Here is a 144,179-nt window from a genome sequence, read left to right as displayed (position 1 = left end):
CATGGTAAATTATAAAAAGAAATTCAACATTCCTTTTAAAAGGTAAAATTTACTAAAAGGAAACTAACAAAGAAACATACTATTTACAGAGGATTGCTACAAGTTTATTGGAAAATGGTAACTTGCTACAAAAGTTTATATTGAAGTTTCTATAAACATAAGTCCCTTATATAGTAGAGAGTGAAATACTTATTTCACAAGGAATATCTAAGTAGTGAATAATATCACCCATCCTTGTACATTGCTAAGAGTGACTCATCCAACCTAGTTTGATTTTGGTACTGATAAACTAGAAAGTTAACTCAGATCATTAACCATAGCACCAATTATATTACAAGAAACTATTGGACACCTAATCCGCTAGGGTTGCTTTGGACAAATGTGAAGTATGATGGAAGTCCAAGAGACCTATTGGAATATGAAACCAAGGGTGAAAACATATGTATTAATATTTACATCATGTGAATAGAATGATGTCACATGTTTATCTATCTTTTGTGTATTTACGTAAGCGTTTAACATGGTATTAGAGTAGGCATATTTGTGGCTTGAATGATTATCTGTGAGCCATAGTGTTTGGTTTTCTACAACCTCTAGTTTGGTCCTCATCAACCTATTATACCTGTAAGGAATTAGAGATTCCTTGATTATTTTTTATCATATGACAACACACATTTTTATTAGAGTCTAACCACTCAAAGCTTGTCAATGTTGCCCATTTATGCCTCACTTTTCCCTTTTCCTATCATCTTTTCCATTCTTATTGATCAGTTATGTCATTCACATTTACAATTATGAATATCCTTTTGGCTAAATTTGAGTTCAATCCTTTGCCCATTGTCCTGAAATACTAAGAACAATCATTCTTGACAAACTCACTCATTTAAAATGTAGAAATTTTCTACAAATCTAGATCCGATACCATGTATAAATTTCCTGTAGATTCACAAGATCATGTAATCTACTAAAACAACATACAAGAATCTACTTCTACTTTCAACCATTGGAAGCCAATAGATTGATGAAAACAATATGAGAAAGAATAAGATAAATCAATGGCACATAACACAATAAGTATCCAGAGAAAGACTCAGCTGAAAACTCCCTACTATCTGTATTGCATTAAATCATAAATCCAATATGATAATACAATGCTTTTTCTCACAAGAACAATCCCAACATTTAATATGATCAATCACCTTGGTCATAAGCAAGCTCAAGCCAATCTCTAGCCTCTTCTGTTGCTCTCCAAGCCCCTGATTCCTTGCACCCTTGGTCAAAGAATTTGGATGAACACAATATGATTTTCTCAACCTTGAGCTTAACCTACACACGTATTTCCTATCCTCCACCTAATGACTTCCTTTGACCAACACTTAGCCAAATTTCCAAGACGTCAAGCTTCTAATTCTTTGCACCCATCATCAAAGAATTTGGATGAATACAATATGCTCTGCTCAACCGTGAACTTAACCTACACAAGTATTTCCTATCCTCTGCCTGATGACTTCCTTTGGCCAATACTTAGCCAAATTTCAAAGCCTCCAAGCTTCTAATTCTTTGCTCAATTCCTAAGAAAATTTTAGCCAGTATTTAAATGGAAATTCCTGATCCATAATTGCGCAATCCAAAATTAGGTCCTTCTCTGATTGCATGAATCATATTTACAACTCAATAAATCATACAACTGATAATACAGTGTCCCTGCACTCTAGTCTTAACTGGGTCTTTCTCAGAATCAACGTGCGTGAGTTTCTGATGAGGGAATATTCAGTTAACTAGAGTGACACTTGTGGATGAACTAATGCACCGACCGACTGTTAACTCTCCATTAGTTCCACAAACAGTTAGAACTAATTTAATTGAACATAACTTAGTAAACTAAGTTATCCAATTACAACTCATAAATAAACTTATCCTGAACCCGTAAAACTTAGGGAGAACATATACATGAATTCTAAATGACTTCTAACTTGAAATTCATAAGTTAATTAAGTCAACTTAATTTAGTTAACTATTACACGTTGCTATGAGAAAATAATTACAATTTTAATTCAAGGACAAATTAAATTTCATTTTCTATATTCTATTTTTAACATTTCTTGCTATTATTTTCAACATGAAATTCAAGTGTTTTCTGTCATCACACTTTCCTTTGGTTGTTCATTATCTCTCTTATCTCTGATATCAAATACTCACATTATATGGCATCGACCTGTAGTGTTGCTATGCCATTTCATGCTTGACACCTATTTCTAAGCGAGTCTACAGTGACATTGGTCTTGTGCGACCTTATAGTTTCAATTATTTGGTGCCAAGGTATTCACGTTTGAGTGGGATTACCTTAAATATGAGTTAGGTGATTATGTGAACCCTTTCAAGTCACATTTTTTAGCTCACCCATCAATTAAATTCATTGACTTCACTATGAATGAGTTTGTTCATGTATATCCAAAGAAACTAGTTAATAATAAGTATTTAGTAGGATGAAAAAGTGTTAGTTGATGCAGAAACATTTCGTTTCATTGCCAATAAAGATTTTTCCTTTCCATAAGAATGTTGGGGTTAATGAGAATAAATTAGGCTCATAAGTTCAAACATTCTCATGCATCCTCATGAAACAACCTAACATAAAAATTGTACAACCCATTCTCTTTTCTATTGAGAACTTAATCTCGATTATGGTCTAGTTGCCTTACAAGGTCATGTGTCCCTGTTTTATTGCAAATGAAATTGAAACGATAAATGCTATGCAACTAGCTCACAAAATAGAAGAAAAGATAGATCAGAACTTAAAAAATATCCTCTTCAAGTGGAAGACCTCCTTTATGTTACACAAATGAACAATTCTTGGATGATATAAATGACAATACCTCTTTTGTATATATAGGAGTCTAAGGGGTCACAATATAATCAGAACCTACATAACAATAATAATGTAAGGGAACAACAATAACAATAGTGGGCTTCTATGGGGCATAAAAATAAAAATATGGGGGTTACATGGGCACAACAATAAAAATAAGCGGGCTGCAATAGTATTATAGGGACCTAAGATGTCCCTCTCCTTCAAAAAGGTGTTGTCCTCAATGCTTGAGTCATTTTGGATGCTTTTGTATAAAATTTTCATCCTCCCATGTGGAACCTTTAGCAGGTAAGTTCTTCCATTTAATGAGATGCTCTGAAATTGATTGATCCATAACTATCAGGATCTTGTTTCCGTGACCGCTTTAGGCTCAAATACAATTTTTCCTTCTTCGTGAAGTTCTCAAACCGCTGTTTGAACTGGAAGCTTGTCACTAACAACCTTATTAAGCATGAAACATGGAAAAGTTGGTGTATTTGGGAAGATGTAGGCAGCTCCAATTTGTATGCCATAGTACCAATTTTATGCAACACCTTGTAAGGACCATAGTACTTGGGTGATAATTTGTTCTCCTTCTTAGCTTGCTTGAGGGACATTTGTTTGTATGGTTTTAGCCATAAAAATACTCAGTCGCCTACCTCAAAACTTCTTTCACTACGATGCAAATACAATCCAAGATCATAATATAATGCTTGTGCTCACAAGAACAATCCCAACACTAAATATGTTCAATCTCCCTGCTCACAAGCTAGCTCAAGCTAATCTCTAGCCTCTTCTGCTGCTCTCCAAGCCCCTGATTCCTTACACCCTTGGTCAAAGAATTTGAATGAATATAATATTCTTTGCACAACCTTGACCTTAACCTACACAAGTATTTCCTATTCCCCGCGTGATGAATTCCTTTGGCCAATACTTCACCAAATTTCGAAGCCTCCACACTTCTCGTTCTTTGTACCCTTGGTCAACGAATTTGGATGAATGCAATGTTCTTTTCTCAACCTTCAGTTTAACCTAAACAAGTATTTCCTATCCTCCGCCTGATGACTTCCTTTGGCCAATATTTAGCCTAATTTCCAAGAATCCAAGATTCTAATTCTTTACTCAATTCTTGAGAGAATTAGCCCATATTTAAAGGGAAATTCCTCATCCATAACCGCACAATCTAAAATTAGGCCCTTCTTTGATTGCATGCATGATATTTACAACTCACTAAGTCATACAACTGATAGTACATTATCCCTGCACTATAGTCTCAACTGGGCCTTTCTCAGAATCAACATGCGTGAGTTTCTGATGAGGGAATCTTCAGTGAACTAGAGTGACACTTGTGGATACACTAGTGCACCAACTGACTGTTAACTATCCATTAGTTCCACAAACAGTTAGAACTAATTTAATTGAACATAACTTAGTAAATTGAGTTATCTAATTACAACTCATAAATAAACTTCCCTAAAACATAGGGAGAACATATACATGAATTCTAAATGAATTCTAACTCGAAATTCATAAGTTAACTAAGTAAAATTAATTTAGTTATCTATTACAAGTTGATATGAGAAAAGAATTACAATTTTAATTCACAATTTAATTCGAGGACAAACTAAATTGGAATTTCTGGATTCTATTTTTAAAATTTCTTGTTGTTATTTTCAACATGAAATTCAAGTGTTTATTGTCATGGCACTTTCCTTTGGTTGTTCATTGTCTCTCTTATCTCTGATATCAAATGCTCACATTATATGGCATCGAATTATATTGTTTGTATGCGAGTTCATGCTTGACTCCTATTTCTAAGCAAGTCTATAGTGACATTAGTCTTGTGCAGCCTTATAGCTTTAATTATTTATTGCCATGGTATTCTCGTTTTATGTGGGATTACCTTAAATCTCAGTTAGGTGATTATGAAAATGAGTTCAAGTCACATTTTTGAGCTCACCCATCATTTAAATTTTTTGACATCACTATGGATGAGTTTGTTCATGTATATCCAAAGAAACTAGTTAATAGTAAGTGTTTAGTAGGGCAGAAAAGTGTTTGTTGGTGCAGAAACATTTTATTTCATTCTTAATAAAGGATTTTCCTTTCTATAAGAATGTTGGGATTAATGAGAGGCAATTAGGCTCATAATTTCACACATTCTCATGCATCATAGTGGAATAGCCTAGCATAAAAAAGTAGGTTTTAACCCCGTACAAAAATTACCTTCATACAAATTCTAAAACACAGAAAAAAACAATGTGAGAGCATAACACATAAAACACATATACACAAAGATTTTCCCCCGGTTCCCAAAACTGGGACTGCTAGCTTGATTTTTCATTATGTTACTTTCAATGTTACAATACATATTTATACATGCCTAAGCATCCAATACTGTTATCGGGAAAACTAGTGTCCATTCAGAGCTGCTAGTCCCACTAAGACAGGTAGCTATCTTAGAAACAAACAAGCTAATGTTACTTGTGTTTTCCTTTATGAGAGATAGATGAGAGAGAAGCAGAGAGTACCAACCTCATTTTTTGCTAGTCTCCTAGCTCGTTTCCTCTCTCCCTTGATAGAGCTTTCACCACTCCCTTCTCACTTGTCTCGCATCAAAGAACACCTGTAGAGTTAAAGCAGCAAAGTACCATAAAAGCATAGAGATCTATAACCATAAATAATGTAGGATCAGATGTACATCAACCATATAAATGCATACATAAACAATATTTAGAGATATATAAGTATATGGAGGAAAACTCAAATAACTTTATTGATAGAAGTAGTGGAAGAGAGGTTTACAACGAAGCTGTTTGATCTAGCATCATCCTCCCAGCATGAAAGCCCTCTTCACCTGATACAAAGCAAGATCACCCAACAATGTCTTCAAAGAGAAACCAACAGCACTTCCTTGCAAATTAGAAAATTCCAGCCTCTGGATCTCTTGGATGAGGGATCCATATATAGATGTTTACAGGAGAGTGAGTCAGCTTCTAGGATTTTGATTAGTTTCATTTCACTGATAGTTCTTGGTTCCACTTGGAGATTTCAGATCTCTTACTCATCCCTGGGCGAGTTCAGAGAGGCAAGTGTCATATGAGAAGTTTCTAGAAGATTCTCTAGGTTTCCACCTAGCAAACTACTTCTGCCATTTGTATGCTCTCACTCATCGCACCCTACAGAAGGGCTTTCCAGTATGCATCACACCCCCCGTGTGTAATAGGTGAGATGCATCACACCCTATGGATGGAGCAGTTTGTATGGTCCTGTTTTGACCAGTTCTGAGTAGTTTTTCATGGAGAACTTCTAGGAGATGATGTAACCAGCTGAACTTGTTCCTTTAGGGTATGAAACAACACTTTTAGGGGTTTAGGAGCCCTTGGTTTACAGACATATGTGATTGGGGTTGTAGTGCCCAAATATGTCTATAACAAATACCATGGAACGAAAATCATTGCGTCCAAAACCATGGATCGAAAACCATCGCATCCAAAACCATGTGCGAAAAACACCCCTTAGAGTGGGGTTACCTGCACCCCTCAAACCCCGTATGACTCCCTCTGCTATGCAATCAGCACAATAAGGGGGGGTTCCGCCCCCCTTCTAACCCCCTAGTTAACTAGGTGGGCTAGTCGTGGAAAGAATATAACACAATCCAAATTTCTCCCACTTGTTGTTTTCTTTCCACAGGGGGGCACAAGATAGCTTAGTTAATTATCCAGCCCTCCAATGCCCATTGTTTCTCTACACCAAGAGAAATTCTCAGAGCTCACAGATTTTGTCAATGCATCTGCAATATTCTTCAAATTGGCCACCTTTACCAGCAACACCTTTTTGTATTCTATCATATCCCTCCCAAAGTGATACTGAACATCAATGTGCTTTGTCTTTGAATGATATGTAGGGTTCTTTTCCAAGAAAATTACACTTTGGCTGTCATAGTCTATCCTTATAGCTCCCTGTACTAACCCCATAGTTGAACACAATCTCTACAACCAAACTGCTTCCCTCCTTGTACGAGTGGCTGCCATGTATTCTGCCTATGTTGTTGATAGTGCCACTACAGATTGTTTCTTACTCATCCAACTGACTGCACCTCCAAATAGGTTAAACACATACCCACTTGTAGATCTTCTCTAATCGAGATCTCGAGCCTAGTCTGCATGAACAAAGCCACGAATATCCAGCACTCTGTCCAATCCTAGTCTTCCTTGGTAGCACAAACCATAATCACTAGTGCCACACAAATACCTGAAAACCAGCTTCACTGTTCTCTAGTGCTCCTTCCCTAGTTTTGACATAAACCTGCTCAATATTGCCACTGTGTGTGCAATGTCGGGTCTAGTATAGACCATCGCATACATCAGGCTATTGACCGCACTTGCATGTGGAACATGGGACATGTCGTCTTCCTCTTCTTGTGTCTTGGGATAGTATTCAACAGATAAATTTACACCTACAGGAATAGGAACCTTCATCGGTTTACTATCCTACATATTAAACCTCTGCAATATTGTCTCAACATACTTCCTCTGGTTTAACCAAAGCTTCCTCTTTGTTTGATCTCTTTTAATTTCCATGCCCAAAATATAGTTTACAATACCAAGATATTTCATATTGAATTTGGAGGACAAATGGGTCTTCAAATCCTGGATAATTTCTTTGTCATTTCCAACCAGCAACATATCATCCACATACAAGACCAAATAAATAACACGGTCACCAATTAATTTAAAATACACACAGTGATTTTCTTTTCTTCTCGTGAACCCAAGTCCCCATATAAATGTATCGAATTTCTGATACCACATCCTTGGTGATTGTTTTAACCCATACATAGACTTCTTTAACTTGCATACCAGTTCTTTCTTACCCTTTACCGCAAAGCCTTCAGGTTGCTTCATGTATATCTCCTCTTCCAGATCCCCATGAAGAAATGTTGTCTTCACATCCATCTGTTCTACCTCAAAATCAAAAGCAATAACAACAGATAAAAGTAATCTAATAGAAGTTACCTTGGCAAGAGGAGAAAAAATATCACCAAAATCAATTCCCGGCACCTGGGAATAACCTTTTTCTACCAACCGAGCTTTGTATTTCTCCACCTTTCCTTCTACACTTGTCTTCTTCTTGAACATCCATTTGCTACCAATGGGATTCCTTCTAGCTGACAAATCCACCAGATCCCAAGCCTCATTTTTTTGCAAAGATGCCATTTCATCAACCATGGCCTCTTTCCAGAGTTTTCCATCCTCTGAATCTACTGCATCCTTCACAGTTCTGGGATCATCATCAATAATAGATAAAGCAAAATTTGAATAGAAAGCAAATGGACTATACCTTTCTGGTTGCCTTCTTTGTCGAATTGATCTTCTCACGCCCGGAGTTTGTAGCTCTTGATCTTCTAATTCCTCCTTTGCTGTAGACTTTGATTCTTCCTCCTTTAGCTCAAACTCTATCTTCTCAGGTTCATTTGGTTGGACTTCATGTTTAATAACATCTTTTACCTCTCTGAACACCACATCTCGGCAGTACACAACCTTCCTTGTTACTAGGTTCCAAAGCTTATAACCCTTTAAACCATCCTGATACCCAATAAAGATGCACTTTACAGATTTACTATCCAACTTGGTTCGTTTCTCCTTTGGAACATGTACATATGCATCACATCCAAATACCCTCAGATGTGAAAGAGAGGGTTTCTTACCAATCCATAACTCTTGTGGAGTCTTGTTATAGACATATTTGGGCACTGCAACCCCAATCATATATGTCCATAAACCAAGCGATCCTAAACCCCTAAAAGTTTTGTTTCATACCCTAAAGGAACAAGGTCAGCTGATTACATGATCTCCCAGAAGTTCTCCATGAAAAACTACTCAGAACTAGTCAAAACAGGACCATACAGACTACTCCATGCATAGGGTGCAATGCATCTCTCCTATTACACATGTGGGGTGTGATGTGTTATCACTCAAGTTGTCCTTAAGCTCCAGAAAAGGATACGGCCGAGGTAACCACAGACCAACTTTGGACTGCAGGTTCTAGCCAACCTGCAATCAGAGAGGGCTCTCTCTTTATGATTTAGCTTTGTTGAAAAGGATTTTAGGCTAGGTATTGAGTTCAAAGGGTTTTGTTTCATTTTTGGTGGGAAAATTGATGTTTTCAGACAGAGAGGCAAGGCATAGTCTGGTAGTTTCAAACCATTGGGTGTGGACTGGAGGAGGGGAATTGATGGTGCGTTTCTTCGGTCACAAGATAGGTAAAATGGAGCAAGATAGCTGAGCATGAAACAATATTTCAGTTTTAAATGATGGGAAGAATGCTAAGTAATGAGAGGCAGTTAAGAATCTCTCAATCAGCTTAACAGATGGAGGTAACAGAGCTCTACCTAGGGGCAGTGAAGAATCCCTAGATAATTGGCCAACACAAGTGAATCGGGGTAAACATGAGCCAGGAGGAATTCATATTCATAACCAATTCAATCAGAGGAAAATATAAAAAAATAGCAGAAATTGAGCATAGAGTGTATTTAAACAAATTCTAAGCTATTCTTTCTTTCTGCTATCTAGATAGTGGTAAACAATAAACAGAGGTAAGATGCACTTATTGCTTCAGGCTGCAGCACAAGAATTCCATCTTCATATCTCCAAAAGCATTCATTTACAATAGTTAGTTTGCTCTCCAAGCTTTCAACAATCTTTGATTATAGAAAAAACTCAGGTATACAATGCGAGTCTCCAGTGAAAATTATCAATCAACCAACGCTTGTAACAATGTAGAGGGCGGTATATATACGGAAAAACTATCTACAGAGTTCCTTTATTACATCTTGACCTAATTAGGTCTGAAGGAAAGATGATTACTTAACCTAATTGTATCTAGAAATAAATGCAAAAAATATCTCGGGCTGCACTCAGGGCTGCCGTATCAAAACTGAGTAAATGATGTTATCCTTGTTGGCTTGCTGCAGTGTTTTCTGAAATAAATGTGTATGCGTTTCTGCATCTCTGCTGTCTGTCTGCATTTAAAGATTTAACTGTGATTTGAGGGCAAGGATGGGCTCATGCCTCTTGATTTGACTTTCTGGGGGGGGGTTCATCAATGTTCAGGTGCTTCGAGCCCCTAAAAAATCTTCGGCTGATACTCTTTGGCTTTTCAACTTCATCTGATACTCTTTGGCAATAAACCGATGTTGTTCTGACGTGTTGGTGGGTCTAATCACAAATTAATGGCCGTTGTTCGGCCTCTGTTTCCTTCAAAACTGTTTTCTGCTCCTCTTGGCAAGCTTCGCGAAGAAAAATGGTTCATTCGGTGCCTTTCGGGCTTCCTGTGGGTTGCAGAATGAAAAGATTCCCTGAAGATTCCCCATTCTGGCCCAAAAAATCTAGCGATGAGGCACAAATCGCTCATCAAAAACTGCCTCAGAAACTGATTCCGGGGCTCCGAAGTGCGATTTTTTTCCCTTCGCGCCAAAAAAGTGTTGATGACGTCAGCATGACGTCAGCGGATGTGACTTCGTACGACGGGTGACGTCAGCGATGACGTCAACATGATGACGTGGCGGGATGACGTCAGCGGGTGACGTCATCATGTACGGACGGTGACATGGCATGTATAGTGGTAGGGTACGGTGGCAGGAGGCCACGTCGCTGGTGACTCGGCGGTAAGGTGGCAGGAGGCCACGCAGGTGGACGACGTGTCGCGGTGACTGGGTCGGGGGGGTGACGCAGGCAAGTGATGTGGGGCTTACATCACAGGGGAGGGCGGTAAGCGGTTTTGGGCGCACCGCTATTAGTGCCTGGGAGATTTTGGGGGGAGGGGCTCCGCCACACCCCAGAGCCTGACGCGTGGTGGGAGTACGGTGGTAATACCGCCCATATCCCGAACGCTAAAGCTCGGGCATTTCGAGGATGGGAGGGCCCGTCAGCCGTAGATCTGCGGGGCAGATGATCCAACGGCTGGCGGGGATGGCAAGTCGACGGGGGTATACGGCGAGGAATATGCGCGGAATATTCCAATTTAAATAACGCGCGTAGGTGGGGTTTGAAACTTAGGTTTAGTGGGTTTAGGGGGTAAATACGGGTGCGGGTTAATGTATTTTATGCCCGAAACTTAGGATAATGGGGCAAAAAGTGGGTTTTTGAGGGTTTTTTAGGGCTAGGGAAGAGGTTATTAATCTGGCCAAGTGTCAGATTAATCCCTGTTTAGACACGGATGGGCTAAAAGCAGCCCCAGATGGACTATTTTTTCCCTGACTTAGAGAGAATATGGCTATATTGCCAGGGAGGGGATATTTACATAGGGGAATTTTATATACAAAGTTTTAGTAGGGGAGGGGGGAAAACTGATAGGGAATTATATACTAGAGTTAGTAGTTAATATGAAGGTGATCAGAAGGCGCTAAGGTCAAGGACCTTAGGCTAATTTTGGGGAAAAGAGTTTGAAAAGAAATAAAATCCTTGGGTGAAGTAGATCTTCACCAAGGCAACTGATATGGATGATGATGAAACTAAGAGGAATCAAGCATATCTTGACCTCTTTGGGAAGTTAGTAAGTGACTTGGGGGATTAGAAGAAGGGGGAGTTAGTTATGTCCACCTTTGAGCTTCCTTGCATGAAAACTACCTGCACTGTGATCTGTAAAGTTAAAGCACTTTGTAACACAAAATTGATCATAAATTATCATTCCGCAACCACACAGCTACCTACCCAGCCTACTCTCCTAACATTTTTTCTTCTTTTGAATTGGGTGCACTTAGACTTGCAAACCCAGATTTACAATTTTTCCTATCTAAATCTACACTTATTTCTGCCAGGGCCCCGATTAAATAGTTGGGTCCCTTTGATTCTCTACCTATCTACAGATTTGCCAAGATTAAACTGTTTGGATAGATATCATTCTCTATATTCTAAAACAGGAAATTGAAACCTAGGGAGACTAAGATTAAACTGTTTGGACCTCCCTTAACTGAAAACTCTTCAAAACTGGAACAACTCATCAAAAATGGAATACAACAGTGCATTTGGACTAAGCATACTTCATGGCACCTCGTGGAAATATGAAGCACTGCAGCCTGCAAAGTATGACATATTTGGCATGTAAAAATGTTAATCATGAAAAATGATACCCTGTTGCAACAGGAGGCTAACATGATGCATACAAGAAATCCCTTCTGTAGGGTGTGATGAGCGAGAGCAGACAAATGGCAGAAGCAGTTTGCTAGGTGGAAACCCAGAGAATCTTCTAGAAATTGCTCATATGACACTTTCCTCTCTAAATTCACCCATGGATGATCTGAAATCTCCAAGTGGAACCAATAACTATTAGTGAAATGACACTAATCAAAATCCTAGAAGCTTAGTCACTCTCCTGTAAACATCTATATATGGATCCCTCATCCAAGAGATCCAGAGGCTGGAATTTTGTAATTTGCAAGGAAGTGTTGTTGGTTTCTCTTTGAAGACATTGTTGGGTGATCTTGCTTTGTATGAGGTGAAGAGGGCATTCATGCTGGGAGGATGATGTTGGATTAGATAGCTTGGTTGTAATCCTCTCTTCTACTACTTCTATCAATAAAGCTATTTGAGTTTTCCTCCATATGCTTGTATATTTCTAAATTTTGTTTATGTATGCATTTATATGGTTGATGTACATCTAATCCTACATTATTTATGGTTATAGATCTCTCTGCTTCGATGGTATTTTGTTGCTTTGACTCTACAGGTGTTCTTTGAAGCAGGACAAGTGAGAAGGGAGTGGCGAAAGCTCTATCAAGGCAGAGAGGAAATGAGCAAGGAGACTAGCGAAAGATTGAGGTTGGTACTCTCTTCTTCTCTCTCATCTATCTCTCATAAAGGAAAACAAAAGTAACTTTAGTTTGTTTGTTTCTAATATAGCTACCCGTCTTAGTGGGACTAGTAGCTCTGAATAGACACTAGTTTTCCCGATAACAAAATGTCGACTCCACTGGGGAGTGAATAGTTTGTTTGTTTTATTACTGTTTTTTGCTTTATAAACCACAGACGGGGCCTGAAGTTAAGCTAGCTAGCCTTCGAACTACTTTTGCTATGCAACTGCAAAGTAGATCAACGCTACCTTAGTCAATCTCCAGGTTGGTTTATGAACTGAACATCTAGCTTGCAAACATCCTAAGTGCCCTGGTGGTAGCTCAAATAACCTCATTAGATCAGCCCCTATACTTTGTGTTTACTGACTATCATTAGCTAAGCTTAAACCCCTGAACTTAGCTGCAAACTGTGAGTGAAAACCAAGCACAGTCTCATCCCTAGACCATCGCACTGTCTCTTCTTGGAAACCTGGATGCATCGCACCTCCTGTGTGTTGTAGGTGAGATGCATCCCTATCTCCCTGTGTTACGGGTGTGATGATTGAATGAAATTGTTTCTGCTTCCAGATTTTGTTTTTTTCTTCATTGTCTTCAGCTTTATTGAGTAGTTTTTTTTGTCTGTGATGAACATATCTCTATTGAAACCATCGTCCTTTGCATTATTCAGCCTCCATCATAAGGAATTGTGAATGTTTTTTAATGTATTTTTCATCATTTATAGTTCTCCTTTGCAAATAGTAGCTTAATCGAACTGTCGTCTTTTGATTTGAAAGTGTCGCAAGTGTCGCTTTTAGTCAAGAAAAAGAGTATTACAAAGAATTCCTCTTTTAGATCGTCGATTACACTTTTGCCATTGTATTTGATTTGAATCATTAGTATTTCAAGTGTCAAAAGCAGTTTAAAATTCAAAATCACAAAGTGTCGTCTGGACCTTACTTTTTTTTTTGAAAAGAAAATTGTTAGTACTGTCGCTTTGAAAGAAGATTTTTCAGATCTATACTTTGTTTTCTTTTTTGTCATTCTCACATTAAGGAAACTAAAAAACAATACATGCATGTGCATTTGCATTAAGACTGCATGTGAAAGTTGGTTTAGGAAAAGTGCATCTAGTGTGTGCTCTTTGCTCTATGTTGAAATAATTTCATTTCTCTTTCCTTAGTAGCTAGGATTTTCATTGAAAAAAAAAAGTAAATGACTGTTTATCATCTTAGATTGCATATTTAGGAATTGTATATCTACATCACACGGTGAACCTTAAATGCAAACTTCTTAAGAAAGATCAACTGTAAAATAAACTTCAATGAACATAAAAACGCTTTAGAACCTAATGCACAAAATTTAGAAGTCTAGGCTAGAGACGTATTCCAACATCGTAAAGCCTGGTAACTATTGCTTTCATCATAGGTTGCGTGATTCCTCCTCTTTGAGACGAAAAATGCCAGTACGGACTTGTGCTCCCACGTACCGTCGAGTATATATTGGGAGACCACAATAGGCTACATCCTCTATCCTTAGGAAGATGTGTCTGCCGCCCTATCGATTGCAATGCATTGAACACAACATTCAGGAAGATTGATTGTCGTACCGTAAAAAGTATTCTGCAGTTTTGCGATTGGTTTGGTAATCCCTTAAAAGAAAAGGTCCATCTGAGAACTTGTCACTTCAGGCTCATTAAAAATTGAAGGACGCTAGAGTTAGCTTTAGCTTTTTCTCGACTCTTAAAAATTGAAAAAGCAAGTTGTGTCAAAGCGTCGTAAAATTCATTTAATTTGGAATAACATTTTCCCCTTTTTATTTTGAGTTGATCAAGTAATCTACAATCATGGAAGAGAGTCAATAAAAACCCCGTCGTTCACAGAGACTAATGAGTCAACCGTCTTTGACTCTGGAAACGAAACCATTCTGGGCTAAGCGATCTCGTTTAACTGGGTCAAAGTCCCCTGGTTTGTTTAAAACTTATGTTTTAACATCCTCAGATTCTCCAGTTACTCCAACTATTTCTGGTATCCCTGCCTCTACAGAAGAAGTTCCACAGTTACAAGAGGACACTAGAACTGGTGTTAGTGTAACAGTAAACACATCTATTCCTGAACCAACTCCATCTAGGACTGATTCGGAAGGTTTCACCCCAAAACATATGTTGCTGCAGAGTGTGTACCTTCTTCGGCACAAGAAATATTTTACGGACCTGATGGTTTGCCTCTTCTAGCTGGACTAATTGCGATTGAAGAGATCATGGAGGATCTTCCATCCAGTACCCCATTACACTTTGGAACTGGGATCCACCTATATCCTTCTAATTCAGAACATAGTCAACCTTCATTGCAATTTACTATAGAATCACTAGGCAGTCTTTTGGATAGACTCGATATGTCTAAACAACCATCGACATCTAGGACTGTTTCATTTGATACAGCAGTAGCAGAACTTCCTGCCTCTACTCCGACAATGTTTGCTGGTGTACCATCTGTCCCAAATAGCTCTCAACTGCTATATGTAGTCCACCCACGGATTGTTTCGACGGTATGGTCTATTCCCGTTTGTTCGTTCAGAATAATATCTTGAATTTCTTATGTTGAGTCTCAGCAAATTGATCCTCCTCAACAGTATCAATTTGGGTAGTCTAGTCTAAAAGGAACAATTTTTCCTTTGAACACTAGATTGCCACCAAATGGGGGGCAGTATCCCTTTTCATTGTTCACTCCAGGAAAACAACCATATGAGAGTTCACAACAAAATTCGAGTCAAGTCGGAATTGCATCCAATAGTTGGGTGCCAATACTGTCTCAACAACCAAGAGTTGTATTTTCAATGCAACAAAATCTACCTGTGTTGAATATTCCGACTACACCAGCTATTGTAACTATGTCACAAGTACAAGCGCTGCCTGTTGTATGTCAACCTCAAGTCTCTCAGGTCGTAATACAATAACCTCTTTTCTCAATGACTCAACCACAATTACCGATTAGTGGCTCCTTAACTGAATCGACTCAGGCTCAAATGGGTATTATCACCCCTCATCTTGGTCAAACATCTAGTATTGGACAACAACAAATTGCCTTACAACCATGGCTAGTGCAATATCAACAATCGCAATTCTAGCAAGCTTACCGAGGACCTGAGCAACAAAGCTTTGCAGGTAATGGGCAATCGTATATTCAAAATGGTCACCATCAATCATATCATAATGGTTATGCCCATTAACCTTATCAAAGTTATAAACATCAAATACATTATGCTAGTATGCAAAGACCCATTGCTCAGGCGATCCCATCTTATCCTGGGTATGCTTCACCAAACCTGAACCAACAATTTCCTTTTGTCACAACATTGGAATCACCAGATCTGAATCGGCTAACAAATGATCCAATTTCTTACGCCCCTTGGTGGCTGGTGATTCCTCATAAACTTATGTCAAATATTCCTAAATTCAATGGAAATCTGGGTGAATATCCATCGAATCATGTGATTACCTTTCATCTGTGGTGTTCGTCCAACACTCTTAATGATCATTCGATTAGACTTTGCCTCTTTCAGCAAATGTTCAATGGTCCCGCAGCAAAATGGTACGTCAAATTGCTTAGAGCTTCATTCGATAACTTCAGTGCCCTTGTCACAACCTTTTTAACCCATTTTCAGTTACCGATAAGGTACGAAACAAGAACGAAGTTTCTTACCAATTTTAAGCAAACAATAGCCACTCGCATATCTGATCATATTCATGAGTGGCGACGTCGTCGTTGAATGGTAAAAACATATGTTCTTGATCAACTCCTAGCTGAATGGTTTATTAAGTCATTATTACCTTATATTACAGAAGATGTGGCTAAAGGGGGGTTGTCACTGAAGAGCAAGTCATTGCTCGTGCACAATATCTAGACTTGATTTATACTCAGTCTGGCACGCTCTACGACAAAATCCTTGATGCTCCTAGACCAGACTTTTCCGTTCCTACTCCTCCTAAATCAAACAAAGACTCTCATGCCGGCGATCGTGTGATAGGTACAACCAGCACGAAAACTCCAAAGGATACATCTAAAAAAGCCCGCACGACTCCTGGTTAAATGAAAATGAAGAACATCTTGCCTCAGAGCTTAATGTCGTGTTGACAAACAAAGGCAAAGAACTGAAGCAACCAGGGGGCAAGAAGAAAGGGAAAAGAAAAAAGAAGAAACAGGATGATTTGTCTCCTGAAAAATCTTCTGCAAACCCTTATGGGCAAAGGAAACCTCTTGGGCCATGTCACATATGTGATGAGGACCATTGGACAAAAGATTGTTTGTATAAAGTTGAGATTAAGAAGTTCTTTAAGAGTTCAAAAACCTCAGTGGTATTGACTGATCCGTTTCCAAACCCAAAAACCAATCTGGTTGCAAGCAGCAATGCTTCCCCTTCCCAAGTGCTTATGTTGTCCATTTTGAAGCAAAAAAATGATGCTTTGATATCGACAAGATTACGAGAATCCATAGCTGTCGAACAACAAGGCTGCAGATCAACCTAGTAGTTCGACAACAACTTCAATCGAAGTTGTGCCACCCATCATTCCTGAGCTAACAATAAATCCACCAAATGGAGTAGTACACAAATCGACATTTAATCCTCGTGCCAGAGTAGCACAGAATTATAATATATTAGAGGATCTGGCCCAATCGCCATCCGCTATGTCGACACTTGAAGTACTGCAAAATTGCCCCTCCCAAAAGCAAGCTCTATTATTAGCAATAGGTGGGATTGACCCAGCAGATTCCAATCTGGTGGCCTTTAACCATAAAGGATTTGAACCTCAGTTACCAGCTCAACTCTCTTTCCTCATGCAAGTGAAAACCCTCAACAAAATTGTTCATCGAACAATTATTGAATAGGGGGCAACTACCTGCATTATGTCAATGAGTTTTTGGAAAACTTTAGGATCACCACCCTTGTCAAGATCATCAACGACATTAAAAGCATTCGATGGATGAACATACACCCCATCTGGGATTTTAAGTAACTTGTAAGTTGAACTGGGGGGCAAGACAGTAGAAATTGACATCGAAGTTATCAATCGAAACCTTGATTACAATAGCTTACTAGGAAGGCCCTAGATTTATGCCATCGCTGCTATTGTATCAATCTACTTTAGAAAGATTACATTTCCTTTCCAAGGAGGAAATACAATCCTTGATCAACAAACCTTTCTCCCCAACAGTTCACAAGTTACAGGAAGCATTCCAATGATCCATGGAAGCTCTCATTCACTTCAAAATGTCGGAGTAGGCCTATTAAAAGACCCTACCTTAATGGGTACTTTTTCCCTACCACCTCCTAGTGATCTGGCAGAAGCGGCAACTGTAGGAACCTGCAATATGATATCTCCCATTGAGAAGATTCCCAAACATTTTATTAGCATGGATCATCAATAGGTTTTGCCTCCAAGTCCAATAGAGATTTTGTAGCAATCAATTTTCTCAGCCTGGGCGGCAAACCCAAATCAATGCTCATCGAGTGTCTGGGTAGATAGGTCAAAGGAATATGTGAACTCTTTATATCCTTGGTCACATGTACATTCTACAGCCGAAGGAATTATTCAGTCGATGATGATAGGAGAGGCGCCATGGAAAGATTACCACCATCGTTCCCGTCTTCCAGATTACAACGAAGATTATTCCAACGACCTTGATCATCCTTTAGTTTTTGATTTTCTATCAAATACTGTAAATACGGTGGATTCCAAGCGAAATCTATCCAATATTGAAGAAACTATTTCCATAAATATCTCGATCAAACCTAATGTTGTAGAGAATATTCATGTCGGAAAATCTTGTTCTTCTTTAGAACTAGAAATATATTGTGCTCTCTTTCACGAATTCAAAGATGTCTTTGCATGGTCATACGAAGAAATGCCAAGCATTGACTCGAGTATAGTTGAACATCAAATCAAGATGTATCAAGATGTTAAATCGGTACAACAATGGCTTCGGTAGGTGCACCTGAAGAAAGTCGCTGCCATCAAGGCAGAAGTTGAAAAACGTTTACATGCTGGTTTCATTTACTCGATTCCTCTAACTGATTGGGTATCAAATATTGTTCATGTGATGAAAAAGCAAGGAACGATTAGAGTGTGTGTCAATTACAGGGATGTAAATCAAGCTTGTCCAAACGACAACTACCCTACACCCTTCATCGACCAGATTATTGATAAATGCGTCGGATGCGAAATATTTTCATTTATGGATGGATTTTCTAGGTATAATCAAATAAATATCCACCCATAGGACCAGTCGAAGACTGCATTTATATGTCCGTGGGGCACATTCTCATACCACAAATTACCTTTCGGTTTAAAGAACGCAGGGACAACCTTTCATAGGGCTATGAATTATGCCTTCCATGACATCAAAAACATCGTTCAACCATATCTCGATGATCTTCTAGTTCATTCGCGAAAGCAGACTGATCATCCGCGGCATTTGAGAGCTATATTTCTACGTTGCCGACACTACAAGATTCGACTCAATCCACACAAGTGTGTGTTTTGTGTCGGTTCTGGTTGTTTACTTGGCTTTGTAGTTTCTAAGGACGGAATTCGACTCGACCCATGTAAGTTTCAAGCAGTCATTGATATGCCTCCACCTTCAAATTTTCTTTAGATTTAGAAACTCCAAGGGAAAGCGAACTTTCTGAGGAGATTCATTTAAAATTATGCCGAACTTGCTAAAGGTTTTACACGTCTTTTGAAAAAAGAAGTACCCTTCAACTGGGATCAGGTTGCGTAAGCTTCCTTTGATGCTCTAGCAATGGAATCCTTAATAAAATCATCATTAATGTACGCTCCTGATTATCAAAAAGACTTTAACTTGTATCTAGCTGCAGTAGATACAATCATCGAAATGGTTTGAGCTCAAGAAGAAAATTGAATCAAACATCCTATCTATTATTTAAGATGAAACTTAAATGATACAAAAAGAAAATACTCCTATGTTGAAAAGCTGGCTCTCACAGCTGTTCAATAAGTACAGAGATTTTGACACTATATCCTCTTTTACAAAACTACCATTTTATCAGATTCCAACCCAATGACTTACATTCTGCCGTGTCAGTTACTTGGGGAAAATATTCAAAATGGATAGCTATTTTGCAAGAGTTTGATCTGGAATTCGTAAAGTCCAAATCAAAGAAATCTCTATTTTTCGTGGAGTTATTATGTGATTTCCAGTCGTCGTCCAACGATTCAACATCCAAAGCAAAAATCATGGATGAATCTTTGTTTCTGATATCGTCAAGCGATCCGTGGTATGGGGATATAATCATCTATCTCTAAATCCAAACATATAGGCCTAATACCTCTCGCTCTGAACAAAGACGTACTCGATACCAAGCAGAAGACTACATGATCGTCGGTGATATGCTTTACCATCGCGGTATCGATACAGTTCTGCGAAGGTGCCTCACCCATGAGGAGGCTAAAAAAGTCCTGACTGATTGTCATTCAAGCGCGTGTGGGAGGCATTAATCTGCTTATGCTACAACACAAAAGATTTTACAAGCAGGTTACTTCTGGCAAACAATGTTCAAAGATTGCATAACCGCAATCAGAGGTTGCCATGCTTATCAAATCTTCGACCGCAAAACTAGAATACCACCCGCACCATTGCAACTAGTAGTTGATATGGGGCCATTCGCCAAATGGGGCATAGATTTCATGACATGTAACCCCACCTCAGCCGAGGGGCATGCGTATATCATAGTCGCAGTTTACTATTTTACGAAATGGGCCGAGGTGATGCCTACATTAAACAATAGCAGTGAAACAACTGCTCTTTTCTTTTTCAATCATGTAGTCTCTAGGTTCGGTGTTCCACAGACTATAGTCACACATCATGGATCACATTTTCACAATCACATGATGGTCGAATTGCTTGCCAAACTAGGATTGTCCCACAATAATTCTACTCTGTATTATCCGCAAGCTAACGGACAAATTGAGGCCATCAACAAAGTCCTAAAGCGCATGCTGCAAAGGATGATTGGAGTCCACAAACAGAGTTGGCACCTAATCTTGTACTCGGCCTTGTGGGCATACAGAACCTCGATAAGAAATGCGACCGGGTTTACACCCATCCAGCTGGTGTATGGCCTGGAAGCCATCTTACCAATTCAATGTGAGATTTCATCTCTCAAGCTCGCAATCGACCTTCTCCCTGGAACATCAGAGGAAGAGGCTCGTTTCTTGGAACTAATACAATTTGATGAACCTGTCATGATGTCGCCTTGGCTAATGAAGCCCATAAGAAATGAGTTAAGGCGCAGTTTGACAAAAATGTCAAACCCCATGTCTTCTCAAAAGGTGACCTGCTCTTGCTTTACGATCACGAATCAGATAAATTGGGAGTGGGTAAGTTCCAATCTTTGTGGATGGGTCCCTACATTGTCAAACGAGTGTTATCAAAAGGAGCCTACGAGCTAGTAGATTACGATGGAATTCCACTGGCGCAACCTCGAAACAGGTTGTACCTTAAGCGTTACTATGCTTGACTAAGTTTAGTACCATCTTTATATGCTTTTGTTACATTTTTGTTTTCGTCAAGATTGATCATTTTGGTTAGGCAATCCATCCTTGCAGATGTCGAACCTATTGGAATCATTCGTAGGATATGCTGATGGAGCTAGGCATAGTACGCGGAACCTATCTTCTGTGGCCTGGGCCATTTTTGATCCAAGCGGTGAGTTAGTTAGTTTCAGAGGAGTATATATTGGTCGATCAACGAACAACATCGCTGAGTATAGCAAGTTGATAGAAATTCTCTCTGATGCCATCACACGTGGCATACGCCGACGATTTGTTAGGCTAAACTCACAACTTGGCATCCTACAGCTTACTGGCATATATTTTGTTCAGAATCCAGCTATCTATCTTATGTTCCTAAGGGTCAGGATTTTGGAGAGGCAGTTTGATTCTATTCAATATCAACACATTTCCAGAAACTTAAACACATTAACTAATTCATTAGCAAATTATGTGTTAGATAGATATTTCCAGAATTTATAAAAGAAAGCATTTCAATCAACATTTGCATCAGGATCATATAACTTAACCAAAATAAAGCTCTGAAAAAAAAAAAAAATATATAACTATTTATAGTTTATCAAAGATGTTTTGTTTCCAAGACAAAATCGGTCACATGACCCCAAAACTCAAAAATGCAGAAAAGCACCCTAGACTAATGGTGCTAGTGATAGAAAGTCACTGCATGTACGATCATACGTAAGAGCCTAGTCCATCGACTCAGAACACCAATGGTGTGGCGTTGTAATCTCAAAGGTAACTCATCGTTCCTCACATCCTGGATACCAATAATGAGACCCTTGATATGATCCTACAATACTGCAAGGGTCTCGGCTACGTCCAGATCGTGAAGGAAAACCCTCCCTACAACCTCTCCTGCTGGAACAACAGCTGCTACCCTCGGGCGCACTTGTGGTCGCACTGGTCCAATATCTGCATGAATATATGAGTTTGATTAATCTTGATAACATGTAAAAGACGTAAGAACATCCTAAAAACAATAAACAGAGAGATGGTCAGATCTTTTACCTATAGCACCCCATTGCTTGCCGACAAGTAGCACCAAATCTGGGTCACCCCAGAAATCCATCCCAGCGTATGGATACTCAGGAAATACCATCTCCTAATAGTCGAACCACTCAAAGAAGGCATCAGAGAATGAAATCTGTGACTGACCAGCATGTCTGGCCATAAGATCGACCCATCTCTACATCCGTGGTTCCGTTGGTACTGGCAGTCCGAGCGAAATGTACTGTGGATGCATCAATGGGATCTTCTCCAAGGTGAAGGCGGTGAGAACAGAACCATAACCAAAGTTCTTAGATCTTCCATTCTTCACCTTGGTGAGCCGTTCTTTTATAACTGGAAGTACTGCAACACACCAGTTGAATACCTTTGGTTCAAGGCATTCCAGAGCATACTGCATATAGGACCTGTTGGCCAAATGAAGAGCCGCAATACCAGCCAATCTAACAAAGGTGAATAATATAGTCCTCAAGGAACGGTCAGTAACATCTCGAATATTGATCTTTCCATCCTTGCTTGGTTGAGATCGATCTCTATAGAATCGGCGAATATAATCCCTCACAGATTCACCTCCAAGGGCGGATCTTGATAGTGAGGGAGGGGCACTACGCCTCGATAAACCAGTCAAGAAGTAGATATCCTCAACTATCAAAGGGATGGATTTACCTTGAATCTGGAACACTTGTTTGGTAGGATCCCATGCATCAAGAAAGTATTGCAAAAAATTTATTTGTTGCCTCATGCTGGATATGCGGAATAATTTGAGCAAACCACAGTTCCGCAAAGCAGTCACTATACCCGGATCATGTAAAACAACCATGTCCTCTTCTTCATGCTCGCGTTCATGCCATGTAATGATCATCTTGATGCAATGAATCTCTGAAAAACAAACAAGAGAAGAATTAGGGTCCTGATTCAGGCAAAACCAAGCAAAATTTCCATGAAAAAATAGTGCATAAAATTTCCCTTTTGCACGCATCGCACCCTAGCTATGTACTGGGTGAGATGCATCCTGACTGGCCAATGGCCAGTTTAGTATGCATTGCACCTTTCAATGTACATTGGGTGCGATGGGGAGAGAACGAATTGTTCAAGCCCCAGAGGCCTAGAAGAATAGGTAAGCATGCTCAAAATTAGAAAAGGAAAGAATGCAATTGAAGAGCTTAGGGTTAGCTCCTACCTGGTCCAGACGGCGCTGAAAATAGTCCACAGAATCTCCCAGAATCAGCTGGTGAAAATCAAAGGGGAAAACACCTCCAAAGCTCCAAAAAACCCAAATTTGAATGAAATGGTAAAAATGAGAGGTAAAAACTATTTTTATGTTACTATTCACGTATTTCGAGTAAAATATGGTTGTTTAACTCATTTTTCAAGCATGTATTCACATCTCTAATCAATTTGATGGAGTAATTGAACAGGCAGCATGACCGTCAAAAGAACATAGTGTTAATGGTGAAATCAACGTCTCTTACTATTATCACGAGTAGTTTTACGCAAAGTTCAAGTTCATTAAAAAATAAACCTCACCATGAGCAGTTTTACACGAAGTTCAAGCTCGTCAAAAAAATAAACCTAGCAATGAGCAAGTGTTTCCATAGAGTTTAAGCTCATTAAAAAGTGAACCCCACCTCAGGTAAATAACCATTTTTATCGCATGACTATCAGCTTTTGAACCTTGGTCGTGTTCTTAAGATCACCTCCACTCTCTTTTAGCCGATCATATGCCTCCATTTGATCATTTACCCTTTTGAGGAACAATTGCGATGAGTGATTCTATTAGCCACCTTCTTTACACTGCCGTGATTGAAAAGTTCCAAACCTTACTTTGAACCAGTTTCTATCCAAAAACATCACTTGTTCCTCAGAAAACGAGTCTCCTTTAAGCTCTTTTCATCTGACTCGTAAAATATGAAAAGATTGCCAAGAAATTTGACTCTCCAGTTCATTAAAGTGACCGGAAGTGCCATCCCTCCTCTAGATTTTAATCTTTTTGGACCTGAGGGATTATTAAACAAAAAGATCAAGCGCTTGTCTTGTTCAGCTTGTTAAAACTATCAAAAATTCATCCCTTTCGTATTATTTTACACTTTTTTGGGCTTAAGAGATTACATTATGAAAAAGGACCATTGGAGTTGCCTCTACGTTCCTTTTTAGACTCTCTAAAATTGAAAAGGACCGAGTTATCTTTGTCGTCAAACTCATTAAGACAATAGCGACAAACTTGTCCATGCAGACAAGAGCGAGTTTCATTGTCGCTAGGCTCGTTAAAACATAGCAACGGGTTTGCCCGAAGGGCAAATTATAGAACAAGCATATGTTATCCTCCTCAAGCTTTACAAAAATAAAGAGTTACTAGTCAGCAATGACTGGGGAAAGAGGGAAGAAAACTTGAATAGCTTCATTCATAGCAGGTCACTCTTGAACATGAAACTTTCACTCCATCACCATGATTGAGTCGGGTTGGGTTATTCCGTTCACTGGTCATATCACCATTGGTCCACTGTACCATCCATCTTGGGGTTAATGCTACCAATCCATTTCAGTGTCGTTAATATGTTCAAGAGAATTCGAGTAGAGAATTCACCAACCTAGCTAATGTCTCATCTGCTGCAATACCTTCACTCTCCATTTTTCGTTATATTATCAGATCGTTTTCACCTCCACCAAATCATTTGCTCCATTCTGTGTCGTAGATGTGGGATATTCATTAAGGCCCTCCTACGATGGGTCACTTCTTGTTGACATCAGCTCATTATCCAAGAAGTTGACTTAGGAACAACCTTTTCAGTACTTTGAAGCTTGCATGCCTCAATGGCAAGTTTCTCACTTCCGGCAAACAGGTTTACATCAATGGCCTTCGACCGAAAGATTTTATGTGGTGTTTGACATCAACTAATGTATTCACACCACATGAATTGTACTGCAGTACCTTGAGAGTCATCATCATTATTGGTGATTCCTCTCGCGCTTGTTAATAGCTTACATCATTGGCTGGTAATCAGGCGATGTCTTTCCATGTTCGACATCAGAACATCTTTTCACATGGATCGACTTGTACTTTGGGCGAAGATTGAATGAGTTTGAATACCCCAGATCTAGTTTCATCCATCCAGACAGACAATTGTCTATCTTATGTACATAAGTATGAATTTATAAAGCTGAGCATGGGAATGCCTACCTCAGCTAGATCATGAAAATATTATGAAGATAATGTATTGTATTGTATCTTATTACAGGTCACCTTCCAGTTCAAAAAACCTCGGATCCTCATTATAAAGCATTTCACCCGACATCAAAAGGATTTACAACCTCATGCTTTAGGGGACAAACTGTTATAGACATATTTCGGCACTGCAACCCCAATCATAAATGTACATAAACCAAGGGCTTCTAAACCCCTAAAAGTGTTGTTTCATACCCTAAAGGAACAAGTTCAGCGGATTACATCATCTCCCAGAAGTTCTCCATGAAAAACTACTTAGAACTGGTCAAAATAGGACCATACAGACTGCTCGATGCATGGGGTGCGATGCATCTCACCTATTACACACGAGGGGTGTGATTCATACTCGAAAGCCATTTTGTAGGGTGCGATGAGTGAGAGTAGACAAATGGAAGAATCAGTTTGCTAGGTGGAAACCCAGAGAATCTTCTAGAAACTGCTCATATGACAATTGCTTCTCTGAATTCGCCTAGGGATGAGTAAGAGATCTGAAATCTCCAAGTGGAACCAAGAACTATAAGTGAAATGACACTAATAAAAATCCCAAGAGCTAACTCACTCTCCTGTAAGCATCTGTATATGGATCCCTCATCCAAGAGATCCAGAGGCTAGAATTTTGTAATTTGCAAAATCAGATGTACATCAACCATATAAATGCATACATAAACAAGATTTAGAGATATACAAGCATATGGAGGAAAACTCAAATAGCTTTATTGATAAAAGTAGTAGAAGAGAGGATTACAACCAAGATGTCTGATCTAGTATCATCCTCCCAGCATGAAAGCCCTCTTCTCCTCATACAAAAGAAGATCACCCAATAATGTCTTCAGAGAGAAACCAACAACACATTATTTATGGTTATAGATCTCTATTCTTTGATGGTATTTTGCTGCTTTGACTCTACAAGTGTTCTTTGAAGTGGGACAAGTGAGAAGGGAGTGGAAAAAGCTCTATCAAGGGAGAGAAGAAACGAGCAAGGAGACTAGCAAAAGACTGAGGAAGGTACTCTCTGCTTCTCTCTCATCTATCTCTCATAAAGGAAAACACAAGTAACTTCAGTTTGTTTGTTTCTAAGATAGCTACCTTTCTTAGTGGGACTAGCAGCTCTGAATGGACACTAATTTTCCCGATAACAAGTCTTATCCTCTAACGTTGATGAAGGTGATATGTTGACCAGGTAACATGTTGTCTCCACCGCCTCTGCCGAGAATTCCTATCCTAACCCAGCACCACTGAGCATGCTTCTTGCCCTTTCCATCAACATCTTGTTCATTCTTTTTGCAACTCCATTTTCCTCAGGTATGTATGGAGTAGTCTTCTATTGTGCTATAGCACAGTTCTTACAGAATTCTTCAAATTCCTTACTGCAAAACTCTCCACTGTTATCTGTCCTCAACACCTTTATCTTCTTCTCTGTCTGGTTTTCCACCAGAGCCTTAAATTCTTTAAACATGTCAAAGAATTCAAATTTCTTCTTAAGGAAATATATCCATGTACTCCTTGAGAAGTCATCTATAAAGGATACATAGTACACAAACTTACCTAGTGATGGAACCTTCACAGGTCCAAACACATCAATGTGCACAAGCTCTAATATTTGTTTCGCCCTCTTACCACTTGAGGGGAAACTCACCCAATTCTTCTTCCCATATACATAATTTTCACAGAAATGAAAATCCAGAGAGCTATTACTCAGACCTTCTACCATACATTTACCATGAAGTATTCAAAGGTCCTTCTCTCCAATATGTCCAAGACTTTGATGCCACAACATGGTCTTCTCTCCAGAGACCACTAGATTTTCTGCCCCACTTTCAAGAACCACGAAACTGTTGTACCCATCAACAACAACGCTACCTTGCAGCTTGTACATAGTCCCAATTTGAATTCCCCACATTAATACCAGTGCCCCCCAAACCATTTTGAAGGTATCCTACTGAAGCATTGTTTTTACACTTGGATCATCCAGCTTGCTTACAAAAATCAGATTTCTGGCTAATGCAGGAATATGTAGAACACCCAGAAGTGTTCTAACCTTTGCACCTTGCAACTTCGACTTTACTTTTTCGCGACCAATGATTCTAGCCTTCCTATCATCCCCCAAGAAGACATCATCACCATCATATTTCTCATACTCGCAGAACCACTCTCTATGGGGAGTGAAGTGAAAGTATGCACTTCATTCAATCAACAATACCTCGTGATCTACATGTGTACTTGAAGAAGCCAAGTACACATCCCCACCTTCATCTGAGGTGGTTTTCGCCTCTATAGAAGGAGCATCATCAGATCCCTTTCCTTTATCAGGAGATTTAGATTTACAGTCCCTTTTGTAGTGCCCTTCCTTTCCGCATTTCTAGCACACCACCTTTACAGGTTTTCCTGAAGATTTAGATATCCCTCTATATTTAGACCTCCCACTCGAAGACTTATTTTTGTTTCTGTTCTGGGACCGTCCTCGTAAAAACAAGGCATCACCGTTCTGGCTCTCCATATTTTTCCATCTCATCTCCTCCATCGACAAGGATGAGACTATTTCATCAAACTGTAAGGCAGTTGCATTGTTACCTATTGCAATAACTAGACTATCCCACGAATTTGGTAGAGAACACAACAAACTGATGCACTTATCTTCATCTGAAATTTTAATATCAACATATGATAACTGACTTACCACAATGTTAAATGCATTCAGATGCTTTGTCACCGAGTCTCCATATTTCATCCTCAGGTTATACAACTTTTTTCGTAGGAGCAGTTTATTCACCAGAGACTTAGATTGGCATAAAGTCCCTAACTTGTCTCCTAAAGCCTTCGCTGTAGCTTCCCTTGATACATTCAACAATATTGAATCTGAGGCACATAATAGTATTGTGCTCTTTGCCTTCCGATCCAATTTCTCCCATTCTTCATTAGACACTCCCATTGGTTTAGTACCTAGATCTACCACAATCCACTGATCTTTATCCACCAATAGATCCTCAATCTTAAGTTTCCATAACTCAAAACTCTAACGATTAAATTTCTCAATCTCTATCTTTCCACTTCTCACCATCTTCTTTCACCACCAGAATCGATCCCACAGATCTCCCATTGAACAGGGTCTACCGCAGGCCCGAGCGAAACCCCTCAGCAATAAAGGCATCCCCTTGAAGCAAAAACAACTCTGATACGAAATGTAGGTTTTAAACCCGTACAAAAATTACCTGCATATGAATTCTAAAACATAGAAAATAAAGAATGCGAGAAAATAACACATAAAACACATATACACAGATATCTTCCCCTAGATCCCAAAACCAGGACTACCAGCTTGATTTTTCATTATGTTCCTTTCAATGTTACAATACATATTTAGACATGACAAAGCATCCAATACCATGGACCAAAAACCATCGCATCCAAAACCATGGACCGAAAACCATTGCGTCCAAAACCATGTGCAAAAAACATGCACAAAACCATAGGTAGGTCCACCCAAAGGAACTAGTTTATGCTAAGTCTTTAGTAGGGTGGCAACATGTTAGTTGGTGCACAAACATTTTCATTTCCAATAAAGGTTCTTCCTTGCCATAATAATGTTGGGATTAATAAAAGGCAATAAGGCTCATAAGTTCACACATTATCATGCATTCTGGTGGAATAGCCTAGCATAAAAATTGTACAAGCCATTCTCTTTTCTATTGACAACTCAATCTTGCTTCTGGTCTAGTTGCCTTAGAAGGTCACGCGTCCTTATTTTATTGCAAATGAAATTGAAAGGATAAATAATACCAAATTTGTCCCTTGACTCATACCAATGTAGAAGGTTCGGATAATTGGAGCATAGGCCACAAGCCCCATTTGTGTGTTCCCACACCATCTGATCCCATAGGGTGAAGTGAAATTCTAAGCCTGGTCCCCACCATTTGAGAATTCAATTTCAAAAGTTTTTCACCACTCTGTTGGATCATAATTGTAGAATATGAAGACCAAATTCGAACCTATAGAAAGGGTGCCCATATAAATTCATTGCAAAGATTAGTTTACCTTTTGTTGAAAGTTTAGTGGTATTTGTTGAAAATGCAACAATAAATCCTAATTTAATTTTGTCCTTGAATTAAATTGGGAATAAAATTGTAATTCCACATATCATGACAACTTGTATTATTTAACTAAGTTAATTGAACATATTTGGCTCAATTAAATTTAGTTGAGGGTCTATCTAAAGCCATGTAGAGTGTATCCTACATTGAGGAGCACTGGTTGAGTTTATTTTGAGTTGCAATTATTTAATTCAGTCTAACTGTGTTAAATTTAGTTAAACTACTTCCAACTATTGGACAAATCAGTGGGAGGTCTAATAGTGTGGTGGTCCCTGCACTCCAAGTGGGGTGATTCCTGAAGTCGAGTGTGTTGCTGCTTGAAGTGCAGTGTAGTATTGCCTGAAGTGAAATGTGATGTTACCTAAAGTGCAGTGTGGTGTTGCCTATAGTAATCAACTAGTAAACTGAAGATTCACAAATAATTAACTCATGCAAGTCAGACTAGAAAACAACCCGGTTGAGATTGGAGTTGAGGGATAGTGTACTATCAGTGGTATAATCTTCTGAATTGTAAAAATGGTGAATACAGACAAAGGAAGGCCTATGAGGATTTTTCAATTCACAATTGAGGGATTTCCAAATTAAATAGGGGTTAATTCCTTAAGGAGCCACGCAAGAAAATAAGGACTAAGGAAATCATAAAATTGGTTAAGTATTGGCCAAGGCTTTCCTAGGAAGCAGAAAGATAGATAGAGATATTGAAGAGGTTACTCGAGCTTGAGAAAATCATTGTAATCTTCTAATATTTTCTGACTAATGTAATTTATACAGATACTTTGGGTTTTTTGTTGTTTCTTTCCCCAGGAAATCATTGTTTTATGTGTTGATTGAATTCTTTCTCTTGTATGCTTCGTGATTTCACGATCATTTATTTGTTTTCACTGATGAGTAGCGTATATTCAAGTCTATTGTTTTAGCATATTACAATTAGAAATTTGAATCTACAAGGAATTTCAATATACTATTAGAGCTAAAATCACTATAGAAGAGGAGAATACAAGTTTTTCTTTTCTAGGTGAAATTGAATTTACACTATCATACTTGAAAGCCAGCAAGATGTTATTCTATGGATTGAGACTCAAATATTCCCTTGAGGGTAGCTCAAACTATATTTCTTGGAAGGATAGGATGGAGGTAGTGTTGGAAGACAACGAGATTAAGGAATTCATAGACAAATATATTCTAAGCCTCCACGAGCTAATTCTCAAGATCTAGCAGAGTGGAGAAAATGTGTGGCAAAGGTGAGAAGGATTATCCTAGAAAGAGTTTGAGATTATATTGTCCCATACCTCCATGATAAGGAGACTGTATATGCGATGTGGAAGGCCTCGATAGACTTGGTTCAAAACAACATTGATCACAAGAAGCTGGCACTAAAGGATAAGCTCAGAAAAATCAAGATGGAGAAGGGTGACACAATACCAAAGTACTTGACCAAGTTCACCCAATGTCGGGATGAGCTTGGAAGTATCGGTGTTATAGTTGTTGAAGACGATTTGGTGAGCCTAGCACTTCTAGGACTTCCCAAGAGCTGGAAAAACTACCAGAAGTGAGTTAATGTGAGGGAGAAACTATCAGAGTGGGAGCGTTTTTGTTCCAAATTGGTGCAAGAAGATATTTGAAAAAACACCAGAGGTAGATCCTCATCCAAGCGTGATTATGAGGAGAATTGTTCCTTAGATGGAAATGAAAATAAAGGGAAGGGGAATTCATCCCATTCCAAATCAGATTTCAGTCAAGGCAGAAAGAAGAAGGACATGTCAAATATTAAATGTTTTCACTATCACAAGCTTGGACACTATGCCACGAAGTGTCTGCACAAGAATGCCGATAAGAAGCCCTCAAGAGAAGTGGTAGGTGAAGCTCTTGATTCAAAATTCGAGATGGATTTCAACCTCATCGCTTACATGGTGACATCAGTGATGGGTGGTGTGTGGTATGTGGAAAGATAGGAATAAGAAATTCAACAAGGCAAAATGGAGGTGATGTAGATGATTCTGATTCACCTATTGATATGGATGTTTCTTATGATTGTGAATTGAATTTGTCTATAGATTCTGAACCAACTTGTTGAACACCTAATCCTCTAAGGGTTGGTGTGGAAGCTGAATAGTCTAAGGAAGTCCAAGAGACCTTGGAATATGAAACCAAATGTCATATGAATGTACTATAAATGTATATCATTGTCAATAATAGATATACTCTCATGCTTATCTATAATATTTTGTTGCTGCCATGTATGTGTCTAACATGGTATCAGAGCGGGCGAACTCCTACCCTGCTCCAATTTGAGCCACTTGTTTTGTGGCATATTTGTGCATGTCAGTTTTTCATTTCATTGTTGAAAATAATACTGAGAGGGGGGGGGGGGGGGGGGTGAATCAGTATTATCAAGTTCTTTTAATAAATCTTCCTTATTTATACTTTGAATTATTTTTTCATATCAGTACCATAAAATAATGAGCATGAACAAAGAAAACAGATAGTCACACCAAAGAACACCAGATGTAAGGTGGAAACCCAATGTGGGTGAAAACCACCTGCTGCAATATGTGTCTATCTTCTTTCAAATTAGAAACGCCTTTTACAATGGTTTTGTACTGGTGCAGTCCTTTACCAGTATGCAGGCTACAACCTGCAGAGAGCTACAACTCTCTCTCGTTTTCCAATCTCTTCTGGGAAGGGAGCTACAACCCCCTACTTCTTTACTTTTCATAAATTTTCAAACTGGATCCATAAAGATCAAGAGATCATTGAGTCCAAGTAAATCACCCAGTCAACTGCAGTAACCAGATCAACAATAATAGTAAACTAAACCCAGAACATCTTATCAACAGAGAAGAGTCAGCCAACAAAAGATCTTAAGACAGATACGCAGTTTTTCTTTCTCTGGCCTGCGAGCGTACGCACTTCACCTTCTACTCCCCTGCGTATACCCGCAGAGACCCTTCTGCTGCACCGCGTACCCACGCACTATTTCTCCAATCACTCTGCGTACTGTTACTGTGGGCACACACCCAGAGATACTATCGCGCCGCGTACTGCTACTGCAGCCACGCACCCACAGATGTTATCGCGCCGCGTACCCATGCACCTGCGGCTTCTGAAGGGCCGCGTACTTTTCTTGTGCCTACGCACCTGAACCTTTGTCGCGCTGCGTACCCACGCACTTCTCCTTTTTCTGCTCTGCGTAGACACGCACCTGCACTGTTAATCACTTGCGTACTTCTGGTTACGGCCGAATTGGCAGTCCACCAGTGTGCTACAGATCGTCAGATACTCAGATATGATCATGAGCTCGAGAGATCACCCTTCACAGATTCGCTTTCAACTTCACTTTTATATAGATCAAGCTTTTAAAACAATAACCCAATATTTCAGATCTTAAGATATTCAATTTGCAAAAGATACTTAGCCAAGTGATCTCCTTTGCTTTATATAGGCAAGCTCTTCCTAAAAACATGGATCAATACCATAGATAACCAATACAAGAGGCCCAAAAACATGGGGCTCAATAATAATAATATAAAACAATACCACGGGCCAAAACCATAGAATCAAAAACGGCGGGCTAAATACCACGAGCCAAACATAAGAAACCCCACATGAACGCGCTTCTCTGCCTTGAAGTAAGTGAACTGGGGGTACGCACCTTCTGAACGGGTGGCCTGCGTGTGTGGCCGCAGTCCCTTCACGGCGTACCTGCGGGTACGCACCTTTTGAACTATTCTCCTGCGTATCTCTTAATTTCCAACATTTTGAGATCCTGATTAGAGCATTGCCACTTGAGAGTGTTGCCATCAAGTACAACATCTGTATCATAGAGCCATACCAGAATCATAATGCCAACAATCTCCCCCTTTGGACTTGATGGCAACCTCAAGATCCTCAACGTCATTCTCCCCCTTTGACATCAAGGGCAAAGGGTTATGCTCCCCCTAAGAACATGCTCCTCCTGACTATAAACTAGATCTGCAAATAAGAACCATGAGCCACCAAAACACCATAAATGACCATGAAAGAGATAGAGACATATTGCAGCAATATTCAGACCAGCATCCATGATCTTCTTCTGTAGACCTCCATAATGCCAACAATGCATTATATGCTCCCCCTGAACCTGTGCCATTCGATCTTCAACCAATCCGCAACCCAACACATGTACGCATATGCCCCAGATGAGCCTTACATACAACCAACCATCAGAAGAGATTCAACAAGATGATGCATCAACAACCCCCAGCTTTTGCCTGAGGTATTCAAAGGTCTCCCTGGGCAATGGTTTGGTGAGTATATCAGCAACTTGTTCCTTAGAAGGAACATACTCCAACTTGACCTTTTGTTCAAGTACTTGTTCCCGGAGAAAATGATACTTGATTGGTATGTGCTTGGTCTTTGAATGCATGACTGGGTTCTTTGAAATGCTGATTGCACTTGTGTTATCACATAAGATGGAGATAGGTGGTGTACAAGTGATTTGAAAGTCCTGCAAGGTCTGCATCATCCAAAGGAGTTGAGTGCAACAAGATGTAGCAGCAACATATTCTGCTTCAGCTGTAGACAAGGCAATCAAACTCTGTTTCTTGCTGAACCAAGATACTAATCTGGAACCCATAAAGAATGCACCACCACTTGTGCTCTTCCTGTCATCCACGCTTCCTGCCCAATTTGCAACTGTATAAGCATGAAGTGTGAGATCTGTATCTCTAGGATACCATAAGCCATAATTTTGAGTCCCTTGAAGATATTTAAAGATTCTCTTCACTGCCTGAAGATGAGTTTCCTTCGGATTTGCTTGAAATGTTCCAACTATTCCCACTACATGCATGATGTCAGGTCGGGTACCTGTCAAATAAAGTAGACTTCCAATCATAGATCTGTAGGTTGGTTGATGCACTGCTGCTGATTCATCACTTGCACTGAGACTACATCCTGTGATCATGGGTGTACATATAGGTTTTGCATCTTCCATGCCATATTTCTTCAAAATCTGCTTGAGATACTTGGTTTGAGACAAAAAGATTCCTCCTTCCTTTTGTTGGAGTTGCAAACCAAGAAAATATGTCAGTTCTCCCAGCAAGGACATTTCGAATTCTTTCTGCATTACCAAGGCAAAGCTTTGACTCATAGCTTCTTCATTGCTGCCAAAGATAATGTCATCTACATACACAACAAGTATTAGCAATTTGTCATTTTCAACTTTTATATAAAGATTGTTGTCTGCTGATCCTTTTGAAAAACCTTGTTGATGAAGATATTTGTCCAAACGATAGTACCAAGCCCTTGGAGCTTGTTTGAGACCATAGAGAGCCTTTTTCAATCTGCATACAAGATTTGGATCATTTCCAAGAATGAAACCATCTGGCTGCTCAATGTATACTTCTTCTTCCAAGTCTCCATTCAGAAAGGTTGATTTCACGTCCATTTGAAATACTTTGAAGTTTTGAAAGCTTGAGAGAGCAAGGAACATTCGGATGGCCTCAACTCTTGCAACAGGAGCAAAGGTTTCTTCAAAATCTATTCCTTCTTGCTGCGCATACCCTTTACAAACAAGTCTGGCCTTGTTTCTAATTACTTCTCCATTTTCATTCAATTTATTTTTGAAGACCCATTTTGTCCCTATAACATTCTTATCCTTTCGTCTAGGAACCAGCTCCCAAGTGTTGTTCTTTTCGATCTGCTCAAGTTCTTCATCCATTGCTTTGACCCAACATTCATATTTGCATGCCTCTTTCACATTTTGTGGTTCAGTGGAAGAGAGTAATGCCAAATAGCTTGAAGCTTCTGCAATTGTTCTTCTTGTTTGTACACCTTCTTCTTTCTGTCCCAAAATATGAGATTCTGGATGATTCTTCTGAACATATCTGGATGGAGTCTTCTCTTCTATACTTATCTGCTCCTCTGGTTCTTCTTGAGATTCTTCTTCTTCATCATTCTGTCTTTGAGGATGGCCTTCATTTTCTTTGATATCTTCATGATTTACTTGCCTAGGAATGTATCCCTTCTCATCAACCACTACATCAATGCTGTCAATAATTCTTCCAAGTCTTTTATTGTAGCACTTGTATGCTTTGCTGTGTGGAGAATAACCAAGAAGAATGCTTTCATCTTCTCTAGGTTCAAGTTTGCCAAGTTGCTCATCAGTATTTTTAATATAGCATTTTCTCCCAAAGATTTTGAAGTGCTTTACCGAAGGAGTCTCACCATACCAGAGCTCATGAGGGGTTTGAGTGCTGTTCACCCGGACATTTGTTTTATTGAGAATAATAACCACAGCATGTGCTGCTTCACCCCAGAAAGTTGCGGGAGTTCTAGACTCATCAAGCATAGCACGAGCCATTTGTTGGACAGTTCTGTTCATTCTTTCCACCACTCCATTTTGCTGAGGGGTTCTAGCTGTAGAGAATTCTCTTCTTATCCCATGTTCTTCACAGAAATCGAAAAATTCATTTGAGGTAAACTCCCCACCTCTGTCGGATCTAAGGCACTTAATTTTGTATCCTGATTCATTTTCAACCAAGGCTTTAAAGGATTTGAATTTTTCGAATGCTTCATCTTTGTGCTTCATAAGTCCTAACCAGACAAACCTGGAGAAATCGTCAATGAATAATATCAAGTATTCTTCTCCTCGAGGTGTCCTTTTCCTGAATGGACCACATGTATCTGTATGTACTAGCTCAAGAGGCATGCTAGCTGATCCTTCCTTCTAAGGAAAGTTAGTTCTGGTTTGCTTTCCAAACTGACATGATTTGCATATGGTGTTGTCTGGAACTTTGATATCTGGAAGACCACGAACTGCCTGATATTTGCATGCTTTCCTTATTTGTGAAAAGCTTAGATGTCCCAACCTCTGGTGCCATAACCAGTGCTCATCATCCTTACTTAGATAGCATTGTTGTTGTCCTTCTTCAAATATGTATAGATTATTTGGAGTTCTTTTACCTTTGATCACTGTTTTACCTGTATCAAGATCACGAACAAGACATCCATTTGATCTGAATATCACCTTGGTTCTTTGATCACACATCTGGCTGACACTTAGAAGATTATGCTTCAATCCATCAACATACAAAACATTTCCAGCTTTAACTTTTTCTTTTAACTGAGCAGTGCCTTTTCCTTTTATAGTTGCAGGAGTATCATTCCCAAAAGAAACTTTCTTTCCTTTTTCTAGAGCAGAATATGATTCAAGTTTTTCTTTATCACCTGTCATATGCTTCGAACATCCACTGTCAATGTACCATAGATTTTCCTGTCCCTCTGCATATAATGCTATCCCACATCTTTCTGTTTGTGGTTCCTTTATTCTCCATGTTTTGGTGCTTTCCTTTGTCTGCTGAAACCTGCTTCTGCATTCAGAATCTTCATGACCAAAGTTATTGCAAATAGAACATTCAACTTCATTTTCAAGAACTGAAAAGTTGTTATAGGTCCTTTTTGTAATCCCGGTCATACTTCTTTGTTTTTGATCTTCTCTAGTCATGATCGTTTTATATGCAACACATTGAGCTGCTTTGTGACCAAAGTTATGGCAAGAAAAGCATTGTCCATTGAAGAAATTTATGCAATTATCAAATCTTCCGGCCAAACGATTGTAATTTCTATTGTCATTCATTCTTGAAACAAATTGAGAGGATTTTACCTGTGGCTGGTTGTAGCTTTTGTTCATCCTTAAGACGGATTGCCCCTGATTTGCCTGATAGTCTTTGTTTGTAATTGGTCCATGCTTTACCTGGTGATCTCCATTGTGCTTTTGCTCATTCCTTCTTGCTGCATCAAGATAACTCTTTGAGGTGGATGCTTGAGAAGTTTCTCCATTATAGCCCAGACCTGTCTTGTTTAGAGGAGAACGTTGTACATTGATGATCTCATCCAGAGTTTCAGATCCTTTGACAAACTTAAGATTAATAGCCTTTGTTTTCTCAATCTCTTTTCTAAGACCAACAATTTCACCTTCTAACCTTTCAAGATATTTTTCTTTTTCATCAATTTGAAGTTGTAGAGTATCAATGATCCTATTCTTTTCTTCTATACATGTCTTGAGTCTAGAAATTTCTTCACAAAAGCTATCCACATCTATAGCATCCATGTAATCATCATCTTCAAATGCCATTAAGAGTTTATAGTCATTACCTCGTTCATCTTCATCACTATTTGATACACCATCACTATCTTCATGAGTGTAGTAGCTTTTCTTATTTGTAATCTGTTTCTTGTTCCATCTAGCAGGTTCCTTTCCTTTATCCTTATGAGGACATTTCACAGCATAATGACCTACTCTTCCACAAGCAAAGCATTTAAAAGGTAACTTAACTCTGAACCTTCCAGTACCCCTTTGAAGATTTCTGACAAAATTTGATTCTTCTTCTTCTTCTTCTGGCACGTGACTTGCTTCATAATAGTCTCCTTTGCCTGAAGCCTTGAAAGCAGCTTCTCTTCTGTCTGATGGACCTCCCTTTCTCATTTCATAAGCAGTTAGAATTCCGTGTAGCTGAGACATAGTAAGAATTCGTAGATTTTCCTTTTCTTCTATTGCAGACACTTTAGATTCAAACTTGGGGGACAAAGATCTTAGAACTTTTTCAACCACAATAGCCTCTTTTATTTCTTCACCCAAATTTTTCATGCAATTAACAATCTCATCTACCTAAAGAAAATAGTTAGCCACACTTTCATCATTATACATTCTGAGATTCTCATATTGAATCCTGAGGGTTTGAAGTTTAGCATGCTTTACCTGTTCATCTCCTTCATAGCTCAAGACAATCTTGTCCCATATTTCCTTTGCGGATTTATATTTCATAACCTTTACGAATTCTGTTTGAGATAAGCATCCTAGCAGAGTATTGACTGCTTTAGCATTTGTTTCATATTTCTTCTTCTCGGCTGAATCTGTAGGAGTAGCTGAAGGAAAAGTGTAGCCTGTATCTATGATATCCCAAACTTCTGTACCAAGAGATTGAAGATAGGCAGTAACTCTTACCTTCCAATAATTGAAGTTTGTCCCATCAAAGATTGGTGGCCTGATTGATGCTCCCCTCTCATAGTTTCTCATGATGAATGATCTTCCTCCAAGTGATCAAGCTTCTCTGAAGGACCTGCTCTGATACCAATTGTTGAAAATAATACTGAGAGGGGGGGGGTGAATCAGTATTATCAAGTTCTTTTAATAAATCTTCCTTATTTATACTTTGAATTATTTTTGCATATCAGTACCATAAAATAATGAGCATGAACAAAGAAAACAGATAGTCACACCAAAGAACACCAGATGTAAGGTGGAAACCCAATGTGGGTGAAAACCACCTGCTGCAATATGTGTCTATCTTCTTTCAAATTAGAAACTCCTTTTACAATGGTTTTGTACAAGTATGCAGGCTGCAACCTGCAGAGAGCTACAACTCTCTCTCATTTTCCAGTCTCTTCTGGAAAGGGAGCTATAAAGCCCTACTTCTTTACTTTTCATAAATTTTCAAACTGGATCCATAAACATCAAGAGATCATTGAGTCCAAGTAAATCACCTAGTCAACTGCAGTAACCAGATCAACAATAATAGTAAACTAAACCCAGAACATCTTATCAACAGAGAAGAGTCAGCCAACAAAAGATCTTAAGACAGATACGCAGTTTTTCTTTCTCTGGCCTGTGAGCGTACGCACTTCACCTTCTGCTCCCCTGCGTATACCCGCAGAGACCCTTCTGCCGCACCGCGTACCCACGCACTATTTCTTCAATCACTTTGCGTACTGTTACTGTAGGCATGCACCCAAAGATACTATCGCGCCGCGTACTGCTACTGCAGCCACGTACCCACAGATGCTATCATGCCGCGTACCCACGCACCTGCGGCTTCTGAAGCGCCGCGTACTTTTCTTGTGCCTACGCACCTGAACCTCTGTCACGCTGTGTACCCATGCACTTCTCCTTTTTCTGCTCTGCGTACCCACGCACTTGCACTGTTAATCACCTGCGTACTTCTAGTTAGGGCCAAATTGGCAGTCCACCAGTGTGCTACAGATCGTCAGATACTCAGATCTGATCATGCGCTCGAGAGATCACCCTTCACAGATTCGCTTTCAACTTCACTTTTATATAGATCAAGCTTTTAAAACAATAACCCAATATTTCAGATCTTAAGATATTCAATTTGCAAAAGATACTTAGCCAAGTGATCTCCTTTGCTTTATATAGGCAAGTTCTTCCTAAAAACATGGATCAATACCATAGATAACCAATACAAGGGGCCCAAAACATGGGGCTCAATAATAATAATATAAAACAATACCACGGGCCAAAACCATAGAATCACGAATGGCGGGCTAAATACCACGAGCCAAACATAAGAAACCCCACGTGAACGCGCTTCTCTGCCTTGAAGTAAGTGAACTGGGGGTACACACCTTCTGAACAGGTGACCTGCGTGTGTGGCCGAAGTCCCTTCACGGCGTACCTGCGGGTACGCACCTTTTGAACTATTCTCCTGCGTACCTCTTAATTTCCAACATTTTGAGAGCCTGATTAGAGCATTGCCACTTGAGAGTGTTGCCATCAAGTACAACATCTGTATCATAGAGCCATACCAGAATCATAATGCCAACATTCATGAATATATTTTCAGCTAAATTCTAGTTGTCATCTCTCCCCAGTTCTATAGGATCTCTAAGAAACATTCCCTGCACAATTATACCATCTTGTAGAAACGCGTCTGTCTGTGGGAAATCATGAATACAGTCTTTTGGTCTGCACTGTGCCCAACTAGATAAATTCCTGTAACACATGAATCCTTAACATTCTAGCCAGGCCTGCACACTGTCATCTTTGTGAAAAATCTGTGTATGTTGACCATTAAGTTTCGATTGATGAGCAGGAGGACAGAGACGTGTTCAATGTCTTTTGTGCCGATAGCGCCTGGGGGATTGAGTGGGTTTGTCTGTAGAGTCTTATGAGAAACGAAATCACCACCACATGAAGCTCCATTTATTTTATCATTGTGGCACCAGTTCAAATTGGTTGTACTCATGGCATGGGTATGAGGAACTATGATAAGGACTTGAAGTCTTGAGATTAATTGACTCTTTCTTCTAGTGATAAATTACAACGAAAAACAAAAAACTACGATGAATCCATTGCCAGCTCATACGCTACCTGAACACTGGATTATGCACGCATTTGTTGAGCCCCATGCCTTATTCTCTGTGTGTCGATTCTTAGTCTCCATGACTCCTGTGTGTTGTTGAAGGTAGATTGGCTCAGAGGGAAGTGTTAGCTTCTAAATGACTGTCCTAGAGGGTGTTATCCACACACAGTGCTTGGCCTCCAGGTCTCCATACCACTATGATTAGCCTCGAACAGGCCTCTATGCCTCTGCGTTAATTCTGATGAAGAATGTGCATTAGCTTCCACTCTTCCTACGAACATTTCAACTTCTATAGGCCCTTCGGTTGTCCCTGGTTTGAGTCCTGTACAAAAACATGAAGAGCGATGAAGCAAACGTGTGGTGATACCTCTCATGCGAATATAATTTAGAGATTGACTAAACTTGGCAGAAGTGCTAGTCTTGGTAGAACGAGGAAACCCTGACAAATTTGTGAGGAACCTAGGAGAAGATTTGAATCTTTCGATCAATAAATCCATTAGATCATGCTAGTCTTGGCAGAATGACGAAACCCTGAGAAATTCATGATAAACCCAGGAGAAGATCTGAATCGTCCGATCGACAAATCTAATAGATCTAATGGTCATCGCATGTCGACAGGTGCAGACGTTAATCAGAATAGAAGAATGGTCTTCATAGGTGTAAGTAGTATCTAGAGTGGTCTCAAAGTGGTAAATGGTATTTTTCCAATTCATGCAATTAACCTGAGGGGCTGACACGTAGTATGGGAAAACCACTTTTCTCACGCGCTCTCGACTTGTTAGGCATCTTGCAAGATTTCACGTGAGATTATGCAATAGTTGTTGGATCAGGTGGGATTGATCGACAGTGGAGATTGGCCAAGCTAGCTGGCGAGTGGGTGACATGATAGCCATTTGATTAGATGGGTCATATCTAATGGTTATCACATTGGAAGATGTATGTGAGTTAATTTAAATTTTGGACGCGATAAGGTTATGAACTAGGGTTTTAATTCCTTTTGGTTCCGTGGAAAATTTGAAGGTTTGCCATATACCGGATAAATTAAATAGTTCTACTATTTTAGAAGAATAACTAAAATTAGAGGTTGATTATTGATACTCCAAAGGAAACTCGAGAACGAGTTCCACATGATATCAGTGTAATACTCCTGGGGACCGTCAGAATCATTGTCAAAACTAGAACCCGAAGGGCGATTGAGGTCGGAGAGCATCTTGATGCTGCTATAGGTTGGTCGCTCACCATAGGTTGGTCTATTAAACTTATTAGCACACAAATATCAGCAATCCAACTCATACGAAGCGGGTGCTGATATACTTTGTCCCAGAAAGGATCTCTGTTTTGTTGGAATCAGGAGACTTTGGGAAAGGCTTATCAATTTCTGAAGGTGAAAGGTGGAAAGCATTAGCTATGTTGTCTTCAACATTACCTCTAAAATTAGAACATAGGATATCTACTCAACTATGCATTAATTCTCTATTGAAGCATTGAAGTTTGTACACTCACCCGTTGGATAAAACGCTTCATTGTGAATGCATATTGTCAAGTTGATTGAAGGCTAGCGTTATATGTGCATTGGAGCTACAATATATTTGTGAGATGGGTTGCAAAGTAAATGTGTTTATATACAGTGTGAGTGTTTAGGAATGTAGGTGCATCTTTCTGCATTGTGTAGGTTCCATTCTTTGCGTTGTATAGTTTCAAACCGTGGTATGTGCGTTAAACACTAATTTTGGATTCATATTTATTCCTACTGAGTGATGGTGCGCTAGTGTTGTGGGTAAAATGTGCCTCTACTATGTATTGGACAAGATATATGATTGCACCAACATTGTTTATATAGTTGTCTCTATAAATAAATAGAACCATTGTTAGTGTATTCTCTACACTTTATATAAAATAAGTATTTTGTGGAGGAGAGAAGACATTTGTATTGGCTGTAATATTGGTACATTTGTTGTGAAATGGTTCTAATTGGTGAAGTATTAGAGTTCCTCAATACTATGATACATTGAATGACTGACAACACATTCAGAATCAACAAAGGCTCTCTCTTCAAAATTCAGACCTATCTACAACATGCACAAGAAAACATTTCCTTTTTACAGCTTGAATCTCAGCTATAGCAGGAAGAATTACAGCAATGGAGTCATCATTCTGAACCTGTTTCTGTTAAGAAGATTGAAACAGACTCCCATAAACCACAGGACAATAATGTTATAGTTGATTTAGATCCAGTGCCTAATAAAGCAGCAGAGTCACATGCAGATGCAAAATTTCAATTTTCACTTCCCAAGCCCACCATCAGACTTTGGGAAGAGCTTGTTAGCAAAAAGCATAGAACATGTCTTGGATATGATAAGGAGGTTTCCTTCCATATTATAGATTACTCAAAGCCCATTCAGTTTTAGAGTGTCGGATTCCTTCACGACAGTTCACCTCCAGTTGTTCTAGATTCTGCTCCTCTTCCACAGCAACAACAACAGATTGTGAAATGGAAACACTGTGATCGAGTTGGCCATGTGAAAGATCATTGTTTTGATCTTCACCCATGTAAGAATTGTCATAAAACCAATCATTCTTCAAACAAATGCTTCAGAAACAAACCTCCTACAAGAACAAAGATTCATCTTGGATGGATCGCTTCTTGGCAATGGGCTTCAACAGCCAAGAAGATATTTCGCTCATACAACAAGATTTTTTCTCGAATGTTGAGAAATCCTATAGTTGAGATCACTTCCTCTTCTCACCTTGTATCTGACAGGAGGGAAGTGATGGTCATCTGCAATCTTCAAAGCCACATCAACGAGCCTGAGCTACAACCTGCAATACGAGATTCTGAGTTGTAGCCTGAGACAAATATGCCCCTGAGCGTGCCTTCAGTTGGTGATGCCTCTTCAAAAAATTGGGGACACTTCCTCTAGCAGAAGACTTCAGCTTCTTGCTAGGTTTGGAAGAGTTCTAGGAATTGCATTAAGCATTCCAAATTTGTTCGTCATCCTTCAACCATCACGGTCGAGACCTCCCTTTTCAGATTGAGGTTCTCCCTTTTATGTGGGGTGAGACCTCCCTTTCATGGTTGAAGGTTTCCATATTCAAAACATCCGGAGCACTTCCTCTAGAAAAATACCTCAGCTTCATGGCAGACTTGGAAGAGTTCTGGGAACTGCACTAAGCATTCCAGTGTTGGTGGTCATCCTTAAACCACCTCCCTTATACCAACATTTGAGAGAGCACAATTAGCCTAGTGCTGCCATGCATTTTTCGCACATTTTGTATTACAACTCACTTCTTGGACTCATACATACCCCTTCAGATTGGGGGGGGGGGGGAATTTTGGACATCTAAACCTCTAAGGGTTGGTTTGGAAGCTGAATAGTCTAAGGAAGTTCGAGAGACCTTGGAATACGAAACCAAAGGTCATATGAATGTACTATAAATGTATATGATTGTCAATAATAGATATACTCTCATGCTTATCTTTAATATTCTGTTGCTGCCATGTATGTGTCTAACACAACTTCTTTCAAAGAAGTCGTTTCTCATGATGAATGGAAATAATAAATAAAAAAGGGGTATGATGCCTTGATAAAGAATGACACTTGGAAGCTGGTTAAACCTCCATTGGAAACAAAACCAATTATCTGCAAGGTCTACAAGAACAAGTATAAAGCCGATGGCTCACTTGACAAACACAAATCCAGGGTTGTGGAAAAGTGTTTTGCAGAGAAGGAAGGGGTCGATTATGAGGATACTTTTCCCCCACAACAAAATGGGGTAGCATCCAGACACTCTTTTGCTTGGTAGCTCAAAACGGTTGGAAAGTCCATCAAATGGATATAAAAATTGGTTTCTTCAATGAATATCTTAAAGAAAATGTCTTTTTGTGTCCCAGTCAGAAGGATTTATTGTGAAGGGACATGAACAGATAATATGAAAACTTGTGAAATCCGTGTATGGCCTCAGAAAAGCACCATGAGCCTGGTATGAAAAGTTAACTGAGCATCTTCTGAAACTCAACTTCAAATGTTATGATCTTCACGATGCAACTCATTTGTCAAGAATGTTGGAAAATAGTTGTATATCTTATGGTATATGTAGATGATATTTTGATGATAGGGAACACTGAGAGCTACATTGCATCCATAAAGAAGGAATTGAGGAAATTTTTTGAAATGAATGACTTGGGCTATGTTCACTATTATCTTGGTATTTAAGCAACTCAACATCTAAAGTATATATTCCTCTCTCAAAATAAGTACATTGGAGATCTGCCAAACAAGTTTGTCATGGCTGAGTGGATTCCTTTGACTACTCCATTGGAACAAAACTTAAAGCTCACATCCATTGAAGGAAAAGAATTTGAGGATGCAACAAGGTATATACATCTTGTAGGAAGTATCAACTACCTAACTACTACTAGACTAGATATTTCATTTGTTGTTGGAATCCTCTCCATGTTTATGCAAAATCCTTGTGAGGGACATCGGTCTAATACAAAAAGAGTTGTAAAGTACTTGAAGGGAACCCAAGACTTTGTACTAAAGTATACGTAGATGGGTAACATCATCTTGATTGGATACTCTGATTCAGGCTTTGATGGAGACAAAGAAACTAGGGTACCTACTTCAAGTTATGTTATGAGTCTGAGATCAGGTGTTGTATACTAGAGATCATGCAAACAATCCATTCCAACAAATTCCACAACATAGGTAGAATATGTTGTAGAAGTTGAGGCAACAAAAGAAATTGTGTGGCTCAGGAAAATTATGGAATATTTGTAGGTAAAACAAGTACATTCTACTCCACTCATCGTTGACAACACCTTTCCAATAAAGTTGGCCAAGAACCCAAATTTCCATGATCGAACGAAGCACATCAATACAAAAATATTGTTTGATTCGACATCATGTTGAGGCTAATACAATCCATCTACACCATCGCTCCACTAATGAATAGATTACAAACATCTTCACCAAAGCGCATGGAAGAGAAAAGTTCGAAAAATTTAGAACGATGCTTGGACTCACCGAAATCCCTTAATATTAAGGGGGGAACGTTGATACCTAATCATTGGGATTGGGTGATCATTTGTAAATATTGTAAATAGTAAATAATGGAAAATAATAAAATGAAGAGACATTGGGAGGTGAAGCCCAAGAGTCTCTCCCTATTTGTATATAACCATGAGCAGTCTTAATGAATAAACACAATTCGATTTGAGGAGTTACCTCATGGCCTAACAATTTCAATAATGTTTTTTGATGTATTTCACATTTTTCATGTAGTAGGGTCCATCAAAAGTATGCATCACGGGTACTCCTTTGATGAAAAATTAAATTATGTATCCAATGAGTGCTCTCGCTTACAATTTGAGTAAAATCACTAGGAGATAATCTGAAAATACGAGTTTAAACAATAGGGAAAACACCTTAACAGCCTTAACCGCAATGATGGTTGGAAAATTAGTGATAATTGGATTCTCACTCTAACTTCCGATTCGACCTTCTCCTAGTCGTTCCTTGCCCTCTTATTGCTAAATATGGCCTTTCAATGTCTTCTTTATAGGCTTTATATTTACCAACCCTAAAATTTGTATTAAAATAATATTTTAATAAAAAAGTAAAAATTATAATTAAAAATAAAAATAAAAATTTTATAATTATTTTCAAATTTATTTAATTTTGACTAAAACTTTAGTTCAATTTAATTTTAATCATTATATTTAATCTTAAATTTTATTTTTAAAAATTTAATTAATTATAATTAATAATGAAATAATAAATTTATAAGGACGTATACTTTGGAATAATCATTAACAAATATTAGTTAGTGATTATTATTATTATTAATATTTTTTTTTCAAGTTAAATTCTACCAAAAATTTAAAAATTACAAATTTTATTTAATTTTAAAACATTAAATTCATTTTTTTATTTCAAATATTAATTAATTATAGAAAGAAATAATAAGTTTAGTTCAAAATCATCAACAAATATTAGTTATTATTTATTATTGTATTTTAGTCATTCATTATAAAAATTATAAAAATTCAAACAACCTATTAAATACTATTATTAAACATTAGCTACCACATCTAATCACTAAACATCATGAATTATCAATAACAAAAATTTATTTATTAACAATTAATTTATGAATTAGCTTGCATAAAATTTTAAAGAATTTTTAGTAATCTTTAAAGAAAACAAGAGATTAAAATTAAAACTAAAACTAAATTAAAATCATTATCAAATTAAAAATTAAAACTAAAAAATGAATTAAATCATTATCAATTAATTCACACACCTTCCTTCAAAACTTGTCGTCTTCCATTCATTCACATCCTAGTGCTCACTTTATTTGTTGATGTTATTGATTTCTGACTTATTCACTCATGGATCTATCTTGATGATGAACCACAGAGGATGGTTCGAAATGTCGATTCCAAAAATATGAATGTGATGGCTCCAGAAGATAAAACCACACAAAATATAAATTGCAGAAGCACCAAATCAATAGTGTTTTTTTATCATTTTACCTTTTTACTCCAAAAATATTGAATCCTATTGTTTCTTATAAAGTTGATTTTTGTTATACATCTTTAGTTTTAGGACCATTTTTTACCTCAAAATTTCTCTAATGATGATGTTGTTGAAAAACAAGAACCTCTAATGGATGAGCCTGTGCTCGATGTTAATGGCTCGATGGATCCTCTTGATCCACCTTCTTGTGACCCCTCTAACTCAAATAAAAGACCACTATGGCTCTAGGATACTCTTCAAGATCCAAAAAAGCATTCTTCCCGTAGAGGAACATTTTAAGAAAGTAAGCAGCCTAAAAAATATCAAGGATACTTTGTTGCCATGAGTACTACCATTCAAACTAAACCATGAACTTTCGAATAAGCTGTAAAGGGGAAGATATGGAAAGATGCGATGATTGAGGAGAAATATTCAATGATGAAGAATGATGTATGGGAAGTGGTGCCTAGACCCAAGGGCAAGTCTGTGGTCACTTGAAAATGGATCTACAAAATGAAACATCGAGTTGATGGAAGGGCTAAAAAATATAAGGCAAGGTTCTTAGCTCGCGGTTTCTCTCAAAAGGAAGGAATTAACTATGATGAAATATTTGCACTATTTGCTCGCTACACCACTATCTGATCCATAATTGCATATGTTTCAATGAACTCACACTTAGCCATTTTCCCAAGCAACCTACCCTCATCTGACTTCCTAGAACTATGTGCTTTGTTTTTGCAACTATCAAGCTTCCTCCCTTACATGTCGAAACCCCGCAGTGCGGAGAGACACCAACCTCACTTGCTTGCTGGAACCTCACAGTGCGGGGAGACACCAACCTCCCTTGCCTGCTAAAACCTTGCATAGAGGTCCTAGCCAATAGTACTCTCCAGAAATGTGCAGAGTAGTCTAGCTGCACTACACTCAGAAATTGCACAGAGGTATCCTCATCGGACCCCTGTCCCACAACAGTGCTTTGAGCTTGAAAACTACATAGTGTTGTCCAAGTTGTCTTGTCAGTCTTGCATGAAGAAATTGCACAGATGGGCCTCCCAGGGCCTCATTCCATAAGTAGTCACTGTCCGCTGAAATTGCATAAATCTACCACTCAGTGACTACAAGAAAAGGTGACATGCTGAAATCGCTTCCAAGGAGTTGAGGAGAAGGACCAAGGAATCGAGTAATGGAAAAGATCATGACTGTATGCAAACTCCATCGGATGCATGATCATCTTGAGGGTAAGTATGGTAAGTACGTAACATCTTTCAAAATACACTTCTTAGTTGAGTTTGCAGGACTAGTTGTCATTGTCATATCACCTTGTCCTCAATAACATGCAAGTGTGCAAACATGAAAAGTTATCTTATGTGTCTCTTCTACATGTCTTGCTTCTTTTTCACTTGTTCGACTAACTATCATCTTTTGCATGTTGATTTCTATGTCATGCTTGCGACCTCATTTTGGTAATGTTGAAGGTTGTGTTTGAGTTGTGCTATGTAGAAATTTATTATACTCACATACGATTTTGTATGTGTTGTGACACGTGCGTCGTCGCGGTCATTCAACGATCTATCATAAGTGTTGCGCTTGTCACTCGCACTATCAGTCAGTCACACTAAGTATATGGTGTCTTGATGGTTTGAGTTTTCTTGTTTTTGAGTCATGTTGAGTGCCTGTTCGCAAGGTCATGTATTCACAAGTTCAATCGCTCACACACATTGTCATTTTGCTGAAATTCTGACAACTAGATCGCCCTCCAATAGCCAGACCTTCACTGAGCTGCTTTGCACAGTTTCAACCCTCAGTGAACATGTAATACTGCCTAGAATTACGCAGAGCTTGAGGCTATCTCCCAGGTATCCTGCACAACACAATCCTGAAATAGACTAGACCGACTGTCATCCAGAACAACACAGAAGTTCCTCAGAAAGTCATCTCAATCTGTGCTACCCGCAAGAAAATCAACCAACCCTCCCAGTAGTCAACTGGAAAGTATGACTTCGAAGTGACATCGGGACTCACTCCCCTCAAAAATTGTGCAAAAGTTGCAGAGCTTACCTTCTATGATGACTGAGAAAACTATGCAGATGGGTCGGACAGACACCAATTCTCCATCTATGTATCCCCTCCAAAATTGCGTAGTTTTTCCATTCAGTCACCCACTCAGCTGGTCCGCTGCTCACGCAGAAAACTGTGCAGATTTCTGAGCAAGCCCATCAGTAGCCCAGCATCCTGCTCGGCTTAGAAATTACAAAAAGGTGTTCAGTAGGTTAGCTTCCCAGTAATTTCACAGTGTTTGTCTCTAACAACCCCATAGCTAGTTGTTAGCTCCCTATAGGAATTGCGCAATTTTTGTTGCCAAGCCTCTTGAAGCCCACAACGAGCTCCCTCCAGGAATTGCATAGTTTTTGTTGCCATGGCCCTTTGCCACCCGAATTGCTTCCCTCCATAAATTGCGTAGATCTTCCCTCTAGCTGAGCCAGATCCTACGATAATCACTGTTGATCCGGATTGTCCATCTGAGTCTCCTAGAGATCTCTATGCAATTTTCACCAGTAATCCCCAGAGCTCGAATTCTAGCTTGAAACTTTCCCCACAAAGTTTCACAGCCTTGTCTTCTCTCCAAGTCAACTACATCCCAAAGCTAACAATCATGGATCATGGTAGACTATGAGGTTTATGGATTTGATTTCATCTCGTCATGAGTGATTGCAAATACAGGTACATGAATAGACATGACACGAAAAGGGATGGGATGAACAAGGAGAATACATGCAAAAGGATGTGTTCACGAATGGATGAACGAACGATGTATGCGAGGATATGTGTTCGTGAACGGATGACCATGCGAAGATGTGTTGATGGACGAATGAAGAGATGAAAATGGAAGGATGTGTTCGTGGTCAACATATGAGCAAACATGAGAGGAGATATTTTTCTAAAAGGATGGACATGTCAAACATGCCAAAGTACAAGTGAGGAGAAATACGCACATGCAACATTAAGCAAACAGAATGACAATCGAGGACTCTGCACACCTTGTCATGCTGAGGTGAAGCTATGATACACCAAGAGGACATCCATCACTTAGCAACACTACAACCCGACATGCACAGTAGCAGCGACATGAACATACCAACACTGTCTTGTCAAGTCGTGTCATGATTCATGTCCGCCACATCACTACTATGGGCCATACTGTTGTCAATCAATATAATCTAACATAGAAGTCCAAGAGACCCACTTGTAATATGAAAAGTCATGAAAGTCAAACAGTCATGAGTGAAGTCGAACAGTCAAAAGGGCCAGTTTCACCGTTCGCTATAAATATCCCCTCATTTGTATATGCAAAGGACGTTTTCACCTTGGCTCCTACCACATATCTTTGAGAGTGTGTAATATCTTCCTTGAGGAGTGAGTAGTGGCTTCAATGCCCCACCTACAGGGTTAGTGGTGTATGGTGTATCATTGTGTCTTGGAACTTTAGCTTAATTGAGAAGCTTGTTAACAAGACAACATGTTTTCACTCATGTGTTGTAACTATTCGTAAGATTAATCTTGAACACTTGTAATACATGTTTCTTTAACCTGTGTTTAACACTAGAATTCATTCAACTGCTCTAATACATATATTAATTAAAATGTGTTGTATAAGTTGTTAGCATAGTCCTACACATGTTGGTTACCTCTTGAGACATCAGATATAAACTTTCACATAAACTTGGTATAACGATCGTCACAATTGCGCGGATTGACCTGTTGAGTGTTATACATGTTATCTTTCCTTGTGTGTTGTGACTATCGCGTTCATGTTGATTGCTCCTTCAAATGTTGTGCATGTCCTATTGTGTTGTTTGTTTATAATAGAGTTGGGGCTTCCTCCCATCTGACTTGAGACTCACTCCCACCCTCTCTCTCTACTCTGAAATAACCTTGACACAAGTAACACTAGCACTCACCAGGTACACGCACCTCGATGTTCAAAGACAAAGCATACCACTCTCCTGTGCTGACAAGCAAGAGCTAAGGCATATCTTTAAGATAATGGAAACCGAGCCATCATACCAGATGGGACTCCTACACCAAATGGTGTGAGGTCTAGTTGGGACATCATACTGTGGAGATCCCCTGATGTTGGTGGATCTGGCACTGTCAACAGGTCCCTAATAACTTTTCCCTACTTATTAGCCAAATGAGAGGTACTTCCCAAGAGTCCCATATTTCAAGGGTAGGATGTATGTTGGGGAGTTCACAAGGGAAAATGAACCACTCACCCTATGCTGAAATAGTGTCCCTAAAAGGGAAGGTGAACCATTCAGCCTATGCTCAATCATGTTGGGGTATATACTCCATAGGGGGAGGTGAACCACTCACCCTATGTTCATGTAGCTCCAAGAAGTACCCGAGGCCCCTAAAGATCTCTTAGAGCTCAATATCCAATTCAAATGGGAACCTCATGAGAGGTCCTTTCAATAAATCCAAGTCTCTCTCTGAAGATTAAGAACTTGGTCTTTCACAAAGGCATTGTGAGGATGTTAGAAAACATGTTCACTAGTCCTAATGTGTTGGAGCCTTACTACTCCATGTTGTACCATATCCCGAATAAGGTGGTACCTAATATCAATATGCTTAGATCAATCATGGAACAAGAGATTCTCTGAAAGGAAAATCCCACTTTGGTTATCGTAATAAATAACTGTGGTATCCAACACATATTCAAATATCTCACTGAAGAGCTTTCTCAACCAAATAAATTTCAAATAGGCTATACTAGGAGTAATATATTCATGCTTTTTGGTGCTTAGAGAAACATATTTTTGTTTTTCATTCATCCATGAAATTGCAACACATCCCAAAGAAAAATAACATCCAGATGTGCTTTTTTGTATCCAGTACACTGTCATCCCAATCAACATCAAAATATCCATGTAGCCTCAAATTCCTGGTAGTATATCTTATTTTATAGTTGATAGTGGCACGAAGATATCATAGAATATTCTAAGTAGCAACTTAGTGTACATGATGAGGCTTAACCATAAATTGACTCAGATTATTTATAGTAAAGCATATGTCTGATAGGTTGTTCACCAGGAACATCAAGGTCCCATAAGTTTTCTATATTTAGAAGGATTTTCCAATTCAGGACCAATAGTACTTCAACATAGCTTCTTGAAATTTAGTTCCATCGAAGTAGAAACAAACTTGTATTCCACCATACCACATCTTTCTAAGAGCTTCACATTGTATTTTCCTTGAGAAAGGAAAATCTTTCCTAGATTTTTCTTGACCTCCAAGCGTAGGAAGTAATGCATTAGTCCTGGATCCTTCATCTTGAATTTGGAATTCAACTCCCTCCTGCATTGATAAATGAGAGGGTCTGCACCAGTCAAAAATAGATCATCGACATAGAATACCAAACTAAGTGGCATGTCCTTTTCAACCTTAAAGTATAATTTTGGATAAATATAGCCCCTTATAAATTCCAACTTGATAAGATAGCTATCAATCCTCTCATACCATGCCTTGGTGGCTTGCTTTAACCTATAGAAGTATTTCTTTAATCTGCATACATGTGTTCTTCTATCTTGTACTTTAAACCCCTAAGGTTGTTCCAAGTAGACTTCCTCCTTAAGTGAGTCATGAAAAAATGTAGTCTTGACATCGATTTGATTTAAGTTGCATCCTTGATAGGAAGCTAGAGAAATTATGTATCAGATTGTGGTGTCATGAGAAACTAGTTCAAATATTTCATAATATTTGGTTCATTCCTTCTAAGAGAAACCACAAGCCATGAACCTTGCCTTATATTTTTTATCCCTTCCATCAACTTGATGTTTTGTTTTATATATCCATTTTGAAGTGACCACAGACTTGTCCTTGGGTCTAGGCACCACTTCCCATACACCATTCTTCATGATTGACTCATTCTCCTCAATCGTCACATCTTTCCATATCTTTTCCTTTACAGCTTCTTCGAAATTTCATGGTTTAGTTAGAATGGTAATACTCATGGTAACCAAGTATCCTTGATATTGTTTAGGCTTCTTACTTTATCAAAATGTTCCTCTACAAGAAGAATGATTTTTTGTATCTTGAATAGTATCCACAAGACATACTGATCTTTTATTTTAGTTAAATGGATCACAAGGAGGTGGATCAAGAGGATCCAGTGGGCTATTAACATCAAGCACAGGTTCATCCAAAAGAGGTTCTTCTTGTTTTTCAACAACATCATCATTAGAGAAATTTTGAGGTAGAAAATGGGCCTCAAACAAAAAATGTACAACAAAAATAAACTTTATAAGAACCAATAGGATTCAATATTTTTGGAGTAAAAAGGTTAAATTATTCAAGGTATGTCCATTGGGTAGACATTTCAGAGGGTGAACTATAACAAACTCCATAATAGATGTGTGAAGATTCAACACAGATTGTGAGGATTCAGATTGTCATCTGGTCCTCCTTCTAACACAAAAATGTTGACGGTGTTGGACCCACCAACATCAGGGGATCTCCCAGGTATGAAGTCGCAACTCGACCTCACACTGTTTGGTGTAGGAGTCTCATTTGTTACGATGGCCCGGTTTCCTTTATCTTAAAGATATGCCTTAGCTCTTTCTTATCAGCACAGGAAAGTGGTATTTTTTGTCTTTGAACAGTGAGGTTCACATGCCTCGTGAGCACTAGTGTTACTTGTGTCAAGGTTCTTTCAATGCAGAGAGAAATGGTGGGGGTGAGTCTCAAGTCAAATGGGAGGAAGCCACAACTTTGTTAGAAACACACAACACAACAAGACGTGCATAGCTTCCAGAGGAGTAATCCACACGAATGTGGTAGTCACAACACATAAGGTAAGATAACACGTACAACACTTAGTATGTCAATCTTCACAAGTGTGACGGTCGTTATAGGAAGTTTACATGAAAGGTTTTGTCTGATGTCTGGGGAGGTAATCAACACAGGTAGGACAACATTAACAACTTATACAACACATTTTCATTAATATATGTATTAGAACTCTTATAAACAGTTACAACACGTGTGAAAACGTGTTGTCCTGTTAACAGGCTTCTGAATTAAGCAAAAGTTTCAAGACATGTTGATAAACCATACATCACTAACCCTATAGGTGGGGCGTTGGAGCCACTACTCACTCCTCAAAGAAAAGATTACAAACTCTCAAGGCTATGTGGGAAGAGATAAGGTGAAAAAGTCCTTTGCATGTACAAATTAGGGGGTATTTATAGCCAAGGGTGAAACTGGCCCTTGTGAATGTTCAACTTCCCTCATGACTGTTTGACTTTCATGACTTTTCTCTTGGACTTCCACGTTACAAGTGGGTCTCTTAGACTTCCACATTAGATTACATTGATTGACAATAGTATGGCCCACAATAGTGATGTGTCTGACATGAGTCATGACACAACTCGACATGACAGTGCTAGTATGTTCATGTTGCTGCTGGTGTGCATGTCGAGGTGCAATTTTGTTGAGTGATGGATGTGCTCTTGGTGTATCACAAATTCACCTCCACATGACAAGGTTTGCAGAGTCCTCGATGGTCATTGGGTTCACTTGATGTTGCATGTGCACATTGCTCCTCACTTGTACATTGGCATGTTTGACATGTTCGTCCTTTCGCGAATCCTCGCATGTTCACTCGTATGTCTATCTGCGAACACATCATTGCATGTCCGTCCGTTCGGCTATCTGTGAACACATCTTCACATGGCCATCCATTCATGAACACATCTCCTCACATGCATCATTCGTTCATCCATTCGTGAACACATCATTTTGCATGTACTCTCCTTGTTCATCCCATCCATCGTAGCATCATGTATGTTCATGTACCTGTATCTGTAATCACTCATGACGAGATGACATCAAATCCATAAACTTCATAGTCTACAATGACGAATGATTTTTCGCTTTCAGATGCAGGTGACCAACAAAGAGGACAAGGTTGCGAAACTGCACGGGGCAACTTTCAAGATGGGATGCGAGCTCCATGCACTACTGGTAAAAATTGCACAAAGGTCATTGGGAGACTGAGATGGACAATCTGGGTCGGTTGGAAGGAAGATTTGCACAATTTCTAGAGGGAAGCAGATTGGGAAGTAGAGGGTTTTGGCAGTAAAAACTATGCAATTCCTAGGGGGAGTTAGATGTGAACTTCAGGAGACTTGGCAGCAAAAACTACAAAATTCCTGGAGGGAGCTGACAGCGGGCTGCTGGGTCGCTAGAGAAAAAAACTTCGCAATTGCTAGTAGACTGACCTGCTAAAAAGCTCTACGCAATTTTTGAGCTGAGCGGGATGCTGAGCTGCTGACAGGATTTCTCGAAAGTCTGCGCAGTTTTCTGGGTGAGCAGTCCACCGACTAATTGGGTGACTGGCTAGAAAAACTACGCAATTCTAGAGGTGAGATAGGGACAGACACTTCGCATCTATCTAGCATGTCTATGCAGTTTTCTCAATCAGTGAAGTGGGAAAGGTTTGCAGCTTCTGCACAATATTTGAGGGGAGTGACTCCTGGGGTCACTACCCGGTTAAACTCTCTGGTTAACCAGCAGGAGGGTTGGTTGATTTTCTTGTCAGTAGTGCAGATTGAGATGGATTTCTCAGGAACTTCTACGTTGTTCTGGATGGCAGTCGGTCTGATCGATTTTAGGATTGCATAGTGCAGGCTGCTTGGGAGATAGCCTCAAGCTCTGCACAATTTTGGGTGACCGTACATGTTCAATAAAGGATGAAACTCCACAATGTAGCTCAAAGAAGGCCTGTTTGTTGGAGGGTGATCCGGTTGTCATAATTTTAGCAAAATGACTATGTGTGAGCAACTGAACTTGTGCATACATGACCTTGCAAACACACACTCAACTGTACTTAATGAAAAGAAACCTCAAACCATCAAGACAACATATACTAAGTGTCACTGACTGACGGTGAGTGCAATAGATGTTTACTTATCGAACACAACTCAAACAAAACCTTCAACATCACCAGAACGAGGTCGCAAGAATGACATAGCAATCAACATGTGGAAGATGATAGTTGGTTGAACAAGTGAAAAAGAAGCAAGACATGCAAAAGAAACACATAAGATGATTTTTGCGCACATGCATGTTACTAAGGACAGGGTGATATGAGAATGACAAGCAGTCCTGCAAAATCAACTAGGAAGTGTACTTTGAAAGATGTTCTGTACTTACCATACTTACCCTCAACATGATCATGCATCCAACGGAGTTTGCATGCAGTCCTGATCTTTTCCATTACTCGATTCCTTGGTCCTTCTCCTAAAATCCTTGGAAACGATTTCAGCATGTCACCTTTTCCTGTAGTCACTGAGGTAGATCTTCGCAATTTCAGAGGATATTGAGTGTTACTGGAATGAGGGGCTGGGAGGCCCGTCTATGCAATTTCTGCATGCAAGAACGAAAAGACAACTTGGAAAACACTACATAGTTTTGAGGCTCAAAACACTGCTATGGGACAGGGGTCCCGAGAGGACACCTCTTCGCAATTTCTGAGTGTAGTGCAGCTGGACTGCTCTGCAAATTTCTGGAGAGCAATGTTAGCTGGGGCCTCTATGGGCTACGAGGTTTCAGCAGGCAAGGGAGGTTGGTGTCTCTGCGCACTGCGGGGTTTCAGTAGGCAAAGGAGGAAGCTTGATGGTTGCAGAAACAAAGCACATAGTTCCGGGAAGCTGGATGAGGCTAGGTTGGTTGGGAAAATGGCTAAGTGTGAGATCATTGAAACATATGAAAACATTGATAGGACTCAACTGTGATCACACATTGACACTTAGTGACACAACATAGACCATCCAGAATACAAAAGACATACTTTGCTTCATGCAACAACCTTCGTGACATGAGTGTGTGAGGTGAGTGTGAAACATGTCTATGTGATGACAACCAGTCATACGCACACAATTTCCTTGAAGCAAGACAACATCCCCTTTACATGACAAACGACAACCCACATTCCCAAATATGACACATGTTGCATGAAGATGAGAATGCAGACAACTCTTGAGGTCAAGGAGGGGAGATTGAAATGATTAGCTTACCAATCAAGAAACCAAGGATAATTGATCACATGATCTGAGGTAGTCTCTGAAATTTGCATGCGTGCCAAAATTTGGGAGGGTGGCTGTAGCTGCTACAACATGACCATAGCACTACAGATGGACGCATCGTATACTGTCATACTCTCTATGTCTAAGATGCATGATATGCAAAACTTGATTGCTCAAGATCAATTCTGATTGGGGTGTTGCCCCTGATTATGTGGATTGAATTTCATCATTGGGAAGAGAGTGTTAATATCTTGTCACTCACTCTGTATTTATCCTTCTTATTGATCATTATATAAATCTTCAGCAGAGATGAGACGAGATGCAAGGATAGTACATGATGTTTGGGATCGCAAGATAGTGTTTGGATATTGGCAGGTGGAGTTCTCCCTAGTTGAGAGGGAGTGTTAAAGTTGGCAACTAATGATAAATTCCCTCATTTGGAAACTCCTCTTTTGAAGACACTCTTCACCTTTGAAGCACACTTGATGGCATCATTCTTTGTTTGAAATTTTGGAATTTTTCCCCTACAAATCCCTCTTTTTCATGTCGGCTTAGATCTGCCACTATTCATGTCATCCCTCTTGATGAAAAGACATGTCCCTTCACCCACACCAACCACTTTAAATATAACCTCATGTTCACCTCATTTTGCACATTCACAACACATCATTCTTTATATATTTTTGAGTCTGCATTAGTATGCCTAGTCATGTGATGCATTTGCATCTCATAGCTTAACAAGCCCCAATATTCCATCGATATCAAGGGATCATGGATGTGGCATTCAAAATGAGGGACATGTCATCGTTTAAGCTTTTTGTTCAAGTAAAAAACTCCAAAAAACATATAACTCCAACCATGGTTGATATCAATAAACCCATATAATGGAAACGACGTAGCACTAATTATTAAAAGTTATCCCTGGATCATAAACATAAAAGCCAACACAAAGGAAATAAAGCACCAAAAGGTACAAAGCACTTCAATGATAGGCCTTAAAGGTACCAGCAATCACAGGAAGTCTCGTATGCATATTATTATTCTAACACATATAATATTAAGGTATCAACACACTAATGTTATTAAATAATATTAATTAGCTTGACTTTTCTTTTGTTGCTAAATCATTGTGTGTCCTGATTAGTCTGCCGAATATCATGGAGTCATGTCGCGTTGTTATGAAATGCTAGTTCTAGTTATATTGTGATCAGTTGGAGTTACGCTTCAGTCACTACATCTTAGCAAAAGGGAGGTGATTATCCCTTCCCTCTTCAAGCGTCGTCCCTCTGTCCACTTATTGCGATGCTTTAAACAGTTAAAGAAAATGATATTGGCTGCTGCTTTAAGCACCTAAAAAAATGATATTGGCAATGTCATTGTACACGAGACATTCATCACACTCTATCAATGAAATTCAAGCTGAGAAATGTCGAACACAAATTTTATTCCACTAATTACTATTCTAATGACACCTAGCAATTTTTTAAATCTTAAATTAAATTGATAATTAATTAATTAATCTGATCAATGACCTTAATTCTCCATATGAAATGCACTAGATATTAATTATTAAATAAATAACAATAATTATGATAGGCCATAAAAACTAAAGCCTTCGCTAATGAAAACACCTTCCTCCACACTTCGGTACAATTAAATTTTTAATCAATTTCACGTATTCCGGTTGTTGTTTTAACCTATTGCAATTTTTTCATTTTCATTGGGTAGGTTTTCACTATTGTTATCCTTTCAAATATTTATCATCCATATAATCTCCCTTTCCAAAAAGTTAACATGGCCTTTGGGTGTTTCCTTTTTAGTAAATTCCAAAGAATTTAAAATTTGAAGGTCCCACACGTGAAACACAAGATGTGTTAAATTAAGAAAGAGAAATTGAGCAAATTAATTTGCGCCGAGAGCTACCCTGAGACGACTTTTGTTCACAAACCCAAAATTCATCACTCTTTCAATGAAATTCAAGCTCAACGAAATAGTTGAGATATGTTGAACAAAGATATAAGCCCATTACTATTCTAATTACACATATGCACTCATGTACACGCAATTTCTTAAATCTTAAATTGACAAGCAACCTCTTAAATTTTAAATTGACAATTAATTTTAATTAATCTGATTAATAGCGTTATTTCTTCGTGTGGAATGTGGGATGTAGAGGAGATCTGTAATTGTGTGGAGAGTTTTTATTTTGTAAAGCGATTTCATTGTGCGAGAAATCTTGTGCAGAGAGATTTTATTATGCTATTTTTTTTTCTTTAGACCAAAAAACACTTAAAATAAACATAAATGGTGAGATAAACGATTGTCCATATTTATTTATAACATGTCTATAAATAATATTGGTTACGAAATCATAACCATTTATTTAATTAAAAATCCCTAGATCCTTAAATCTCTAATTCTTAAGGAGCTACATTTGCAATTTTTATGACATCGATCTGCCCATCTGTTATTTGTTAGGGTTCTAATGGATGTGGCTATCTATCTGCCCATCTGTTATTTGTTATGGTTCCAATGGATGTGGCTATCTTTGGAATCCAATGTTTGCATTTTTTTATCATTCAGATGGTCATCACATTTTAATTAACACATAGCCCATCTTTGTTCATTTGTACGATATTGTGTTTCACATTAACCAATGATTTGGCGGTATTCTGTAAAAACCATCACAATTATTGCTCTATTAATTTACAGGAAAATCTTCACATCATAAAGAGTTTACACAAAAATCATTGACACACAAAGGTAAAGAAAGTTCAGACGGCTACGATCCACTAGTTTATGTGTATGTTCCTCATTCAAACTGAGCACAAAACACTAAATCATAATCATGCAAACCAAGTTTGAAGCTTAAGGAAATAAAGAATAATTATTATACATAAAAGAATGTATCATATGCAGAAATTATACCATAACAAATGCCCAACGAATATGGGCTTTTTCCACTCTTTGGTGCACAGAAAAAAGAATATCGCACTCAAAAATTAACCAGCAGCAGCCCTAGCTCGAAATGACATGAATGAATCCCATCACCATACATATGTAACTAATCCACCATGCTTCATTTCCTCCTTGAACAATATTGAATGGTTGTTTCACATCGTTATAACAATGAGGATGGAGATGATAACGAATGGAGGTAGGCTTAAAGAAGGAATGCAGCTCCTCCAACCAAGGCGGTCCCAAAGATTGCCATCTTCCCTAAACTGGTGGTAGAGACAGCCCCGCTGCTAGGGTTCGGTGGGGAAGCGGTGTCCGGGCCTTGAGCCGCAGGGCCAGAAGCTAGAGGTTGAACTGTGGAAGAGGAGGCTGAGCTTGGTTGGGTGGCCACTTTGGAAGGAGAAAAAACGGGAGAAGAAGCAGTTGGGGAAGTTGCAGGAGGAGGTGAAGCCGATGATGACGCTGCTGGAAATTGAACCTACGCATTGGGAGTTGTTGCAATGGGCGATGGTGCTGGTCCCCGTGTGGAAGAGGCTGAGCTCACCAATCGCAACACGAAAACGAAGCAGAGAAGTGTATTGAATCCAGCCATGTAGAAATTTCTGAAAGGATACTAGCGCAAATTTGTGTCACGCTATTGGAAGTAGTTATGTTGCGGTACTTTCAACTGCAGTGTATTCTTGTTTGGATCCTTCCCCGCACCGCTTTTAACCGAACGATGGTATTCCTTCAAGGGCAGCGAGTAACACCGATGGACACGTGTCTAAGCAGTCTTTGCCAAAACCACCATTCCCCGTCGCATAAAGTTTAGCAAAAAGTCTGCGTCCGATTATTTTGGGGTAGATCTACGCCATGCTAAATTAATTAATGCCTTCATTCTAGAAGTTAATTAATGCGAGTAATGCGCAATAAGGAGCGCAAATTTTTTTGAGGGCAATATGAAGTAGCAGTGTGAGTAAAAAAGGGATTTTTACACACAGCAGTGTAAATTTGGAAGCAGGCACAACAGATTTTTTTTAGAGGAGAAAGACTTTTTGTTCAGAAATGCACAGCAGTGCAGAGAGAGAGTAATTTCCCAGGGAGACAGTGAAGTTTTTATTTACTGCATCTGAAGTAGTTCTGTTGATGAAATCCCTCTATGAGAGGAGGATGTTTTTTTTGTAACAACAGTCTTGTTAATGAATGCAAAGTTTTTTTTTGGTGTGTGAAAAGCTCTATTTCCTATGTTAAAAACAGAGCATTATTCTCTGTTCATTTTGTTTGGAATTATCAAAATTCCCAACATGGTATCAGAGCTTGTCCAGGCTCTTTGAAGGTATCAAAGAAGTTGAAGGAAGGATTTCTTGCGGAAACAGCTTCTCCAGCAGAGTGAAAACTCAGTCAAGGTATTTCTCAAGTTTTTTTTGTGAAGACAATCAGTTATTTTAAATACACAGTCAAGTATTTTGAAGCATAGTTAAGAGTGCAAGAATGGCTGAAGCCAGCACTAGCATGGGTATCAGCTCCCACAATTTAATGGAAAAAACTATGACTATTGGGCAATAACTATGAGAGCTTTGCTTTCTTCCCAAGACTTATGGGAATTTGTTGAGGATGGTTTTGAAGAACCAGCAGATGAAAATGAGTTTAATAATTTAACTCAGGCAGAGAAAGATCTGTTGAAGAGCAATAAGAAGAAGGATTCTAAAGCTCTCTACTTTTTGTATCAAGCAGTGCATGAGAGTGTGTTTCCAAGGATAACAGCAGCCAATAGATCCAAAGGAGCATGGGAAACTCTCAAGACAGCATATCAAGGTATGGAGAAAGTGAAAACATTAAAACTACAGTTGTTGAGGAGAGATTTTGAGACTCTCTGCAAGAAGGAGTCAGATAATATTGACTGATTCTTCACACATGTGATTGGTCTAGTCACACAGAGAAGGTCTCATTGGAAGATTCTTTAAGAAAGGAGGATTGTGGAGAAACTATTGAGGATCCTACCCTCAAGGTTCAATGTAATTGTCACCACCATAGAAGAGACAAAGGACCTCACAAACTTTTTAGTTGATGAACTACATGCATCACTAATAACACATGAGCAGAGATTGAGTGGAAATGAAAGCTCATCTCTAGAACATGCCTTTAAGACCCAGATATTCTTTGGAAAATGAAGAGGTCAAGGTAGAGGAAACAAGAGAGGAAGAGGCAGAAGCCAAAACAGAGGTGGAAGAAACAGTCCAGCAAATGCTCAAGGAAGAGGCAGCAATCCAAATCAGAACCGAGGCGAAGGCAACAACGAACAAAGTGGACAACATCATGCTCAAGGACAAAGGTATGATAAATCCAATGTCCAATGTCACTATTGTAAAAAATATGGGCATTATGAAAATGAATGTAGGAAGAAACAACATGATGTGAGTAATAGAACTAGTGCAAATTTCACTAGAGAAAATATCAGCCAAAATAATTTTTTTTAGCTTGTAATATGGCTGAAGAAAAGAGTGAAGATGTATGGTTTCTAGACTCCGGTTGCAGTAACCATATGATAGGAAACATAGCGTTGTTTTCTATGTTAGATCAGAGTGTGAAGTCACAAGTCACACTAGGGACTGATAATAAAGTTTCTGTTATAGGAAAAGGAGAAGTAAATGTCTTAACAAAGAAAGGTGAAACGAAAACCATATCAAATGTTTATTATGTTCCTGGAATGAAATGTAACCTCTTAAGTATTGGACAGCTTATTCATAAGGAGTACAATGTTTTCTTTGTGGATGATGTATGCACCATCATGGATAAAACTCCCAAAAAACAATGTATTGCTGAAGTAAAGATGACAAGGAACAGGATGTTCCCTCTCAGAATGAAAACAGATATAAAAAATGGATAAGAAATAACAGCAGTGACACAAGAGGCTTTCCAAAGCAAACCAAAAGATGAAAACTGGTTGTGGCACTTGAGATTTGGACATCTCAACTTTGGAGGTCTTAACTTGTTGAATAGAAAAGGAATGGTAAGAGGACTGCCATTGATAGAGAAACCAGACAGTCTTTGCGAAGGTTGTATCTTGGGGAAACAACACAGAGAAAGTTTTCCATCTAGGAAAAGCATAAGGGCAAAAGCACCCTTAGAGACTGTCCACTCAGATTTATGTGGACCGATGCAAACTCCATCACTTGTAGGTAGCCACTATATACTAACATTTATTGATGATTTTACTAGAAAAACTTGCGTTTATTTCTTGAAGAACAAAAGTGAAGTGTTTGAAAGATTCTGCAATTTCAAAGCACTTGTAGAAAACCAAAGTGCGTTGCATATCAAAGTTCTAAGAACTGATAGAGGAGGTGAGTATATCTCTAAGGAATTTTTATGTTTTTGTAGAGAAAATGGAATTCACAAGCAGTTTACCACTAGGTACACTCCGCAGCAAAATGGAGTTGCCGAAAGAAAGAATAGGATAATCATGGATATGGCGAGGAGTATGTTAAAGGCAAAGCATTTTCCAAATGATTATTGGGCTGAACCTGTACACTGTGCAGCATACATTTTGAATAGATGCCCTACAAAAGCAGTCATGAAAAGAGTAGCAGAAGAAGCATGGAGTGGGAGAAAGCAAAGAGTTACCCACATGAATGTTTTTGGATGTGTGGCTTATGCACACATTCGAGATCAACTAAGGAAGAAGTTGGACAACAAAGGAGAGAAATGTATTTTCATTGGATACAGTGAGGAATCCAAAGCTTATAGATTCTATTACCCATCCACCAAAAAGATTATTGTGAGTAGAGATGTTCAATTCATTGAGGAGGAAGCTTGGGATGGAAGCATAGAGAAGACAGTGAATGTTAAAAAGTCTTTGTCACATGATGAAGATGATGAGGAGATGGCTGAAATACATCCCCAAACAGTGGCACCAACACAAGGGCAGCAAGAGACACCCTTAAGGAGAAAGGAAAGTGCTTCTCTAAGCACACCACAAGGAGGAAATTCAAGTGCTTCCTCAAGCACTTGTACACCAAATGAAAGAGGCAAGAAGTTCAGAAATTTAAGTGACATTTATGAACAAGAGGCAACAAATGAAGGTATGAACTCTTTGTTTGCTTTATATTTTCATGTTGATGACCCTGTTCATTTCGAAGAGGCAATTAAGGATAGGAAATGGATAGAAGCTATGGATGAGGAGATCTATGCCATAGAAATAAATAAGACATGGGATTTAGTTGAACTACGAAAGGGAAAAGAAGTCATTGGAGTTAAATGGGTCTAAAAGACAAAGAGTAATGCTGAAGGCAAAATAGAAAGAGACAAGGCAAGACTTGTTGTCAAAGGATACAAGTAGCAGTATGGGAGAGACTATGAGGAAACTTTTGCACCAGTTGCTAGAATGGAAACCGTGAGAACAGTGTTGTCCATAGCAGCACAAAACAAGTGGAAAGTTTACCAAATGGATGTGAAGTCAACATTTCTAAATGGAGTGTTAAGGGAAGAGGTTTACATTGAACAAACTCTAGGCTATGAAAAGAAAGGCCAAGAGCACAAAGTGTGCAGATTGAGGAAAGCTCTTTATGGGCTGAAGCAAGCACTAAGAGCATGGTATAGTAGGATAGATTCCTATCTACTGGAAAATGGATTTGAAAAGTGTGAGGGAGAACCCACCCTCTACATTAAAGAAAATGATGGTAAAATAATAATTGTTGTGTTATATATTGATGATGTTATTTTCATAGGCAATGATGTTTATCTTATTGAAAATTTCAAAACAGTGATGAAAGAAGAATTTGAAATGACTCACATGGGCTTGCTGAGATACTTCTTAGGAATAGAAGTAGAACAAAATGGAAATGGGATTTTTATCTCACAAGCAAAATATGTTAATGAAATGTTGCAAATATTTAATATGCAAAAGACCAAAGTAGCAATCACTCCCACAGTGATGGGATTAAAACTCAGCAAAGAGGGCAACAACAAGGATTTTGATCCTGGTTTGTACAAGAGCATAGTTGGCAGCCTCATGCATTTGACTGCAACTAGGATAGACATAATGCATGCTGTTAGTTTAATTTCCAGATTCATGGAGAGGCCAAAAGAAGTACATTCGCAGGCAGCAAAAAGGATTCTAAGGTATGTTAAAGGTACTAAAAGATTTGGCATTTTATATATTGTTTCAGAATGTTCAGATTTAGTTAGATACACTGATAGTGATTGGGTTGGAAGTGTAGATGATCGGAAAAGCACATCCGATTATCTTTTTCACATGGGTTCAAGAGCCATTTCATGGGCTTCTAAAAAACAGCTTATTGTAGCGTTGCCTACACCAGAGGCAGAATATGTGGAAGCTACAGCAATGGAGTGTCAAGCAATTTGGATGAGAAGGATGTTAAGAAGCTTATGCCAAGAGCAAGCAAAAGGAATTGTGATTTTTTATGAAAATAGCTCAGCTATTGCATTATCCAATAATTTTGTGTTTCATAAGAGAACGAAACACATTGACACAAAGTTTCATTACATCAGGGAATTGGTAAACAATGGAGAAATTGTTTTAAAACATTGCAGAACTCAGAAGCAGGTTCCAGACATTCTGACCAAACGATTGGGGCAGAAAAGTTTTGAGTTTTTGAGGAAATGTCTGGGTATGACTGATAACCCAGCAGTTGAAATTAAAGGGGAGTGTTGAAACGGTACTTTCAACTTCAGCGTATTCTTGTTTGGAAAACCACCAGCTCCTTCCCCGCACCTCTTTTCACTGAACGATGGTATTCCTCCGAGGGAAGCAAGCATGTACACCGATGGACACGTGTCTGAGCAGTCCTTGCCAAAACCACCATTCCCCGGCACGTAAAGTTCAGTAGAAAGGTCCGTGCAGGATTGACCATCAGCCGTTCGACTATTTTGGGGTAGATCTATGGTTAATAATAAAAGAAATATATCTCCATGCTAAATTAATTAATGTGAAGTACCCTCATTCCAGAAATTAATTAATGCGAAGTAATTTCGGTCCGTTGACTATGTTATGTAATGTTTTTTTTGTTCTGGAATATGTAATGCACAATAAGCAGCGCGAATGTAATTTTTTTTTGTTGAATATGAAAGAGGGCAATACGCAGTAGTAGTGGGAATGTAAAAAAGGGGGTTTTACACACATCAACGTAAATTTGCAAGTAGACACAGTAGATTTTTTTTTTTATAGGAGACAGAGTTTTTGTTCAGAAATGCACAGCATTGCAGAGACAGAGTAATTTCCCAGGGAGACAGTGAAGTTTTTTTTTACTGCATCTGAAGCAGTTCTATTGGTGAAATCCCTCTGTGAGAGGAAGATGTCTTTTTCGTAATAGCAGTCTTGTTAATGAATGCAAATTTTTTCTTTTGTGTGTGAAAAACTCTGTTTCCTGTGTTAAAAACAAAGCATTATTCTCTATTCATTTTGTTTGGAATTATTAGAAATTACCAACAAGGGGATGATATATAGGTGTTGTGGCGAACTCAGCTTCCGGGAATTAGGGATTCGTTTTTGACATGCTATTTCATGTAATGGGAGGAGGGCCACTTCAAAGTTCAAACCCCTTTATTTCGGTGAAGCAACGCCGACCATTTCCTGCGTTAGTCTTTGGTTGTGGTTTTATCCGCGTCCCTGCTGAACAACCCCTTTAGTTGTTGGAGCTTGGCACCGAATGTTTCCTCTGAGCGTACAGCTATACACTAGGAGCGTACATTACGAAGTGGTTTGTAATACTTAATCAAAACAAAACAAAAGTTATACGTACTCATTAAGTAATAGGAATATTGACTTAAAATTCTATTTTTTAATTTAAACCTCAATCTAAAAATTAAAGCTATCCATTTATTAACACAGTTCAGTAATTTAGTCGATAAAAAAAAAGGCATTACTGATAAATTTTTTTATAGTAATACAGATATTTCATTTATGATTTATTAACTATTAAAATAATGGGAAAAAGCGAGACATAAATTTATGATGTACATTGTTTTTGGAGTATGATGCAAAACTTTTTTTTGTCTCAGATAAGTATTCCTCTTTCTAGTGTTTAAGGAAACCCAACACTCAAAAGCATTTTACAAGAGTGAAAGCTTGCTCCCTTATGACCACTAATTGGTAATTCATCATACATGATCTTCCTTGAATAGAGATGTGATGAATCATGTTGTATTCATGAATCATAGTAATTTGGCACTAATTCATGATAAACTTTCCCATTATTTAAAAGAAAATCTTATTTCCAGAAATTTGAATCTACAAGGAATTTCAATATGGCATCAAATCTAAAATCACTATAGAAGAGGAGAATATGAGTTTTTCTTTTGTAGGTGAAATTGAATTTGCAGTATCATACTTCAGAGCTAGCAAGATGTTGTTCTACGGATTGAGACTCGAATATGCCCTTGAGGGTAGTTCAAACTATATTGTTTGGAAGGACAGGATGGAGGCAGTGTTGGAAGACAATGAGCTTAACGAGTTCATAGACAAATATATTCCTAAGCCTCCAGCATATGATGCTCAATATCTAGCAGAGTCGAGAAAATTTGTGGCAAAGACGAGAAGGATTATCCTAGAAAGAGTTCGATATTATACTGTCTCACACCTCCACAATAAGGAGACTCCATATGCGATGTGGAAGGCCTTGATAGGCCTGCCTCAAAACAAAAGTGACCATAAGAAGCTGGCACTAAAGGACAAGCTCAAAAAAATCAATATGGAGAAGGGTGACATAATATCGAAGCCATTGACCAAGTTCACCCAATGTTAGGATGAGCTTGGAAGTGTCAGTGTTAAACTTGTCGAAGGCGATCTAGTGAGCCTAGCACTTCTAGGACTTCCCAAGAGCTAGAACAACTACCAGGACTCGGTTAATGTGAGGGACAAGGTATCAGAGTGGGAGCATTTGTGGTCCATCTTGGCGCAAGAAGAGAATGAATGAAACACTAGGGGTAGATCCTCATCCAGCATGGTTATGAGGAGAATTGTGCCTTAGATGGAAAGGAAAATAAAGGGAATGGGAACTCATCCCATTGTAAATCAGATTCCAGTTAGGGCAGAAAGAAGAAGGACATGTTGAATATTAAATGTTTTCACTATCATGAGCTGGGACACTATACCACGAAGTGTCCGCACAAGAAGTCCAACTAGAAGCCCTGAAGAGGAGTGGTAGGTGAAGCTCTTGCTTCACAATTGGAGATGGATTTCAGCCTCATCACTTACATGGTGACAACGGTGATGGGTAGTGCTCGGTATGTGGATAATGGAGCCTCATTCCATATGACCGACAACAAATATTTCTTTAGTCACTTGGAGGAGAAGGACCTCCAAATGCACATAAAAATGGGAGATGATGGGAGGTATATCACAATCAAATTCGGTACTATTATGTTTCATAGGGAGTCTGGTTCTCGTCTCACATTAAAATATGTCATGTATGTTCCGGGTTTGAAGAAGAATTTGGTTTCAGTTGCCATGTTGAAGGACCTTGGCTACAATGTGATATTTAGCAAGGGAAAGGAGAAGAGATGGATAATGGAGCCTCATTCCATATGAGTGTCCACTTGTGGTCTGACTTGGTGTAAGAAGATATTCAAGGGAACACCATAGATGGATCCTCATCCAACCATGATTATGAGGAGAATTGTGCCTTAGCTGGAAAGGTGAAGAAAGGGAAGGGGAAGTCATCTCATTCCAAATCAAATTATAGTTAGGATGGAAGGAAGAAGGATAGGTCGAATATTAAATGTTTTCACTGTCATGAGCTAGGACACTATGCCACAAAGTGTCTCTACAAGAAGGTCGTGAATAATGCCATCGTTGACATGGTGACATCAGTGATATGTAATGTGTGATACCTGGATAATGGAGTCTCATTCCATATGACCGACAACAAAGAGTTCATCGGTGACTTAGAGGAGAAGGACCTCGAAATGCATATCAAAATGGGAGTTGATGAGAGGTATAGCACGATCAACATCGGTATTGTTACCTTTCATATGGAGCTTAGTTCTCCTCTCACATTAAAAGATGTCATATATGTTATGGGTTTGAAGAAGAATTTGGTTCCAGTTGCCATGTTGGAGGACTATGGCTACGATGTGATATTTAGCGAGGGAAAGGCTTTCCTTACTCACATAGCCTTAGGAAAAGTGAAGCGGGTTGGGGTTTGGGTGAAGGACCTCTACCAATTGGATGTAGAAGAATGTGCTCCTTTGCGCATAAAGGAAGAGAAGGTGCAGAGTCGAGACATCGGTGAGCTGTGGCTTATAAGATTGGGTCACTTTAACCACAGAGTTTTGAAGATCATGAAGCAAATTTCTATAAGACTTCCAAAGGGTACATTAGAGAAGAGAGACACATGAAAATGGTGTACATTGGGGAATTATACCAAAGATACCTTCCATGATAAAGACGGTAGAGGATAAGTGATCTTTGAAAGGGTTCATTCAGATTTGTGTGGACCGTTCTCGAAAAAATCCATGGAAAAGAATAGGTATTATGTATTATTTGCAGATTATTTTTATCATAATTGTTGGATTTTATTCATGCAGAAGAAACATCATACGTTCCCTAAATTTTGTGAATTTAAAGCACTTGTGGAGAAAGATACTGGCAAGAAAGTTAAAGCTATTAGGTGCAATAATGATGGAGAATGTGTCGAATAAATTCAACAAATTATGTGCATTAGAAGGAATTAAATGGGATTTAATAGCAACTCACAACCCACAACATAACGGGGTGACTGAAAGGAAGGATAATGCCATCACTTACATGGTGATTTCGGTGATGTGTAATGTGTGGTACCTGGATAATGGAGTCTCATTCCATATGACCGACAAAAAAGAGTTCATCAGTGACTTGGAGGAGAAGGACCTCCTAATGCATATCAAAATGGGAGTTGATGAGAGGTATAGCATGATCAACATCGCTATTGTTACCTTTCATAGGGAGCCTGGTTCTCCTCTCACATTAAAATATATCATGTATGTTATGGGTTTGAAGAAGAATTTGGTTTCAGTTGCCATGTTGGAGGACCATGACTATGATGTGATATTTAGCAAGGGAAAGGCTTTCCTTACTCACATAGCCTTAGGAAAAGTGAAGTGTGTTGGGGTTAGGGTGAAGGACCTCTACCAATTGGATGTAGAAGAATGTGCTACTTTGAGCATAAAGGAAGACAATGTACAGAGTTGAGACATCGGTGAGTTGTGGCTTAGAAGATTGGGTCACTTTCACCATAGATTTTTGAAGATCATGAAGCAAATTTCTACGGGACTTCCCAAGCGTACATTAGAGGAGAGAGACACATGAAAATGGTGTACATTGGGGAATTATACCAAAGCTACCTTTAATGATAAAGACAGTAGATCATAAGTGATCCTTGAAATGGTTCACTCAGATGTGTGCGGACCGTTCTCGAAAAAATCCACAGGAAAGCATAGGTATTACATATTATTTGTAGATTATTTTTGTCATAATTGTTGAATTTTATTCATGCAGAAGAAAGATCATGTGTTCCCTAAATTTTGTGAATTTAAAGCACTTGTGGAGAAAGATACTGGAAGGAAAGTTAAAGCTATCAGGTGCAATAACGATAGAGAATTTGTCAAATAAATTCAACAAATTATGTGCATTAGAAGGAATTAAATGGGATTTAATAGCAACTCATAACCCACAACAAAATGGGGTGACTGAAAGGAAGAAAATAAGTATTATGGGAGCTGCACGGGTGATGTTACATGATTAGTGCCTATCGTTCCACTTGTGGGTTGAGGCATGCAACACAACTATTTATGTTCAGAACATAAGTCCTCATCGAATTATCGAGACGAGTACACCAGAAGAATCTTTTTCAGGTAAGAAACAAGACATGGCACACTTTAGGATATTTGGCTCATTAGTCGACTTTCCTGTTACCAAGGATGCATGGAAAAAGCTAGAGCCAATAGTTGAGTTGGGAATATTTGTGGGGCACACTGATACTCCTCACAACTATCGACTGTACCTGCCATTTCACTAGATGATAGTGGTTCGTAGATATGTGAAGTTTGATGAAGAGAAGTCCATGAGATGTTTCCTTAAGAAGGAGCTTCAATTGCATGGAGAAGAGGACCTTTTAGCTCCAAAAAAGGAATCTTACGATGAAGTGGAGAAGCCACATGCAGAGGAGCAGAGAGTGGAAGCACCCGCTCATGTAGAGACTTCCAGAGATATAAGGAAGTGCACCATAGAGGATGTCAGATTGATGCATGATGATAGAGAGAATATGGGAGCACCCACATCACAACATGAGCACAAGAGGGCACCAGACCAGTACATTGGCTACTTCGATCTAATGAGAGAGAGTGTAGAGGTTAAGCCATCCTCATTCGAGGAAGCACTCCAACAACCAGTATGGGTTGATCCCATGGTTGAGGAGTATTACTCCATTATTAGAAACAATGTTTGGGAAGTGGTCCAAAGACAATCAAATAATTCAGTGGTGAGTTCAAGATGAGTTTACAAGGTAAAGCAAGCAACAAATGGGAGTGTGGAGAAATACAAGGTAAGATTTGTGGCCAGAGGGTTCTCTCAGGTGGAAGGAATTGATTATGAGGAGAAATTTGCTCCAATATAAATATACTCTTCAATCAAATATATAACACTTTCAGTGCAGATCAGATGGAAGATACATCAAATGGAAGATTGAGAAAGAGGTGTATATTGAGCAACTAGAATGATGTGAGACCTTCAGTAGAGAGTCACATGTGCAGACTCAAGGAACGTTGTATGGACTAAAACAAGAACCCTGTGCTTGGTACATGAGGATTGACAACTATTTCATCATGTTGGGCTTCAGTGACGAAGATGAAAACCTTTACAATATTGTGGTTGAAGGTAAATTGTTGATTATAGTATTATATGTAAATGATTTAATTCTAACAGGTGATGAGAAGTTGATAAAATATTGCAAAAGCATTAGAGATGAAGGACCTGGGGCTCATGCATTATTTCCTTGGTATGGAATTCTGATAACGAGATGGGGAGTTGTTTGTTTCTCAAGGCAAGTATGCCAACGAGGTATCGAAGAAGTTTCACATGGAGAAGATCAAACCCATGGAGACTCCTCTAGTAGGTAATTTGAAGAAGGAAGATGCTACTTCAGGTGAAGTAGTGAAGACGACTATTTACATGAAACTTGTGGGTTTACTTATGTATTTGGTGAACACACAATCAGACATATGTTTTGCAGTTAACCAAATTATTCAAACAATGATTAATCCAAACAAACTCTATTGGAAGGGAGCTAAACATGTGATGAGATACCTCAGAGTCACCACTCAATTTTGTCTTTGGTACAAATAGATAGAGGGAGTGAAGTTTCCAGGCTTCACAAATTCACATTGGGCAGGAAGTCCATCTGACAAGAAGAGCACATTAGGGGTAATCATCAGTATTGGGTCAGCAACAGTGTCTTGGTACAGCAGAAAGTAGAGATCAGTTGCACTCAGCTCAACAGAAGCATAGTACATGGCTGCTAGTCAAGCAAATTGTGAGGCTATCTCGATGAGGAAGTTCCTTGTTGGGTTATTTGGTTAGCTGATGGATCCTATAGTGATTTAATGTGACAATTAGAGTTGTATCAAACTCTTTGAGAATCCAGTTTTTCATGATCGATCCAAGCATATCGACATCCAGTATCATCATCTGCGAGATTGTGTGCAGAGGAGAATCATGTTGTTGGAGTACATTCCTATAAAGGAACAAGATGCATATATTTTGACAAAAGGCATTGTCAAGATGTAAATTTGAGTCTCAAAGAGGTAGGATCGGGGTAGCGGATTATCCCTTTTTTATTGAGAGGGAGTGTTGAAAATGCAACAAGAAAATCCTAATTAAAATTTTTCCTTGAATTAAATTGACAATAAATTGTAATTTCACATCTCATTATAACTTGTATTAGTTAACTAAGTTAATTTGACTGAGTTGGCTCAGTTAATTCGAGTTGAGGGTCTAACTAGAATCATGTAGAGTGTCTCATACATTTAGAAGCACTAGTTCAGTTTATTTTGAGTTGTAATTAATTAATTCAGTCTAACTAAGTTAAAGTAAGTTAAAGTAGTTCTATTGGAGAAACTAGTGTTGAAAATAGCAACAAGAAATGCTAAAAATAGAAGTGCTAAAAATAGCAGTCATATAAATAGCATTTCTGGATACATTCCAATTTTAGTTAGTCCCTGAACTAAAATTGAGAATTAAAATTTGAATTTGACCTTAGAAGCTATTTGAAAAATAATTAATTAATTCATCTTGAGTTAAATAGTTGGTGAAAATCAAACATGAAGTGTTTCTGAAGATACGCAACAGTTATCCCTTTAATTAAGGAGGTTATCCCTTAATTAAGGAGATAAGGATGAGTTGTATTTGAGTTGAAATTAGTTAGGTTAGTTAACTGAGTTAAGTCTAGTTAGATTAGTTCCAACAGTCTCTGGAAGTGATTGTGAGTTCAGTTAGTTAATGCATGCATGCATGTAACTAGTGTACTTTAGATACCTGAATATTCTCTCATAAATAACTCATGCATGTCAGTTCAGTCAGAGACCCAGTTGAGATCAAAGGATGGGACAGTGTACTATCAGTTGCAGGAATATTCCCTTGAGGATATCTCTTGCATGAAGAAGGAATTCATTCCTTGAGGATTGCGTAGTTATTTCTGAGTTTGGTGAGTTGTGTGAGAGGTGAATTCACACAGGTGGCAGCCAGAGGACCCACGAAAAACTGTGCAAGGAAATAGGAGGCTTGGAGGACTAAAAGAAGGCATATGTTGTATCTATTCAGTTTATGAGTAGCATTAAGGGATTGTACTGAGAGCTGGATAGCTTGTGAGTTAAAGCTTTGTGTAATCCGGAGATATTTCCACTTTTATGATAATATATATAGCGAGGTTTTTAGCTGAGGCTTTCCCCAGAGTATTCTTTTGTGTTCATGTGTGATTGATTTATCATTCTCTGTTATATGTGTTCTATTTGATCTTGCTCAAAATCGATTAAGCTTCCGCAAGTTTGTTTGTGGAAGTAGATCAAGTATTTTACTTTAGTATATTGCATTATCAGGTGATATACAGTGAGAATGTCTACAACTAGTGGGAGGTTTAGTAGTGTGGTGCTGCCTATAATTGAGTGGGGTGCTGCCTACAGTCGAGTGCGGTGCTACTTGAAGTGCAATGTGGTATTGCCTGAAGCATAGTGTGGTGCTGCCTAAAGTGCAGTGTGGTATTCCCTGAAGCATAGTGTGGTGTTGTCTAAAGTGTAGTGTGGCACTGCCTAAAGTGGTCAAATAGTAAACTGAAGATTCACTCATAATTAATCCATGCATGTCAGATCAAAGAAAGGGCTATTTAATATTGGAGTTCAGGGATAGTGTACTATCAGTTGTATAATCATCTACATTATACAAATGCTGCATGTAGTTAGAGAAGTCCTATGATAATTGCACAATTCATAATTGAGGAATCTCCAAATTAAATAGGGGCTTATTCCTTGAGGAACATCGCAAAGGAATAAGGATTGAGTATAGAATAAAATTGGTTAAGTATTGGCCAAGGCTTGTCTAGGAAGCAGGGAGATAGATAGAGATATTGCAGAGGTTGCTCGAGCTTAATCAAAGCATTCTATTCTTCTCATATTTTCTCACTAATGCAATATACATATAACAGGGGTTTTGTAACTGCGACTTTCCCCGGGAAATCATTGTGTTATTTGTTGATTGAATTATTTCTCTTGTATGCTTTGTGATTTTGCGATAGTTTAAATGTTTCTGCTGATGAGTAAAATAATTTCAAGTCTATTGTTTTAACATATTACATTTAGTAGTTTGAATCTAAAAGGAATTTCTACTATAGTTTTTACTTATGAAAACATGGTTTTTTAGTATTCCATGTTTAAGAATGTAACTAGTGTTGGCCTTAAGCACTTAAAGGAAATGATATTAGCAATGTCATTGTGCACTAGACATTCATCACACTCTATCATTGAAATTCAAGGATAACAAAATAGCTCAGAAATATCAAACATAGATTTTATCCCCTAAACAGTAATTAGACTTAGCAATTTCTTAAATCTTAAATTAATAATTAGTTAATTAACGGCCTTAATTCTGCATGTGGAATGCAACATGCCGAGGAGAGCTATCCTACACAAGTTTTCTTATTCCGCACTAGATATTAATTAATAAATAAATAAAAATAATTATGGTGGGCCATAAAAGCTAAAGCTTTCTCTGCCGAATGAAAACACCTTCCTCCGCACTGCAGCACAATTAAATTTTTGATCAACTTCACTTATTCCGGTTGTTTAAATCTATTGCGATTTTTTCAATTTCATTTGGTTGGTTCTCACTATTGTTATCCTTCAAATATTTATCATCAATCAAATCCCCCTTTCCAACAAGTTAACGTGGCCTTTGCGTGTTTCCTTTTTAGTAAATTCTTATCATCCATCAAATCCCCCTTCACAACATGTTAAGGTGGCTTTTGGGGTTTCCTTTTTAGTAAATTCCAAAGAATTTAAAATTTGAAGATCGCAGGGGTGAAAAACAAGATATGTTAAATTAAGATAGAAAATTTGAGCAAATTAATTTACGCCGAGAGCTTCCCTGAGACAACTTTTGTTCACAAACCCAAAATTATAAAAGGAAAATTTGAACATTGCAATGATATTGGCAATGCCATTGTGCACCAGACATTCATCACTGTCAATGAAATTCAAGCTCAACGAAATAGTTGAGAAATGTTGAACAATGATTTTATTCAGCCAAATACTATTCTAATTACACATCTGCACTCATGTACGCGCAATTAAATCTTAAATTGACAAGCAATTTCTTAAATCTTAAATTGACCAGCAATTTTAATTAATCTGATTAATAGCGTTATTTCGTAGCGTGGAATGTGGGATGCAGAGGAAAGGGTGATTGTATGGAGAGTTTTTATTGTGTAAAGACATTTCATTTCATTGTGCTAAAAAATTTGTGAAGAGAGTTTTCATTCTGCTGATTTTTCTTTTTACTTTAAAATAAAAACTGATTTTTCACATTATTTAAAAAATAAAAAATAAAAAACCTTGAAATAAACATAAATGATGAGGCAAACTATTGTGCATTTATTTAAATCCCTAAATCCTAACCATTTATTTAATTAAAAAGCCCTAAATCCTTAAATCTCTAATTTCTTAAGGAACTACATTTGCAATTTTTACGATAGCGATACGCCCATCTGTTATTTGTTATGGTTCCAATGGATGCGTCTATCTTTGGAATTCAATGTTTGCATTTTTTATCATTCAGATGGACACGACCTTTTAATTAAGACATAGCCCATCTTTGTTCATTTATACCTTATTGAATTTCACATTAACCCTTAATTTGGCAGGATTGTGTAAAAACCCATCACAATTATAGCTCTATTAATTTACAGAGAAAATCTTCACATCGTAAAGATTTTACACAACATGTGACTGTTCCTCATTCAAACTGAGAACAGAACCCTAAATCATAATCATGCAGAACCAAGCTTGAAGCTGAAGGAAATAAAGAATAATTATTATACATTAAAAAAGTGTATCACATGCAGAAATTATACAATAACAAATGCCCCACGAATATGGGGTTTTTACACTCTCTGGTGCCTAAAAAGAATATGAAACAGAAAAAAGAATATCGCACTCAAAAAATAACCAGCAGAAGCCGTAGCTCGAAATGACATGAATGAAACTCATCACCATACATATGTAACTAATCCACCACGCTTCATTTCCTCCTCGAACAATGTTGAATGGCTGTTTCACATCGTTATAACAATGGGGATGGAGATGATAACGCATGGAGGTAGGCTTAAAGAAGGAATGCAGCTCCTCCAACCAAGGCGGTCCCAAAGATTGCCATCTTCCCTAAACTGGTGGTAGAGACAGCCCCGCTGCTAGGGTTCGGTGGGGAAGCGGTGTCCGCGCCTTGAGCCGAAGGGCCAGAAGCTAGAGTTTGAACTGTGGGAGAGGAGGCTGAGCTTGGTGGGGTGGCCACTTTGGAAGGAGCAAAAGCGGGAGAAGAAACAGTTGGGGAAATCGCAGGAGGAGGCGACGGTGCTGGTGCCCGTGCGGGAAAGGCTGAGCTCACCAATCCCAGCACGAAAACGAAGCAGAGAAGTGTATTGAATCCAGCCATATTATGTAGAAATAGCAGTTCTGAAAGGATACTAGTGCAAATTTGTGTCACCGAAAGTATATAGAGTCGATCTTTTCGCTTCCACAGAAATGAAGTATGTCAAAGTAGATAACTGAGTGAGAATGGTTGTGAAGGACGGGGGAGAGGATGATATATAGGTGTTGTGGCGAGGTCGGCTTCCAGGAATCAGGGATTCGTTTTTGACACGGTATTTCATGTAATGAGAGGAGGGCCACTTCAAACCTCTTCATTTCGGTGAAGCAACGCCGACCGTTTCCTCCGTTAGTCTTTGGCTGCGGTTTTCTCCGCGTCACTGCTGAACATACCCTTTAGTTGTTGGAACTTGGCACCGACCACTTCATCTGAGCGTACAGCGGTACACTAGGAGCGTTCATTACGAAGTGATCCGTTCCACTACGTCTTCATTGAAAGTGACGTGTGACTTTTTCCAAAAGCAACCGTGTTATAATAGACGATCCGTTAAACGGCTATGGCAAGAATGTTTCTTGCTCGGCAGAACACTGATGCACATGCGGAAGGGCATGGTCGTAGTGATGAGGTGTGAACATCCGGGTAGCTTCTAAACTTGATCAAGTTTAGAATTCTAAAGCTTTCCTTTAATGTCAGGGAATACGTTTAAACTACTCCGAGAGAAATGGTGTTAGATTTTTTTGTCGAATGGGGAATTTTATTTATTTAATAATTTTGTAATACAAATTTTACGACAAAAATACTTCTTTTAAAATAGTGAGAAAAGTTATTTATAATTGAATGGGATAGCTATGAATGGAATAGCCATCATTCGCTGTGATTTGTAAATGTAGGAAGAATCATGCCACATGTCACCTGTAATTATTGTTACTAGTCCATAATGGGGACATGCCCTCACTCCGCGCAGATGGGGCTGAACCTGTTTCCTTAGGTTACATATCAAAACAAAAGTTATATTTACCCATTAATGGATAGGAATATTGACTTAAAATTCTATTTTTTAATTTAAACTTCATCCTAAAAGTTAAAACTATCCATTTAATAACATAGTTCAGTAATTTAGTGAATAAGAAAAGCTATTAGTGATCTTTTTTTAAATAATAGTATGGATATTTCATTTATGATTTATTAACTATTAAATTTTTTTAATAATAGTATGGATATTTCATTTATGATTTATTAACTATTAAAATGATGGAAAAAAGTGAAACATAAATTTATGATGTACATTGTTTTTGGAGTATGATGTAAAAAAAAAATTTGTCTTGATAAGTATTCTTCTATCTAGTGTTTAAGGAAACCCAAGCCTCAAAATCATTTTGCAGGAGTGAAAGCTTGCTCCCTTATGACAACTAATTGGTAATTTCATCATACATGATTTTCCTTGAATAGAGATGTGATGAATCACTTTGTATTCATGAACCATAGCAATTTGACACTAGTTCATGATAAACATTCCCATTATTCAAAAGAAAACCTTATTTCTAGTATTTAAAGAAACCCAAGGCTCAAAAGCATTTTGAAACGCAAGGCTCAAAAGCATTTTGAAACCCAAGACTCAAAATCATTTTGCAAGAGTGAAAGCTTGCTCCCTTATGACAACTAATTGGTAATTTCATCATACATGATTTTCCTTGAATAAATATGTGATGAATCACTTTGTATTCATGAATCATAGCAATTTGACACTAATTCATGCTAAACTTTCCCATTATTTAATAGAAAACCTTTTCTCTAGTGTTTAGAGAAACCCAACGCTCAAAAACATTTTGCAAGAGTGAAAACTTGCTCCCTTATGACCATTAATTGGTAGTTCCATCATACATGATTTTCCTTGAATAGAGATGTGATGAAACACTTTGTATTCATGAATCATAGTAATTTGACACTAATCCATGATAAACTTTCCCATTATTTAAAAGAAAATCAACACATATGTTAAAAAAATAAAGTTAAAATATATCTCTTTCATTATATTACTAATATTATATTATTATTCAAAACTTTTTCTAGTTTGATTTTTACTTTATGATATGGTAAATTATACAAACCATTTGCATTCCTTTTAAAAGCTTAATTTTACTAAAAGGAAGCTAACAAATAAACATAATATACATGATTAACGTGTGGAATTTACAAAGGATTGCTACAAGTTTGTTGGAAAAGGGAAATTTGCTACAAAAAATCATATTGAAGTTTCTATAAACATAAGTCCCTTAAATACTAGAGAGTGAAATACTAATTTCACAAGGAATATCTAGGTAGTGAACAATATCATCCTTCCATTGCTAAGAGTAACTCATCCAACCTAGTTTGATTTTGGTATTGATCAACTAGAAAGTGAACTTAGATCATTAACCATAACACCAATTATATTACAAGAAACTATTGGAACTGTGAACTGTGTTGGAAGAGCAAGAGACCTCTTGGAATATGAAACCAAGAGTAAAAAAAATGTATTAACATAGTACATCATGTGAGTAGAATGGCATCACATGTTTATCTAATTTGTTGTGTATTGATGTCAATGTTTAACAAGGTATTAGAGTAGGCGTAAGTATGCCTTGACTGATTATTTGTAAGCCACAATGTTTAGTTTTCTGCGACTTCTATTTTTGTGGCCATCAACCTATTATACTTGCAAGAAATCAAAGATTCCTTGAACAATTTATTTTTTTATCATACAACAACACACTTTTTTATTAGAGTCAGGCCACTCAAATCTTATCAATGCTGCCCATATATGTTTGACCTATTTGTTTGCTTGCTAGCTCTGTCATTCTTAGCCATCAGTTATGTCATTCACGTTTACAATTATGAATATCCTATGGGCTAAATTTGAGTCGGGTTCTCTGCCCATAGACTTGAAATAGTAAGAAAAAACATTCTTGTCAAACTCACTCATTTGAACAATCAAGTGTTTTCTATTGTGCCATTTTCCTTTTGTTGTTCATTGTCTTTCCTATATTTCGTATCAAATACTCACATTCTATGACATCGACTTGTAGTGTTGGTATGCCAATTCATGCCTGACTCCTATTTCTAAGCGAGTCTGTAGTGACATTGGTCTTGTGCAACCTTATAGATTCAATTATTTAGTTCCAAGGTATTCCCATTTTGTGTGGGATTTCCTAAAGCCTGAGTTAGGTGATTATGCTAACGAGTTCAAGTCACATTTTTTAGCTCACCCGTCATTAAATTTGTTAACGTCACTCTGAGTGAGTTTGTTCATGCCTATCCAAAGAAACTAGTTTACGCTAAGTCTTTAGTATGGTGGCAATGTGTTAGATGGTGCACAAAAATTTTCATTGCCAATAAAGGTTTTTCCTTGCCATAATAATGTTGGTATTAAAAGGCAATAAGGCTCATAAGTTCCCACATTATCATGCATTATGGTGGAATAGCCTAGAATAAAAATTGTACAAGCCATTGTATTTTCTATTGACAACTCAATCTCGCTTCTAGTCTAGTTGGCTTAGAAGATCACGCGTCCTTATTTTATTGCAAATGAAATTGAAAGGATAAAGAATAACAATTTTGTCCCTCAACACATACCAATGTAGAAGGTTAGGAAAATTGTAGCATAGGCCACAAGCCCCATTTGCGTGTTACCACACCATTTGATCCCATAGGGGCGAAGTGAAATTCTAAGCCTGGTCCCTGCCATTTGAGAATTCAATTTTAAAAGTTGTTCACCACTCTATTTGATCATATTTGTAGAATATGAAGACCAAATTCGACCCTATAGAAAGGGTGCCCAAATACATTCGTTGGAAAGATTAGTTTACCTTTTGTCGAAAGTTTAGTGGTATTTGTTGAAAATGCAACAATAAAATCCTAATTTAATTTTGTCCTTGAATTATATTGGGAATAAAATTGTAATTCCACATCTCATGACAACTTGTATTATTTAACTAAGTTACTTTGACATAGTTGGCTCAGTTAAATTGAGTTGAGGGTCTGTCTAGAGCCATGTAGAGTGTCTCCTACATTTAGGAGCACTGGTTGAGTTTATTTTGAGTTGTAATTGATTAATTCAGTCTAACCGCATTAAAGTTAGTTAAACTACTTCCAACTATTGGAGGAACTAGTGGGAGGTCTAATAGCATTGTGGTCCCTGCACTCCAAGTGGAATGATCCCTGGAGTTGAGTGTGGTGCTGCCTGAATTGTAATGTGGTGTTACCTGAAGTGCAGTGTGGTGTTGCCTAAAGTGATCAACTAGTAAACTGAAGATTCACTCATAATTAACTCACACAAGTCAGATCAGAAAAAGACCCGGTTGAGATTGGAGTTGAGGGATAGTGTATTATCAGTTGTATAATCATATAAATTGTAAAAATGGTGAATACAGACAGAGGAAGGCCTATAAGGATTGTTCAATTCATAATTGAGGGATTTCCAAATTAAATAGGGGTTAATTCCTTGAGGATTTGCACAAGGAAATAAGGACTAAGGAAAGCATAAAATTGGTTAAGTATTGGCGAAGGCTTGCCTAGGAAGCAGAGAGATAGGTAGAGATAGTGAAGAGGTTTCTCGGGCTTGAGAAAATCATTGTAATCTTCTCATATTTTTTTACTAATGTAATATACAGATACTTGGGGTTTTTTGTTGTTTCTTTCCCCAGGAAATAATTGTGTTATGTGTTGATTGAATTCTTTCTCTTGTATGCTTCGTGATTTCATGATCATTTATTTGTTTTCGTTGATGAGTAGCGTCGATTCAAGTCTATTGTTTTAGCATATTACAGTTAGAAATTTGAATCTACAAGGAATTTCAATATGGCATCAGAGCTAAAATCACTATAGAAGAGTAGAATATGAGTTTTTATTTTGCAAGTGAAATTGAATTTGCACTATCATACTTCAAAGCCAGCAAGATGTTGTTCTTTGGATTGAGACTCAAATGTTCCCTTGAGAGTAGTTCAAACTATATTTCTTGGAAGGATAGGATGGAGGTAATGCTGGAAGACAATTAGATTAAGGAATTCATAGACAAACATATTCCTAAGCCTCCACGAGCTAATGCTTAAGATCTAGTAGAGTGGAGAAAATGTGTGGCAAAGGTGAGAAGGATTATCCTAGAAAGAGTTCGAGATTATATTGTCTCATACCTCCATGATAAGGAGACCCCATTTGTGATGTGGAAGGCCTTGATAGACCTACTTCAAAACAACATTGATCATAAGAAGCTGGCAGTAAAGGACAAGCTCAGAAAAATCAAGATGGAGAAGGGCGACATAATACCAAAGTACTTGACCAAGTTCACCCAATGTCAGGATGATCTTGGAGGTGTCAGTGTTACAGTTGTTGAAGACGATCTGGTGAGCCTAGCACTTCTAAGACTTCCCAAGAGCTGGAAAAACTACCAAGACTCAGTTAATGTGAGGGAGAAACTATCAGAGTGGGAGCGTTTGTGGTCCGACTTGGTGCAAGAAGAGATTCCATGGAACATTAGAGGTAGATCCTCATCCAAGCATGATTATGAGGTGAATTGTGCCTTAGATGGAAAGGAAAATAAAGGGAAGGGGAATTCATCCCATTCCAAATCAAATTCTAGTCAAGGCAGAAAGAAGAAGGACATGTCAAATATTAAATGTTTTCATTATCACGAGCTTGGACATTATGCCACGAAGTGTCCACACATGAATGCCAACAAGAAGCCCTCAAGAGGAGTGGTAGGTGAAGCTCTTGATTCACAATTCGAGATGGATTTCACCCTCATCAATTACATGTTGACATCGGTGATGGGTGGTCTGTGGTATGTGGAAAGACAGGAACAAGAAATTCAACCAGGTAAAATGGAGGAGATGTAGATGATTCTGATTCACCTCTTGATATGGATGTTTCTTATGATTGTGAAATGAATTTGTCTATAAATTTTGAACCAACTTGTTGTACACCTAATCCTCTAAGGGTTGGTGTGCAAGCTGAATAGTCTAAGGAAGTCCAAGAGACCTTGGAATACAAAACCAAAGGTCATATGAATGTACTATAAATGTATATCATTGTCAATAATAGATATACTCCCATGCTTATCTTTAATATTATGTTGCTGCCATGTAACTCTCTTCTTGGACTCAAACATACACCTTTGGATTAAGGGGGGAATGTTGGACACCTAATCCTCTAAGGGTTGGTGTGGAAGCTGAATAGTCTAAGGAATTCCAAGAGACATTGGAATATGAAACCAAAGGTCATATGAATGTACTATAAATATATATCATCGTCAATAATAGATATACTTTCATGCTTATCTTTAATATTCTATTGCTTGCATGTATGTGTCTAACACAACTTCCTTCAAAGAAGTACTTTCTTATGATGAATGGGAAGAATCAATACAAAAGGAGTATGATGCCTTGATAAAGAACGACATTTGGAAGCTAGTTAAACCTCCATTGGAAACAAAATCAATTGGCTGCAAGTGGGTCTACAAGAACAAGTATAAATCTAATGGCTCACTTGACAAACACAAAGCCAGGCTTGTGGAAAAATGTTTTGCACAGAAGGAAGGGGTCGATTATGAGAATACCTTTTCCCCCATAGTGGAACGGGCTACCATACAGACACTCTTTTCCTTGGCAGCTCAAAACGGTTGGAAAGTCCATCAAATGGATATAAAAACAGCTTTCTTGAATGGATATCTAAAAGAAAATGTTGTTTATGTCCCAGTTAGAAGGATTTATTGTGAAGGGTCATGAACATAAAATATGCAAACTTGTGAAATCTATGTATGGCCTCAAGCAAGCACCGCGAGCCTGGTATGAAAAGTTAACTGAGCATCTTTTGAAACTCAACTTCAAACGTTATGATTTTCATGATGCAACTCGTTTGTCAAGAATGTTGGCAAAACAATTGTATATCTTGTGGTATATGTAGATGATCTTTTGATGATAGGGAACACTAAGAGCTACATTACATCCATAAATAAGGAATTGAGGAATTTTTTCAAATGAATGACTTGGGCTATGTTCACTATTATCTTGATATTGAAGTAACTCAACATCCGAATTATATATTCCTCTCTCAAAAGAAGTGCATTGGAGATCTGTTAAACAAGTTTGTCATGGCTGAGAGGAATCCTTTGACTACTCCAATGGAACAAAACTTAAAGCTCACATCCATTGAAGGAAAAGAATTTGAGGATGCAACAAGGTATATACATCTTGTAGGAAGTATCAACTACCTAACTACTACTAGACTAGATATTTCATTTTTTGTTGGAATCCTCTCCATGTTTATGCAAAATACTTGTGAGGGACATTGGTCTAATACAAAAAGAGTTCTTAGTGTGGAATGTGGCATGCAGAGGAGATTTGTAATTGTGTGGAGAGTTTTTATTGTGTAAAGCAATTTCATTGTGCGAAAAATCTTGTGCAAAGAGATTTTATTATGCTATTTTTTTTTCTTTGGACCAAAAAACACTTAAAATAAACATAAATGGTGAGATAAACGATTGTCCATATTTATTTATAACATGTCTATAAATAATATTTGTTACAAAATCCTAACCATTTATTTAATTAAAAATTCCCTAAATCCTTAAATCTCTAATTCTTAAGGAGCTATATTTGCAATTTTTATGACATCGATTTGCCCATCTGTTATTAGTTAGGGTTCCAATGGATGTGGCTATCTATCTGTCCATTTATTTGTTAGGGTTCCAATGGATGTGGCTATCTTTGGAATCCAATGTTTGCATTTTTTATCATTCAGATGGTCATCACCTTTTAATTACCTTTTAATTAACACATAGCCCATCTTTGTTCATTTATACAATATTGCCTTTCACATTAACCAATGATTTGGCGGTATTCAGTAAAAACCATCACAATTATTGCTCTATTAATTTACAGGAAAATCTTCACATCATAAAGAGTTTACACAAATATCATTGACACACAAAGGTAAAGAAAGTTCAGACGGCTGCAATCCACTAGTTTATGTGTCTATTCCTCATTCCGACTGAGCACAAAACACTAAATCATAATCATGCAAAACAAGTTTGAAGCTTAAGGAAATAAAGAATAATTATTATACATAAAAAAATGTATCATATGTAGAAATTATACAATAACAAATGTCCAATGAATATGGGCTTTTTCCATTCTCTGGTGCACATAAAAAAGAATATCGCACTCAAAAAATAACCAGCAGCAGCCCTAGCTCGAAATGACATGAATGAATCCCATCACGATACATATGTAACTAATCCACCACACTTCATTTCCTCCTTGAACAATATTGAATGGCTGTTTCACATCGTTATAACAATGAGGATGGAGATGATAACGCATGGAGGTAGGCTTAAAGAAGGAATGCAGCTCCTCCAACCAAGGCGGTCCCAAAGATTGCCATCTTCCCTAAACTGGTGGTAGAGACAGCCCCGCTGCTAGGGTTCGGTGGGGAAGCGGTGTCTGGGCCTTGAGCCGCAGGGCCAGAGGCTAGAGGTTGAACTGTGGGAGAGGAGGTTGAGCTTGGTCGTGTGGCCACTTTGAAAGGAGAAAAAGCAGGAGAAGAAGCAGTTGGGGAAGTCACAAGAGGAGGCGAAGCCAGTGATGGCGCTGCTGGAGATTGAACCGGCAATGCATTGGGAGCTGTTGCAATGGGCGACGGTGCTGGTGCCCGTGGAGGAGAGGCTGAGCTCACCAATCCCAGCACGAAAACGAAGCAGAGAAGTGTATTGAATCTAGCCATATTATGTAGAAATAACAGTTCTGAAAGGATACGAGTGAAAATTTGTGTCACCGAAAGTGTATAGAGTCTATCTTTTCACTTTCACAGAAATGAAGTATGTCAAAGATGAAGTATGTGAAGGATGGGGGAGGGGTGTTGAAACGGTACTTTCAACTATAGGGTTTTCTTGTTTGGAAAACCGCCAGCTCCTTCCCCGCATTGCTTTTCACTGAACGATGGTATTCCTCCAAGGGCAGCGAGCATGTACACCGATGGACATGTGTCTGAGTTGTCCTTGCCAAAACCACCATTCCCCGGGGCATAAAGTTCAGCAGAAAGGTCTGTGCGGGATTGACCGTCAGTTGTCTGATTATTTTGGGGCAGTTCTATGGTTAATAATAAAAGAAATATATCGCCATGCTAAATTAATTAATGTGAAGTACCCTCATTCCAAAAATTAATTAATGCAAAGTAATTTCGGTTAGTAAACGTAGGTACAAACTTTTAATTTTATTATATTTTTTACGAGAGTTTTGTTACGCACAAGTAACATGTAATATTATATGTTTTTGTCCATTGACTATGTTATGTAATTTTTTTTTTGTTCTGGAGTATGCAATGCGCAATAAGCAGTGCGAATGTAATTTTTTTTTAGGGCAATACACAGTAGCAGTGTGAATGTAAAAAAGGGGTTTTTACACACAGCATTGTAAATTTGCAAGTAGACACAGCAATTTTTTTTTAGAGGAGACAGAGGTTTTGTTCAGAAATGCACAACACTGCAGACACAGAGTAATTTCCCAGGGTGACAGTGAAGTTTTTTTTTACTGCATCTAAAGCAGTTCTGTTGGTGAAATCCCTCTGTGAGAGGAAGATGTTTTTTTTGTAACAACAGTCTTGTTAATGAATGCAAATTTTTTTTTGGTGTGTGAAAGACTATGTTTCCTGTGTTAAAAACATAGCATTATTCTCTGTTCATTTTGTTTGGAATTATCAGAAATTCCCAACATGGTATCAGAGCTTGTCCAGGCTCTTTGAAGGTGTCAAAGAAGCTGAAGGAAGGATTTCTTACTACAGCAACTTCTCCAGCAGAGTGAAGACTTAGTCAAGGTATTTCTCAAGCTTTTTTTTGTGAAGACAGTCAGTTATTTTAAATACACAGTCAAGTATTTTGAAGCATTGTTAAGAGTGCAAGAATGGCTGGAACCAGCACTAGCATGGGTATCTGTAATACTCAGCTCCCACAATTTAATGGAAAAAACTATGACTATTGGGCAATAACTATGAGAGCTTTGCTTGCTTCCCAAGACTTATGGGAATTTGTTGAGGATGGTTTTGAAGATATAGTAGATAAAAATGAGTTTAATAATTTAACTCAGGCAAAGAAAGATCTGTTGAAGGGCAATAAGAAGAAGGATTCTAAAGCCCTCTACTTTTGTATCAAGCAATGCATGAGAGTGTGTTTCCAAGGATAGCAGCATCCAAGAGATCCAAAGAAGCATGGGAAACTCTCAAGACAGCCTATCAAGGTATGGAGAAAGTGAAAACATCAAAACTATAGTTGCCGAGGAGAGATTTTGAGACTCTCTGCATGAAGGAGTTAGATAATATTGACTCATTCTTCACACATGTGATTGGTCTGGTCACACAGATAAGGTCTCATGAAGAGATTCTTGAAGAAAGAAGGATTGTGGAGAAACTATTGAGGATCCTACCCTCAAGGTTCGATGTAATTGTCACCACCATAGAAGAGACAAAGGATCTCACAAACTACTCAGTTGATGAACTACATGTATCACTGATAACACATGAGCAGAGATTGAGTAGAAATGAAAGCTCATCTCTAGAACATGCCTTTAAGACCTAGATGTTCTTTGGAAAAGGAAGAGGTCAAGGCAGAGGAAACAAGAGAGGAAGAGGTAGAAGCCAAAATGGAGGTGGAAGAAACAGTCCAGCAACTGCTGAAGGAAGAGGCAGCAATCCAAATCAGAACTAAGGCTAAGGCAACAACCAACAAAGTGGACAACATCATGCTCAAGGACAAAGGTATGATAAATCCAATGTCCAATTTCACTATTGTAAAAAATATGGGCATTATGCAAATGAATGTAGGAAGAAACAACATGATATGAGTAATAGAACTAGTGAAAATTTCACTACAGAAAATATCAACCAAATAATTTGTTTTTAACCTGTAATATGGCTGAAGAAAAGAGTGAAGATGTATGGTTTCTAGGCTCCGGTTGCAGTAACCATATGACAGGAAACATAGCCCTGTTTTCTATGTTAGATCAGAGTGTGAAGTCACAAGTCACACTAGGGGCTGATAATAAAAATTATGTTATGGGAAAAGGAGAAGTAAATGTCTTAACAAAGAAAGGTGAAAAGAAAACCATATCAGATGTTTATTATCTTCCTGGAATGAAATGTAACCTCTTAAGTATTGGACAACTTATTGAAAAGGGGTACAATGTTTTCTTTGTGGATGATGTATGCACTATCATGGATAAAACACCGAGCAAACAATGTATTGCTGAAGTAAAGATGACAAGGAATAGGATGTTCCCTCTCAGAATGAAAGCAGATTTAAAAAATGGAGAAGAAATAACAGCAGTGACACAAGAGGCTTTCCAAAGCGAACCAAAAGATGAAAATTGTTTCTGGCACTTGAGATTTAGACATCTCAACTTTGGAGGTCTTAACTTGTTGAATAGAAAAGGAATGGTAAGAGGACTGCCATTGATAGAGAAACCAGACAGCCTTTGTGAAGGTTGTATCTTGGGGAAACAACACAGATAAAGTTTTCCATCTGGGAAAAGCATAAGGGCAAAAGCACCCTTAGAGATTGTCCACTCATATTTATGTGGACCGATGCAAGCTCCATCACTTGCAGACAACAACTATATACTAACATTTATTGATGATTTTACTAGAAAACTTGGGTTTATTTCCTGAAGAACAAAAGTGAAGTGTTTGAAAGATTCTGCAATTTCAAAGCACTTGTAGAAAACCAAAGTGGGCTGCATATCAAAGTTCTAAGCACTGATAGAGGAGGTCAGTATATCTCCAAGGAATTTCTATGTTTTTGTACAGAAAATGGAATTCACAAGTTGTTTACCACTAGGTACACTCTGCAGCAAAATGGAGTTGCCGAAAGAAAGAATAGGATAATCATGGATATGGCGAGGAGTATGTTAAAGGCAAAGCATTTGCCAAATGATTATTGGGCTGAATCTGTACATTGTTGCGGCGTACATTTTGAATAGATGCCCTACAAAAGCAGTCATGAACATAATACCGGAAGAAGCATGGAGTGGGACAAAGCAAGGAGTCACCCACATGAACGTTTTTGGATGTGTGGCTTATGCACACATTCCAGATCAACTAAGGAAGAAGTTGGACAGCAAAGGGGAGAAATGTATTTTCATTGGATACAGTGAGGAATCCAAAGCTTATAGGTTCTATAACCCATCCACCAAGAAGATTATTGTGAGTAGAGATGTTCAATTCATTGAGGAGGAAGCTTGGGATGGAAGCATAGAGAAGACAGTGAATGTTAAAAAGTCTTTGTCACATGATGAAGATGATGAGGAGATCACTGAAATACATCCCCAAATAGCAGCACCAACACAAGGGCAGCAAGAGACACCCTTGAGGAGAAATGAAAGTGCTTCTCCAAGCACACCACAAGGAGGAAATTCAAGTGCTTCTTCAAGCACTTGTACACCAAATGAAAGAGGCAATAAGTTCAAAAATTTAAGTGATATTTATGAACAAGAGGTAGCAAATGAAGGTATGAATTCTTTGTTTGCTTTATATTGTCATGTTGATGACCCTGTTCATTTCGAAGAGGCAATTAAGGATAGGAAATGGATAGAAGCTATGGATGAGGAGATCAATGCCATAGAAAGAAATAAGACATGAGATTTAGTTGAACAACCAAAAGGAAAAGAAGTCATTGGAGTTAAATGGGTCTACAAGACCAAGAGTAATGCTGAAGGCAAAATAGAAAGACACAAGGCAAGACTTGTTGTCAAAGGATAAAAGTAGCAGTATGGGAGAGACTATGAGGAAACTTTTGCACCAGTTGCTAGAATGGAAACAATGAGAGCAGTGCTGTCCATAGCAGCACAAAAAAAGTGGAAAGTTTACCAAATGGATGCGAAGTCAACATTTCTAAATGGAGTGTTAATGGAAGAGGTTTACATTGAACAACAGCTAGGCTATGGAAAGAAAGGCCAAGAGCACAAAGTGTGCAGATTGAAGAAAGCTCTTTATGGGCTGAAGCAAGCACCAAGAGCATGGTATAGTAGGATAGATTCCTATCTACTGGAAAATGGATTTGAAAAGTGTGAGGGAGAACCCACCCTCTACATCAAAGAAAAGGATGGTAAAATACTAATTCTTGTGTTATATGTTGATGATGTTATTTTCACGGGCAATGATGTTTATCTTATTGAAAATTTCAAAACAGTCATGAAAGAAGAATTTGAAATGACTGACATGGGCTTGCTGAGATACTTCTTAGGAAGAGAAGTAGAACAAAATGGAAATGGGATTTTTATCTCACAAGCGAAATATGTTAATGAAGTGTTGGAAAGATTTAATATGCAAAAGACCAAAGCAACAATCACTCCCATAGTGATGGGATTAAAACTCAGCAAAGAGGGCAACATCAAGGATTTTGATCCTAGTTTGTACAAAATCATAGTTGGCAGCCTCATGTATTTGACTACAACTAGGCCAAACATAATGTATGCTGTTAGTTTAATTTCTAGATTCATGGAGAGGCCAAAAGAAGCACGTTGGCAGGCAGCAAAAAGGATTCTGAGGTATGTTAAATGTACTAAAAGATTTGGCATTTTATATACTATTTCAGAATGTTCAGATTTAGTTGGATACACTGATAGTGATTGGGATGGAAGTGTAGATGATTGGAAAAGCACATCTGGTTATGTTTTTCACATGGGTTCAGGAGCCATTTCATGGACTTCTAAAAAACAACCTATTGTAGCGTTGCCTACAGCAGAGGTAGAATATGTGGTAGCTACAACAGCGGGGTGTCAAGTAATTTGGATGAGAAGGATGTTAAGAAGCTTATGCTAAGAGCAAGAAAAAGGAACTGTGATTTTTTGTGACAATAGCTCAGCTATTGCATTATCCAATAATTTTGTGTTTCATAAGAGAAAGAAACACATTAACACAAAGTTTCATTGCATCAGGGAATTGGTAAACAATGGAGAAATTGTTATAAAACATTGTAGAGCTCAGGAGCAGGTTGTAGACATTCTGACCAAACCATTGGGGCAGAAAAGTTTTGAGTTTTTGAGGAAATGACTGGGTATGACTGATAACTCAGTAGTTGAAATTAAAGGGGAGTGTTGGAATGGTACTTTCAACTACAGAGTATTCTTGTTTGGAAAACCGCCAGCTCCTTCCTCGCACCGCTTTTCACTGAACGATGGTATTCCTCCCAGGGCAATGAGCATGTACACCAATGGACACGTGTCTGAGCAGTCCTTTGCCAAAACCACCATTCCTCAGTGCGTAAAGTCCAGCAGAAAGGTCCTTGCGGGATTGACCGTCAGCCGTCCGATTATTTTGGGGCAGATCTACGGTTAATAATAAAAGAAATATATCGCCATGCTAAGTTAATTAATGTGAAGTACCCTCATTCCAGAAATTAATTAATGCGAAGTAATTTTGGTCAGTAAACGTAGGTAAAAATTTTTAATTTTATTATTTTTTTACGGGAGTTTTGTTACGGCACAAGTAACATGTAATATCATATGTTTTTGTCCATTGACTATGTTATGTAATGCTTTTTTTGTTCTGGAATATGTAATGCGCAATAAGCAGCACTGATGTAATTTCTTTTTTTTGAATATGAAAGAGGGCAATACGTAGTAGCAGTGTGAATGTAAAAAATGGGTTTTTACACACAGCAGTGTAAATTTGCAAGCAGACACAACATATTTTGTTTTAGAGGAGATAGAGTTTTTTTTCAGAAATGCACGACAGTGCAGAGATAGAGTAATTTCCCAGGGAGACAATGAAGTTTTTTTTACTGCATCTGAAGCAGTTCTATTGGTGAAATCCCTCTGTGAGAGGAAGATGTTTCTTTTGTAATAGCAGTCTTGTTAATAAATGCAAAGTTTTTCTTTGGTGTGTGAAAAACTATGTTTCTTGTGTTAAAAATAGAGCATTATTCTTGTTCATTTTGTTTGGAATTATCAAAAATTCCCAACAAGGGGATGATATATAGGTGTTGTAGTGAAGTCAGCTTCCGGGAATTAGGGATTCATTTTTGACATGCTATTTCATGTAGTGGGAGGAGGACCACTTCAAAGTTCAAACCCTTTTATTTTGGTGAAGCAATGCCGACCATTTCCTGCATTAGTCTTTGGTTGTGGTTTTATCCACGTCCCTGCCGAACAGCCCCTTTAGTTGTTGGAACTTGGCATCGAACATTTCCCCTGAGCGTACAGCAGTACACTAGGAGTGTACATTATGAAGTGGTTTGTAATACTTAATCAAAACAAAACAAAAGTTATACGTACTCATTAAGTAATAGGAATATTGACTTAAAATTCTATTTTTTAATTTAAACCTCATTCTAAAAAATTAAAGCTATCCATTTATTAACACAGTTCAATAATTTAGTCGATTTAAAAAAAGGCATTAGTGATAATTTTTTTTTATAATAATAGAGATATTTCATTTATGATTTATTAACTATTAAAATAATGGAAAAAAGTGAAACATAAATTTATGATGTACATTGTTTTTGGAGTATGATGCAAAACTTTTTTTTGTCTCAGATAAGTATTCTTCTTTCTAGTGTTTAAGGAAACCCAACACTCAAAAGCATTTTACAAGAGTGAAAGCTTGCTCCCTTATGATCACTAATTGGTAATTTCATCATACATGATCTTTGTTGAATAGAGATGTGATGAATCACTTTGTATTCATGAATCATAGAAATTTGGCACTAATTCATGATAAACTTTCCTATTATTTAAAAGAAAATCTTATTTCCAGTGTTTAAGGAAACCCAAGACTCAAAAGCATTTTGCAAGAGTGAAAGCTTGTCCATCATACATGATTTTCCTTGAACAGAGATGTGATGAATCACTTTGTATTCATGAATCATAGTAATTTGACACTAATTCATGATCAAGTTTCCCATTATTTAAAGAAAGTTTACACATATGTTAAAAAAATAAAGTTAAAATATGTCTCTTTTTTTATATTATTAGTATTATATTATTGTTCAATTTTTTTTCTAGTTTTATTTTTATTTTATGTTATGGTAAATTTTACAAAGAATTTGCATTCCTTTTAAAAGCTTAAATTTACTAAAAGGAAACTAACAAAGAAACATAATATACATCATTAATGTGTGGAATTTACAGAGGATTGCTACAAGTTTGTTGGAAAAGGGTAACTTGCTACAAAAATTAGTATTGAAGTTTCTATAAACATAAGTCCTTTAAATACTAGAGAGTGAAATACTAATTTCACAAGGAATAGCTAGGTAGTGAACAATATCATCCTTCCATTGCTAAGAGTGACTCATCCAACCTAGTTTGATTTTGGTATTGACCAACTAGAAAGTGAACTTAGATCATTAGCCAAAACACCAATTATATTACAAGAGGCTATTGGAACTATGAACTGTGATGGAAGTGCAAGAGACCTCTGGAATATGAAACCAAGAGTAAAAAAAATGTATTAATATAGTACATCATGTGAATAGAATGACATCACATGTTTATCTAATTTGTTGTGTATTTATGCGAGTGTTTAACATGGTATTAGAGTAGGCGTATGTATGTCTTGACTGGTTATTTGTGAGCCACAATGTCTAGTTTTCTACAACCTTTATTTTTATGGTCATCAGCCTATTATACTTGCAAGCAATCAAAGATTCCTTAAATGATTTATTTTTTTATCATACGACAACACACATTTTTATTAGAGTCTCGCCACTCAAAGCTTATCAACGTTTCCCATGTATGATTGACCTGTTTGTTTTCTTGTCATCTCTGCCATTCTTAGCCATCAATTATTTCATTCACGTTTACAATTATGAATATCCTCTAGGCTAAATTTGAGTTGAGTTCTCTGCCCATAGTCTTGAAATAGTAAGAAAAAACATTCCTATCAAACTCACTTGTTTAAAAAATCAAGTGTTTTTTATCGTGCCATTTTCCTTTTGTTCTTCATTGTCTCTCCTATATCTGGTATCAAATACTCACATTCTATGACATCGACTTATAGCATTGGTATGTCAATTCATGGTTGACTCCAATTTCTAAGTCATCCTAGTGACATTGGTCTTGTGCAACCTTATAGCTTCAATTATTTAGTTCCAAGGTATTCCCGTTCTGTGTGGGATTACCTTAAGTCCGAGTTAGGTGATTATGCTAACCAGTTCAAGTCACATTTTCGAGCTCACCCATTATTAAATTTGTTGACACCACTCTGAGTGAGTTTGTTCATGTATATCCAAAGAAACTAGCTTACAGTAATTCTTTAGTAGGGTGGCAAACATTTTCATTTCCAATAAAGGTTTGTCCTTTCCAAAAGAATGTTGGGATTAATGAAAGGCAATTAAGTTCGCACATTCTCATACATCATGGTGGAATAGCCTAGCATAAAAATTGTACAAGCCATTCTCTTTTCTATTGACAAATCAATCTCCCTACTGGTCTAGTTGCCTTACAAGGTCATGCGTCATTATTTTATTTCAAATGAAATTGAACAGATAAAGAATACCGAATTTTTCCCTTGACTCATACCAATGTAGAAGATTACGATGATTGGAGCATAGGCCACAAGCCCCATTTGTGTGTTATGACACCATCTGATCCCATAGGGGTGAAGTGAAATTCGAAACCTGGTCCCCGCCATTTTAGAATTCAATTTTCAAAGTTTTTCACCACTTTGTTGGATCATACTTGTATAATATCAAGACCAAATTCGACCCTATAGAAAGTGTGCCCAAAGACATTCATTGGAAATCTTAGTTTACCTTTTGTCGAAAGTTTAGTGGTAGTTGTTTAAAATGCAACAATAAAATCCTAATTTAATTCTTTCCTTGAATTAAATTGGGAATAAAATTGTAATTCCACATCTCATGAAAACTTGTATTAGTTAACTAAGTTAATTTGACATAGTTGGCTCAATTAAATTGATTCCAGGGTCTAACTAGATTCATGTAGAGTGTCTCCTACATTTAGGAGCACTGGTTGAGTTTATTTTGAGTTGTAATTAATTAATTCAGTCTAATAGAGTTAAAGTTAGTTAAACTACTTCCAATTATTGGACGAACCAGTGGGAGGTCTAGTAGTGTGGTGGTGCTTGCACTCCAAGTTGACTTGATCCGAAAAAGTAAAAAGGTATTATAGACTTTATGTGAAGCTTGCTTATGTTACTTAGTGCAACGGATTGAAAATATTGCGAATAACATAAACACATAAGCAAATTGAAACATAAACATACGCACCAACACAATGAAAATTTGATAACAAAGTTCACTAGACTTCTTGGCTACCTCGCGAGGTCCTTCGCTTCCAGTGCAACTGCTTTATTAGTCTTCAAAATTATTTTATAAACATGAGCTCAAAAACGGAGACTCAAATGAGAAAAAGGATCTCACCATTGCGTTCAGCTTGAAATTTCGAGTCAAAGGAGTATAAACTTGCCCATATTTGGCCTTTGTGCCCTTCAGACCCCCTAGAATGTGCAAAACCACCTTTGCCTTCTGCAAAACCTCTTTCCACTGAAAAAAACTGCCCTTTGTGCTATGGAAACCACCTCGGTCCGCACGCCCTGGATTTGGCGAGTTCGGCTCTGCAATAGGTTAAAAGGATTTTGGTTCGACTCTATTTCAAGTTTGAAAATATGGGCATATTTGCTAGGCAGAAGGTGTAAAGGCATGGTAATATTACAATGTTGGAGTTCGGCGAGTCGAAACCTCCGCCTGACACTCTGATGTTTTGATATGGATTGATATATATATATATATATATATATATATATATATAGTAACATATATCTGCATTAAACTTTGGGTGAAATGTATCTCCGCACTCTATTGGCTTATACATTATATATATGGTAATATATACCATATATGGTTGTTTGTTGTGGTGGATGTGGGATAATTTTCTAACCAAATAAGGAGTCCGACAGCTGTGGAGTTGACCCCGGTCAACGACCCTTTTTTCCGGCGCCTTCAATCAAGCAGCAATAAATATAAAATCAACAAATCCAGTAAAAATCACCTCGGTAGGCCGACTGTTGAGCGAATTCAGGTGAAGTCTTGGCAGTTCCGGGAGGTTAAGGGTTCGACTCCCCTTGACCCCAAATTTTTGGGATTTCATGCCAATATTGGGAAAATCCAGGCTGGCACGTGTCAACACCATATTGGCCCATTCTGTCCAATCATGTGCCGCCATGTCACTACTCTTGCTGACATCATCCAAGATGGGTAGCATGTTGCCGGGATGCCACGTCGTTTTGACGTCACCCTGCGTTGACCTTTGAATTTGACCTATTGACTTTGAATTTTTGAATTTTTTTCCATTTGCCCTAATTGTTCCCAAAAAATTTGACTGGCCATAACTTCTTCATCCGAACCTGGATTACGTGTCGTTCAAACCGTTGGAATCATATCGACGAGAACTTTGGTTTGATTCAACTTTCAAGTGCATTTGAATACTTTTATCTCGAGGAAATATTGAATCCATTTTGGATCGCTCCTCCCCACTTGAAGCTTTTAGACAGCCAAAATTTTGGTTTTAGCTATTGAGTAAGTGAGGATAAATTTCCTTCACTTTTCCAATCTAAATCCATCGTGCTTTACTTGGATTTGTACCTTTCAGTCCAACTTGAAGATACTCAACCTTTCCTCATCGCGAAGTCCTTATCGTCCTGTCAAGAACTATGTCCTCCTGTAGCTCATTGAGATACTTGGGTGAAAAATCTTCGATGAGAGGTAACTGACTTTTCTCTTCGGGATCTTCAATCAATTAAGGCCCATACAATCTCAAGTTTTCAACATTTACGATGGAATAGATCTGCATATACACTGGTGGATCTAGGCAGAAAGCATTTTCACCAATTTTACCAAGTATTTTGAAAGGACCATATCTAATTGGTTCCAATTTCTTACCTTCCCCTTGTAGTCTTTCATTGCTGATGTATAACCAAACTTGATCACTAACTTGAAAACTATGCTCAAATTGATGCTTCTCATGTCGCGCTTTATACTTTGCTTGGCTTATTTCCAACTGTTCCTGTACTGCCTGGTGAATGTCTTGGATTTGTTCAATGAACTTTGTTGCCTTGTCCACATAAATGTGTCCATCAACTGCTATGTCTTTACCAATGAAAAAATCCAAGGGAGACTTTGGTACAAAACCCAAACAACTCTCAAAAGGAGATCTCTGAATAGAAGAATGTTTTGCATGGTTGTAAGCATGTTTCACATAACACAAATGTTCATCCCAAAGCTTAGGATGCATGCTGCAACATCCTCGAAGCAACTGTATCACTATCCTCTTGACCACTTCTGTCTAACCATCTGTTTGCGGATGAAATGTCGTGCACTTCTTTAACCTAGTGTCCATTAACTCCCATAGACTTGACCAAAATTTCTCAACAAATCGAGAATCTGGATCGGATACAATAGAAGTGGGTAACCCAAAATGAACCCATACATTTTGAAAGAACAAATTTGCAATTTGTTCAGTTGTGACTTGCTTATTACATGGTATCAAAATACACATCTTACTGAACCTATCCACAACTACATACAAATAGTCATGACCCTTTCTAGACATTGGAAATCCCCCAACAAAATCCATGGAAAAACTTTCCCAATGACGAGAAAGAATTGGTAATGGAGTATACAAGCATAATTTTCTATTACTTGGCTTGCTCATAGCACACATAGTACATCCTTTAATATATCTAGAAATCGTTTCATTCATTTGTGGCCAATAGCAGTATCTTTGTAATTTTGCAACTGTTTTAATTACACCAGAATGATGTGATATGAGAGGAGTATGTGCTTCTCGAATTATATTAACTCTTTCAGTTTGTGGAATGAATAACTTTCCCGAATAATATAATAGTTTGTCCTTTATGAAATAATCCAATTCTTCTACCTGCTTACCATGACTTAAAGTTGCATATGCATCCTTAAAATTTGTATCTTGAGCATATTGTTCAATGTAACATTCATGAATTACTGGATGATGCTTAAATATAGTGGATGCATTTATGATTGGTCTTGATAACATGTATGAAACCTTATTATGTATGCCCTTCTTATATCTGATAACAAGATGAAATTGCTATAGAAACCCCATCCATCTATAGTGTCGTGATTGTTGCAATTTAGTTTGTGAGTGTAAGTATTGTAGTGGTTGATGATGTATATGTATTATTGTTTCTTTATCCATTATGTAATGTTTCCACTTTTTAACACTCTCTACTAATGCATATAATTCTTTATCATACGTGGGATAGTTAACTATTGTTGATGTTTATGTCTCAGAATGAAAGAAAATAGGCTTTTTGTGGTGCATCAACACTGCCCCCATGGCATATTCATTTGCATCTGTCTCGATCTCAAATGGACGCTGAAGATCTAGCAGTGCTAGCACTAACGTTGTACTGATCCTTTCTTTAAGTGTATCGAAGGTTTTCTGTTGTTTTCCTCCCCACCGAAACACATGTTTCACACTTGTCAAAGAATGTAAAGGCGTTGCAATCAAAGAAAAGTTAGAAATAAACTTCCTCCAATATTGTGTTGCCCCTAAGAAACTTCTGACTTTTGTAGCACTATTGGACTTATGCCAATTTACAGTGACTTCGACCTTAGAGGGATCTATCTTCAATTCACCACCCGCTACATTATAACCCAAATAATTGAAAGATGTCTTGCCAAATTCACATTTTGATAGTTTTACATAGAGATTTTCTCTTTTCAAAATATCTAAAACCTACTTTACATGTTTTAAGTGTTCTTCCCATGTCCTACTATAAACAAGAATATCATATAAATAGATTGTTTCAAATTCATCAATGAATGGTCTAAATACATCATCCATGACTCGCATGAATGTATCTGGAACATTAGTTAAGAAAAATGGCATAACCATCCGTTCAAAGAGTCCTTGCTTCGTTTTAAAATCAGTCTTCCATACATCCTGTTCTAAACCTCTAATTTGATGGTAGCCACTTTGCAAGTCCAATTTAGAGAAGTAAACTGCATCTTTTAAATTGATCTAATAAATCATCAATGCAAGGAAGAGGATAATGATTCTTTATTGTGACTTTATTTAATGCTCTAAAATCAATGCACATTCTCCACGAACCGTTTTTCTTTCACACTAACACAATCAGTGAACCGCACGGTGATGCACTTGGTCGAATAAACCCTTGATCAAGCAACTCCTATACCTGCTTCTTTATCTTTGCATTCTCTAGAGTAGATAACCTATACATTCCAATGTTAGGTAGTGGAGCATCTTGCTGTAAATAAATTTCAAGTTTTATCTCCCACTTGGGTGGAAGCCCTTTAGGCGCTTGAAACAGAATATGATAATCAGAAACAACTTTAACTAGATATGCTTTTGTTTAGGATTACAGCCTTGGAAAGCATCGGATTTATCCATATCCTTTGCTTTTACAATCATGAGTAAAATTTTTTTACTTGCATTTACAATTCCTTTCATCTATCCAGAATTTATGAGAGAGAAATTATCTTTGAGTTTATGAGCTCCTACAATATATTCAATTCCATCCTTAGTGAGTTGATACTTATTTCAGTTCGATAGAAGATATCATTTCGATCGTACAAGTATGGACTTCATAACACAATTCCACATATGTCCAATAGGACTATTTCTAACTCTACCTCATCTACAAACTTCGACCCAATAGAAAAAGCATCAGATTTATCAATATCCTTTGCTTTTACAATCATGAGTAAAAATTGTTTACTTGCATGTGCAATTCTTTTCATCTGTCTAGAATTTATGAGAGAGAAATTATCTTTGAGTTTATGAGCTCTTACAATATATTCAATTCCATCCTTAGTGAGTTGATACTTATTTCAGTTCGATAGAAGATATCATTTCTATTGTACAAGTATGCACTTCATAACACAATTCCACATATGTCCAATAGGACTATGTCTAACTCTACCTCATCTACAAACTTTGACCCAATAGCAAAACGAAGTTTACATTGTTTCATAACATGTAGGTTATTTTTATCACACACCCAACCTGATGGATATGGCTTTTTATGAGGTTAAGTTTCTATAACCAATTTCTTTAAAAGTGATTTAGAAATCAAATTAACTTATGAACCACTATCAAATAAGGTATCAATTTTAGTATTCTTGGAAATGACTCTAATGTGAAATAGCTCATTTCTTTTCCTCTCATCATTATCATTATCAAGAGAATGCGAAGAAGTACTTGTAGATGCTTTAGAATCTTTACCTTTTAAACCTATAGCTGTAGCCATTGTCCCATCACTTGAATCAAATCCCAAGTCATTTTGAATAGCAACAACATTCTTGCACTCCTTACACCCTAACTTCTTAGGCTTCAATTCTGGATGCAATGACCAGCAGTGTGCATCATCATGACCCTCCTTTTTACAGTGAGTACACAAATTTCTATCTCTCTTCATAATGTTTGCTTTCTTCTCCTTCCATTTAAGTTTCTTCTTGTCTTTATTCTTGCCTTCAATAGGTTTGGATGATTTCCCAACATCATGGGTTACATTTTTTCCTCTAGCTTCTAGATGAGTTGCTTGGACCGATACATCATCTAAGCTAGTTGCATTAAACATAAGTATAGTATGCCTCATATAACTATGAAGACCACCTATGTATTTAACAATGTCTCTGGTGAGTCCAATGATATGCCTAATGTTAAAGCTCTCTTACAGAATTATTGAGTATAACTTTGAACACTTTAACCTTTTAATTGACGCAATGTTTGCCAACTCATCATTGCTTGTTACATATAAGCCAAAGGATAAAATTTCTTTTTAATAGTAGCAACAAATTCATTCCAAGTTGAAATGATTTTACGATGCTTTTTGAGATTTGCTTGTGTCTTGCCTTCCCACCATACAAGTGCAGTTCCTCCAAGCCAAAGGCTAGCAAGCTGGATCTTCTTCCTTTCTGAAACAATTTTCTACACCCTACAATACACTTCAATTTGTCTTATCCAATTATCAAGATTTTCAGCATTAAGTTCTCCATCATAGAACGAAAAATCAAATTTTACATCTAATTTGATCAAAGACGATTTCTTCTTTTTCTTCTTAGAAGGACTAGATTCATGAGAAGAAGATGATGATGATGGCGATGATGTGATGATGGAGGAGATGGTGGAGGATGCATTTCTCCCTTTCCCTTATCTTCTTTGTATTTAGGTGATGAAGTGCTTTCATCTTGTTCTTCTTAAACTCACGATACATCTCTTCCACCATTGCGCGTATCGTCAAGAAACTATCCAGGAATTGAGAATCTGATCCAAATGGGTTTTTTCATCTGTAATCCTTCTTTGTGAAAAGTTCCTTCCAATCTCTGGATTCGCCTCAACAGGTTCACCTTCACCTCATTCGAGCCTCAACCTAGTAAGCATTCAAATCTTCACATAATATTGTCATACCTTAAAAACCTTGCTGCTCTGACAGCAACTTGATCCGAAAATGTAAAAAGGTATTATAGACTTTATGTGAAGTTTTCTTATGTTACGTAGTGCAACAGATCAAAAAGATTGCAAATAACATAAACACAGAAGCAAATTAAAACATAAACATATGTATCAACACAACGACAATTTGATAATGGAGTTCACTAGACTTCCTGGCTACCTCTTTAGGTCATTAAATCCCAGTGCGACCACTTTATTAGTCTTCAAAATTCTTTTACAGACATGAGCTAAAAAATAGAGACTCAAATGAGAAAAAGGATCTCACCGTTGTGTTTAGCTTGAAATTTTGAGTCAAACGAGTATAAATTTGCCTGTATTTGGCCTTTCTGACCTCCAAACCCCCTGGAATATGCAAAACCACCTTTGCCTTATGCAAAACCACCTTACGCTGACAAACACTGCCCTCTGTGCTTTGGAAACCACCTCAGTCCACGCAACATGGATTTGGCAGGTTCGGCTCTACAACAGGTTAAAAGGATTTTGGTTCAGCTCTGTTTCAAGTCCGAATGTATGGGAATATTGGCTAGCCCAAAGGTGCAAAGGCATGGTATATATTACAATGTTGGAGTTCGACGGGTCAAAACCTCCACCTGACACTCCAGCATTTTGATATGGATTGATATACATATATAGTAACATATATCCATATTAAACTTTGGGTGACATGTATCTCCATGATCTGTTGGCTTATACATTGGATATATGGTAATATATACCATATATGGTTGTCTATTGCGATGGATGTGGGATAATTTTGTAACCAAATAAGGGGTCCGGCAGCCATGGTGTTGACCCCGACCGTTGTCCCTTTTTTCTTGCGCCTTCAATCCCGCAACAATAAATATAAAATCAACAAATCCATTAAGAAGCACCTCGGTAGCCTGACCGGTGAGCAGATTCTGGTCAAGTCTTAGCAGTTCCGGGAGGTCAGGGGTTCGACTCCCCTTGACCCCAAATTTTTGGGATTTCATGCCAACATTGGGCAAATCCAGGCTCACACGTGTTAGTACCGAATTGGCCCATTCTGTCTAATCACGTGCTACCATGTCATTTCTCCTACTGACATCATCTAGGATGGGTGGCGTGTTCCCAAGATGCCACGTTCTGCTGATGTCGCCCTATGTTATAGTTGACTTTGAATTTGACCTATTGACTTTGACTTTTTGACTTTTTTGCCATTTTCACTAATTCTTCCCCAAGAAATTGATTGGCCATAACTTCTTCATCCGAACTCTGATTTATGTGTCGCTTTCATTGTTGGAATCTTACCGTTGAGCACTTCAATTTGATTCAACTTTCAACTGCATTTGAAGACTTTGATCTCAAGGCAAAATTGAATCCATTTTGGATCAGTGCTGCCTGCAGTCGAGTGTGATGCTACCTGAAGTGCAGTGTGGTATTGCCTGATGTACAATGTGGTGTTGCCTGAAGTGTAATATGGTGTTGCCTATAGTGATCAACTAGTAAACTGAAGATTCAATCATAATTAACTCATGCAAGTCATATCAGTGAAAGTCTCAATTGAGATTGGAGTTTAGGGATAGTGTATTATGAGTTGTATAATCATATAAATTGTACAAATTGTGAATACAAACAGAGGAAGGCCCATGAGGATTGTGAAATTAATAATAGAGGGATTTGCCAATTAAATATGGGTTAATTCCTTGAGGATCCACACAAATAAATAAGGACTTGGGAAAAAAAATAAAATTGGTTATGTATTGCCCAAGGCTTGCCTAGAAAGTAGAGAGACTAATAGAGATAGTGCAGAGGTTACTCGGGCTTAAGAAAATCATTGTAAGTTTCTTGTATTTTTTGACTAATTCAATACACAGATACTTGGGGTTTTTTGCTATGGATTTCCCCAGGAAATCATTGTGTTATGTGTTGATTTCATTCTTTCTCTTGTATGCTTCGTGATTTCACAATAATTTATTTGTTTTCACTAATGAGTAGAGTAAATTGAAGTCTATTGTTTTAGAATATTACAATTAGCAATTTGAATCTACAAGGAATTTCAATATGGCATCGAAGCTAAAATCACTATAGAAGAGGAGAATATGAGTTTTTCTTTTGTAGGTGAAATTGAATTTGCATTATCATACTTCAGAGCTAGCAAGATGTTGTTCTACAGATTGAGACTCGAATATGTCCTTGAGGGTAGTTCAAACTATATTGCTTAGAAGGACAGGATGGAGGCAGTGTTGGAAGACAACGAGCTTAACGAGTTCATAAACAAAGATATTCCTAAGGCTCCAGCATATGATGCTCAATATCAAGCAGAGTCGAGAAAATGTGTGGCAAAGGCGAGAAGGATTATCCTGGAAAGAGATCGATATTATACTGTCTAACACCTCCACGATAAGGAGACTCCATATGCGATGTGGAAGGCCTTGATAGGCCTACCTCAAAACAAAAGTGACCACAAGATGCTGGGACTAAAGGACAAGCTCAAAAAAATCAAGGTGGAGAAGGGTGACATAATATCAAAGTCATTGACCAAGTTCACCTAATGTCAGGATGAGCTTGGAAGTGTCAGTGTTAAAGTTTTCGAAGGCAATCTAGTGAGCCTAGCACTTCTAGGACTTCCCAAGAGCTGGAACAACTACCAGGACTCAGTTAATATGAGGGAGAAGGTATCAGAGTGGGAGCATTTGTGGTCCATCTTGGCGTAAGAAGAGAATCAACGAAACACCAGGGGTAGATCCTCATCCAGCATGATTATGAGAAGAATTGTTCCTTAGATGGAAAGGAAAATAAAGGGAATGGGAACTCATCCCATTGTAAATTAGATTCCAGTTAGGGCATAAAGAAGAAGGACATGTTGAATATTGAATGTTTTCACTGTCACAATCAGGGACACTATGCCACGAAGTGTCTGCACAAGAAGTCCAACTAGAAGCCCTCAAGAGGAGTGGTAGGTGAAGCTCTTGCTTCACAATTCGAGATGGATTTCAGCCTCATAACTTACATGGTGACATCGGTGATGGGTAGTGTGCAGTATGTGGATAATGGAGCCTCATTCCATATGACCGACAACAAATAGTTCTTTAGTGACTTGGAGGAGAAGGACCTCTAAATGCACATCAAAATGGGAGATGATGGGAGGTATATCAAAATCAAATTCGGTACTATTACCTTTCATAGGGAGTCTATTTCTCGTCTCACAATAAAATATGTCATGTATGTTCCGGGTTTGAAGAAGAATTTGGTTTCAGTTGCCATGTTGAAGGACCTTGGCTACGATGTGATATTTAGCAAGGGAAAGGAGAAGAGATGGATAATGGAGCCTCATTCCATATGAGTGTCCATTTGTGGTCTGACTTGGTGTAAGAAGATATTCGAGGGAACACCATAGATGGATCCTCATCCTGTTAGCGCTTGAAATTTCACCTCAGGCTGAGAAAGGTAAACCTCAAGGCTACATCAAACCATTCAGCCTCGTAGCTAGCCCTACGGGGCAGGAGAAGGCTCTCTCCGGTCAATCTCGGTAGATATTCAATGGGATGAGATGACCAACAAGGTAACACTGATATTAGGCTAGTAAACTGATTAAAAAGGTTGATTTGGGGTTTTTTGGTTTTTTGGTGGTAGATTGAGGAATTGCAATTTTGGGTGCGGGGATTTGACACAGTTCCTGCAGGGGGTTCCTTGGGGCGAGGTAGGAAACAGTATTGATGCCTTAAACTGAGATGGATGATTAGGAATGAAAGATAAGGAGCTAAAGAGAGCAAACACTGACTTTGAATTCCCTTTAGACAGTAGAAAACATTGAAATTAAACAAATTTAAAAGCAGAGCATGGCTAGCATGAATTCATACTTTAACACTTCATTTGTTTAATGTGCAGCAGTAAAGGAAAGGAAATGATTCACATAAACACACTTACAATAACATTGAGAAACACACCATCAACACATGAGTCCACAAGAATCCCAAAGATGACTGCAAAACCCTGGTCTTCCTTAGCCAAAAATTGTAGAGATACAGTGAAATAATACAATGATAGCTTCTCCCTCAAGAGTCCAACCATGAAAATGAGCAAGAAAGTACATAATATAGATGATCTAACCTCTTTTCCTGCCTCCATGGGTCGAGCTCACTATCCTAGGAGCTATTTCAACCACCTCTAAACTAAGCACTACAAAATAGGCAGTCAAAACAACTTGCCTCTATAAACTTGGAAATCAGTTCATACATTCAATTTTTACCCTTTACATGAATGAATATTCTAGAAGAGTTACAAAAGGGTAAAAATGTATAAGAAATGTCACAATTACATCAAAGAGGACCATCATTAACATCAAAAAGTCAAACCAAGTCAAACTGTGCTTTTCCGAGCTGTTACAGTGAAATCTGGCAAACTTTGCCTGACGGGTCGCGCACATTGGGAGCTCTGTTTGAGGCACTTGCGGGTGTCAAAATTGGGTGTCGGATAGTGCTTTGGAAAGGTCTATGAGTCTACTTTCCAACCCAACTGGAATTTTTGAATTTGGAGGTCATTTTCCCTGTCAAGACTGGTGTCTGCAACTCAAAAAAGGGGCAGAAAGTCAAATTTTGCATGTATTTTGACCTTCTGGAGGCCCAAAACCCCATAAAAACTGAAGTCCATCCATAGGCATATGTAACTTTGCATAACAAATCTAGAAATGTTGAGTTTTTGCAAAAATGAGCTGCCATGACAAAGGGTCTCACCGGGGTGAGACCCGTTGAGGAGCCAAAACCTGTAAATTTCCAAAAATTGCCAAAATTACCCAAAACTTTCAGAATCTTTTGGGATTTGAGCTATGGCTAGGCTAATGAGTGACATGATCCTTGAGTGAAGCCTCAGCCAAGATACGGAGGGGATTTGGCTTCTTTCTCTGTTTTTGAGCCTCGGTCAACCTCCTTTGAAAAACTTTCATTTTGGCTTTGCATACATGCATCCTGGCCCAATAATGATTTTTCATATTCCTCAACAGCTTTTTCTCTTGGTTGGCCTTAGCCAATAGCCTCTCTAAGTATGCATTCACCTGGATGAGCATTGACTCTCGGTCAGCAGGCAATGGATCACCAGGTCTTCTTCGGTTCAAGACTCGGTCACTACGAATCCTCCATAACTCATCAAGTGCTTTCTCCTCCTCCAATTGTTTGTTCCGCTGCTCCAGGTAAGTGATAGTCCATTGGGCACCCTCAAGTCTCCTCTGCAAAGCATCATTTTCAGCCCTGAGATGCTGAATGATCTCCTTTGCCTCTCGGCTAGGAGAACTGGCCTCAAGATCAATGACCTCGGTGTTTGGGACTCCTGATGGACCCTCATGAATCATGGGCTGTTTGCCCCTCTGTGCTGCCTGTGCTGATGAAGAGAGCGAGGCCCCTTCCACCTGATATGGAGATAACACTCGCTGAGCTGATGATGAAAGCGAGACCCCTTTCACCTGGTGTGGAGATAATACTCGCCTGGCTGCTGTAAATAGGGCCCTGTGGCCTCTCTGATAAGTGACCAATGGAGGAGAGCTGACATGTCTGGTCTCAGGAATATCATGCTACTGTGATGGCCATCCCTCCTCATGAACAACCTCAGGGGTGAAAGGGATAACCTTGAGAGCAGAAAAACAAAACCTATCTCTACTTGCATTTTGACATTTTTAAAGCAAATATACATGAACTTCTCATTTCAACTTGATGGCATTAAAACACATTTCCCATGCTCATTTTTCTCTATCAAGCAAAATAATTTGATGATCAGAGGCCTACCTGCAACCTTGAAGAGATTTGGGGTCATTTGGTAGCTTACTGGCAAATTTTTGTGGAGAAATCCCCAACAGGTCGCGCGCCTCTGACGGGTCGCGCCAGTGTAATTTTTGCACTGGCAGAGGGTGCCTGACGGGTCGCGCGCCTCTGACGGGTTGCGCGCCTTTCAGGAGGCTTTTGGAGGCCTTACCGATGTTTGAATTGGGTGAAAGATAGCTCGTTGGAAAGGTATTTGAGTCTACTTTCCAACCCAACTAGAATTTTTCAATTTAGAGTTCATTTGACCTGCCAAAAATCAAATCTCCCAATACTGGTCAAAAAGTGCCAAATGAGGCTGCCTCATGGAGTAGTGCTGTTGCAGTCAACTTTTGAATGCTTTCCTCAACCCAAAATTGAGCTCATGATAGCTCATTGGAAAAATATTTGTGTCTAGTTATCATTTTACCCATCAAGAAAATAATTTGGCCAACCAAGCTAGGAGAAAACGTGATTTTCCCAAGGTCACTTCAGAGGTGTCTTTGATTCTCCTGAGGCAACGATATTCTTGACATTTCGCTTAAACCATGACACATGTGAAAAACGTGAAGGAGGTTTTTCTTCTTTGGCATGTTCGGGACAAAAACCTCTCTCAGTTTCCAAAAATTCATCTTTGATTGCTCTGAAACAGCTTTTGAGGGAAACTTATCCCGATGTGTGAAACAAGGAATTTTGTCGAAATGGAGCGAAATGAAGGGGATAAGAGGCTTCTAAATTCTTGAGGAAATTGTTGGGAGTAGGGAGGGATGTTAGGAAGCAGGGGAAAGTGGAATATCAGAGATTGAGAGAGGGGAAGGGGTCCAAAAGGGCAAAACACATGCCCAACCTAGAAAATTGCCAGGTTGTAGCTAGAAACTAGGGTTTGTGCAAAAATGAGGAATTTGGCGGATCTAAGGGATGGGAAGTGTTTGATAAGGTATTTTAAGGATAGGGGAAGGTGTATGAACATCAAGAAACAAGTTTTACCGGTGATTTGACCATCCAAGAGAAATTGCCTTCAAAACCCTAGGAGAGGGAAATGAGCTTGCCTAGGCGCAATTGAAGCATGAACAAGGTGTAAAATGACTCATTAGACACTGACATGATAATGACAACCCTATGAATGATGATAAGCTCAGCTGAATGATGACATGGACTGACATTTGGGTGACTTTAGAAGGAGTTAAAGAAAACCCTAGACCTAATGCCTAGTGACCAAATTTTGCTTGAAAACTCTTTGAAATGACAAAATTTGACCTTGACACTCTGAGATCACTTTGTAAGAGCATATTTGATCACTGGAGGAAGGCTGGAAATACTGACACTAACATTGGCTCCAATGGGGATGGTAGCTCCTTGGAGGTGCCAAGAACCTTAGACCTCTGGGAGAGCAGACCAGTGCCTTACAATTATTGGGCAATGGAGTCAAAAACTCAAGCTGAAATGCATGACTGAAAACTGACACAAACTAACTTAACAACAAGACTAAAAATTGACTCATAAAGGACTCATGACTCAACTAAAAACTGACTCGATACTTAAACACAATCGACCAACTGAAAATGATGCTCAAAGTGGAGCTTATTCATCAAAACCTACTCTAACAGTTTCATTCATCACCTGGTCAAGTGAAATGAAACAACCAATGTAACCAAGTAAGTGTCCCATCTGCTGTTCGAATTCTCCACAAGTGCTTGCTTATGAACAACAAGAGAGAACTACTGAAAGGCAACTCCCATGACAACTTAGAAACAGACCCATTGAATGATATGAATTCTCTATCCGCCTCCAAAAACACTGCATAAGGATCTTGAAATTCAAGCACACTGGAACTTAGCTCATCCAATGGATTACTTCTCTTTTCCTCATACCATGAATGCAAACTTTGATCTGAGCCTTGTGATGAGACCTCTGCTGAAAATGACAAAGAAACCGGCTGCCGGATCAAATTCATATCAGCACATGTTTCAAGCTCACATGTGGTCAATGGAGAAAGACTTTGATTGCAAACCTCATCCAAAACATTAGCTATTGGATCATGAAAAACTTGAAAAGACTGCTGCAATGTATCCATTGAAAATGTATGACATCCTTCTAGCTGTTCATCTTATTATTGAGAGATTTTATGAGAATTCTGCCTTATAAACTGAAATGCTTCAAAACAAAAGGGTATAGAATCTTCCTGTATCATCAAATCATGTATTTCGGCTGCCACAGCTTCATCTGTAATCTGCCTTTCAATTTCATTTGGTAGCTGCAAATCTGATGCTACAGGCTGCTCAAGAATTTTGTCATCTGTCTCATCCTCAACATTTACACTGAGAGATTGCTGATTTGTTATAGGCTGTTCATTTCAATATTTACTATGCAATCTACCCTTCAAAAACTGAAATGATTCAAAACAGAATGGTACGGAGTCACCTTCTTGTATCATTTGATCAAATATGTCAGCTTCCATGCTTTCATCTGCAACTTGAAAACCAATGGCATTTGGGGGCTGTAAATCTAAATATGAGAAGTCTGGAACAAGGTTTTTATTGCCTCCAAGATGGTCTAGATCAAGACTTGTTGACAGCTGATTTCTAATTTCATGGAAGTGGTCTTTAATGAACTGACATGAATCAAAACAAAAAGGTAAAGATCCTTCACTTACTTCAAAATTTGCTGCACTTTCCTCGTCACTGTCATAGCTGATATGTGATGGCTGAACATTGTATTCAAGCTGCTGAAAATGAACTTCTTCCTCCCACAAACTAGCTGCTGATTTGTCTGCAAGATTAGCTTCTTTTTGGAGAACATAATCATCATCATACTGATCAAACCGAGGCAAATCATCGGTATAAAACATATCATCAAGCATGCAGGTCATATCAATAGTTCTTTCTTCGCCAAGGTGATCTACAAAACAATCATTATGACAGCTGGGATCAGAAACAAAATGTTTTGGATCAACAACTTGTTCTTCTTCAATCAGCGCGCCATGAGCTCAAACATCATAATCATTTCTCGCGTTGATCTTGTCCATCATCTTTTCCACTGCACTTACCAAAATGTCAAGTTTCACCTCTAAAGATGTTGATTCGGCTGGATCTATGTTTTTCATCTCTTCTTCCTTCATCCTTGCCCTTCGGATCAGCAAGTGAGCTTCTACACTCACTGCACTGTTTTGCATCTCGTGAAGTGTTGCAATATCCCTTTCTCTCAGCTGAAACTCCATCTCCGGATCAAAGGTGCCCGGGTAGTGTAAGAGAGCAGATCTAGTAGTAGGCCTTATATCAACTGGCATTGAATAATAAACTTGGTTAAATCTAGCTGAAAACTGTTATACTGTCTCCCCTGGCAATCTTTTCAGCTGGTTATACTCTTCTACAATCAAGAAAAGGTTCTGCCCAATCATCCACCTATCGAGAAAAACTTTGACGAACTGCTGGAAATCTGAGATGCTCGCATCAGGCAGGATTTTGAACCAACTCTTCACTTTGGCTTGCAAACAAAGAGCAAAAAGCCTTATACTAACATCTTCTTCATCAACTTCAAAAAGATCTAGAAAATTCTCAAAATTCTGGACATGTTGCTCAGCGTTGACATTCTTACATTCACCATCAAACATCAGCAAGTATAGATCATAGTTTTTGGGGAAAGCATGAAGAACAGAAGGTAAAACAAGAGGTTTATACCGATCTGGAATTTTACAAGGTATAGGGGTATGTACAGCAGGTATAGAATTAGTTTTGGTCACTTGAGGTTCATCAACTTGAAGATGGCCATCACAAAATTTGGAAGAAAGGTCTTGATCAAGCTCAAAGGTATGTAAATCTTTGGTATTCACAATCTTCGAAGGAAAAGAATTAACTGTAGGTCGAGGATCTCTTCTCAAATACAATATACTTTGCAAAGCCCTTTTTACATTCTCAGGAAAAGAGGAGAAATAATTTAGAACAAAGAACAAAATATCTTGGATGAAATTCCAACTTGAGTACCTGATCTGTCCATATTCTCCTTTCATGTTTTTGCTGGTCGGGATCATCCTCCAGTGGAGTCTTTGGATCTGATCTCAAAACTGATTTAGAGTTGCCATGTGAATGATTTCAGCCTTTCAAGTGTCTGATCGTTGTCCACCATCAACCATCAGATCTGAACTTGATATATGTGTTGGGGTAACATGCAAATGAAGTGGTCGTATTCACAAGCTCACGGAGATTGACTGAAGCAGCGTTTATCTACTTGCACTGATGCAAAGCAAGAGCGTTTTCGAAGGCTACCTGGCATAACTTCAGGCTCCGTCTAAGACTTATGAAACAAACAAATCAACCCACAAACAAGTTTGTTCTCCCCAGTATGGTCGCCAGTATGTTAGCGCTTGAAATTTCACCTCAGGCTGAGAAAGGTAAACCTCAAGGCTACATCAAACCATTCAGCCTCGTAGCTAGCCCTACGGGGCAAGAGAAGGCTCTCTCCGGTCAATCTCGGTAGATCTTCAATGGGATGAGATGACCAACAAGATAACACTGATATTAGGCTAGTAAACTGATTAAAAAGGTTGATTTGGGGTTTTTTGGTTTTTTGGTGGTAGATTGAGAAATTGCAATTTTGGGTGCGGGGATTTGACACAGTTCCTGGAGGGGGTTCCTTGGGGCGAGGTAGGAAACAATATTGATGCCTTAAACTAAGATGGATGATTAGGAATGAAAGATAAGGACCTAAAGAGAGCAAACATTGACTTTGAATTCCCTTTAGACAGTAGAAAACATTGAAATTAAACAAATTTAAAAGCAGAGCATGGCTAGCATGAATTCATACTTTAACACTTCATTTGTTTAATGTTCAGCAGTAAAGGAAAGAAAATGATTCACATAAACACACTTACAATAACATTGAGAAACACACCATCAACACATGAGTCCACAAGAATCCCAAAGATGACTGCAAAACCCTGGTCTTCCTTAGCCAAAAATTGCAGAGATATAGTGAAATAATACAATGATAGCTTCTCCCTCAAGAGTCCAACCATGAAAATGAGCAAGAAAGTACATAATATAGATGATCTAACCTCTTTCCCTGCCTCCATGGGTCGAGCTCACTATCCTAGGAGCTGTTTCAACCACCTGTAAACTAAGCACTACGAAATAGGCAGTCAAAACAACTTGCCTCTATAAACTTGGAAATCAGTTCATACATTCAATTTTTACCCTTTACATGAATGAATATTCTAGAAGAGTTACAAAAGGGTAAAAATGTCTAAGAAATGTCACAATTACATCAAAGAGGACCATCATTAACCTCAAAAAGTCAAACCAAGTCAAACTGTGCTTTTCCGAGCTGTTACAGTGAAATCTGGCAAAGTTTGCCTGACGGGTCTCGCACATCTGCCTGACAGGTCGCGCACATTGGGAGCTTTGTTTGAGGCACTTGCAGGTGTCAAAATTGGGTGCAGGATAGCTCGTTGGAAAGGTCTGTGAGTCTACCTTCCAACCCAACTGGAATTTTTGAATTTGGAGGTCATTTTCCCTATCAAAACGTAATTCTCCCAAGACTGGTTTCTGCAACTCAAAAAAGGGGCAGAAAGTCAAATTTTGCATGTATTTTGACCTTCTGGAGGCCCAAAACCCCATAAAAACTGAAGTCCATCCATAGGCATATGTAACTTTGCATAACAAATCTAGAAATGCTGAGTTTTTGCAAAAAGGAGCTGCCATGACAAAGGGTCTCACCGGGGGTGAGACCCGTTGAGGAGCCAAAACCTGTAAATTTCCAAAAATTGCCAAAATTACCCAAAACTTTCAGAATTTTTTGGGATTTGAGTTGTGGCTAGGCTAATGAGTGACATGATCCTTGAGTGAAGCCTCAGCCAAGATACGGAGGGGATTTGGCTTCTTTCTCTGTTTTTGAGCCTCGGTCAACCTCCTTTGAAAAGCTTTCATTTTGGCTTTGCATACATGCATCCTGGCCCAATAATGATTTTTCATATTCCTCAGCAGCTTTTTCTCTTGGTTGGCCTTAGCCAACAGCCTCTCTAAGTATGCATTCACCTGGATGAGCATTGACTCTCGGTCAGCAGGCAATGGATCACCGGGTCTTCTTCGGTTCAAGACTCGGTCACTACGAATCCTCCATAACTCATCAAGTGCTTTCTCCTCCTCCAACTGTTTGTTCCACTGCTCCAGGTAAGTGATAGTCCATTGGGCACCCTCAAGTCTCCTTGGCAAAGCATCATTTTCAGCCCTGAGATGCTGAATGATCTCCTTTGCCTCTCGGCTAGGAGAACTGGCCTCAAGATCAATGAGCTCGGTGTCTAGGACTCCTGATGGACCCTCATGAATCATGGGCTATTTGCCCCTCTGTGCTGCCTGTGCTGATGAAGAGAGCGAGGCCCTTCCACCTGATGTGGAGATAACACTCGCTGAGCTGATGATGAAAGCGAGACCCCTTTCACCTGGTGTGGAGATAATACTCGCCTGGCTGCTGCAAATAGGGCCCTGTGGCCTCTCTGATAAGTGACCAATGGAGGAGAGCTGACATGTCTGGTCTCAGGAATATCATACTACTGTGATGGCCCTCCCTCCTCATGAACAACCTCAGGGGGTGAAAGGGATAACCTTGAGAGCAGCAAAATAAAACCCTATCTCTACTTGCATTTTGACATTTTTAAAGCAAATATACATGAACTTCTCATTTCAACTTGATGGCATTAAAACACATTTCCCATGCTCATTTTTCTCTATCAAGCAAAATAATTTGATGATCAGAGGCCTACCTGCAACCTTCAAGAGATTTGGGGTCATTTGGCAGCTTACTGGAAAATTTCTGTGGAGAAATCCCCAACGGGTTGCGCGCCTTTCAGGAGGCTTTTGGAGGCCTTCCCGATGTCGGAATCGGGTTCACGATAGCTCGTTGGAACGGAATTTGACTCTACTTTCCAAACCAACTGGAATTTTTCAATTTGGAGTTCATTTGACCTATCAAAAATCAAATCACCCAAGACTGGTCAAAAAGTGCCAAATGAGGTTGCGTCAAGGAAGAGTGCTATTGCAGTCAACTTTTGAATGCCTTCCTCAACCCCAAATGGAGCTCATGATAGATCATTGGAAAGCTCTTTGTGTCTAGTTATCATTTTACCTATCAAGAAAATCATTTGGCCAAACAAGCTAGGAGAAAACTTGATTTTCCCAAGGTCACTTCAGAGGTGTCTTTGATTCTCCTGAGGCAACGATATTCTTGACATTTCTCTCAAACCATGACACCTGTGCAAAAAGTGAAGGATGTTTTTCTTCTTTGGCATGTTCTGGACAAAAACCTCTCTCAGTTTCAAAAAATTCATCTTTGATTGCTCTGAAACAGCTTTTGAGTGAAACTTATCCTGATGTGTGAAACAAGGAATTTTGTCGAAATGGAGCGAAATGAAGGGGATAAGAGGCTTCTAAATTCTTTAGGAAATTGTTGGGAATAGGGAGGGATGTTAGGAAGCAGGTGAAAGTGGAATCGTAGAGATTGAGCGAGGGGAAGGGGTCCAAAAGGGCAAAACACAGGCCCAACCTAGAAAATTGCCAGGTTGTAGCTAGAAACTATGGTTTGTGCAAAAATGAGGAATTTGGTGGATCTAAGGGATGGGAAGTGTTTGATAAGGTATTTTAAGGATAGGGGAAGGTGTATGAACATCAGGAAACAAGTTTTGCCGGTGATTTGACCATCCAAGAGAAATTGCCTTCAAAACCCTAGGAGAGGGAAATGAGCTTGCCTAGGCGCAACTGAAGCATGAACAAGGTGTAAAATGACTCATTAGACACTGACATGATAATGACAACCCTATGAATTATGATAAGCTCAGCTGAATGATGACATGGACTGACATTTGGGCGACTTTAGAAGGAGTTAAAGCAAACCCTAGACCTAATGCCTAGTGACCAAATTTTGCTTGAAAACTCTTTGAAATGACAAAATTTGACCTTGACACTCTGAGATCACTTTGTAAGAGCATATTTGATCACTGGAGGAAGGCTGGAAAGACTGACACTAACACATCCAACCAAGATTATGAGGAGAATTGTGCCTTAGCTGGAAAGGTGAAGAAATGGAAGGGGAAGTCATCCCATTACAAATCAAATTCCAGTTAGGATGGAAGGAAGAAGGATAGGTCGAATATTAAATGTTTTCACTGTCATGAGCTAGGACACTATGCCACAAAGTGTCTCCACAAGAAGGTCGAGAATAATGCCATCGCTGACATGGTGAAATCAATGATACATAATGTGTGATACCTGGATAATGGAGTCTCATTCCATATGACCGGCAACAAAGACTTCATCAGTGACTTAGAGGAGAAAGACCTCGAAATGCATATCAAAATGGGAGTTGATGAGAGGTATAGCACGATCATCATCGGTATTGTTACCTTTCATATGGAGCCCGATTCTCCTCTCACATTAAAAGATGTCATGTATGTTATGGGTTTGAAGAAGAATTTGGTTCCAGTTTCCATGTTGGAGGGCTATGGCTACGATGTGATATTTAGTAAGGGAATGGCTTTCCTTACTCACATAGCCTTAGGAAAAGTGAAGCGGGTCGAGGTTCGGGTGAAGGACCTCTACCAATTAGATGTAGAAGAATGTGCTACTTTGCGCATAAAGGAAGAGAAGGTGCAGAGTCGAGACATCGGTGAGTTGTGGCTTATAAGATTGGGTCACTTTAACCACAGAGTTTTGAAGATCATGAAGCAAATTTCTACAGGACTTTCCAAGGGTACATTAGAGGAGAGAGAAACATGAAAATGGTGTACATTGGGGAATTATACCAAAGCTACCTTCCATCATAAAGATAGTAGAGCATAAGTGATCCTTGAAATGGTTCACTCAGATGTGTGTGGACCGTTCTCGAAAAAATCCACGGAAAAGAATAGGTATTATGTATTATTTGCAGATTATTTTTATCGTAATTGTTGGATTTTATTCATGCAGAGGAAAGATCATACGCTCCCTAAATTTTGTGAATTTAAAGCACTTGTGGAGAAAGATACTGGCAAGAAAGTTAAAGCTATCAGGTGCAATAATGATGGAGAATGTGTCGAATAAATTCAACAAATTATGTGCATCAGAAGGAATTAAATGGGATTTAATAGCAACTCATAACCCACAATATAACGGGGTGACTGAAAGGAAGGATAATGCCATCACTTTCATGGCGATATTGGTGATGTCTAATGTGTGGTACCTGGATAATGGAGTCTCATTCCACATGACCGACAACAAAGAGTTCATGAGTGACTTGGAGGAGAAGGACCTCCTAATGCATATCAAAATGGGAGTTGATGTGAGGTATAGCATGATCAACATCGATATTGTTACCTTTCATAGGGAGCCTGGTTCTCCTCTCACATTAAAATATGTCATGTATGTTATGGGTTTGAAGAAGAATTTGGTTTCAGTTGCCATGTTGGAGTACCATGACTATGATGTGATATTTAGCAAGGGAAAGGTTTTCCTTACTCACATAGCCTTAGGAAAGGTGAAGCGGGTTGGGGTTCGGGTGAAGGACCTCTACCAATTGGATGTAGAAGAATGTGCTACTTTGAGCATAAAGGAAGAAAATGTACAGAGTTGAGACATCAGTGAGTTGTGGATTAGAAGATTGGGTCACTTTCACCATATATTTTTGAAGATCATGAAGCAAATTTCTACGGGACTTCCCAAGGGTACATTAGAGGAGAGAGACACATGAAAATGGTGTACATTGGGGAATTATACCAAATCTACCTTTAATGATAAAGACAGTAGATCATAAGTGATCCTTGAAATGGTTCACTAAGATGTGTGAGGACCATTCTCGAAAAAATCCACAGAAAAGCATAGGTATTACATATTATTTGTAGACTATTTTTGTGATAATTGTTGAATTTTATTCATGCAGAATAAATATCATATGTTCCCTAAATTTTGTGAATTTAAAGAACTTGTGGAGAAAGATACTGGAAGGAAAGTTAAAGCTATCAGGTGCAATAATGATGGAGAATTTGTTGAATAAATTCAACAAATTATGTGCATTAGAAGGAATTAAATGGGATTTAATAGCAACTCATAACCCACAACAGAATGGGGTGACTAAAAGGAAGAAAATAAGTATTATGGGAGCTGCATGGGTGATGTTACATGATTAGTGCCTATCGTTCCACTTTTGGGTTGAGGCATGCAACACAACTATTTATGTTCAGAACATTAGTCCTCATCGAATTATCGAGATGAGTACACCCGAAAAAAAAAATTCAGGTAAGAAACAAGATGTGGCACGATTTAGGATATTTGGTTCATTAGTCGACTTTCCTGTTACCAAGGATGCATGGAAAAGGCTAGAGCCAATAGTTGAGTTGGGAATATTTGTGGGGTACACTGATACTCCTCACAACTATCGACTGTACCTTCCATTTCACTAGATGATAGTGGTTCATAGATATGTGAAGTTTGATGAAGAGAAGGCCATGAGATGTTCCCTTAAGAGGGAGCTTCAATTGCATGGAGAAGAGGACCTTTTAGCTCCAAAAACAGAACCTTAGGATGATGTGGAGAAGCCACATGTAGAGGAGCAGAGAGTGGAAGCACCTGCTAATGTAGAGACTTCCAGAGATAGAAGGAAGTGCACCATAGAGGATGTCAGATTGATGCATGATGATAGAGAGCATGTGGGAGCACCCACATCACAACATGAGCACAGGAGGAAACTAGACCAGTACATTGGCTACTTGGATCTAATGAGGGAGAGTGTAGAGGTTGAGCCATCCTCATTCGAGGAAGCACTACAACAACCAGTATGGGTTGATCCCATGGTTGAGGAGTATTACTCCATTATTAGAAACAATGTTTGGGAAGTGGTCCAAAGACAATCAAATAATTCAATGGTGAGTTCGAGATGAGTTTACAAGGTAAAGCAAGGAACAAATGGGAGTGTGGAGAAATAAAAGGTAAGATTTGTGGCTAGAGGGTTCTCTCAGGTGGAAGGAATTGATCACGAGGAGAAATTTGCTGCAATATAAATATACTCTTCAATCAAATATATTCTAACACTTTCAGTGCAGATCAGATGGAAGATACATCAGATGGAAGATTGAGAAAGAGGTGTATATTGATCAACTAGAATGATTTGAGACCTTCAATAGAGAGTCACATGTGCAGACTCGAAGGAACGTTGTATGGACTAAAACAAGAACCCTGTGCTTGGTACATGAGGATTGACAACTATTTCATCATGTTGGGCTTCACTGAAAGTGACGAAGATGAAAACCTTTACAATATTGTGGTTGAAGGTAAATTTTTTATTATAATATTATATGTAAATGATTTAATTCTAACAGGTGATGAGAAGCTGATAAAATATTGCAAGAGAATTCGAGATGAAGGACCTGGGGCTCATGCATTATTTCCTTGGTATGGAATTCTGATAATGAGATGGGGAGTTGTTTGTCTCTCAAGGCAAGTATGCCAATGAGGTATCGAAGAAGTTTCACATGGAGAAGATCAAACCCATGGAGACTCCTCTACTAGGTAATTTGAAGAAGGAAGATGCTACTTTAAGTGAAGTAGTGAAGACTACTATTTACATGAAACTTGTGGGTTTACTTATGTATTTGGTGAACACACAATCGGACATATGTTTTGCAGTTAACCAAATTATTCAAACAATGATTAATCCAAACAAACTCTATTGGAAGGCAGCTAAACATGTGTTGAGATACCTTAGAGTCACCACTCAATTTTGTCTTTGGTACAAATAGATAGAGGGAGTGAAGCTTCAAGGCTTCACAAATTCATATTGGGCAGGAAGTCCATCTGACAAGAAGAGCACATTAGGGGTAATCTTCAGTATTGGGTCAACAACAGTGTCTTGGTATAGCAGAAAGCAGAGATCAGTTGCACTCAGCTTAACAGAAGCACAGTACATGGTTGCTAGTCAAGCAACTTGTGAGGCTATCTCGATGAGGAACATCCTTGTTGGGTTATTTGGTTAGCTAATGGATCCTAAAGTGATTTAATGTGACAATCAGAGTTGTATCAAACTCTTTGAGAATCCAGTTTATCATGATCGGTCCAAGTATATCGACATCCAGTATCATCATCTACAAGATTGTGTGCAGAGGAGAATCATGTTGTTGGAGTACATTCCTATAAAGGAACAAGATGCATATATTTTGACAAAAGGCATTGTCAAGATGCAAATTTGAGTCTCAAAGAGGTAGGATTAGGGTAGCAGATTATCCCTTTTTTATTGAGAGGGAGTGTTGAAAATGCAACAAGAAAACCCTAATTAAAATTTTTCCTTGAATTAAATTGACAATAAATTGCAATTTCACATCTCATTATAACATGTATTAGTTGACTAAGTTAATTTGACTGCATTGGCTCAGTTAATTCGAGTTGAGGGTCTAACCAGAATCATGTAGAGTGTCTCATATATTTAGGAGCACTAGTTCAGTTTATTTTGAGTTGTAATTAATTAATTCAGTCTAACTAAGTTAAAGTAAGTTAAAGTAGTTCTATTGGAGGAACTAGTGTTGAAAATAGCAACAAGAAATGCTAAAAATAAAACTGTTAAAAAGAACATTCCTATAAATAGCATTTCGGTATACATTCCAATTTTAGTTAGTCCCTGAACTAAAATTGAGAATTAAAATTGAATTTGACCTTAGAAGCTATTTGAAAAATAATTAATTAATTTATCTTGAGTTAATTAGTTGGTGAAAATCAAACATGAAGTGTTTGTGAAGACATGCAACAGTTATCCCTTTGATTGAGGAGGTTATCCCTTAATTAAGGAGATAAGGATGAGTTGTATTTGAGTTGAAATTAGTTAGCTCAATTAACTGAGTTAAGTCTAGTTAGATTAGTTCCAACAGTTTCTGGAAGTGATTGTGAGTTCAGTTAGTTAATGCATGCATGCATGTAACTAGTGTACTTTAGATAACTGTATATTCTCTCATAAATAACTCATGCATGTCAGTTCAGTTAGAGACCCAGTTGAGATCAGAGGATGGGACAGTGTACTATCAGTTGCAGGAATATTCCCTTGAGGATATCTCTTGCATGAAGAAGGAATTCATTCCTTGAGGATTACGCAGTTATTTCTGAGTTTGGTGAGTTGTGTGAGAGGTGAATTCACACAGGTGGCAGCGACAGAACCCAGGAGAAACTGCGCAAGGAAATAGGAGGCTTGGAGGACTAAAGGAAAGCATATGTTGTGTCTATTCAGTTTATGTGCAGCATTGAGGGATTGTACTGAGAGCTAGATAGCTTGTGAGTTAAAGCTTTATGTAATCCAGAGATATTTCCACTTGTATGATAATATATATAGCGGGGTTTTTAGCTGAGGTTTTCCCCAAAATATTCTTTTGTGTTCATGTGTGATTGATTTCTCATTCTCTGTTATATGTGTTCTATTTGATCTTGCTCAAAATCGATTAAACTTCCGCAAGTTTGTTTGTGGAAGTAGATCAAGTATTTTACTTTAGTATATTGCATTATGAGGTGATCTAGAGTGAGAATTTCTACGACTAGTGGGAGGTTTAGTAGTGTGGTGCTGTCTGTAATTGAGTGGGGTGCTGCCTACAGTCGAGTGCGGTGCTACTTGAAGTGCAATGTGGTATTGCCTGAAGCATAGTGTGGTGCTGCCTAAAGTGCAGTGTGGTATTCCCTGAAACATTGTGTGGTGTTGTCTAAAGTGTAGTGTGGTGCTGCCTAAAGTGGTCAAACAGTAAACTGAAGATTCACTCATAATTAATTGACGAAAAATGGTTTTTACTGTGGGTTCTCCGGTTACTAAGTTAGAATAACTCATGCATGTCTATCAAAGAAAGGGCTATTTAATATTGGATTTCAGGGATAGTGTACTATCAGTTATATAATCATCTACATCTTACAAATGGTGCATGTAGTTAGAGGAAGGCCTATGATAATTACGCAATTCATAGCTGAGGAATCTCCAAATTAAATAGGGGCTTAAGTATTGGCCAAGGCTTGTCTACGAAGCAGGGAGATAGATAGAGATATTGCAGTGGTTCCTCGAGCTTAATCAAAGCATTCTATTCTTCTCATATTTTCTCACTAATGCAATATACATATAACAGGGGTTTTGTAACTGCGACTTTCCTCGGGAAATCATTGTGTTATTTGTTGATTGAATTATTTCCCGTGTATGCTTTGTGATTTTGCGATCGTTTAATTGTTTCCGCTGATGAGTAAAGTAGTTTCAAGTCTATTGTTTTAACATATTACATTTAGTAGTTTGAATCTAAAAAAAATTTCTACAATAGTTTTTACTGATGAAAACATGGCTTTTTAGTATTCCATGTTTAAGAATATAACTAGTGTTGGCCTTAAGCACTTAAAGAAAATGATATTGGCAATGTCATTGTGCACTAGACATTCATCACACTCTATCATTGAAATTCAAGGTCAACAAAATAGCTAAGAAATATCAAACATAAATTTTATCCCCTAATTACTATTCTAATTAGACTTAGCAATTTCTTAAATCTTAACTTAATAATTAATTAATTAACGGCCTTAATTCTGCATGTGGAATGCAAGATGCCGAGGAGAGCTATCCTACACAAGTTTTTTTATTCCGCACTAGATATTAATTAATAAATAAATAACAATCATTATGGTGGGCCATAAAAGCTAAAGCGGAATGAAAACACCTTCCTCCGCACTGCAGCACAATTAAATTTTTAATCAACTTCACTTATTCCGGTTGTTTAAGTCTATCGCGATTTTTTCAATTTCATCTTTCAATATTTTTCAGAGAGAAAATCATCATAGATTATATTAAAAGAATAAATATTTATCATCAATCAGATCCCCCTTTCCAACAGGTTAACGTGGCCTTTGCGTGTTTTCTTTTTAGTAAATTCTTATCATCCATCAAATCCCCCTTCACAACATGTTAAGGTGGCTTTTGGGGTTTCCTTTTTAGTAAATTCCAAACAATTTAAAATTTGAAGATCGCAGGGGTGAAAAACAAGATGTGTTAATTTAAGATAGAAAAATTGAGCAAATTAATTTACACCGAGAGCTTCCCTGAGACGACTTTTGTTCACAAACCCAAAGTTATAAAAGGAAAATCGAACATTGCAATGATATTGGCAATGCCATTGTGCATCAGACATTCATCATTGTCAATGAAATTCAAGCTCAACGAAATAGTTGAGAAATGTTGAACAATGATTTTATTCAGCCAAATACTATTCTAATTACACATCTGCACTCATGTACGCGCAATTAAATCTTAAATTGACAAGCAAGTTCTTAAATCTTAAATTGACCAGCAATTTTAATTAATCTGATTAATAGCGTTATTTCGTACCGTGGAATGTGGGATGCAGAGGAAAGGGTGATTGTATGGAGCGTTTTTATTGTGTCAAGACATTTCATTTCATTGTGCAAAAAATTTTGTGAAGAGAGTTTTCATTATGCTGATTTTTATTTTTACTTTAAAAAAACTGATTTTTCTCATTATTTAAAAAATAAAAAATAAAAAACCTTGAAATAAACATAAATGATGAGGTAAACTATTGTCCATTTATTTAAATCCCTAAATCCTAACCATTTATTTAATTAAAAAGCCCTAAATCCTTAAATCTCTAATTCCTTAAGGAACTACACTTGCAGTTTTTATGATAGCGATACGCCCATATGTTATTTGTTCTGGTTCCAATGGATGCGTCTACCTTTGGAATTCAATGTTTGCATTTTTTATCATTCAGATGGACACGACCTTTTAATTAACACATAGCCCATCTTTGTTCATTTATACGTTATTGAATTTCACATTAACCAATTATAGCTCTATTAATTTACAGAGAAAATCTTCACATCGTAAAGATTTTACACAACACATTGACACAAGAAGGTAAAGAAAGTTCCGACGGCTGCGATGCACCAGTTTATGTGACTGTTCCTCATTCAAACTGAGAACAAAACCCTAAATCATAATCATGCAGAACCAAGCTTGAAGCTGAAGGAAATAAAGAATAATTATTATACATTAAAAAAGTGTATCATATCCAGAAATTATACAATAACAAATGCCCCACGAATATGGGGTTTTTACACTCTCTGGTGCCTATAAAAGAATATGAAACAGAAAAAAGAATATCGCACTCAAAAAATAACCAGCAGAAGCCGTAGCTCGAAATGACATGAATGAAACTCATCACCATGAATGAATGGCTGTTTCACATCGTTATAACAATGGGGATGGAGATGATAACGCATGGAGGTAGGCTTAAAGAAGGAATGCAGCTCCTCCAACCAAGGCGGTCCCAAAGATTGCCATCTTCCCTAAACTGGTGGTAGAGACAGCCCCGCTGCTAGGGTTCGGTGGGGAAGCGGTGTCCGGGCCTTGAGACGAAGGGCCAGAAGCTAGAGCTTGAACTGTGGGAGAGGAGGCTGAGCTTGGTGGGTTGGCCACTTTGGAAGGAGCAAAAGCGGCAGAAGAAACAGTTGGGGAAATCGCAGGAGGAGGCGAAGCCGGTGATGTCGCTGCTGGAGATTGAACCGGCGACCCGTTGGGAGCTGTTGCAATGGGCGACGGTGCTGGTGCCCGTGCGAGAGAGGCTGAGCTCACCAATCCCAGCACGAAAACGAAGCAGAGAAGTGTATTGAATCCAGCCATATTATGTAGAAATAGCAGTTCTGAAAGGATACTAGTGCAAATTTGTGTCACCGAGAGTGTATAGAGTCGATCTTTTCGCTTCCACAGAAATAAAGTATGTCAAAGTAGATAACTGAGTGAGAATGGTTGTGAAGGACGGGGGAGTGGATGATATATAGGTGTTGTGGCGAGGTCGGCTTCCAGGAATCAGGGATTCGTTTTTGACACGGTATTTCATGTAATGAGAGGAGGGCCACTTCAAACCTCTTCATTTCGGTGAAGCAACGCCGACCGTTTCCTCCGTTAGTCTTTGGCTGCGGTTTTCTCCGCGTCACTGCTGAACATACCCTTTAGTTGTTGGAACTTGGCACCGACCATTTCATCTGAGCGTACAGCTGTACACTAGGAGCGTTCATTACGAAGTGATCCGTTCCACTACGTCTTCATTGAAAGTGACGTGTGACTTTTTCCAAAAGCAACCGTGTTATAATAGACGATCCGTTAAACGGCTATGGCGAGAATGTTTCTTGCTCGGCAGAAATCTGATGCACATGCGGAAGGGCATGGTCGTAGTGATGAGGTGTGAACATCCGGGTAGCTTCTAAACTTGATCAAGTTTAGAATTCTAAAGCTTTCCTTTAAAGTCAGGGAATACGTTTAAACTACTCCGAGAGAAATGGTGTTAGATTTTTTTTGTCGAATGGGAATTTTATTTATTTAATAATTTTTTAATACAAATTTTAGGACGAAAATACTTTTTTTAAAATAGTGAGAAAAGTTATTATAATTGAATGGGATAGCTATGAATGGAATAGCCATCATTCGCTGTGATTTGTAAATGTAGGAAGAATCATGCCACATGTCACCTGTAATTATTGTTACTAGTCCATAATGGGGCATGCCCTCACTCCTCGCAGATGGGGATAAACCTCTTTCCTTAGATTACATATCAAAACAAAAGTTATATTTACCCATTAATTGATAGGAATATTGACTTAAAATTCTATTTTTTAATTTAAACCTCATCCTAAAAGTTAACACTACCCATTTAATAACATAGTTCAGTAATTTAGTGAATAAGAAAAGCTATTAGTGATCATTTTTTTAATAATAGTATAGATATTTCATTTATGATTTATTAACTATTAAAATGATGGAAAAAAGTGAAACATAAATTTATGATGTACATTGTTTTTGGAGTATGATGTAAAACTTTTTTGTCTTGATAAGTATTCTTCTATCTAGTGTTTAAGGAAACCCAAGACTCAAAAGCATTTTGCAAGAGTGAAAGCTTGCTCCTTTATGACAACTAATTGGTAATTTCATCATACATTATTTTCCTTGAATAGAGATGTGATGAATCACTTTGTATTCATGAACCATAGCAATTTGACACTAATTCATGATAAACATTCCCATTATTTAAAACAAAACCTTATTTCTAGTATTTAAGGAAACCCAAGGCTCAAAAGCACTTTGAAACGCAAGGCTCAAAAGCATTTTGAAACCCAAGACTCAAAATCATTTTGCAAGAGTGAAAGCTTGCTCCCTTATGACAACTAATTGGTAATTTCATCATACATGATTTTCCTTGAATAAATATGTGATGAATCACTTTGTATTCATGAATCATAGCAATTTGACACTAATTCATGCTAAACTTTCCCATTATTTAATAGAAAACCTTTTCTCTAGTGTTTAGGGAAACCCAAGGCTCAAACGCATTTTGCAAGAGTGAAAACTTGCTCCCTTATGACCATTAATTGGTAGTTCCATCATACATGATTTTCCTTGAATAGAGATGTGATGAAACACTTTGTATTCATGAATCATAGTAATTTGACACTAATTCATGATAAACTTTCCCATTATTTAAAAAAAAATCAACACATATGTTAAAAAAATAAAGTTAAAATATATCTCTTTTGTTATATTATTAATATTATATTATTATTCAAAACTTTTTCTAGTTTGATTTTTACTTTATGTTATGGTAAATTATACAAACCATTTGCATTCCTTTTAAAAGCTTAATTTTACTAAAAGGAAGCTAACAAATAAACATTATATACATGATTAACGTGTGGAATTTACAAAGGATTGCTACAAGTTTGTTGGAAAAGGGAAATTTGCTACAAAAAATCATATTGAAGTTTCTATAAACATAAGTCCCTTAAATACAAGAGAGTGAAATACTAATTTCACAAGGAATATCTAGGTAGTGAACAATATCATCCTCCCATTGCTAAGAGTAACTCATCCAACCTAGTTTGATTTTGGTATTGATCAACTAGAAAGTGAACTTAGATCATTAACCATAACACCAATTATATTACAAGAAACTATTGGAACTGTGAACTGTGTTGGAAGAGCAAGAGACCTCTTGGAATATGAAACCAAGAGTAAAAAAAATGTATTAACATAGTACATCATGTGAGTAGAATGGCATCACATGTTTATCTAATTTGTTGTGTATTGATGTCAATGTTTAACAAGGTATTAGAGTAGGCGTAAGTATGCCTTGACTGATTATTTGTAAGCCACAATGTTTAGTTTTCTGCGACCTCTATTTTTGTGGCCATCAACCTATTATACTTGCAAGAAATCAAAGATTCCTTGAACGATTTATTTTTTTATCATACAACAACACACTTTTTTATTAGAGTCAGGCCACTCAAATCTTATCAATGCTGCCCATATATGTTTGACCTATTTGTTTGCTTGCTAGCTCTGTCATTCTTAGCCATCAGTTATGTCATTCACGTTTACAATTATGAATATCCTATGGGCTAAATTTGAGTCGGGTTCTCTGCCCATAGACTTGAAATAGTAAGAAAAAACATTCTTGTCAAAGTCACTCATTTGAACAATCAAGTGTTTTCTATTGTGCCATTTTCCTTTTGTTGTTCGTTGTCTTTCCTATATTTCGTATCAAATACTCACATTCTATGACATCGACTTGTAGTGTTGGTATGCCAATTCATGCCTGACTCCTATTTCTAAGCGAGTCTGTAGTGACATTGGTCTTGTGCAACCTTATAGATTCAATTATTTAGTTCCAAGGTATTCCCATTTTGTGTGGGATTTCCTAAAGCCTGAGTTAGGTGATTATGCTAACCAGTTCAAGTCACATTTTTTAGCTCACCCGTCATTAAATTTGTTAACGTCACTCTGAGTGAGTTTGTTCATGTCTATCCAAAGAAACTAGTTTACGCTAAGTCTTTAGTAGGGTGGCAATGTGTTAGTTGGTGCACAAACATTTTCATTGCCAATAAAGGTTTTTCCTTGCCATAATAATGTTGGTATTAATGAAAGGCAATAAGGCTCATAAGTTCCCACATTATCATGCATTATGGTGGAATAGCCTAGAATAAGAATTGTACAAGCCATTGTCTTTTCTATTGACAACTCAATCTCTCTTCTAGTCTAGTTGGCTTAGAAGATCACGCGTCCTTATTTTATTGCAAATGAAATTGAAAGGATAAAGAATACCAAATTTGTCCCTCAACACATACCAATGTAGAAGGCTAGGACAATTGTAGCATAGGCCACAAGCCCCATTTGTGTGTTACCACACCATTTGATCCCATAGGGGGGAAGTGAAATTCTAAGCCTGGTCCCTGCCATTTGAGAATTCAATTTTAAAAGTTGTTCACCACTCTATTGGATCATATTTGTAGAATATGAAGACCAAATTCGACCCTATAGAAAGGGTGCCCAAATACATTCGTTGGAAAGATTAGTTTACCTTTTGTCAAAAGTTTAGTGGTATTTGTTGAAAATGCAACAATAAAATCCTAATTTAATTTTGTCCTTGAATTAAATTGGGAATAAAATTGTAATTCCACATCTCATGACAACTTGTATTATTTAACTAAGTTACTTTGACATAGTTGGCTCAGTTAAATTGAGTTGAGGGTCTATCTAGAGCCATGTAGAGTGTCTCCTACATTTAGGAGCACTGGTTGAGTTTATTTTGAGTTGTAATTAATTAATTCAGTCTAACTGCATTAAATTTAGTTAAACTACTTCCAACTATTGGAGGAACTAGTGGGAGGTCTAATAGCATTGTGGTCCCTGCACTCCAAGTGGGGTGATCCCTGGAGTCGAGTGTGGTGCTTCTTGAAGTGTAATGTGGTGTTACCTGAAGTGCAGTGTGGTGTTGCCTACAGTGATCAACTAGTAAACTGAAGATTCACTCATAATTAACTCACACAAGTCAGATCAGAAAAAGACCCGGTTGAGATTGGAGTTGAGGGATAGTGTATTATCAGTTGTATAATCATCTAAATTGTAAAAATGCTGAATACAGAGAGAGGAAGGCCTATAAGGATTGTTCAATTCATAATTGAGGGATTTCCGAATTAAATAGGGGTTAATTCCCTGAGGATCTGCACAAGAAAATAAGGACTAAGGAAAGCATAAAATTGGTTAAGTATTGGCCAAGGCTTGCCTAGGAAGCAGAGTGACAGGTAGAGATAGTGAAGAGGTTACTCGAGCTTGAGAAAATCATTTTAATCTTCTCATATTTTTTTACTAATGTAATATACAAATACTTGGGGTTTTTTGTTGTTTCTTTCCCCAGGAAATAATTGTGTTATGTGTTGATTGAATTCTTTCTCTTGTATGCTTCGTGATTTTATGATCATTTATTTGTTTTCGTTGATGAGTAGCGTCGATTCAAGTCTATTGTTTTAGCATATTACAATTAGAAATTTGAATCTACAAGTAATTTCAATAGGGTATCAGAGCTAAAATCACTATAGAAGAGTAGAATACGAGTTTTTATTTTGCAGGTGAAATTGAATTTGCACTATCATACTTCAAAGCCAGCAAGATGTTGTTCTTCAGATTGAGACTCAAATATTCCCTTGAGAGTAGTCCAAACTATATTTCTTGGAAGGACAGGATGGAGGTAATGCTGGAAGACAATTAGATTAAGGAATTCATAGACAAAGATATTCCTAAGCCTCCACGAGCTAATGCTTAAGATCTAGTAGAATGGAGAAAATATGTGGCAAAGGCGAGAAAGATTATCCTAGAAAGAGTTCGAGATTATATTGTCTCATACCTCCATGATAAGGAGACTCCATATGCGATGTGGAAGGCCTTGATAGACCTACTTCAAAACAACATTGATCATAAGAAGCTGGCAGTAAAGGACAAGCTCAGAAAAATCAAGATGGAGAAGGGTGACATAATACCAAAGTACTTGACCAAGTTCACCCAATGTCAGGATGATCTTCGAGGTGTCAGTGTTACATTTGTTGAAGACGATCTGGTGAGCCTAGCACTTCTAGGACTTCCCAAGAGCTGGAAAAACTACCAAGACTCAATGAATGTGAGGGAGAAACTATCAGAGTGGGAGCGTTTGTGGTTCGACTTGGTGCAAGAAGAGATTCGATGGAACACTAGAGGTAGATCCTCATCCAAGCATGATTATGAGGCGAATTGTGCCTTAGATGGAAAGGAAAATAAAGGGAAGGGGAATTCATCCCATTCCAAATCAAATTCTAGTCAAGGCGGAAAGAAGAAGGACATGTCAAATATTAAATGTTTTCATTATCACGAGCTTGGACATTATGCCACGAAGTGTGCACACAAGAATGCCAACAAGAAGCCCTCAAGAGGAGTGGTAGGTGAAGCTCTTGATTCACAATTCGAGATGGATTTCACCCTCATCACTTACATGTTGACATCGGTGATGGGTGGTCTGTGGTATGTGGAAAGACAGGAACAAGAAATTCAACCAAGTAAAATGGAGGTGATGTAGATGATTCTGATTCACCTCTTGATATGGATGTTTCTTATGATTGTGAACTGAATTTGTCTATAGATTTTGAACCAACTTGTTGGACACCTAATCCTCTAAGGGTTGGTGTGCAAGTTGACTAGTCTAAGGAAGTCCAAGAGACCTTGGAATACGAAACCAAAGGTCATATGAATGTACTATAAACGTATATCATTGTCAATAATAGATATTCTCCCATGCTTATCTTTAATATTATGTTGCTGCCATGTAACTCTCTTCTTGGACTCAAACATACACCTTTGGATTAAGGGGGGGAATGTTGGACACCTAATCCTCTAAGGGTTGGTGTGGACGCTGAATAGTCTAAGGAAGTCCAAGAGACATTGGAATATGAAACCAAAGGTCATATGAATGTACTATAAATGTATATCATTGTTAATAATAGATATACTCTCATGCTTATCTTTAATATTCTATTGCTTCCATGTATGTGTCTAACACAACTTCCTTCAAAGAAGTCCTTTCTTATGATGAATGGGAAGAATCAATAATAAAGGAGTATGATGCCTTGATAAAGAACGACACTTGGAAGCTGGTTAAACCTCCATTGCAAACAAAACCAATTGGCTGCAGGTGGGTCTACAAGAACAAGTATAAATCTGATGGCTCACTTGACAAACACAAAGCCAAGCTTGTGGAAAAATGTTTTGCACAGAAGGAAGGGGTCGATTATGAGGATACTTTTTCCCCCATAGCGAAACGGGCTACCATACAGACACTCTTTTCCTTGGCAGCTCAAAACGGTTGGAAAGTCCATCAAATGGATATAAAAACAACTTTCTTGAATGGATATCTAAAAGAAAATGTTTTTTATGTCCCAGTCAGAAGGATTTATTGTGAAGGGTCATGACATAAAATATGCAAACTTGTGAAATCTGTGTATGGCCTCAAGCAAGCACCGCGAGCCTGGTATGAAAAGTTAACTAAGCATCTTCTGAAACTCAACTTCAAACGTTATGATTTTCATGATGCAACTTGTTTGTCAAGAATGTTGGGAAAACAATTGTATATCTTGTGGTATATGTAGATGATCTTTTGATGATAGGGAACACTAAGAGCTACATTACATCCATAAAGAAGGAATTGAGGAAATTTTTCAAATGAATGACTTTGGCTATGTTCACTATTATCTTGTATTGAAGTAACTCAACATCCGAATTATATATTCCTCTCTCAAAAGAAGTACATTGGAGATCTGTTAAACAAGTTTGTCATGGCTGAGTGGAATCCTTTGACTACTCCAATGGAACAGAACTTAAAGCTCACATCCATTGAAGGAAAAGAATTTGAGGATGCAACAAGGTATATACATCTTGTAGGAAGTATCAACTACTTAACTACTACCAGACTAGATATTTCATTTTTTGTTGGAATCCTCTCCATGTTTATGCAAAATCCTTGTGAGGGACATTGGTCTAATACAAAAAGAGTTCTAAAGTACTTGAAGGGAACCCAAGACTTTGAACTGAAGTATACGTAGGTGGGTGACTTCATCTTGATTGGATACTCTGATTCAGGCTTTGATGGAAACAAAGAAACTGCGATATTTACTTCTCGTTATGTTATGAGTCTTAGATCAAAGAGCTGTCTCCTCGAGATCATGCAAACAATCTATTCCAATAGATTCCACAACATAGGCAGAATATGTTGCAGAAGTGGATGCAACAAAAGAAATTGTGTGGCTCAGGAAAATTATGGAATATTCGCAGGTGAAGCAAGTACATTCTACTCCACTCATGTTTGACAACACCTTTGCAATAAAGTTGGCCAAGAACCCAAATTTCCATGATCGAACAATACAAACTACCGTCTGATTTGACATCATGTTGAGGCCAATAGAATCCATCTACACCATTGTTCCACTAATGAATAGATTACAAACATCTTCACTAAAGTGCTTGGAAGAGAAAAGTTCGAAAGATTCAGAATGATGCTTGGACTCTCCAATATCCCTTAAGATTAAGGGGGGGAATGTTGACACCTAATCATTGGGATTGGGTGATCATTTGTAAATATTGTAAATAGTAAATAATGGAAAATAATAAAATGAAGAGACATTGGGAGGTGAAGCCCAATAGTCTCTCCCTGTTTGTATATAACCATGAGCAGGCTTAATGAATAAACACAATTTGATTTGAGGAGTTACCTCATGGCCTGACAATTGCAATAGCATTTTTTGATGTATTTCATATTTTTCATGTAGTACGGTCCATCAAAAGTATGCATCACGGTACTCTCGCTTAAAATTTGAGTAAATCCATTGGGAGATAATCTGAAAATACGAGTTTAAACAAAAGGGAAAACACCCTAATAGCCTTAACCATGATGATTGTTGGAAAATAAGTGATAATTGGATTCTCACTCTAACTTCTGATTCCACCTTCTCCTAGTTGTTCCCTACCCTCTTATCGCTAAATGTGGCCTTTCAATGTCTTCTTTATAGGGTTTGTATTTACCAACCCTAAAATTTGTATTAAAGTAATATTTTAATAAAAAAGTAAAATTATAATTAAAAATAAAAATAAAAATTTTATAATTAGTTTCAAATTAATTTAATTTTGACTAAAACTTTAGCTCAATGTAATTTTAATCATTAGATTTAATATTAAAATTTAATTTTTAAAATTTAATTAATTATAATTAATAATGAAATAATAAGTTTATAAGCATTTATACTTTGGAATAATCATTAACGAACATTAGTTAGTGATTATTATTAATTATATTTTTTTTTAATTTCAAGTTAAATTCTAACAAAAATTAAAATATTACAAATTTTATTTAATTTTAAAACATTAAATTCATTTTTTTATTTCAAATATTAAAAATTAATAAATATTAATTAATAATGGAAAGAAATAATAAGTTTAGTTCAAAATCATCAATAAATATTATCTATTATTTATTATTGTACTTTAGTCATTCATTATAAAAATTATAATAATTCAAACAACCTATTAAATATTATTATTAAACATTAGTTACCACATCTAATTATTAAACATCATGAATTATCAATAAACAAAAATTTATTTATTAACAATTAATTTATGAATTAGCTGTAATAAATTTTAAAAAATCTTTAGTAATCTTTAAAAAAAACAAGAGATTAAAATTAAACTAAAACTAAATTGAAATCACTATAAAATTAAAAATTAAAACTAAAATCTTAATTAAAACATTATCAATTAATTCACACACCTTTGTTCAAAACTTGTCGACTTCCATTCATTCACATCCTAGCCCTCACCTTTATTTATTGATGCTATTGAGTTCTGACTTATTCATTCATGGATCTATCCTGATGATGAACCACAGAGGATGGTTTGAAATGTCGATTCCAAAAATATGATTGTGATAGCTCCAGAAGATAAAACCACACAAAATATAAATCGTAGAAGCATCAAATAAATAGTTTTTTTTTTTTTTTTTATCATTTTACCTTTTTACTCCAAAAAATATTGAATCCTATTGGTTCTTATAAAGTTGATTTTTGTTGTACATATTTGGTTTGAGGCCCATTTTTCCCTCAAAATTTCTCTAATGATGATGTTGTTGAAAAACAAGAAGAACCTCTAATGGATGAGATTGTGCTCGATGTTAATGGCTCAATGGATCCTCTTGATCCACCTCCTTGTGACCCCTCTAACTCAAATAAAAGACCACTATGGCTCTGGGATACTCTTCAAGATCCCAAAAAACATTCTTCTCGTAGAGGAACATTTTGAGAAAGTAAGTGACCTAAAAAATATCAAGGATACTTCGTTGCCATGAGTACTACCATTCAAACTACACCATGAACTTTAGAAGAAGATGTAAGGGACAAGATGTGGAAAGATGCAATGAGTGAGGAGAATGATTCAATCATGAAGAATGATGTATAGGAAGTGATGCCTAGACCCAAGGACAAGTCTGTGGTCACTTCAAAATGGATCTACAAAATGAAACATCGAGTTGATGGAAGGGCTAAAAAATATAAGGCAAGGTTCTTAGCTTGTGGTTTCTCTCAAAAGGAAGGTACTAACTATGATGAAATATTTGCACTAGTTGCTTGCTACACCACTATCTGATCCATAATTCAATATGTTTCAATGAACTCACAGTTAGCCATTTTCCCAAGCAACCTAGCCTCATCCGACTTCCCAGAACTATGTGCTTTGTTTCTGCAACTATCAAGCTTCCTCCCTTGCATAATGAAATACCACAGTGCGGAGAGACACTAACCTCCCTTGCTTGCTGAAACCCTGTAGTGCGGGGAGACACCAACCTCCCTTGTCTACTAAAACCTCGCAGTCTATAGACGCCCTAGCCAATAGTACTCTCCAAAATTGTGCAGAGCAGTCTAGTTGCAGTAAACCTAGAAATTGCATAGAGGTTTCCTCCAGGGACCCCTGTCGCACAATAGTGCTTTGAGCCTGAAAACTGCATAGTGTTGTCCAAGTTGTATTGTTAGTCTTACATGCAGAAATTACATAGACGGGCCTCCCACGGCCTCATTCCGAAAGCAGTCACTGCCTACTAAAATTGTGTAGATCTGCCTCTCAGTGAGTACAAGAAAAGGTGACATGCTGAAATCGCTTCCAAGGAGTTGAGGAGAAGGACCTAGGAATCAAGTAATGGAAAAGATCAGGACCGCATGCAAGCTTCGTCAAATGCGTGATCATCTTGAGGGTAAGTATGGTAAGTATGAAACATCTTTCGAAATACACTTCTTAGTTGAGTTTGCAGGACTACTTGTCATTTTCATATCACCCTGTGCTCAATAACATGCAATTGCTCAAACACGAAAAGTCATCTTATGTGTCTCTTCTACATGTCTTGCTTCTTTTTCACTTGTTTGACTGACTATCATCTTTCGCATGCTGATTGATATGTCATGCTTGCGACCTCGTTCTGGTAATGTTCAAGGTTGTGTTTGAGTTGTGCTATGTAAAAATTTATTGCACTCACACACGATTTTGTATGCGTTGTCATGCGTACGCCATCATGGTCATTCAACGATCTATCATAAGTGTTGCGCTTGTTGCTCACACCATTGGTCAGTCACACTGAGTATATAGTGTCTTGATGGTTTGATTTTTCTTGTTGTCGAGTCATGTTGAGTGTGTGTTCACAAGGTCGAGTATGCAGAAGTTCAATCGCTCACACACTTAGTCATTTTAATGAAATTCTAACGACTAGATCGCCCTCGAATAGATGGACCTTCACTGAGTTTCTTTGCATAGTTTCAACCCTCAGTGAACATGTACTACTACCTAGAATTGCAGAGAGCTTGAGGCTGTCTCCCAGGTAGCCTACAAAGCACAATCCTGAAATAGATTGGACCGACTGTCATCTAGAACAACACAGAAGTTCCTTAGCAAGTCATCTCAATCTGTGTTTCCCACAGGCAAATCAACCAACCCTCCTAATAGTCAACTAGAGAGTCTGACCGGGAAGTGACCTTGGGACTCACTCCCCTAAAAAATTGTACAAAAGATGCACCTGCTCTGATGAATGATAAAACTATGTAGACGAGTCGAACATACACCAAGTGTCCATTCGTGTCTCCCCTCTAGAATTGTGTAGTTTTTCCATCTAATCACCCACTCAGTCGGTCGATTGCTCACCCAGAAAACTGCACACATTTCTAAGCAACCCCATCAGCAGCCCAGCATCTCGCTCAGCTCAGAAACTGTTCAGAGGTGTTGAGTAGGTCATCCTCCCAACAAATTGTGCAGATTTTGTGTCTAACAACCCCGTAGCTAGCTGTGAGCTCCCTATTGCACAGTTTTTGTTGCCAAGCCTCCTGAAACCTACAACGAGCTCCCTCCAGGAATTACATATTTTTTTTTGCCAAGGCCCTTTACTGCTCGAACTGCTTCCCTCCAGAAATTGCATTAGTCTTCCCTCTAGCCGAGCCAGATCCTGCAGACAATCACTATTGATCTAGATTGTCCGCGCAGTTTCACAGCCTTGTCCTCTCTCCTGGTCAACTACATCCCAAAGTGAATGATCATGCATCATGGTAGACTAGGAGGATTATGGATTTGATGTCGTCTTGTCATGAGTGATTACAGATACAGGTACATGAACAGACATGACACGACAAAGGAGGGGATGAACAAGGAGGGTACATGCAAAAGGAAGTGTTCATGAATGGATGAACAAACGATGCATGCGAGGATATGTGTTTGCGAACGTATGACCATGCGAAGATGTGTTCACGGATGGATGAACAGACGAAAATTCAAGGATGTGTTCATGGACGAACAGACGAGCAAACATGAGAGGAGATATTTTTGCGAAAGGACAGACATGTCAAACATGCCAAAGTACAAGCAAGGAGAAACACACACATGCAACATCAAAAAAACCCAATGACCATCGAGGACTCCGCACACCTTGTCATGCTGAGGTGAAGATGTGATACACCAAGACGACATCCATCACTCAGCAACAGTGTAGCTTGACATGCGCACCAACAACAACATGAACATACCAACGATGTCATGTCAAGTCATGTCATGATTCATGTTCGCCACATCACTACTATGGGCCATACTATTGTCAATCAATATAATCTAATGCGGAAGTCCAAGAGACCCACTTCTAATCTGAAGTGTCATGTAATCTGAAAGGTCATGAAATTCAAACAGTAATGAGTGAAGTCAAACAATCATAAGGGCCAATTTCACCCTTGGCTATAAATATCCCCTCATTTGTACATGCAAAGGACATTTTCACCTTAGGTCCAACCACATAGCCTTGAGAGTCTGTAATATTTTCCTTGAGGAGTAAGTAGTGGCTCCAACACCCCACCTACGGCGTTAGTGATGTATGGTGTATCACTGTGTCTTGGGACTTTAGCTTAATTTCGAAGCCTATTAACATGACCACATTTTCACACATGTGTTGTAACTGTTTGTAAGATTAATCTTGAACACTTGAAATACATGTTTCTTTAACTTGTGTTTAACACTTGAATTCATTAAATTGTTCTAATACATATATTAATGAAAATGTGTTGTATAAGTTGTTAACGTTGTCCTGCCCATGTTGGTTACCTCCCGGGACATCACATAGAACCTTTCACGTAAACTTGCTATAACGACCATCGCACGTGTGCGGATTGACCTACTGAGTGTTGTATGTGTTATCTTTCCTTGTGTGTTGTGACTGTTGCATTCATGTGGATTGCTCCTTCAGAAGTTGTGCTCGTCCTGTTGTGTTGTGTGTTTCTAATAGAATTTGGGGTTCCTCCCATCTAACTTGAGACTCACTCCCACCCTCTCTCTCTACTGTGAAATAACCTTGACACAAGTAACACTAGCACTCACCAAGCACACGAACCTTGATGTTCAAAGACAAAGCATACCACTCTCCTGTGTTGACAAGCAAGAGCTAAGGCATATCTTTAAGATAATGGAAACCAAGCCATCGTACCGGATGGAACTCCTAGACCAAATGGTGTCAGGTCTAGTTGGGACTTCATACTAGGGAGATCCCCTGATGTTGGTGGGTCCAGCACTGTCAACAGATCCCTAATAATTTTTCCCAACATATTGGCCAAATGAGAGGTACTTCATAAGAGTCCCATATTTTAACGGTAGGATGTATGTTGGGGAATTCACAAGGGAAAATGAACCACTCATCCTATGCTCAAATAGTGTCCCTCAAAAGGGAAGGTGAGCCATTCACCCTATGCTTAATCATGTTGGGGTATATACTCCACAAGGGAAGGTGAACCACTCACCTTGTGTTCATGTAGCTCCAAGAAGTACCCCAGGTCCCTAAATATCTCTTAGAGATCAATATCCAACTCAAATGGGACCCTCATGAGAGGTTCTTTCAACGACTCCAAGTCTCTCTTTGAATATTAAGAACTTGGTGTTTCCCAAAGGCATTGTGAGGATGTCAGCAACATGTTCATTAGTCCTAATGTGTTGGAACCTTACTACTCCATGTTGTACAATATCCTGAATAAAGTGGTACCTAATATTAATATGCTTGGATCAATCATGGAACAAGAGATACTCTGAAAGGAAAATCCCACTTTGGTTATCGTAATAAATTATTGTAGTATCCAACACATACTCAAATATCTCACTGAAGAGCTTTCTTAACCAAATAAATTTCCAACAAGCTATACTAGGAGTAATATATTCAACCTTTGTGGTGCTTAGAGAAACATATTTTTGTTTTCCATTCATCCATGAAACTGCAACATATCCCAAAGAAAAACAACATCCAGATGTGCTTTTTTCTATCCACCACACTGTCATCCTAGTCAACATCAAAATATCCATGTAGCCTTGAAATCCTAGCAGTATATCTTATTCCATAGTTGATAGTGGCACAAAGATATCTTAGAATATTCTAAGTAGTAACTTAGTGTACATGATGAGGCTTAACCATAAATTGACTCAAAGTATTTACAGTAAAGCATATGGCCAGTAGGGTGTTCACCAAGAACATCAAGGTCCCATAAGTTTTCTATATTCAGAAGGATTTTCCAATTCAGGACCAATAGTACTTCAACATAGCTTCTTGAAATTTAGTTCCATCGGAGTAGAAATAAACTTGTATTCCACCATACCACATCTTTCTAAGAGCTTCACATTGTATTTCCCTTGAGAAAGGAAAATATTTCCTAGATTTTTCTATACCTCCAAGCCTAGGAAGTAATGCATTAGTTGTGGATCCTTCATCTTGAATTTGGAAGTGAACTCCCTCTTGAATTGATAAATGAGAGGGTCTGCATGAGTCAAAAATAGATCATCGACATAGAAGACCAAACTAAGTGGAATGTCCTTTTCAACCTTAAAGTATAACTTTGGATCAATATAGGTCCTTATAAATCCCAGCTTGATAAGATAGCTATCAATCCTCTCATACCATGCCTTGGTGGCTTGCTTTAACCTATAGAAGTATTCCTTCAATCTGCATACATGTGTTCTTCTATCCTGTACTTTAAACCCCTAAGGTTGTTCCAAGTAGACTTCCTCCCTAAGTGAGTCGTGAAAAATGCAGTCTTGACATCCATTTGATGTAAGTTCCATCCTTGATTGGAAGTTAGAGAAATTATGGATCAGATAGTGGTGCCGCTAGAAAGTAGTTCAAATATTTCATCATAGTCAGTTCCTTCCTTTTGAGAGAAACCACAAGCCACGAACCTTGCCTTATATTTTTCAACCCTTCCATCAACTTGATGTTTCGTTTTAGAGATCCATTTCGAAGTGACCACAGACTTGTCCTTAGGTCTAGGCACCACTTCCCATGCATCATTCTTCATGACTGACTCATTCTCCTCAATCATCGCATCTTTCCATATCTTGTCCTTTACAGCTTCTTCGAAATTTCATGGTTTAGTTTGAATGGTAATACTCATGGAAATCAAGTATCCTTGATATTTTTTAGGCTTCTTACTTTCTAGAAATGTTCCTCTAAGGGAAGAATGTTTTTTTGGATCTTGAAGAGTATCTGGGAGCCATACTGGTCTTTTATTTTAGTTAAATGGATCACAAGGAGGTGGATCAAGAGGATCCAGCAAGCTATTAACATCGAGCACAAGCTCATCCATAAGAGGTTCTTCTTATTTTTCAACAACATCATCATTAGAGGAATTCTGAGGTGAAAAATGGGCCTCAAACCAAAAATGTACAACAAAAATAAACTTTATAAGAACCAATAGGATTCAATATTTTTGGAGTAGAAAGGTTAAATGATTCAAGGTATGTCCATTGGACATATATTTCGGAGGGTGAACTATAAAAAACTCCATAATAGATGTGCAAATATTCAACACAGATTATGAGGACTCAGCTTGTCATCTGGCCCTCCTTCTAGCACCGAAATGTTGACGATGTTGGACCCACCAACATCAGGGGATCTCCCGGGTATGAAGTCCCAACTCGCCCTCACATTGTTTGGTGTAGGAGTCCCATTCGTTATGATGGCCCAATTTCCTTTATCTTAAAGATATGCCTTAGCTATTTCTTGTCAGCACAAGTAAGTGGTATGTTTTGTCTTTGAAAAATGAGGTTCACATGCTTCATGAGCGCTAGTGTTACTTGTGTCATGGTTATTTCAATGTAGAGAGAAAGGGAGGGATTGAGTCTCAAGTCAGATGGGAGAAAGCCCCAAATCTGATAGAAACACCCAACACAACAAGATGTGCATAGCTTCCAAAGGAGCAATCCACACAGATGCAGAAGTCACAATAGACAAGGGAAGATAGCACGTACAACAATAAGTAGGTCAATCCACACAAGTGTGACGGTCGTTATAGCAAGTTTACGTGAAAGGTTATGTCTGATGTTTGGGGAGGTAACTAGCATGGGCAGAACAACATTAACAACTTATACAACACATTTTTATTAATATATGTATTAAAATAGTTGAATGAATTCAAGTGTTAAACACAGGTTAAAGAAACATGAATTACAAGTGTTCAAGATTAATCTTATAAACAGTTACAACACGTGTGAAAATGTTTTGGCCTATTAACAAGCTTTTGAATTAAGCGAAAGTTCAAAGACACATCGATACACCATACATCACTAACCCTGTAGGCGAAGCATTGGAGCCACTACTCACTCCTCAAAGAAAAGATTACAAACTCTCAAGGCTATGTGGGAGGAGCTAAGGTGAAAAATTCCTTTGCATGTACAAATGAGGGGGTACTTATAGCCCAGGGTGAAACTGGCCCTTATGACTGTTTGACTTCCCTCATGACTGTTTGACTTTCATGACTTTTCTCATGGACTTCCACGTTACAAGTGGGTCTCTTGGACTTCCACATTAGATTACATTTATTGACAATAGTTTGGCCCACATTAGTGATGTTTCTGACATGACTCATGACACAACTCGACAGATAGTGCTGGTATGTTCATGTTGCTGCTGGTGTGCATGTCGAAGTGTAGTGTTTTTTAGTAATGGATGTCCTCTTGGTGTATCACAATTTCATTTCCGCATGAGAATTTTTTCAGACTCCTCGATGGTCATTGGGCTCGCTTGATGTTGCATGTGCACATTGCTCCTCGCTTTTACTTTGGCATGCTCGACATGTCCATCCTTTCACGATAATATCTCCTTGCATGTTCACTTGTCCGTCTGTTTGTAAACATATCTTCACATGGTCGTCCGTTCATGAACACATCTCCTCATATGCATCATTCATTCATCCGTTCATGAACACATCCTTTTGCATGTACTCTCCTTGTTCATCCCATTTGTCATTGCGTCATGTATGTTCATGTACCTCTATCTGCAATCACTCATGACGAGACGACATCAAATCCATAAACCTCATAGTCTACCATGATGCATGATCATTCGCTTTCGAATGCAAGTGATCGGCAGAGAGGACAAAGTTGCGAAACTGCATGGAGCAAGTTTCAAGATGGGATGTGAGCTCCAGGCACTGTTACTGAAAATTGCGCAGAGGTCACTGGGAGACTGAGATGGACAATCCGGATCGGTTGGAGGGAAGTTTTGTGTAATTTCTAGAGGGAAGCAATTCGAGCAGTAGAGGACCTTAGCAGCAAAAACTACGTAATTCCTGGAGGGAGTTGGATGCGGACTTCAGGAGACTTGGCAGCAAAAGCTATGCAATTTCTGGAGGGAGCTCACAACGGGCTGCCGGGTTGCTAGAGACAAAAACTGCATAATTGCTGGTAGGCTGACCTGCTGAATAACTCTACGCAGTTTCTGAGCTAAGCACGACACTGAGCTTCTAATAGGATTGCTCAAAATTCTGCGCATTTTTCTGGGTGAGCAATCCACCAGCTAATTGGGTGACTGGCTAGAAAAACTGTGCAATTCTAGAGGGGAGACAGGGACAAACACGTGGTGTCCATCTATCCTATCTGTGCAATTTTCTCAGTCAGCGAAGCGACAAAGGTTTGCAGCTTTTGCGTAATATTTGAGGGGAGTGACTCTCGGGGTCACTACCCGGTCAAACTCTCTGGTTGACTGGCAGGAGGGTTGGTTGATTTGCTTACCGGTAGTGTAGATTGAGATGGATTGCTGAGGAACTTCTGTGTTGTTCTGGATGACAGTCAGTCTGGTTGATTTCAGGATTGCACTGTGCAGGCTGCCTGGGAGAAAGCCTCAAGCTCTGTGTAATTTTGGGCAACACTACATGTTCACTAAGGGATGAAACTGTGCAATGCAACTCAAAGAAGGTGTGTTTGTTGGAGGGTGATCCGGTTGTCTTAATTTCAGCAAAATGATTGTGTGTGAGCGACTAAACGTGTGCATACACGACCTTGCAAACACAGACTCAACTATACTTGATGACAAGAAACCTCAAACCATCAAGACAACTTATACTCAGTGTCACTGACCGACAGTGAGTGTAATAAATGTTTACTTATCGAACACAACTCAAACAATACCTTCAACATCACCAGAATGAGGTCGCAAGAATGACATAGCAATCAACATGTGGAAGATGATAGTTGGTCGAACAAGTGAAAAAGAAGCAAGACATGTAAAAGAAACACATAAGATGATTTTTGTGCACATGCATATTACTAAAGACATGGTGATACGAGAATGAAAAGCAGTCCTGCAAACTCAACTGAGAAGTGTACTTCAAAAGATGTTTTGTACTTACCATACTTACCCTCAAGATGATCATGCATCTGACGGAGTTTGCATGCAGTCTTGATCTTTTCCATTACTCGATTCCTTGGTCCTTTTCCTCAACTCCTTGGAAGCGATTTCAGCATGTCACCTTTTCCTGTAGTCACTAAGGTAGATCTGCGCAATTTCAGAGGACATTGACTGTTGCCAGAATGAGGCCATGGGAGGCCCGTTTACGCAACTTTCTCATGCAAGACTGACAAGACAACTTGGGCAACACTACACAATTTTGAGGCTCAAAACACTATTGTGGGATAGCGGTCCCAGGAGGACAGTTCTTCGCAATTTCTGAGTGCAGTGGAGTTGGACTGCTCTGCACATTTCTGGAGAGAAATGTTAGTTGGGGCCTCTACGAGCTGTGGGATTTCAATAGGCAAGGGAGGTTGGTGTCTCTACACACTGCGGGGTCTCAGCAGGCAAGGGAGGAAGCTTGATGGTTGCAGAAACAAAGCACATAGTTCCAGGAAGCTGGATGAGGCTAGGTTGCTTGGGAAAATGGCTAAGTGTGATATCATTTAAACATATACAAACATTGATAGGACTCAACTGTGATCACACACAGACACTTAGTGACAGAACGTAGACCATCCATAATACATAAGACATACTTTTCTTCATGAAACAACCTTCGTGACATGAGTGCGAGAGGTGACTGTGAAACATATCTATGTGATGACAACCACTCATACACAAACAATTTCCTTGAAGCAAGAAAACATCCCCTTTGCATGATAAACAACAACCCCTGTTCCCAAATACGACACATGTTGCATGAAGATGAGAACGTGGACAACTCTTGAGATCAGGAGGCGAGCTTGAAATGATCAGCTTACTAATCAAGCGACGAAGGATAATTGATCCCAAGATCCCAAGTAGTCTCTAAAATTTTCACGCGTACCAAAATTTGGGAAGGTGGTTGTACCCAGTACAACATGACCATAGCACTACAGATGGACGCATCATGTACTGTCATACTCTCTATGTCTAAGATGCATGACATGCAAAAATTGATTGCTCAAGATCAAGTCTAATTGGGGTTTTGCCCCTAATTATGTCGATTGACTTTCATCATTGGGAAGAGAGTGGTAATGTCTTATCACTCACTCTATATTGATCCTTCTTATTGATCATTATATAAATCTTGAGCAGAGATGAGACGAGATGCAGAGATAGTACATGATGATTAGGATGGCATGATAGTGTTTGGATATTGGCAGGTGGAATTCTCCCTAGCTGAGAGGGAGTGTTAAAGTTGGAAACTAAGGATAAATTCCCTCATTTGGAAAGTCCTCTTTTGATGGAACTCTTCACCTTTGAAGCACACTTGATGGCATCATTCTTCATTTGAAATTTCGGAAATTTTGTCCCACAAATGCCTCTTTTTCATGTCAGCTTAGATTTGCCACTATTCATGTCATCCCTCTTGATGAAAAGACAAGTCTCTTCACCTACACCAACCACTATAAATATAACCTCATGTT

The sequence above is a fragment of the Pinus tabuliformis genome, chromosome 6 (genome assembly GCF_031772625.1).
Source record: "Pinus tabuliformis cultivar Carrire ecotype Pingquan chromosome 6, CPIR1, whole genome shotgun sequence".
NCBI lineage: Eukaryota > Viridiplantae > Streptophyta > Pinopsida > Pinales > Pinaceae > Pinus > Pinus tabuliformis.
This window is presented reverse-complemented; position numbering follows the sequence as displayed.